This window comes from Diadema antillarum, unplaced genomic scaffold, assembly GCF_040938485.1.
Source record: "Diadema antillarum isolate AM-2024a unplaced genomic scaffold, OU_Dant_1.0 seq00000446_RagTag, whole genome shotgun sequence".
Lineage (NCBI taxonomy): Eukaryota > Metazoa > Echinodermata > Echinoidea > Diadematoida > Diadematidae > Diadema > Diadema antillarum.
This window is the reverse complement of record NW_027271420.1, coordinates 145,188-250,044: the sequence shown is the minus strand read 5'-3', so window position 1 is coordinate 250,044 and position 104,857 is coordinate 145,188. Positions and strand designations below refer to the sequence as shown.

The window sequence follows — 104,857 nt, the reverse complement described above, 5'->3', positions numbered from 1 at the left end:
CTCCTCCCAGACCGTGCCCCGCCAAGGGTAGGTCTACGCACTGGGAGGAGTACATTTTAAAACGTAAAAATCAATCAATGTGTCACCTTTCATAATTTGTTTTGACGTATGTATTAAGCATGAATAAACGTTTCTTATCTTCTTCTTGCCTATTTACTAACCTATTATCTATACCACGTTCAACATCACCCTTCGTGGATTAGTGTTTCGGAGATGCAACCACCTCTCTCGGAGTGATCACTTTCTGGTACTCAGTGAATGAATGTGAAGGAGTGCAAGAGACCTCAGTCGAATTCATGGCCGTATGCAGAAATATTATTCTTCATGTGAGGGTGCAAGAATATTTTCAATACAGTAAAGGAGGTACATGCAAGCGAGGGGAGGGTGTGCTAATGGCGTATTTTCTTTACCACACAAGGGAGCTTTTGCATTAAAATAGAAGTGAAATTCAACGATCCGGTGCAAACTTTGAATTTGGTGGAATATTAGGGAAATCTTCAATCAAAAATAGTAAGACAATATCATCGTAAAGTCTGTTGCAAGAAAAAGCGCCAAACAAACAAAATTCTGTCATTTGCGGTGTGATTTTCTTATTCATACTTCCAAACTTATTATGCCTCCGCCACGAAGTGGTGCCGGAGGCATTATGTTTTCGGGTTGTCCGTCCGTCCGTACGTATACGTCCGTACGTACGTCCGTCCGCATTCGTTTACGCGATAACTTGAGTAATATTGACTGGAATTTTACCAAACTTGGTCCAAGTATAAAGTATGATGGGGCAATTACTTGATTAGATATTGGTTGAAATCGGCTAAAGGCCAAGGTCAAATGTCAAGGTCAAATCATGAAATTGTATCTGTTTACGTGATAACTCAAGACTGGATCAAGCAAACTTCACCAAACTTTGTCCGAGGATGATGTATGATGGGACAATTACTTGATTAGTTTTTGAGTGAAATCGGACAGAGGTCAAAAGTCAAAGATCAAGGTCAAATCCTAAAATTTATCTGTTTACGTGATAACTCAAAACTGGATGAAGCAACTTTTACTTGGTCCAAGGATGAAGTATGAGTGGGGCAATAAGTTGAGTAGCTTTTTTGTGAAATTGGCAAGAGGTCAAAGGTCAAGGTCAAATGTTAAAATTGTTGCTTTTTCCCCCATATCTATGCTATGCCCAAAGGTATTTTCTCAAAACTTAGTGTAGACATGTACTACTGCGTAATGATTCTCCAGAGAGAGTTTCATGTCATAAGGTAAAAGGTCAAAAGGTCAAAGGTCAGGTGAAAATGTTACAATTTCACTTTTCTCACAAATGGTTCAATGTATCTTCATGGAACTCGATACATATGCATGCATTGACTGGCAGGGATTAGTGGCATAGGGAATTTAGGGGTCATGGGTCAATAGTCAGGGTCAAAGGTCAAGGTCAAATCCTTAAAAATTACACTTTTTCTTCATACCTTGAAAATTATTCAATGCATAGGCCTAAAATTATATAAGGGTTGGTTAAAAGTCCAGTAAAAATCCTCAATTCCCCAAATACTTGTACATGTACCTGCACTCTTAGACAATTAAAGCAAACCTAGTTCAAGGAAAGTGAACGATTCAAGACATTTCTGACAAACCTGTCATTTCAGTGTTTTGCCAGTTATGTGAAACTGTCATCACACATTGTGAAGACATTTTACTATACACCTATTGGGCGAATCATGCACTATGGCGGAGGCATACCAGTCGCCATAGCGACATTTCTAGTTTGAAAATGTGAGCACAGCGACCTGACGGGGATGATCGAGTGGAGGTTGGAAAGCGGGTTACCCTCTCCTAGAATTGAAATTTTACGGTCTGGTGTATGCTTATGGCAAAGTGTATGGCGGGGTATTTGGGCAATTTTCAATCAAAAAAGTCAGACAATGTTACCCCTATACGTAAATTCTGTAATTATTGCATGATTCTATCATTTCACTACTGAGTAATCGAATTATTGATAAACAGTTCGTTATATCTATTTAAAGGGCAGGAGCCCCAAACAACCCAAATTCTGTAATTGCCGCATGATTTTGTCATTGAATACTGATCATTGTTTGAAAATTTCAAATTCAAACGCAGCGACAGAGCATGGGCAGGGTATGGGAGGGTTCTATCCCTCTCACATGAGGGAGTCGTATTTTTAGAATTGAAACTCAACTATCGGGGGCAGACGTTTGGTGGCTGTTTTGGAATTTTCAATAAAGAAAAGTGAGAAAAATAAATATTCAGAGAAAATGTGAATGGCTAAATCGTTGTACATCGGTATACCTGTCAGTCTGTCACCTGTTATATTGCGTGTGTTTCTTCACTTACCGGAAATGACAAAATTCACAGTAATGAATAGACTGATTACAGATGGAATGTACTGACCATATTACCAGTGGCGTATCTAGGGAAAACGGCGCCCGGGGCAAGCGCGAAAATTGCGCCCCTAATTTCTGAAAAAGTGTTCAACCCCAACCCCATCCCGGTAGGCCAAGTCCACATGATATGCTTTTTCAAGCACTTTAAAGGGGTCTTTTGAGGGTGATTTAAATGTAATGAATTTTGATCAATTTTGGCGAGCGAGCGCAGCGAGCGAGCCGAAAATTTTGGTATTTCAGCCTACAAAACATGGAATTCTTGTCATTTTTTGCTAATCAAATCTTACAATTCCAATCAAGATATGGTGACGGCCTTATAGATATCGATATACACCAACAAACTGCATGAGGAATTTCAAAAGTACTCTAAATTAGTACGAGCGAGTGAGCCGAAATGTGCATATTTCCGCGTCATCATTACATTTTGTTCTTATCTTTTTTGATTTGTTTTTTTGCGCCCCCCCCCCCCATATGTTCGAAACCGTTGGCGTCCTCTCTTGATCCGATCGGCGATCGCTTCAGAACGAATGAAATTGCAGCCGCTGCTCCGTGTAACATTTTTCCTGCTTAATATAAAATGACATATGTGAACACAATAGACATTGTCATTTTGTGTGCGTCATCGTCACGTTTTGTTCTTATCTTCTTCTTTTCTTTTTTCTTTTTTTGATAAATTTTGGCGAGCGAGCGCAGCGAGCGAGCCGAAAATGTTTGTATTTCAGCTTACAAAACATTGAATTCTTGTCATTTTTTGCTTATTTAATCTTACAATTCTAATCAAGATAATAGTGACGGCCTTATAGATACTGTAACGATTTATACCAACAAACTGTGGACTTGAAAAAAATACTCTAAATCGTACGAGCGAGTGAGCCGAAATTTGCATATTTCCTCGTCATCATTACGTTTTGTTCTTATCTTGCTTGATTTGTTTGCGCCCCCTTCCCCCCCCCCCCCCCCCCCCGTACGCTCGAAACCGTTGGCGCATTCTTTTGATCCAATTGGCGATCGCTTCAGAACGAAAGAAATTGCAGCCGCTGCTCCGTGAAACATTTTGCTTGCTAAATATAAAATGACATGTGTGAACACAATAGACATTGTCATTTTGTCCGCGTCATCATCACGTTTTGTTCTTACCCTCCTTATTTATATAAATTTTGGCGAGCGAACGCAGCGAGCAAGCCGAAAATTGTTGTATTTCAGCTGACAGAACATGGAATTCTTGTGTGAACACAATAAACATTGTCATTTTGTCCGCGTCATCATCATGTTTTGTTTTTATCTTGTTTGATTTGGTTTTCTGCCCCCCCCCCCACCATTATCCCTCCCCCACCATTATCCCTCCCCCCTCCCCCTACTCCTTCCGGGCGAGTTTTTTTTTTTTCTTCTTCTTCTTCTTCTTCTTCTTCTTTTTCTTTTTTCTTTTATTTTTCTTCTTCGTTTTTTTTTTTCTTCTTTTTTTTTCGTTTTTTTTTTTCGTTTTTTGCGCCCCCAAGGAGTGGCGCCCGGGGCACGTGCCCCCCTTGCCCCCCCCCTAGATACGCCACTGCATATTACGATTGCAGATATTACGATAATGCCATGACGATTGTGGAATTCTCACAGTAGGATAACGAGAATTAATGTAACACTCACAAATAGAAGAAAAAACAAACAATTAACATATGTTATTGTTGCACGAATTTTTCAATTACTGATCAAACTATTTGAAAATCTAACATCCGAGTCTTAAAAAAAAAAAGTGGGTTTGGAAGCCCTCCCTCCCAGTTGCGTAGGCCTATATACGGCCATGGTCGAGTTTTGGTCTATATGACTGGCTCTTAAACTATATCTCACTCAGCCCTTCTCTCGAAGTCAAGACTCTCAACCGTAAACGCCGACGAAGGGGGGGGGGGGGGGGGGGGGGGGAGACAGCGGGCGGAGATTACTTTCAAAGGCTATTTGTAGGGATTTTGATTTTTTTTTGTTAGTTCAATTTGAAATGAATGAATGAATGAACAAATGAATATGGATACATTATATCTTTTGCATCTGGAGGCTCTGCATCAAAGGGGGCATTTCATGAAGCATTTTGTCAGATATATTTTCTGACAAAGTGTTATAAGCTATACTGAAATCATTGCATCTGATTGGCTGAATGCAAATTTGTCCGACAAGTTTGTCGGACAAAATGCTTCATGAAATGTCCCCCCCCCCCCACTAATATACATATATAGTATATTTAGGCCTACTTAACTCGTTTACCTATACCTCTGATGTCAGTGCATCGTGGTGTACGACTTACACCTATGGGAACATTCCGTGCTGTGGGAAGCGTGCATACTCTTTCTTGAAATCGTACCCCAATAATTTCTATAGAGAAATGACAAATATTTAATATAATAAATTGGATTTATAGTCTTGTCAGGGGAGGCTTTTTTTTTAACCAAATATGACAATTTTCCAATCTTATTTTCCCAATTCTCCAAGAAAACAAAACCAACGAAATACAGGACACAATATGGCATTGTAGGTCTGCTTGCATCCGTTGAGAACTTTGTCCCCCATCCCTCAATCGCTGAAAATCTTGATTTCCGTCTGATCGCTCAGGTAGGCCTATTGATTTACAAGATTAATACATACAACGGTGACAATCGGTGGACAACAAGCGATTGTAGTGCATGGAACATTATTGACCCCTTAGCTTACATGGGCTTATCCGAGATAATGATTGACTAGGGAGCGGCATGTTCGCCCTCATGTGCTCTATTGAAAAGCAATCCAGGACCCCGTTTCATCAAAAGATAAAATCGATTATAAATTTACCACACAGGCTGCCATAGACTTATGATTGAAATTTTTGTTTCAAACAATATTTTATTTCGATTTCATCATCCATCATTGATTACAATATTCAATATTTAACTGTGTTGCTTGCAGCGTGACATTTCAAACGTATATCAAAATATTACAAAATAATTCTTAGGACTGTCATTGTGTAAATTTCCGATTGTTCTACTACTAGTATACAATACACAGTAACTGCTTCACAAATATAATCATCTCCGGAATAATTATAAAATCAATTGTTAATGCCTAATGGGTCAGCAAAACCAAAATGTATGTACAATACACATTACAAAATATACCCATTGACTGCGTCCGTATACTCGTCACAGCAGTGATTATGAGATAATGAAATCAATATTGTTAAGGGGTCAAACACAAGGTCTGCATACCTCTGCATCAGGTGTCAACAAAAAGCCTACATACCTATGTACACACAATCCAATATACAAACATTTTACAAATCTTCATGATCAATGTCTGTACATAATTCATACCTATAAACATTACCCCTTCATCGCTCACCCGTATAACCTCAACAACACTTTCCCCTCTAAATAGGCATACTCCAGGTATACCTCACTCCAGCACAGATACACACACATATTTGCACGCACACACATACACACACACACACACACACACACACACACGCCCACAAACATCGAACCTGTTCACCAAACACTCAACAACAAAAAGCACAAAAAAGGTATCAAATAGTAGTGCAGTAAGTATCCCGTGCCATCAAATGATTCAATTTCCTGCTGTGCAGGGCCAGCGTACCTCGTTTCATTGCTAATTTCCTTTCTTCTTCTCTACTTTCTAACATTCTTTCTCTAATTTCTCTTATCAAAGGGGGCCTGCTCTTTTCCTTCGAAAATACAAATATCATCCATTTTATCAATAATATCAAATGGTTTATGAGTTGTCCTTTTCCAATATCCTGCGTTTTAATACCAAATCAACTATATAATCGATCAAAATATAATAAATCAACTATATAATCTTATAACATAAAACAGGGCCCAGGTGTCTGGAAGGGGCCGATGCGTTATAATATATCATACATGCTTCCAAGAAAACAAAACACAACAAAACAAAACAAAGCAAAACAAAAATAAAAACAAACAAACAAAAAACAAAACAGAACGTATCGATGGCCTCGGAAAGGTAGTATATTATTATGAGGACATTATCATGAAATTGTGTTTGGTGAACAACTTTTGATTTACTATGGTTTAGTTGGATGTCTTCATAATTAATGAGGCATATCTTTTAATTGCCTATATGCAGTAATACATTGGCCTTTATATTTTATGCCCAATTTTTTCGCTTTCCCGAAAACATAGTGACATAGTGCAATTGTGTATTTTTGACATTATTTAGAGGCAGTTTTTTCATTATTATCATTATCTATATAGCATTTCATGCATAATAGGGTATATCATAATTACACAACTGTATTTGCAAGTGTAGAGCCTATTGGACTAGTACTTCAGAGAAGGGCAATGCCAATCATGAAGTCATATGATTTCATAGCTGATCCTACATTAAGCAAGCAAAGCCGTTTTGAAGTTTAATTTTTAATAAAAATCGTTATTTGGTCTGTCAGTTACTCTTGAAAGGAGAATCAACATTCTTCTTTGCAGACGTATACTACCTGTATTTATCTTGACCGCAGTGTTCGAACTTTGGTCAAGTGCAAGTGTAGGCGCTATACTTGAATACACATGCAAAGCTCAGAACACATAACGGGTAAAGAGTACTAAATGCACGCCATCAGTGCCAGGCTAAAGTCCAGGCATTTTAGGGAGCAAACACATGCAGGAGAGCATTATGTTCTGCTGCTAGTGTGTCACAGTGTCGAGTGAAAGAGTGTACGAGGCCCCTATATCAGGGCTACCAAGGAGGCAAGTGACTATCTAGGCGAGCCTTTTGTAATTCATTATCCCTCTCTACTCAGAGGGATCCTCCACACGGTTCAACCTTCATTCGTCAAGCTTTAAACTTCGTTGAGGAACGAGAAATGTCGTCAAATAAGTCAGGATCTGAAGGCGCCAATACTGCCAGGGTTATCCTGTGGTGCGTCCCGAGAGCCATTTCAACTGCTTTAACAAAATGCCTGAGCGCTATCCAGGACATGGATGTCCACTTGGAGCCTTTCGTTTACTGCTACATTGCGGCCAGGACGTACAAAGGGTCATGTGGTGAAGACCTCCCGATGACGTATGAAGGAAACGAAGAGGCGGTGGAAAAGGCAGCCGATCTTGTGGGTGCTGAAACACACACAAGACTTGATCCAAAACGCCTTGCGTGAGTTCCACAATTAATTGCTTCATTTGTAAGAAATCTTTGAAAGTCATATAAAACGTTCATACGTTTGCGAATGCAGATGATGACAGTAAGAAGACATTGTTACGATCAGAGATATATACTAATTACGCCCTACATAAACAGCCTCTTTGGCTAGTTGAAAAAAAAATACTGGTGTGTGGAAGACATATATATGCCTAGAATAGGATCATTCTTTGAATTTCAAGCAACAGTGACAAAACTGAAGAAGACGTAAAAGGCTTTGATTATTTACCGTTTGCAGAAAAAAAAAATCTTTTACGTGCTTCAAAATACAATGTAGTTCTAAAATGTGATTTATGGAGAGAAACAACCAATGTAAAATTAATGTTAATTAATATATTCAATACCAAGTATTGTTAATATGTGAAAAATAGTTAAATAGAATTGCTTCCAGAATTAACCATCTGAAGTTATGGTTTATTGAGAAACACATTGATATCTCTTTATATTTTGTAGGCTTTATTGCGAAATTTTTAATGGTAGGGTGTTTTGCGATACAACTGACCTACAAATATGCATCAAATGTGATAACGCGGACATTCTTAAATCACTACAACTCTGCTAAAAAGCAGTTCAGTTTACCGATATTTTGCCTAACATCTTACGTCGCTCGCTAGATGAGTTGGCCGATATACTGTATACGGAAATACGTCAATGAACTTGAACTCACGTTTCATTTTACATTTTATTAATCTGAACCTCTACCGCGTTTCGTGCAATTGCACGACCCAACATAATCCTCGATGATCCTCGATCACGGAACGTTTTTAGTCGTACGTGTGGTCGAGGAGATCCTAGTAGGATCACCAACGGCAGCCTCCCATCTCCGAATTTTGTGGCAGAAGGACATGCATGTGGTATTAACAATGAAAAAGATGACATTGTATAGCTGCATACTTGTGTAGCGCACAGTGTCGCCTTCTATGATGGTTATTGTCATACGGCACATTTTGGTAAATTGGACATTTTGGTAAATTACCAAAATGTGCAGCTACCAAAATGTGCAGTGACATGTTACGGCACATTTTGGTAAATTGCACGTTTTGGTAAATTACCAAAATGTGCAGGACATTGACGGCACATTTTGGTAACTTTCTGCTCCTCTACAATCATATCACAAAAACAAATTATAAGTTCAGTTGGGTTTTGTCCCTACCGAATGAGTTCGGTAGCCTAAAGGCCGTGTCACACCTTTCCGGGCAAGCTACGCGGGCTTGTTGCGTGTAAGGTCTTTCCAGCACGCAGGAAAATTATCTGGTCCGTAGTTGCCCGGAGGTGCGCACGCACGTCCGATTTACCCGCAGCCAAGTTTTGAGCAGCACCTCGCAGGCAACTCCCACGCAGGTACTTCGCAGTCCCCGTATGCGGCCAGCGCGGGCGAGGTAATGACATTTTGTAATTTCTGTTGGACTTCTGCCATTGTTTCAGTTGAATTTCTAACTGAGTTGTCAGCCCCCACGCGCCGAATACCCGCAAGAAGAACATAAGTAGAACGCGTCCAGCAAGAAAGACACATGCACAACTCGCCCAAATCCTTGTCCGCCCTCAGAAATTGTTCGGTATGCTGAAAAATCCCCATACGCAACAAGCCCGCGTAGCTTGCCCTGAAAGGTGTGACAAGGCTTAAACATGGTTACGGGTAAAACAAATTTGCGTGCGCACCTCCGAGCGACTACGGGTGAGATACGTGCTAGGTACTGTTATGTACATGTCATCTGCGGGAACCCCTGGGTAGTAAAAATCGTTCTTCGCAAGTCACAAGCAAGTCTTGTCCGGAAAGATGTTACACGGACTTACAGGCCGTGTCACACCTTTCCGGGCAAGCTACGCGGGTTTGTTGCGAGTAGGGATTTTCCAGCACGCAGGAAAATTTTCTGCGGTCGGATAAAAATGTTTGAGAGTTTCGCGCTTGTGTCTTACCTGCTAGACGTGTGCTACTTACCTTCTACTTGCGTGTGTTCCGTGTGACTTGCGTGAGAGCTTTGAAACCGATCCGTTTTCTGTTGCGAGCGACATACGGGTACTGTGAAGTACCTACGTTGGAGTTGCCTGCAAGGTGCTGCCGGTAAGGGTCTCCTACTTGTGTTCTGCATGTATCCCCGCTACTCACTCGGAACATATTTTGAGCATGCTCAAGGCCTTGTCATGCCGTATCTGGGGAAGTTTTGCGCGGAAGCAAATTTGTCTTGCCTGTCTTTACTGCAGGACCATATATCACCTTATTTTCTCTCAAGCCCATCCATGGGTTTTGAGTTCAGTTACCAAACTGTGCAGATTGTCCAAAATGTGCAGGCAAATCCACTTTTAGCTGCTCATTTGGAAACAGTTGATCCCGTCAGGTATATGTGCACTATCGGCACATTTTGGTAAATTGCACATTTTGGTAATTTACCAAAATGTGCAATTTACCAAAATGTGCCGTAACAGTAATCGCCTGGCGCTTCGCAAGCCAAAATACTAAAAAGCTTCATAATTCAAAACATCTATGTTTTCTCCATAGGTTTAGGGATATTAAGAAGTACATGCATGATATCATGTTGAATTAACTCACCTCACGAGGTGTGATACAGTTAAGCTGTAAAAGACAATATGACTATAAGAATGATTGAACATTATTAGATGGATTTTACGGACGAGTAGTATTCGATATCAGAATTAAAGGTGTATCACTTTAAAAAGACAGCTAGAGAGCACGAAAGGGCTGCAAATACGACACATGTAATATGTTTGTGTGTTAATTCACCTTTTATTCTTTCAAATATATAATTGTATATATATATATATATATATATATATATATATATATATATATATATACACCTATATATACATACATACCTGCTGAGATTTCACGTATTGGCTCCACGAAGAAATGAGGAAACAAACTTTTCGGCGTCCTACAAGACTCCTGAAAAAGGCGTAGGAAAATTTGAGTCGAATAAACTCATGCTTTATTGGACAAAAATGCATTACCATTTTATTTCTTCATTATCTATGTATACATGTTTATATATTTATCGCTTTGACGATCACGTTTTGAATCAGATCTTAATTGGCGTTCTTTAAGTTTGTTCTAATATCATATTCGGTTAAGGACTGCGTGACAGAATTGAAGAGAAGTCGAAAATTAAGAATCCTGCTCTAGTCTTTGATGAAATCAGTAGTGATAGCATGATAATGATACACTCATTGCGTTGAAATGAGTCTTGCAAATGAATCTTGCAATAGTATTTGCCATTTCCATAATGATCATTACCATCATGAAGACAATATCAACAAAACAGGTCGCGACCTAAACGAACCAACCAACCAAACAAACAAACAAACAAAAAACTTTAATTTGTTGAGGTGTAATCATATTAGTAATGTTGTACTTCCGTCGTTAGTCACAGACTCAAGAGACGCAAGAAAGTGGATAGGTCCAACGGATGTCTTCGAACAGCCTCACGAGAGAGCAACAAGCCTCACTTGCTTCTTCATCGAGAACAATAATGAAAGTGGACAGTTGAGATACCGAGATGCAGAGAACAGTGGCGGATCCAGAGGGGGCGCCCCCTCTTTATTTTTTATTTTTAAACAAAAGAAATGAAAAGAAAAAAATGGGGGGGGGGCTCTTGCGCTCCCCTTTAATTTTGTAAAGGCGCCTCCCCTTTACGGAAATCCTGGACCGCCCCTGTAGAATACACCTTTCTTTCTCTCTCTCTCTCTTGGAAAACTGTGTAATTATGTGGTACCATTTTTGAATTCTTGGTCTTTTTATTTGTTGTAGATATGCATCGATAAAGAAGGAACTTGAGAGTGCGACCGGTAAATACGTGTTTGTCAAGGACATGGGTGTAGGAATGGGTAGCGGCCACACTTTCCAGTACCTACCCAGCGGCTTTAAGCACACCTTTCTCATTCGCCATCCGGTCCGCTGTATCAACTCCGGGAGAAAAGCTACGTTTGCGCTATTTTCTCAGCTTGGTCTACTCCAGGGCGAAGCTGCTAATGAAGAGACTTATGACATCGAACGAGACGACAAGTACTTCCCACCAGGCTGCTACTTCAAGGAGCTCTATGATGTCTGGAAATACGTCCGAGAAAACATCGACAATGATCCGGTCGTGATCGATGCCGATGATCTCTTGGCGAAGCCTGGTGAAGTCTTGAAAGCGTATTGCGCAGCGGTGGGGTTCCCCTACAGCGAGTCACTTCTTCAGTGGGATGCTTCCACCGAATCTCTTCGATCATGGAAAGCTGCTGGGGATAATGTTGTACTGGATCTTGTCAGTTTTTATGGGACGGCAATGAAGAGCAGCAAATTTCTGCCTCCGAGCAAGTTTCCCGATAGATTAACTCCTGACGTCATACGATGTTCCAAAAAAGTTATGAAGTATTATGAGGAGATGTACAACAGTAGAATTAAGGTGTAATCCTACTATTAAACATAATCCGAAGACTTTGATAACAACAAATCTTTGCAATGGTCAAATTCTTGGGAATTGTGAATTTACCAACTCTGTTATAACTAATTTGGTGTATTTTAAGATGAGGAAACCATATGAATTTGTGAAGAGTGAAGAAGGCCTACTGTAATAGCAATAACATATTATGTCAAATTAAGTTATCTGACAAGGCGGAATGAGGATGACGCTGTCAATGCTTTAGTTCAGATTTAGACTGTGTTTTTTGTATTTGTTTTGGTTTTTTTTTTTTTTTTTGCCTGAGTAAGAACTTGGGTTGGTGCCATTGAGAAATTGTAATCATCAATAACTGACATTTTAATACACTCGTTTCCAATCCGCAAAATACGCGTAGCATCCTTTTATCATGCCGAATTTTCTCATAATTTCTGAGTTTCTTGATATCAGTAGGAAAAGTCTACTTTAGTGTAGGCCTATCACATTCCTTTCATCAATAATGCTGTACCAAACGCAATGTGCGCCACTCATCTCTATAGTTACATTATGATTTAATGTATCAGTGATCTGTACATCAATATGTACATATTGATGTATCTATTATCAGTGATCTCGACAGTTGGACATAAGTCAAGGACATGCTAGTCCTTTTGGTGTTTGATTATACGACGAATCACTGGTGATGTGAGGGGTTAATTGCTCGTTTGTTCTTGCTTATTAGTGTTTGTCTCTTCTTGTTATCATATTTGAGATGGAATCGACAATGCACGCGTTTCAGCCGCTTCTCATTTTTTTCTCTCTCAGTCAGTGTGCATATATATTATATAGCTTCATGAAATCATTTTCCCTCCATTTATTTTAGTTGATGTTGAGCACATTTTTTTTTTTTTTTGGTCTTTTATACTTTATTACGTACGTGTTTTATGAGAACGCGTTAGTATCCTAACCTTTGCAAAGGAGGAGGTTTTTTTTAGTATGTTTCTTCAATTGTTCGTCTGTTCATATCATTTTGTATTTGATTATGCATAGTCTAATGTCTGTATAGGTATGTGCTTTGCTTTGAAACACCTTTGAACCAAATTGAATAATATCCGAATGAAGAATGATATGAAGTACTATTATGAACACACAAAACAAGAAATAACCCAATTTCGCATGGGTACAGGTATAGTGTCAGCACAACATTACCATCAACATCACGGCTTAAATTGGTTATATTTAGTGGAGTAAAATAAATCCCACATTCCGCTGACCATCGGAGGCTCATCTGATCCCCAAATGCAACAATTTCGGCGTTCCGACGAGTTCCGATGAAATCTGACCCGACAAGCTCCAGAGACTCGCACAAATCTCACCGAGGGTGATACCAGTGACCCCACACTTATTGGACTGATACTGACTGGTGACTTGCGACTTGAAATGAAGTTTCGGATGCCGCGAACTATATTAAGCTCTGAGCTTATACCCCATCATATTCCACAGAGATTTTTCTCATCGGTCACTCGTCGGAAGCAAAGTTTCATAAGTTACCGAGGTGTGTCGGATCGCAGTCTGTTGAATCCGACTTGTGTTAGTCGACTATCAGGTCAGTGTTAGACGTGTTGCGCGTGATCCTCATCGGACGATCTTGCCTCATCGGCTCATCCCCCGACATGTCTGACACTGACCTGATAGTCGACCACGCGAGTCAGGATATATACGTCAGACTGTGTTCCAGTACACTTCAGTTGGTGGCCGATGAGAAAAAAAAAACTCTGTTCCTACATCGAACAATCTTGCCTCATCGGATCAAGCCCGACATGCCTGACACTGACCTGAATAATTGACCAACACGAGTCGGATTCATCGGAACACCATCCGATACACTTCGGTGGATGGCCGAAAGAAAAGAAAAAAAAAACTTTCCTTACGACGAGTGATCGATGAGGGAAAAAAAAATCTCTGTGGAACGGGGATATAAAATTGGTAAAGGTTTGATTAGGGCCTGTGTTTGCACCTTAAATCAGAAATTTGAGGAATTGATAGTTTTACCTGTTTTAGAACACCATGAGTATAAGGAGCAACCATGCAAACTAGCGGAGTTAATGATGACGTTACTTCACAAGTCTCCCATGCATTGAACATGATGTAGATTGCTTACTGGCATTTTCCCTTTCATACCGGGTATAAATAATCCCATCTCTTTTTATTTACATGATGAAATCAATACAAATACATTGCATCCTTTGCACTTAATCAATGTATAGTCATGCAAAAGCCTACATAGAAAAGACGATTCTTTGGTTGATATAGGGGTAACAGTGACTCCACTTTTGTGTACAAACGGGATGGAAATTTTTGAGGTGATGACATTATCACCTCTTCCGGTCTGCAGTATGTCATGGTTGCGACCGATATTAGTATTCCGCCGGCGGAAACATTTCAAACCTCTAAATTCCATAACAGTTGTAATTTTACATCCGATTTTATTGAACATGACCATGACGTGGTATCGGAGTTTAGATGAATGTAAACCAAGATTGATAAGATATAATTATTATTATTATCATTATCATTATTTTTATTATTATCATTATTATCAATATTATTATCATTATCATCATCATCATCATCATTAATAATAATAATAATATCATTATTATCATCATCATCATCATATCTTATTATCATTATCATTATTATTATTATCATTATTATTTTATCATCATCACCACCATCATAATCATTAAGTATTGTTATCATCATTATACATTCTTTTGCAATGTCCTAGTCTGCCAAGGCAGCGGAAAATTATTTTTGTGACTGCGACCCATGGACCTACGATTGCCACCCATTATGTCAGTCGTTTTTGTGTTTTATTGTTTTGTGTGTGTGCGTCTGTGTGTTTATGTGTGTGTGTGTGTGCGTGAGCGTGTGTATGTGTGTGTGTGTGTGTGTGTGTGTGTGTGTGTGTGTGTGTGTGTGTGTGTGTGTGTGAACACTGCACAGAAAGAAGTAAAGTAGGTTCTTTTCAATGTGAAGGGAATTTTCTCCTACACACAGGACTGAGGGCTTTCATTAAGTCTCCACAGATATGATTTTTATTTTTATTTATCTTTTATTTTTTTGACAGGCCATGAAATTCGCCCTTCGTTCCTTTGGGTTTGCAACTGCTGTAAAAATAAATGGATTAAACCTTACTAATTACTTGCCATTCTTTCACATCATGAAAATGTGTCTAAATGCATCAAGGGTCATATGATATACAGATGCCATACCATTGTATCACAACAGTCATTCAATAATAGCGCATTGACAACATTTTCGATCATAAGATAAATGAAGCGATCATCATCTCATTTTGTACAGGTGTCGTGTAAAATAGGCCTACATCTTAATTTGCGTTCATTTTGTAGATTGATCTCTTGAGTTGGTTGTCACAGTCACGCATGGTGTCCACTGCAAACCGTGGTATATTCTTAAAATGAAGCGATCATTGTTTATTGCAAGTGTAATTTCAAATCTGTAATTCATGGAAAATGTAACGATAAATGAAGTGGAATATCTTGGAATTTGAATACTTCCGACCCTCATCTCGTGCTTTGTCATGCTGTAAATGAAAAATCATAAACAAGAATGCCTTGTATAACACCTCCTGTCGACAGTTGCTATATTGACCAATCAAATTTGAAGAGATTTATTCCTGCATCTTTGAATACTACTCGTGAATTTACTTGCCATTTAATTCTGTATTTTGTGAGTTTAGCATCGTCATACAAGTATGTTCTTTTCCCTCAGGCGAAAAACTTTGTTCTAAAACTGGATTATCCTAAAATATTTGTTTCTTTTGAAATCATCCTCTTTTAGTTTCTTATTTAATATCTCCCTTTTTTTTCAAAATAATGTCTAATTTCCCCAATTTTTATTTTATTTCATCCAACTTACATAATTGATTTTTTTTTTAAATTTGAATATTCACAACAGAAAGTAAATGAAACATTCCATTCATCACACAAAGTGAGAAGAATGTATGAATAACCAAGAGCCAGAGTGTCCATGTCATCAAAGCGCAGATTTATTTCCATTCACAGCAATATACAATAGTCCTCTGATCATATTACAATAAAAAAGGATCAATTCACTATAAAAATGAGTACAGTGTATAAAAGTTACAAAAGGTGAAAGACAAGTCAAGGTCAGCCATTAGCATAGTTTATAGCAAGGTGATGATATAAGAGGGTTATAAAGCAATTTCAATGACAATACAGCAAGGTGTTGTATCAAATACATACTCATCACAGATTTCCTGAGGCACCAATGTGGTACGAGTACCTCTGTGAAAAATACATGTATATACCTGGGCCTCATAGTCATGCTTAAACTTTTTTTTTTAATTGTACCGATAGCATCAGTAATTTAGAGTACTAAAGTAGTGCACTAATGGTATCAGCAAATCGGAATTTATCAATTGTAACATTCTTTCTATTCATAGCTTTTAAGCCAAACCATTCTCTAGTCTTGCTATACCGTTTTATTGAAAATTCTTGATCATCTACACTTTACAGCACCTGCTAATACAATACACGATTGTAGTACATGATAGGTCTCTCATTTACATTATTCAAATTCTAATTCGAAAGAACATTTGAAAATGAATCAAATTTCACTTTTGACAGGATAGCTTTGACAGATTCTGAACATTGAGTCAAGGGCTTCAAATTATGATTATGCAATTGCAAATAATTTACATATTTCAGGATTTTTTTCTTTGGAAATTGTCATCTTCTTTACACAACAATCTTCACATTTTAAACCATGTTCTATACAAAGATCAATCTATTAGACAGAACTCTACTCACAATCATTCAATCTTAACGTATATTGACAACAAAAAGGATAATTCTTATCATATATATATTAAGTTCATTAGCATCTACTGCACACATAAATATAGCATAAATTGTGACACAAGGCTGTAATATCCTCATAAACATTCAAAGATATACACTATGTCAACCAACAGTATGCTCTGTAGATTTAACCTCATCTTTATGGTTACCATCTATTGATACACTGTATGAACGTATAGCCATTGATCAAGATCCTCTTTACTTAACGCTCATGTCATACCTTCAACCTAGAAATTCGATACATAGGAATAAATGGGAGAAAATATTGGGATAAAAAGTAGGAATTTAAACTTATCTCCCATTCATCACTATTATAACATGTTCGTAATAACAGGAATACAGGGTTGAGTGAACATTCTTCTTTCTTTGACAAAAAGAAGAAGAAATGTTTGTATAAGACAGGAATAGCTGACATGTGTGTTATGTGTCATGTTAATATGAGTACCAGTTTATCATACCAGATCTTCCTTCAAGCAGACAAGTTGAATACAGACATAATTAGCATGGTATAATGGTCCACATTGTGTACATAGCTCTTGTCACAACAGTGAGGGGAAGTAATAAACCAACATGCTAAATAAAAATGGCTGTGGTATATTGTACAAATATTAAACTTCACTTCACCAATTTGCTATTAAAATATTCATTATTCTTCCATTTAATGTCAAGACTTCTATACAACAGTCTAGACATGCTGTTTTCTGACTCGAGTCCTTCATGGAATCTCCTGATTTGGAAATTCACTTTAAGACTTGAGTGAAATGTTGTTCCTTCAAGTAAAAATCTCCACATTATTGGATTTGTTATGTCTCTTTGCTGGTACATGATGTATATATCTGACAAGCTTTGGGAGCTTTGAAGCTAGCATATGAGAACATGAGAAAATTATATTATTTACTATTATTTTTAGCAGAATCTCAAAATCCCTTAGGACCAAGAACCCAATAACCTATGATGAAGACCACATTTTACAATATTCAACATATGTATAAAATGGGTACATTATTTCTTAATGTGTGTGGTGCACATCTCTGTTTATCTAACAATAGCATGTGTATACTGACTGTTGGTTTATACAGCACTTTTATGCTGCTTTCATTTTTTTCCCCACTTGCATAACTGATGTTCTGTGTCAAGATGACCTTAAATTGCTGTACACAATGTACATTGTCACTTAAAGTAGTAATCATATTGCATGTACAAACACAGTTTTGAAACCTTTACAAGTCTATCAAGGTATGCAATTCAACATAATGATAACATAAGAGCAATTGTTTGCATAGGGTTTAACCCTGTTTTCAGCCAATGGAAAGTACTGCATGTATGTGATATATTCCCTTGAATAATATGATAAAATGCTCCTTTGGCTTGCTTAGATGTCTACCATTAGAGGTGTCCATTACTCCTAGATCTTAATAGCAACAGCTAACTGATGACATGGTTGATGGTTGAAGATTATGAGTATCCAGGACATATTACTCATCATATTGTTATAGTCAGAAAGTTCAGACAAGTCAGATCATGAAACATTACATAACATTAAGCCTAAGTGAAGTATGAAACGATGGAGCTGGTAACACATAGGTAACTTTGATACGCTACAACCATGACTAGAGTTGGTCTCCCGTTGAACAAATACAGTATTACTTCTATTTACTCCTCCTCACAAAGTGATAATATGAAGACAAAACATATTTGCACAGAGGATTAAGAAATGTATCTCCATCTTGGCAACCAATACACCTGGTTTTAAAAGCCAGCCAATTCAAAATATTACAATTACAGTCATCTTGCATTTCTGCTACAAAGGTCCTAATGTGAACATTATTAGATGGCATCAACAGGCTTTAGTCTATAATCTTGGGGACCTTGCACAAGTCAAACCCTATATGGTAGCTAGCTACAAGCAATATATAAGCCAGCACATACACTGCAACTACTATGCGATATGAGCAGTTACAACAAACACACTCTAGGGGGATATCACGGGTCTAGAATCTACACTTCCAGTCATTTTGCTAAGAGGCAAAAACACACATTCATGACTGCACTTCACATGTTTCACACAATTACAGTGTACAAAAAAAAAAAAAACCCACATCAAAATTTCCATGTTGGTCAAACTAAGACATCAATATTGCATTCCAAAACATGATCTCGGGAACTAAATATGTGACCCTGCACCTCAAAACAAACAAAAAGTCGCCAGACATGAATTTTTAGAAAAGATCATATTCTGAAAGAGCAGACTTCAAGCTTTAAAATGATGTATAATTCAAATCAAATGGACTCTCCTAACCTATCTAAATATTGGAAAGAAAGTACAAACTCAGGAAAAGTGTGAACTGAAAAAAGAGGCTCTGAAGTACAGTATCTATTCAAGCGCGTAATCTTTACCAAACCCTGCTGGATGTGCGATGAATGGGACAAAAAACAGGAAGTAAACCACCAGAGTAACAACAATGAAGGGATTATCAGACTAAACTGAAATTTAGCACGCCTCATTAAAACATTCTGTCCATAATGAATGCCAGCTTTCAAAGCAGTAGCACTATCTTTTCAAAAGTTATTAGAGTTGAAAGTGAAGAGTGTGGACAAGGTTTTTTTCAGAAATTAAAAAAGGATTCTAAAGACACACCTAATCACATTATTCTACCAAAAATGTTCGAGATAAACTGCAAAAAAGCACACTTTCCTGCCCGTTTTACGATACCAAATTTTAGCATATTGTAAAAGAAGACCCGCTCTTTCAGAAAATATGAAAAAGTCAAGTTCGGCTAGGTTGACCCATTTCACTTATTTTCGGTCCTCACGCAAAATCAGTGTGTGCGACTTTATGTTCGTTTTGAGGTGCACGATCACATATAGAGAAACACCTTAAGGACACAGGATCCTAACATGGCTAAGTGGCACATTCCTCTTTCATATGGTGCATCTCATCATCTGGAGTTCTTCCACAGCTCCTGATCCACATTACATGCTGTGATATGAGTTTACAGTTCACTTGTATTGCAAGGGCACACATTTCCATTCAAAGTTCATTCTTTAATTCATTTTCTGTTTTTAACCTGCCAGCAGTTATCAATCTAACACTCTCTAACCTCTAAGAGTGATTGTTCTTGTGGAGCAAAGCCAGTTGTCCGACATGACAGGTATTTTTGTAAAGTGTCATACAGAGATAATACATGTATGGCACTGAAAATCTAGGCAAACTTAAATAAAAGAAAGTTAGACCATTTTGAATGACCGCATATTACTTCACAGGTTATCACACTGGCTACAAGGTCTAATCAAGATCATTTTTTTTCCTGAATATACTTGACATTTGCTTTGGTAGATAAGAAAACCGAAAATATCATTTTCCTGCGTTCGCATAAAGTAATTGATTACCTGTCTGGAAATATATGAAAAGTAGGTAGGTTCTCAATATGTCATCCAGAATATACTGCTGAGAGTTAATCTATTCATATTTTTGTTAAGATATTTTTAGGACGCCATGTCAGCTGTCTCATCAGCATCCAAAACTGTAACAATTCCTTTCAACAGTTTAAAAGTCGTCTTTTTTTTCAGAGAGGTAATGTTTTAGCATTACCGCCTTTACCCAAGGCACATTAGTCTTCAGCAAAATTGTCCTTGAAATAATTGCAAAGATTTTTATCATTCCTGAAACAGAGCAAAGAAATAGAAACAGACTGGCCTCATTGCAATGAGGTTTTTTGCTTTAGAAACTCAACTACAAATAACGTTCAGAGTGCATGAGTTTGTAATCACGATGCAATTGATCGCTGCTGGCTTTTGACATTACACAGAGATTGTCTTTGACTAATACTTTTATGCCATGGATGGGCAATATCAATCCTACTGCTGTAAGGTTCCAAGTTTGCCCCTGTATGCATAGCAACTGCCTCTCCTGGGCTTAATTTGTTCTACAACCTATTGCTGTTGGTGCTTGGAAGAGTAGGACAACTGCCAGATGGTATGCTCTTCACAGCTGGGCACAGGATCATAAATGTGTGTCGGTGAACATGGTTTGCTCCTTGGTGTAGCTGTAGGGCTGACTCGCATGTGTCATGGCATCATCGTCATACTGTGAATGATGTTGAAAGATTTTGACAAAACAGTGTCATAAAATAATATGTGACTTTAACCTTTCTTCTTATTCTTTTTACTTATCCTTCCATTGGGAAATAGATACAGGTTCTTATTTGGCTCCACTGACCTACATGTATCTTACATATCTCAGATGTCTCGTACTTCAGCTGCATTTAGTCAGTTAAACAAGCATGGAGGCAAAAAACACACTGAAGCATGGAGGCAAAAAAAACACACTGAAGATTGTAAAATTTAGAATAAAGCACGAGAGTCGACTGTACTCAATGATTTGAATGTTCAGTAGTGAACGCCATGTTTACATGGCAGCCATACTTACTGCTGAGTAAAGGCTATTTGTCCTCAAATTTTACCAGCAAAATTTCTTTTATGTGGAAGCTAGGGGGTCTCCCCTTTTGTACCATAAATGGCTTGTTTCTTATCAGTCTGTTTCACAGACCCTTTCCTTTTAAAAGAGAGATTTTGCCCGCGGATTTCGGCAGAGCAATCAAATAGTATTCATGCAAAGGTTGGTGTGTGGCATAGCCTTTGTAGATTCACTTGCTAAGGGATTTACTTCACAATGTTCACCTCAATATTCCTCTACTGGGGGAAACTCCAAAGTTAATAAAAAGCAAACAACTAAAACGACCATGGCAAGACCTGTATGGATTTGGCAAGAGTAGAATTTTGCTTCTATTAGGTTTTACAAAATCACCTTTTTTCTGTTTTTTTTTAAACCAAATTTACTTGACTGTCTAGATCCATTTACAATTCCTTGACCTCTTCAATTCCGTAACTTTACACCTGTAGTGGTGAGGAAGTGTATACAATTATGATTTACAATGTATATAGTAGGGTATGCCTGCAGCTTACCATACTGACCAGGCCGGAGTCCATCTTGGGAGGCAAGGGGGATGGGTTGTCCCAGGCTGCCACCCCTTCCTCTTCATCCAGGTACTTCAGGGAGTTCTTCTCCATGATCTCTGACGTGCGGCTGGTGGGGCGGGGTGGGGAGGGTGCAGGGAAGCTGGGGTTGTAATAGGCGTTGTGCAGACTGTGCATGCTTGACTGGCGGCTGATTGCCTGGGGAATGGGATCCTGTGCAGATGAAGGGGGGGGGGGGATATTGGGAGGCAGGGGATATAGATGGAAAAGGAAAATGAAGTCAGCCAGCTAATAGAAGAAACTTAATGTACATGATTTGACTTTAGATACAAACTCAGACATACACAGTTAAGGCACAGACCCCCAAAAGTACCACAGATACAATCAAACCACAAGAAGTCAGCTTATAAAGGTTTTGACTGTCTTTTGCATTTTCATTTCATCATGTCATTTTGCTAGCAATACAGAGTTGTTGCTTCAATTCCAATCTAGTCTGAAGAAGAAAGAATGACACAACTTTCCCATGAATGACAGGAATGACAAAATCTGTATGACTTCATAACCCTGTACAAAATTCAGAAAGAGCATATCGTCTGCTGAAAATCAGAAAGGGGCTATCACGTTCTACGACATGAGTGTAAATACAAAACAATCAATTTTCCTGATTTTCTAATTTAATCAAAAGTGGGTAGATTTATAAGCATCGTTCCAAATATCAGGTAAAATATAGCACCCTTTTGGCTTTGATTTTGAACATTTTACTAAAAAATGTAAATAATTAAAAATTGACACCACAATGTGAAACCAATAACTAAACACCCCCTCAAAAATGCCCTAACACCCTTCTGATTCTCAGCCAATGATATGAAACATCTAATTTAGATTTCTTTTTGAGGCAATGTTGACACTCACCAGAATGCTCTCAGACTCTGGGTAGCGGGGCAGCATGGAGGAGAAGGTAAAGTTGTGGGCTTTCCTCTGGCGAGGTGGTAGGGGCTGTCTCTCCCTGGCGTATGGCTTGCGGGTACCCGACCGGCTCAGGAGGACAGCGATGATGACGAAGATGATGACGACTCCCACCAGGACCATGATGGCAATGAACCAAACAGAGGAGTACCAGGGAGTCTGCTGAGTGGGGAGCTGGCCTCCTGTGGCTGGAGGGACAACATAGACACAACACAGACACAACATATTCAGCCTATGCATACTGGCTGCATACAAGAAGCAAGTGACTGGAATGAATCAAGAGGGACTGGTGCTCTATGCCCATTTCCAGCGGGCATGTCATTGGGACCACTTCACCAAGCCTTTGTCCAGCTTCTTTGTGAGATATAGGATTCTCTGGGCTAAGACATATGTCTCATAGACAACACTTGGTATTAAGAAACTCCCTTTAGAAACTTTGAATAGGAACTGAGCAAGCTTGTCTTCCTCATAGGGATTCAGCATAAATCAAGATACTGCTTCAACATATTTATTGGGGCTTCAACAATAAACAACTTTTAACTACTTGCACCATGCACAGCTCATGAAGTTCACATTATGCATAAAGATGCAATGATAAATTGTCAATTATTACCAATATAAACGCAATAACACGAATATGATACATACATCTTTTCCAGAAGGTATATACACACACAAATAACACATACACCAATGTACACAAAAATGTATGCATACACACAAATAAAGTGCCATAGATAAAAAACTTAGAGCTATCTCCATTGTTAACATTTCACATATTATCTTTTAAGGTCATAATAAGGATAAATGCACGAAAAAGTAATGATCCATGCTTAAAATAGTAAATATTTAGGTCTTTGAATCTTGAATTACATCTACTCCTGATAGAGAAGTGGATTTCCTTTCGATACTGAGATGTGTTGAAATGGGCTGCTGTATGAATGACTACTAGAACTTACTTGGTGGCTGATAGATGACAGTTGGATAGGAAACACTTCCTGTTGAGGTCACACAGGTCACTGTGAATTCATACTCTGTAGGAGACATCCAACAATGAAAGAGACATGATACAAACTTCTTGCTAGGACAAGTTCAAATCATGAATTAAAAGGAAAGCATCTCGTGCATATTTATTGATATGAAGATCACCCTAAAACACTAGACACAGAGCAAAAGGTGATCTTTTCTGCATTTTCTGTGAAAAAAAAACAAAAAACAAAAAAGAAAAAGAAAAAGGAAAACATACGAATTATGTAGATGAGTTGAATTGTCCCAATGTTGTAGTCTTAGGTAAAAGATTGTGCTTCCCACACTTGGTCAGAAATTTGCTGATTTCCCATTTTGGTTGTGATCTGTTTTTGTGAATAATAACTTGCTACTCTTTCCTGTTATTTGGCATGATACTTGTGAGAGCTCAGTCAGTATATAACATGTGTTCATGAGCCAAATTAGATATTGAGCATTCTGAAAGAAGACTGGTGTATTATTTTTTCCCCACTCACCCATATCCTTGAGGGGTCTGGTGACTGTGGTCGCTATCCCACTGTAGACAGTGTCACCATTCTCCACCAGGATGTACTCCCGCAGCATGCTGTTGAGAACAAAGCTCTGAGCCCAGCCCACTGTGATCAGACTGTTGTTGGTGTTACTTGTGATGGACGGCTTGATGCCAGACACATACACTGGTACTGTGGGGAGAAGGTACCAAGGTACATGTATGCACACATGAGTCACTCTTCAAGATTAACAGAAGCAAGAAGATGGCAGTAGAACACACTCTTTCGCACAAAGCAGTGGTAGTCATGGGAGTATTACCCATCAGCGTGTTCTTTTCTCTGTACTACATTAGAAACTAGAGAAGCACTCTGAGAGCGCAGACCTCCACCATGCAGCTAATTTCCACCAATGATCTTGCTCTTCCATAGAGATCAGTGATTTCCACCCATACATGTGCATGCTGAAAATCGCCCAATTTCCCGATGTAGAAGCCTTTGTTACGTCACCAATGCCATTTGCACGGCACACCTCACCCGAGCAGAAACTAGAGCACGCACTTTATTGCAAGTATGAAAACCTCAAAAATGTGCTGCTTGAACTCCCAAGTTCATTGACCCGGCCTGCCAAAATATCAAAAATTCTTCATAAAATCCAAAAATATTTCAGGATCACTACCAAAATTTAATCATCTGTTCCTTGTGTCATTCTCAACCTCTCCTGCAAGTTTCATCCAAATCCGTTCACAACTTTTTGAGTTATTTTGCATACAGACAGACAGACAGACAAACAAACAAACAAACAAACAAACGGTAATGAAAACATAACTTCCCTTGGCGGAGGTAATAAAGAAACAATCAAACTACTGCTTGTCAAGTTTTTGATAAACAAACCCTCCAATTAGTCTGACTTGCATCAAATTGACAATATGCTATTCCTCTGTTTATCTTGATTTTTTTTAGGCTATTATACTTACGTCCTGGCTGTGTGTTCTCCTGCGTGGAAGATGACTGCACCCCTCCAATGTTATTGTAAGCAACCACAGCAAAGTCATATCTGGTGTATGGAGTGAGGCCAGTGGCATTGTGAGACAGGGAGAGGTCCTTGGGGATTGGATCGTACTCTGCTGTAGGGCAGGTTTGCTCAAACGGCTGTGTGGTGAGGGGACATCCCCGACGGATCAGCAGATCAAACCTGGTCATCAGAAAGGAGACACAAATTTCATTAATGAAACTATCACAGAGTTTGACACATACATACACACATACATACATACATACATACATACATACATACATAGACACATACATACATATGCACAAATACATACACACATTTTGTACATGCACATTGTACATTAACACATATACATACAAAAGAATGATAGTACAAACACACTTGTATACTGTCAGAGCCTGTACCATTTGTTCACTCAATCACAAACATTGTAAAATTTGTATGTATTCCAGCAACTGCATATTAAAAAGACATTACATTAGAAACTGAACAGCATGGCATTCACTGCAGATACATCAACTTTTCCTGATTACATCCTGACATAGGTCACTAAAGTATCACCACTATGACATGCCTGTGCTATTTTGATGGATCAATTCCTGAGTTAGCTCACCTTGTAATGATGCCATTGGTATTTGTAGGGTAGTCCCAGCTCAGGTAAATCCATGTCTTATCTGTCTGCAGCACCGTGGGTGGTGCAAGACCACTTGGGTCCATCTGGAGCGTCGTCACGACAACAGACTCACTGGTTGTGCATCCTCCAGAGGTGCAAGCCTCGACGGAGTAGGAGTACGTTGTGAATGGCATCAAATCTCTGTCATCGTAGCTTGTCTGAGTTGACTGTATAAGCTGCAGGATATCAAGTCAATGATAGTAGAATGACAATCGAATGCACAAACTAATCCTTTCACAGTTTTTAAGTAAATTAATCTTCTGATGCATTGAGGGCCAGTACTTCTGATTAAGATTTAAGGGGAATCAATAGAGTGTGGCAAAATACTGAGAAATGAAACAACAGACTGGATACTTTAGTGATAATCTGAAAAAAAACCCTAATGTGTCTATGGCATACGTTTCTCTTCGTTTGTCATGTATCCCTTCTTCAAACAATTAACTATCATAAACCTCCCCTCCCTCCCCCCCCCCCAAAAAAAAGTGTTTTATCTGAATTTGCGATAACCCACATATTGTGCAACAATTGCTTGAAGACATCTTAAAGAATGACATCATCAAGAAGGCAAACACATTAAATTTGAGATAAGGAGTTCAAAAAGGCAAAGGGCAGATGATTCTTGGAGCAAATTTTCATTTCATTTCATTTATTTCCACAGGGTAGATAAAAAGACATACAAATATTACGTGAGCGCAACTTACATCATGCAAGATGCAATGCAATAAATGTATAACACGTGGAGGAATCAACAATAGGCCATAAAGGCCTTTCAAAGGCTGATCCCTGAAAATCAATCTAAGCATGAGGTGCTTGAGAGGCTTCTTGAATCCAACATTTATATCTGGAGTGATTAAGTTTGTCATGATGTTTGCATATCATTGAGGCACAAGACACAGTGCTGTCTTCATATACCTATACCGCACTTTATATACTAGTCGGGCGCAAGAACAAACACCATCCAAATAAAATCACCTACACCTACACGCATACAAAAGTTCATATGACCATATCATTTCCATCTTCCTACTGTCTTACCTCCGTGTTGTTCCTCCTTATGATGTATCTTTGTATCAGTCCATTGGGTTGGCTTGGTTCTCGTATGGTGAGAGCCAGACTGGTGGCCTCCACTTCAGTCACAAGTGGTGGTAGTAGCCCCTAAAATGTACATCATATTGCAGGTCCATTATCACCAGGTCTTACAATGAATTTATGCGTGGCAACAGACGGATGTTGTATGCTGCCTATGCTGTATCTTGCTATTCATGCTCTTCTTGAGAAGGTAATATTCCATCTCAATTAGTTGTAGTATACTTCATTAAATTTACATATGTCATTTGATTTTCTCTGCTTAGTGAGATACACAAAATAACTGGTCTTGCCATAAATTGTAGTTGTGGTTTTTACTACTGCTATCAATGTCATCCTGCATTCAAAGTGAAATGTTCTCATTCAGAATTCTTTCATCAAACCATTCTTGAAAACTTGCACAAAGGTAATATATTCTTTATCACAATTACTTGCTAATTCAACAAACACATTTTAACATATTTCAAATATTTATTATGATGTATAAATGATAAATTGGTCTGCATTGGCATGCCAAAAATGTCTTACCTCTGGTGGAGCTTCCAGCATTCTGACTGATGCCCAAGGACTTGGAGTCTCCCCAATGGAGTTAAAGGACACCACCAAGTACTCGTATGTCTCGTCTGGTACCAGAGTGGGGTCCATATCCACATATGACCTGAGTGTTGTGTTGAGGAGCATAATGGGCAATGAACGAGCACCAGTCAAACGATCAACACCCCGGCGGTAGAGCTCATATCCTAGGATGATTCCATTTGTGTTCTCTGGTGCATTCCACACTGCCCTGATGCCACTTGCAACACCAAGATTGTCAGCCAAGGGTTCTAGAGAAGGCGCAACCTGACCACTGGGCGCATGCTCCAGAGTTCTGGCCTCTACACTGTCGCTGAGAGCGCAGCCTGAAGTTGTACAAGCTTCAATGCGAAACTCGTAAATGGTGTAGAAATCCAAGTTACGAACATCAAAACTGAGCAGTCTCCCTGAAAACACCACAGAGTTATCCACAAGGAGAGTGTAGTTTTGGATCTCTCCATTAGGAAATGCAGGCGGCTGCCAGATGGCACGGATGACTTGAGATGACAGAGCAGTAACAGTGGGAGGGCTCAGACCAGCAGGTGAGGACGAGGAAGTTGTGATGACTGCTGCATCACTGATGGCACGGCCAACACTGTTGAATGCTGTGATGACATAGGAATACTGCTGGCCCGGTGTCAAGCCAAGCCCTCCATCTCCGAAGTCTTGGTAACGCTGAGCATCCCCGTCGTAGACCAACTTGCCATCTCGACGCAACTCGAATCGGGTGATGAGACCATTTGGCTGTTGAGGTTCCGTCCAGCTGGCTTCAATGGCTGTGGCACTAAGTACCCTCAGCGATGGAGGATTCATTCCAATTGGTGCTGCTTCAAAGGGGCGTGCCAGGGCATCAGGGCTGTTAGTGCAACCTCCTGAGGTACATGCTTCCAATATAAAGGCATACTCCTGGAATGGTGTTAAACCACTGATAGTCGTAGTAAGTCCTAAGCCACTATAGCGGACTTCGTCGTCCACTTTCAGACGATACTGGACAATCTCTCCACTTGTGATAGATGGAGATGTCCAGTTGACCATTATCTGGGTAGAACTAATTGGGAATGGTCTTGGTGGGTCAACACTAGTGGGGGCAGTCTCCAGAGTACGTATGTGTGTTGCCTGACTTGTGGTACAGCCACCCTGAGTACAGACACTGATGGTGTATGAATACACAGTGTATGCCTGAAGATTAGAATCTGTAAACTGGAATCCAAAGTCTGGTGCAAAACTGAAGGGAGCACTATTATTCCTCTGGAGGCGATAAGCAGTGATTATGCCATTACTTTCAGCTGGAGCACTCCATCCTACGAGAAGGGAACCTGGAGTATTGGGTATGTGGCTGACAGTGGGAGGTGCCACACCGACTGGAGCAGCTTGGTCCGTCTCCACCTGCACCCAGTCACTGTTCACTGACCCTTGGGAATTCATGGCCTCAATACGGTATTCATAAATCTGGAATGGCTGCAAAGAACTGTCTACAAAGGTGTAGTCTTCAGCAGTTGTGTCATACTCAGAGTGGATGATGACAGTGACAGTGAAGGCACTGTCCTCTGTGGTCCTCCTTCTCCTGCCAGAGGTAGTGGGCCTTGCTGATCTCCTTACAACATCATACTGGGTTATAACACCATTAGGCGTTACAGGTGGCTTCCAATTCAAAACGACAGCAGTAGAGTTGACAAATCCTAGTGTTGGAGCAGGCTGATTTGCAGGTGCTATCTCAGCTGTTCTCACAGTTTGGGGACTGCCCCTCCCACACCCAACATTGGTGCATGCCTCAAGAACAACCACATACTCTGTGTATGGGGTCAATCTCCTGAAAAGGAACTCCCTGGTAAGACCTGTGTAGATAGGTGTGATAAGGTACTCATCTTCATAGATGTGGTAGTTGATAATGTCTCCATTAGGTTGACCTGGCTCATCCCACCTCAAGAGCAAGGCTAATCCATCAGGTTGCTGCTCCACAGTGAAGAGACCTATGTCTCCAGGAACACCCTCTAGCGTGGTGACTTGCGCCCAGGGCCCATTGGTCTCTCCTGCACCATTAATGGCTACGATTCTTACTTGGTAGGCTGTGAATGGCATAAGACCAAAGAAGGTTGTTTGCAGGACAGTTCCTCCAATCGTGGCAGCTGTAACAACAGGTGGTGTAGCCGTTGGGTCATTCAGTCTCTCCTGATACTCAATACGGTAGTATACGATGATGCCATTGGGTGAGGTGGGTGATATCCACGTAGCTTCCACAGCATAGGGGCTGACTGCCACAAGGGAAGGTGCAGATACTCCTATGGGTAGAGACTCCTGGGTCCTGACGGGTGCCCAAACACTGTCTGTTACTCCTTGTGAATTCTCCGCTCGCACTCTGTACTCATAGAGAGTGAAGGCAGCGAGATCACCACCTGCATTCACAAAGCTTCTCTCCGACTCTGACTGCGTCAAGAACACCAGGTTCTCACGTGTTGTTCCAAACTGTCGGCGATACACAAGGTACTGCTGAATGACCCCATTGGGCTTTGCTGGAGGGTCCCATGTCACTATGACCACACTAGGGCCGGTGGATACTAGTGTCGGTGGGGGCTGTTCCTCTGGTGCAGCTTCAAATGTTCTGGCATATGCCCTTGGGCCCACTCCACATCCCCCATCATTGCATGCCTGGACCCTCATGTCATAGAGAGTGTACGGTGTCAGACTGTCAACAACCACCCTGGTATTCCCTGGGGACACCAATCTTGTGCTTTCATCCAAGGTTCCACTCATCACTACAATTCCATACTGTCTGATGATACCATTGGGGATGGTGGGTTCTGTCCATGCTGCTTCCATTGTTGTTGCACTGAGGACAGTCAGCGTGGGTGCTGGGATACCCTCTGGGGTACTGGTAGGTGTCTGGGCAACATGCACAGAGCTGTTAGCCCCACCTGCTATAGTATTGGCTGCCACAACATACTCGTATCTCGTGTTGGGTGTAAGTCCACTGTCTACATAGGTCAGAACTGAATTATTTCCAGTGTACACCATATCACTATTCCGGTAAAGCTGGTATGATGTTATGATGCCATTTGGCCGAGATGGTTCAAACCAGTAGAGTTCAATGACTGTAGAGCTCACTACCACATGAGTGGGTGATGACAAACCTATGTAAAGAAAAAAACAAAACAAAACGAAAATTAAAAAGAAAAATCTTCAGCAAATACACTAAATGGACTCGACTCCAAGGACCCTTGAACTAAACAAAACAGACTGGAAAATCCCTTACACAAAAGCCTTGCCATCAACAACTACTCAGCTCTAACGATTTCAACTCATTTCCAATGTGTTTCATAGTACCACCTTCAGCGCTTAATGTCATACAGTGCTGGATCTTCAGAAAATAAACCAAAGTGAAATAGAGCACACAAAAACACAATAATTGCACCCATATTGAAAGAAAAATAATATGTGGTATGGGGTAAAACATGTATACCTTTTGTCTACTTTATATCACCTCTGTATCACTCTAATATTGTAAAATAGTTTAAATCCTTCAACATATGATTAATTTGTCTCTACTGATACAAACAGTGTTTAAGTCACTGCTTCCTTGAGTAGGTAGAGGTTGACAGTGACTGAAAGCTCTAGGTGCGGAAGGGTTAAGAGGATTCCTACCTTCAGGAGGAGCCTGAAGAGTGACAGTCGAAGCAGCATCACTGTCAGTACAACCTGCTGATGTACACGCTCTCAGTGTGTACTCATAGAGGGTGAAAGGGTCCAGACCTGAAGTAGACCCAAAAAGATATCATTTACATTTGATGTTATACCGGAGTGTATATTTTTGTAATTGTGCCGAGCAATGTATTGCACCGCACTTTGAGCATCTACAATGTAGGTATGGCTGATACACTTTGATATGCTTGGGCTCCGTTTTACCAAAAGATATAATCAATTGTAAATTCCCTTACCACACAGGCTGCCATAGACTTATAAAAATCAACTATATAATCAATCATAACTCTTCATAAAACAGGGCCCAGGTATCATTGATATCATGGGTATCATATGTGCATATAAGATAGCAGCTAGATCACTGTTTGGTAAGGGGTTCAACATGCATTGACCATATGACCATGTGAACCATTACATTTGAAACACAGTAACTAACATTTTGTAATGACACATTCCCAATGGGAGGGAATAGAAAAATTGAACAAAGAAATCAAGATCAGATGTGTCCAGATGTGTCTGCAATATAAATCAAGCATGCTTATATCCTGAGACCTTTAACTAATTTACATTCTTCCAATTCCTTATACATTTCTCTTTGTTTTTTTTTTGTTTTGTTTGTTTGTTTGTTTGTTTGTTTGTTTGTTTTTTGGGGGGGCTTTTATCAAGTCATTACTGTTTTCACTCAGACATTTTACACAGTTGTTGAAATGGAAAATTAGAAAATGCTTTTAATTGCACAATGACTGTGAATTTGGAACTGTGGCTAACAGAATATATGCATAATCATAAAGAATTAGTGAATGAGTCTCTGCTCTTATTGGGTTTAATTCAGCTGGGCTAGCCATGTCCATACAGAGTTATCCATAACAACCCTTTGAGTAAAGATGAACAGTAACATGCTAGTCAATGACTGGTAGAAACAGTCAGGACGAGTTCCTGATTGTGTGCATAGCGGTCTGCTTGACTCCTTTACGCTTCTCTTATCAATCTTGCAAGCAAATTACACTTTTCAAAGATCTCTAAAGTTTGCTGTTCGAGACTGGTCTGACTAACCTGTGTGAGTGAACTGGAAGATGTCAGGACCTCCCTGGTAGATGGGTGTGGCCACGCCCGTCTGCAGAATGCTGTACTCCTGAATGACACCATTTGTGAGACCAGGCACCTGCCATGTGATGCGGATGCTGTCTGAGCTGATCGCCATGGGTACGGGATCAAAGAGGTTCTCAGGGGCTGCCTGAAGAGTAGCAGCTACCACCTGAAGGAATAAAGCAATTGAACAGGTTAGATAAGGGGATGCAAAGTAATTGACAGGCACACATGTCTTATTTAAATACTGATCTAGTAACCTTCGGTAACCTCATGTACAGAGCAGTCTGGGAAAAAATGCCAGTACAATACTAATGGAAATACCTCGGGCATACTTTTCTTATTTTGAAAGCAAACAAGGAAGTACGAAGATAACAAAAGAAATTGGCTTTATCTCCATTTTGGATTCTCAATGAATAGCTGTATTGCTGTCAAATACTTTCTCTGTTCTAATAATCTCTCATGCTCTTGTCTGTTTTGGAGGGGGTGGAATCTGAATATAATGTCACATTCCTGTTTGAATTATCTGTATCACTAAAAAAGCAGTCTTTCAAAAAAGATCAAATGATTGTGTATATGCTGGTGATTTCAGTTTGACAGTCAGTAAAGAGTCATGTTTTTCTGCATATTTTGCTAATGTATCAAATATCATAAAGTTGTTTGAAGGGGTTGAGAGCTTATTCCAAGATGAAAAGGTCCAGTCCTCCTAAAGGGCTTCAAAAACAACAGTTACATATTATTTTCATTCAAGTTATTTTTTACATAGCCATCAAGGAAGAAATTGAATAGTCATTTGCAAGCAATCAGAGTACAAGTCCCCGTGCCCTCCCACCAACAGGGCTGTGTGTGAAAGATGTTCTTACTGGCTGGCTGAAGGCACATCCAACCCTAGTGCAAGCCCCCAGGGTATAGGTGTAGTGCTGGTAGGGCTGGATGCCTGTGCTGTCACTGTGGGTTGTGTCTGTTCCACGGTAGATCTCAATATCTCCTCGGGTCAAGGTGTATGTCACAATTATCCCTTTTCATGAGAGAAAGGAACATGCCAAATCAGCTTTATGGAGATTCTGAACATGCTTTCAACAATAATGGTATTTGGCAAGAAATCTTGAATGTGACCAACTACACAATGATGATCAGTGAACTCTCCAGAGAGAAAAAGTTCATTACACAAACTGAGAAAATTCTTGATAAAAGTAGTACACAGAAAACAGTTCAGCAATTCTTCACAGTTCCTACTAAATCACATTATACTAAAAGTCATGGAATGGTAATATGTATATAGAGGATGGAAAGTTTCAATTCAACTGCTTGAAAGAGTTGTTGCGATAATTATGAAGTGAGACAAAAAAAACACCACTTTATGAGACCAATTCACTGAATTCATTCATTAATTTCTTGACAGATAAAGTGACCTCCACAGAGAGCAGAAAGCATGTGGCTTCAAGTGCTTTGGATTGCAGCTAGACTGGTGCCTTACCATTGGGCTGTAGTGGAGGCTCCCAAGTCAGCTCTATGGTGTCCAGTACGCCCATAGCCACTGACCAGACAGGGGTACGCACCCCAGCTGGTATGTCCTCGTCAGTGGTGGCATTTGAAAGACCACTGTTGGAACTGCCTGCAGCGTTGAAAGCTGATACCAGGTACTCGTAGCGGGTGTATGGTGACAAGCCTTGATCTGTGGGGTAGGGATGAGAATTTAATGATTGATTCAGTAATCATTCACAGACCATTTTCACTGGTGCCATCTGATGGTCAACACCCAATTTGCTCATGGTGTCAAAACTGTGGAATGTAGTCCAAGTGAATGATGAGGAATTTGAATATGCATTAGAATTAAAGCTAATTAAAGTTTGGCACTTGTTCTAACAATGCACGGGTGAAGATCATCTCCACCTGCACGCAACTACAATCTTTCTCAGAAAGCACTAAGTGCTGTATATCAACATTTGGCTCCATGAGGAAAAAAATAACAACAAATCTCATTTTATCTTTCGATGTCTTCAGAAGTATGAAATGCAAGCCTTTAGGAGAAAAAAAGTAGAAACATAGCAAGGATTTGAGATGACCAGCAACAAAAATATCATCACTGTAGTAATTCCTTTCTATCACACTGAAAATTTAGGACTTATCAAAGTTTGTTAAAATATATTCAAGCAAGTGCAGGCACGTTCTACATACAAACAGAAATTTATCAATCAGCATGGGATACATCTGTACCAGTCCTGAGCTCCAAATCTAACTGGGTATAAACAATAATGCAGACCAACCATGTATTTGCGAAGCATACACTGTACACTCTTTGGCGAGCACTCACCAAGGTATGTGTATACATTTGGTCCCGATGTGTGCAGAGAGACCAGGGCTGATGGACAGAGGGCCTCTCCACTGCCCGATGGCCCCGCCCCTCCTGGAGTGGTCACAACATACATGGAATCCACCGAGTGACAGGTGTGGGTGTTGGTATCAAAGTCACATCTGATCAACAAAACAGAGAGGTGGCGGTTGATTGTCAATAATAGGCTGAACCATTATATCATGTATTAAATATATGAGGTTATTTCTACCACAATATCACCATCAGCATCATAATAATCAAATCACTTGTAACTTTTAATCTTCGATGAACATAAATTACAAAAACCAGTAATTGATGTATTGAAACTACCATTCATCCATTAGAATCCTTAAAATCTTTATCCTCGCTACCATATTATTGTTGTCATCTTAATCACAATCATCTCTACTTTCATCTTGGTGGTCATCTGACCATCAGGGTTTCACAAAAGGGTTCAGCAAAAGAAAAGTCTCAAAAATTCAAAACTTCAGTTCATGGGTAGATTGAGAAACTGTAATCTGTGATGCCCCAAGAAATCAGCTGGGAATGAAAGGATTAACAAAAGGACTATAAAAATATAAGCATTAACAACACTGATGATTAATCTGTATTGGGCCACCACTGTCCTCCTGAACAATTACATTCTCCACCTTAGCATGCAACACAAAGTGGTTGTAGTACTTCTGCATCTATAGCAGGGGATCATTAAAGTCATACAGGTAATTAACAAATGCTAAATGACTTTGGCAATGCCTAACCTGTCACAGTATGCTGACACTGCTAAACTGATTGGGCAGACCGTCCCTATCCCACAATTGCCCTGTGCTGCAGAGCTGCGATCTGCACACACTCTAGAACCAGGGTTGTAGCCAACTGTGTTGCAGCAGGCCTGTGAGGGTGCTATTCGCTGTGCACCACAGCACTGGTCATTGGCTGTTTGCTTGGCACTGGGCGACTCATAGAGGTAAGTCTGAAAGAATGGGGAAAACATGAAAAGATCACTTAAAACGTTTAACCATTCTTTTCTTCCAGTTGATCAAATCATGATAAGAGTACAATATCATATCATTAAAGTAAAATAAACAAAAGCCTACGTTTTCATGATCACACCATTTCCGAAGAGGAAGCAACACAATTAATAAATACCTAACAACATCAGATACTTCTCAGTTTCCAATATGTCTTTTCTGATTCATGTATACACAGTCAGAGGAATAGTAACACACATATATTTAATGTACATTTCACGAAATACAAAATTTTCCTAAATTGGCAAAGGAAATAGAAAGCAAACAAGATTTTAGAAAAAGTGAGAGAATGCATAAAATACAATGGATAATTTCAAGGTTTCTCCAACAGCTATAAATAAATTCCAACTTAGACCAACTAACCTCTGCAACTCCACTTTCACTGGTGCAACACAGCGCTATTGAAGAGTTGACATATTCTGTCCCACAGCAGACATTGCCCCCTAGAGCATCATAAGCCAGGCCTAAGTCTCCCTCTGAACAGCAAATCTGAGCTGCGGGAACTATTCTGTCTCCACAGCACTGACCGTTCATGGCATCAGCAAATTGACCTGCATAAGACAAAAATGAGGGAAAAGTCAGCAAACAAATAAAGCAAAAGGCATAGGTATCTCACATTCTATCACTAATGAAAAGGATGACAAATAACATGTTTCACAATTCCCTGCAATCAAGATAGTTGGTCTACAGCCAGACAAATTTGCAAACTTGTTTGAACTCCCAGAGGAAACAATACATCATAGGGAAATATTTTGAAGGTATGATTAGAGTACATGGAAAAACTATCGTCTACTGTCTCCCACAAGTTAATGAATAAATTGACTACAATGCTTACATGCTTCAGTCACTGGAGGGACATACAAGTTTACATTATTACCCTTTACAACCTAGGAATGTGTAAGACTGCATGAAATGAATGTGAATTATACCCTGACTCTAGACTCTAGACATGAAAAATTGCACTGTTATATTCTTATGTTGTCTAAGACAGAACAAGGAGTTCTTTCCCATACAAACTGATAAGCATGCAAAAATATTTCATTTCTTCAGTTCAAATCATAAGAATAGGTTGTTTCCATTTCAGTTTCAGGTAAATTTGAACAGCATTTACCTACATGTATTCTACAGAAAACTGCACAGTTACTAAATGTTGCAGATGGGAGTGAGTGCTGATAATGAAATAAATCTACATAAAGCGCAGAGAGACAAAAAAAAAATCTTGACTTAAAATGGAAAAAAAAAGTTATGTATGCAATCGAACATATTAAACTGAAAGAGCTTCAAATAAAATATAACACTCAGTTTGCATGAAATGTTAACCATAAATAATAGTACAATGTGCTGCCACCTAAATGTAATAATGCACAAACACAAACAGCACAGATTTACACTGACAGCCACCACAGATGAGAAGGGAGAGACAACAATAATACATAATGACAGTGAAGTGGGGCAGATAACCCCATGACCCTGAGATAAACACTACAGAAGCAGGAAAAGCTGAGAACAGGGCAGGAACTTTGCAGAGTTTGAATTCAACATATTGAAGTGAGTTAATTGCAAATCATCACATTGAATGAGTATTTGTGCTTTTCTAAATCCAGAAACTGGACACAGTTGTTTAAAAAACAAAACAAAACACTGTTTTTGCCAGTAAGCAAGGACTCTGGTGACTTCTCAAGACAGGCTGGCCTCTACAGACGTACTGGCAAGTCTCACTTTCAAGCAGTGGTGCAAGGACAGTCTGTGAAAGGCAAATTAGAATCTCCCTGAGAAGTCACCAGAAGAAGCAAACCAACAAAACATTGCTACCAAACAAATAAGTGAGTCCAGTATTAGCATTTAGAAAGCACAAATAATTTAAATTTAACAGTTAGTGTCTTCTGGTTCTCACCTGAAAACATACTAATCATGAGACTGACGTGAAAAGACAAGAGAAGTGAGTTTGTTATAAAAAGGACACACCCAAAGACAACCATGTGGAGTGAGGAGGTGGGAGGCATGGCTAACAACAAGACAGGTGCTCAGAAATGTTGTTATGTCAAAATGAGAACACTAGCATCATAATCACAACATGAGCTGCCACTGCCTACGGTGATGTGCATGCATACGTGTATATGTTTGTAGAATTATTCTGTAAGTAAACTAATAATAATAATAACTGATAATACAAACATACATCTGTATATCAATACAAAATATGAAAAAGAAAATGTCCTTGATCTTATGGTCACTGACACTGTTGCTATATTTTTTTATATTGTTGCTGTTTGAGTTGGTGGGGATAGCAGTGATGGAAGCTGAAATTTGAGAAATATTTGGCTGTAAACCCTTTACAATGTAATCTGCTGCAATGACACTCAAAACATCAGCAACAGCACTAGGAGTATGTGTGCTTTTGAGACTCTGTGCTATCTTTCTGCCCAAAACAGAATATGCATACAATGTACATACACAGCTGTCACATCACTAGCATAGCACCACTAAGAGTAGCACAAGAGCATAGATTCCACCAAGTTTGCACAGATTCACAACATAGATCTCAAATAGCAACACAGGCTGTATTTTACCTTGCACTATGCTCCCTGTGGAGAGATACAATGATTAGAAAAGAAAGAAATTAACTGTGGATAGGGAGAAAGACAAAGTGCAGCTACCATGACCCTCAAGTTCGATGGAGAGTGTGTTAGCATGACCCCCAAGTTCTACAAAGAGTGCAAGTATGTGGATTAATGATAATATAAAATGGCAAGATGACCCAGAATGGTGTTAGAGTTGACAGGTTTGGTTGTCATTTCCATTTACCCTCATATGGAAGGAAGACATTCTGGCAGCACAGCCCCTGACTTCTGTCATAAAATTCTCCTGGAGAATGAAAGGTTGTTAGTCAGTTCAGTACACCTGTGTACATATTAGTATCAAGATGTCTACATACAATGGTCCTTCGTCTGCTGTAAAACTAACTATCATTCAAGCCCAAATCTTACCATTGCAAAATATCAGACTACACAAACCACAAACAATGACCAAATTTCATGTCAGCCATTCTTGTCACTAATCAGCACCAAATTTAACTTACATGACTTAATCAACCAATGTTTCTACAGAATCAATCATACAAGTACTACATGGGGACATATCTAATAACCAACTCACATCTTTCTAGCATTTTAAGCCTGTGCGTTGCTACAATTAAGTATCCATTTCGACAAATTACACTCACACCGTATCACAAGTAGAATGCACAACATACCATTAAGAATTGCTTACATAGTATCTCCTTCAGGTGAACAGCACACATAGAGAGTTGTAATGCCTTAAACTTCATTCAAGCAATTTACATGAAATGATGCACTTTACATTTACTATCTTTTATTATAAAATGGGCTTTAGAATCTCTGCAATCTGATTGGTCAATTGACATGTATTGGTTTTTACCGATACACACTGAGCCATGCATCCGGTAAAATCGCTGCGCTCGTGGGTTTAAACAGTTCCAAATTTAAACTCGCGCATCCAAGTCAGTGATCCACTCTGTCCTGTGCATCATTTGCATACTGTATTTTTGACAGTCTTACCTGCACAGCATATTTGAGGTCCACGGGAATCATAGGGCACTCCAGCGCAGCATGCATCCCCTGCTCCAATGGCCACACGATTCTCGTCCGGGTCAGGGCAGCAGATCTGACCAGGGAGCACTCGCACATACTGGTCATTACAACACTGGTAGTTGACCACCTGGGTGTGGAACTGACCACCACAGCAGACAAAGGGCACGGAGGAGTTTGCTGGGGATGGGAGGTAATTGGTATCACAACACTGGTAGCCGGGCTGGTAGTCGTGCAGAACACCTCCACAGCACTCCTATTGGCAAATATAAAGAGGGGAATGGGAAGAATTGCATCACCTGCAATACAAGGTTTCCCTTATCTACAAATCATCGTGGCAACAAGACAGAGAAATATTCAATGGGATGGACACAGTGACTCATTACCCAGCGGATATTGAATGTGCAGTCATGGCATGGCATTTACATCCAAGTTAGATACAAAATTGTCTGTTCTGTACTACAGGATTAACACAAACAATTAACACAAAATTAATGTCAAATCAGATTATAGCTTTCAAAGCCAATTAAGTAAATGATAACTTTAAAGATTGCTATCCCATAGTCCATATTGCCACACCATATTAACACTGGGAGAGTTTGCATAGTCATAACAACTGTACACCAAAGAAACTGCCACTGTCATATTCAATCACTGAAGTTTACCATTTACTCTTCAGAATCATGGATTTTACAGTCAAACTTCCACTTGATAAATGCTACCTCATAAAAAAACAAAAAAAAAACCATGGAAACATTTTGGCATGTTACAGGGATCACCTCTGCATGATGCAGGATTAAAACTTCATAACTTCAACAAAAACCAACAATGAAAGCTGGACTGGCATTTTCTGTGTACAAAGTTGTGTATGTCTCACCTGTGAACCTGAGTAACACTGTCCTCCACACACATTCTCTGATCGTCGGCACTCCAAGAAGCCACAGCTGGGCTGCCCTGCCTCAACAGAATCTCTCACTCTGTCACACAAGCATAATACATACTAAGATGACAAACTGGACTGTAACAACAAGAAAATTACATTACAAAGACAATACACCTGGGCCCCATTTCATAAAAGATGTTAGGATGGCAAGTCTTGCTAGAATAGCAACTTCACGTAGCAACAGCCAATCAGAAAGTTGGATTTTTGTAGTTACCATGACATTTGCACTCCAGCAAGAGTTGATCATATTCTAACATCTCTCTATGAAATGGGACCCTGGTATGCCTGAATCAGAGTCTGACTGACATTAGATAACGGACAACTGGAGTGTTTCAGATGATACTCCGTTTTATGACCAGGAAGGTATAACAGTCAGTGATTTTTAACTGATAATATTACGATTGACTAACTGAGCTGAAAACACTTTACAGCAAGAAACAGAGAGAAGAGAGCGGGCAAGGGGAAGAAAGCAGTATTGAAGAGACACAGGGATAAAGAAGGTAAGAGTTATATAAGAGGACAATCTTCCTGGAAAAGATGCATTTCTACCATAGACAGAGTTATTGAAAAGAAAGAACAATTGCAGCTCTTCAGAGGGCTTATTTGTGCGTTGTTGTTTTTTTCCTTTTTCTTGCTTCTTTTTTTTATTTTGGCTGTTACTCTTCATGAATAAGACTGTATATTTGATCTGATTTTATGAAAACCAAGTGAAAAAAGAAGGAAGTTGCCCTGGATTTGAACCCATGTCATCTACTGCTATTCCACATCATCTACTACTATCCAACTTCACATACTGTTATATCACCTAAAGAAGAAGGTGATGTGGGTTGAAAGCCAAGGGTAGTTATTTATTTTTCCTTGGTGTTCACAATAGAACAGATCGAGAATACAATCTTATTCACGGAGAGTAACAACAACAAAAAGAAACATCTTTTGCAACAATCTCTCTGCAAACACAAATTCTCTTCAATTCCAGCTCTATTAGACACATATACAATGTGTATCTAGGCACAAGATGCTGACATATTAGTCACATCATTTACTGCAGAACTGCAAATTTAGTGTTTGAAGCTTGTTACGATACAAGTGCTAAGGTGTTGCTTACGTATTGGCACAAGGCTGATACTCGCGTCGCTGCACTTCGTAGCCAAGGATGATTCCATTCGGAGAAGCAGGAATGGCCCAGGAGATCTCCATGGCTCTGGGACCAAGTACTCGAAGATTGGGGGCAGACACGCCCGCCGGAGGAATTTCGAGTGTGGTTGCAACCGTGGCATTACTGAGCAAACAGGCATACACAGTGCATACCTCCACCTGGATAGGAAACAAAGAAAGACAATAACTGTAACATAATTTGTTCACACACAAAATGCATATCAATATTAGACTTGCACTGCTTCATATGAACACACACTTTAATACCACACATCATGAATATACCTCAATGGATTCACCAACAAAATTGAAGTAAAAAATTACAATTACAACGTAATAAAGAAGTCATCATTCATTACAGTGAGGAATCTAGGGTTCCACTGCATTAACATGTGTAATCTACTGTATGATTTTTATTACTAGCATTAACTAATATCATCTCTCATACTTGCTGATTGTACATCACACTGGTCTACACAATAATTCTGTATTACTTTTTCCTTCCAAGGCAAGCGAAGAGTGCATTTTTTTTTTATTTGGACTCTTAGATCAAGTACGACGATATAATTACTTTCTGCCTGTAATTTACATAACACATGTTTAGGCAACTTGAATGATAATGATGATGATGATGTAACAATAATAATGGTAACGATGATACTGAATATGATAATGATAACAGCAACATCATTTCACACTTAGGAACTGACCTGTATGGAGTAGATGGTATAAGGGGAGAGATTGGCCAGGATAAAAGATAGTTGAGACTGGTCCACAGTGCCACGGGCCACTCCATCCAGATAGATGCTGTACTGGGTGATGTCTCCATTGGGCTGTGATGGTTCAAGCCACATCACATTCACAGCAGACGGACTGAGTACACTAATGAGTGGGGCTGCAAAACCTTCTGGCGCTGTTGTGAGAGGAGGAGAGGCAATAAAGAATAGGGTTATGAAATGATGAGATACTCACTTCTACTGTTTTAGCACTCGTGGCACTTGCTAAATTTCAGGTCACCATAAATGTCACTATCAATACTTGTTTTCACTTTCTCATGTAGAATTTCTTCATGATAAGCTTATCCAACTTTGGATGCTTGTGACAAGTTCATCTACCAGGTCACTTAGAATGAGACATAATTTTTTGGCTCATCCAAAAGATTCACTGCTCCCCATTTTTTATTCTCTTTCTGACATACATGCAAAAAATCTAACAATGTGATGCCACGTACTATGACAGTTTGAAAAAGTCTTATTTAAATGGCATGATTCCAATAAATGATGTCTATGCAACATGGACACTGATACGGTAAATCAGATCATCACTGGTACTTAAGTCACATCAACATGATGGAAAAGACATGTTTATAGAGCAGATGGTAATTATCATCAAGTGAAGAGTATCCAAAATAACAATATCTTGACATTCAAAAAAAAAAAAAAATGGAAAGTCTGATTCAACTTCAAATAAGAAAATCACCATTCAACATCATTGATAGTACTCGTAAGAGCTTATCAATGATCTTCTTCTCTATGCATGGTTTTAAATAGTGGAGAGTCATTTCTTGTTGGTGCTTTGTCTGTTTTTATTATTCTGCATTCCTAAAAGGGGCAGGGAATTGGGCTGAAGCCCCCAAAGAAAATGTCTTACAATCTGGCATCATTTTCACTTTGTCTCCCTCTACAAATTACATTTGTTAAGATCGCAACTGCTGATCTGTAAAGTTGATCAGCAGTTGCGATCTTAACATATATAATTTGCATAGGGAGACAAAGTGAAGAAACTCGCACCTGAACCTTCAGCCCTCTGAATAATATCTTTCTTTCAATCTGACATAATGTTTAGTAAATCTTTCCCATCAGCACATATCAGTTTCTCACCTCCGTCTAGGGTCTGTGCCACAGCGGGCTGACTGGTGGCATTGAATGCTCCATTGTAAATGATGAGACGGAATGTATACTCCGTGTTGGGCATCAGGGCTTCAAGCAGTGCCCCTTGCACTCCAGGGTCATAGGTCAAGTCATACTGACCGATGGATGAACTGACCTGGACAAAGTAGTTCACCACTGCACCCTGAAGGTCCATTACAGCTAAAAATAAGTCACAAAATTGTAGAGATTATGGATCAAAGGCAAGAGTATCAGTAATAGTCTTCTTTCAAATACATTTTCTTTTCTTTTTTTAGGAAAAAGAAGCAATGGAGATGAAATGCACACATGCACACATGGTGTGGTGGGATCCAGTTCATCATAACTGATGTACATACACTGTATAAGCTGTGGAATCCCATTTTGATTGCTTAATTTTTCACTAGGGTTTAATTTTCACAAATTTCGATAATTACTATGTGGGACTGCGAATTTAACACACATAAATGTTGCCATGCACTGGGGTAATAGTGCACTTATGATAGCCACAGCATCAATTCACGAAAACAACATCTTGCGAAAATGTCTGTGACCTTCTCATTCGTGAAAATATCTGTACGTGAAAGTCAGCGATTGCAAGTGGTGTAAACATAATTCCTCACATTAATGGAAACATTCTCACATTAATGGAAACATTACAGATAAAAAAAGATTCTTTTTACAAATGATCTGAATTTCCAGTATGAATGATTTTTCTGCAAGACACTGTAGGAAGGGAAATGGACTCACAAGGTGTAGTCCAGTTCAGCATCACAGAGATATGGTCTACAGCCATAGCTGTGATGCTTCCCACTGCTCGTGGTTGACCGGCTAAGGTCGTGACCTCATCTGAGGGTTCAGAGGTCACAGAGCCGATGCTGTTGTAGGTGGTCACCCGGTAGATGTAAGTGGTGAAAGTTGTGAGGCCATAGTCCTGGAAGTCTGTCGTATCACCTGTGTTGACCAACTCCCAGAAATTCAAGCCTTGGATTGGACCTGGCATGACACAGAACAGCAATAAACACTGTCATTGCATCAGACAAGTAGAGTGGCATTGGGGGGAAGGGGGGGGGGGGGGGGGGGAGAACAGAAGTGAAGGTGGAGTCTTGGATATGTGTCAGAAACCCTTTCATTTTTACTTGTGAACTAATGAAAGGGTCCTTACTGAAATGTACAGATTACCAGAATGATAATAAAAGCCTAGTCAAGAAGACTTTTCCTGGGTGTTAGGAGAGTTTGCAAATTTTAGTTGCACCTACAGTACAAATGTGCTGCATGAGTTGTACAAATGAAACAAAATTGCATCTTCAATTAGATGCTGAACAGAAAGCAATATGACAGAATGCATTCAAAGTTTAGAGACAATGTGAAATTACAAGATATATATGAGTGTAAAAAATCTAGAATTAATGCATAAAGACCTAATCTTGTTAATAAGTAAATGCCGCACTGCCATATTGCACAGACAGTCACCCACCTGTACCGAGTGGCTGTCGCAGTTTCTGTCTGTGAAGCTCGTAACGAACATTGGGCCCATTGGGCCTCAATGGCGGGGACCAGATGACTGAAATGTAGGTCTGGGTGATTGGATTCCCATAAGGTGGGGATTGGCCGGATGGCAGTGTGGGGTCAGTTTGGACAGGGGTGGGGGTGCTCTGTGAACAGCCTCCAGCTGTACATGCCTCGATGGTCACTGGGAAAGGAAGAAAAGAATTTTGTGTTAGGATGGAAGCATGGCTACTTATGTTGGCAAACAGCACTAGCACAGACACACACACACTCAAAGCACAAATGCAAGTTTTTCTCTGTCATATCAAAAGCGGGAAAACTGGGTATTAATGAAAATTCTACGTAAATGTTGCAGGCATAGAACAGTGGTGTACACAATAAGCCATGGTGAAGCAACATCCAAGTATCAAACCTAACTCAGACATCAGACCTGGTATACGTCCATGCTCTAAGTGAAGCAAATTTTACCGATACATTCGAGAGATAACATATAAGTAGTCTCCATATCGAAGGGTTAATTAATGGCTTGACCTCCCTGAAACTTGTGACATTCTTCTTAAGCAAATCCTGTTTAAGTTTGTGTGTTTACAGTGTCTCTTGACTGCCTGTCTCACACTTTAGAAAATGTATTGACTGAGCTTGCACAAGAGATAATTAATCAACACATCCACAGACTGGAGAAGCTTTATTCACCAGAGTAATCAGTGAAAGGGATGAGGTTGTAGACTGTGTAGGAAGTGACATTGGTCTGTTCCAGGTAGATCCTTGGATCTGGCATCCTGATTGTGTAGCTCAGGATCTCTCCATTGCTTTGGGTTGGTTCATCCCATGAAACATCCACCGAGTCGGGGCCCAGGACAGTCACCGTTGGGGCACGTACACCGCCAGGAGCTATGGAAGAATTTGAATAGTCATCAGTTTTCTCCAATTAGGCATGATGTAATTACATCACTCTTGACACTTATAGACAATCACAGTACAAACTAATTCTTTGCGGACATTATGCTGTTAGAGTCTAAAGCATGCTGAAGTACATTGTATCATATTTATTGTCCATTTTTATTTACTTGTTATGTGATGATGACTTTCTTTTTAGACCATTTATTCTGTAGGGCTAGCCTTTAGCCAGGGCTCGACACTAACTTTTTTGTTTGGTGGCCCGATGGGGCCACGAAAATCCTCAATTTCAAATTTTTGGTGGCCTGAGAGAAAAATTTGGTGGTCCCGAAAAAAAAAACAATAAAAAAAACATTAAAAGTCCTGTTTTTTTTATGAGTCAAATATCTAAGTTTTATCCAGTCATAGGAAGAATTGGAAGTTGGACATACATCTACTCATAAATAAACCTCAACAAACTCGCAACACTCATTCTCAGGCACTCATTCAGTCCTTTTCATCCATCCTTTAAACAAATATAACTGCTAATTTCTGGCGCAAAAAGTTATGAATTAATTGACGTACTTTTCAAAAAAATTTTGTGGCCCGAGGCGGGCCACCAAATTTGCCCTTTTTTTAAATTTGGTGGCCCGACTTTCAATTTTGGTGGCCCCAGGCCACCGGGCCACCGTTAGTGTCGAGCCCTGCTTTAGCACTGAAAAAAAAAATAGCCACAGAATGAAAGCTGCTTTGATACTTCTGCTCAATAACATTACTGCATCAGCATGCACTTGTTTGGATCCCCAACATTTGCAGGCGAAATCTTGTCATGATGTAGCTTAACTGCAGAACTTTTAACATTCTCATTCACGCTTCTTTGGTTTTCAAAAGAAACCTTGTCCATTGAACAAAAATCTTTGAAAATTTTGTTAAATATTTGTGATCAGTTTATTACATTTCACAGTCATAGTAGTACTGATATAATTCAATTTAATTAAAAAAAAGCCTAAGCGTCCTTATGCATTTCAAACAAACGTTCGCCTGATTGGGGTCTTATCTTGGCAAAGGCTACTACATATAAAGAGGAAGTGCATATTGATTAATGCAGTATCATACAAAATATTGGGACTGAACTTTATGTATTTATCTTGTTTGCTTTCACTGAAGGAAAGCCATCAAAAATTCCCTGGCTGACCAATATCACATCATGGTCACTTACGGGCCTCCTTGGTGATCACAGTAGTCCAGGGACCAGCAGAGCTCCCTGCATTGTTTGACACCCTGACCCTGTACTCAAAGGCTGTGAAGGGAGTGATGGAAGGAGACTGGTCCAAGTATGATCTCTGGGCTCCAGCACCTACTGTCGTTACCGTGGAGACAGCAGTGAAACCAAGATGGCGGCGCTCCAGCTGGTACGAGATGAGGATGCCGTTAGGAGAGGATGGTGTCCCCCATGAGATGAGCACCGAGGTGGGAGTAGGTGACGAGAGTGTAGGGGCTGGTTGTCCACTTGGTGCTGTGGGGAGAAAAGATGCATTGTCGACATAATCATCAGCCTCTCTAGCACAATGGCTTGATTACTAAGCCTACCTGTGCTTTATTCACAAATTGGCTGATCCACTGGCTTGTTTTAATTGCCAATCAGTACTAAAGAAAACCATTGGTGAACAAGGATTATGCAATCCCCTTAAGCCATATTGTATTGTCTTGGCATTTCTGAGAGACAGTGGCATTGTCAGCATGACTGGGTTTGTCTGGCTTTGCATTCATTCAAGTCAAGTTTGAGGGAAGGGGGATTAACCAAATGGCCAATAGGTAACAAAGCTTGGCTAGGTTAAAACTGAGTGCACAGGGATACACAATGGGTCAGTGTCTATACTTTATAGTGAATATCAATTCACACATAAAGTCTTCATGGACAAACATAGATTGGGTGAAAAAGTTCTGTCAAGACAGAAGTCAGGACATCAAAAAACAAAGAGTTCTGGTATCTTATTACCTTCAGTATCACATCTGTGCTTAATATTTGAAGAGGCACAGATTTGCCATATGGGGCCATTTCATAAAAGATGCTCACAGTCCTTTCAATTTAAATACTTGCAGTTACCATTAGCAACAACTACAATTCTTGCAACTAATGATTTCCTGGTTGCTGCCAGTAACTGTACATGCATATCATGATTGCAATCTTCTTTAAGAAGTAGGCACCTGGCTGCTCACATCATGTTAATGGTATTGACCGATTCTGTGACGCGCTATGTGTATTTTTGGCATGGGCAGCGCCATACTGGGTGTATCATCCGACCCCCCCTCCGCACTCCCCCACCCCTCTCCCTACATTAGCACGCGCGCAGAATTAAAAACTGCGTTAGCCAATGGGCGTCTCGTACTGAGTGCGCGAATGCTTGCTAGTGCGCGAACCTTTGTTACAAGTGCGTGATAAACATGTTGCCCGGGGGTGGGGGAGAGCAGGGGGGGTCGGCTGATACACACCGATACACCCACTATGGCTGCGCCCTGTGCCGTAAAATGTCTGCTGCCCTCAACGAACCCGAATCGGTCAATAGCAAAAACAAGAGAATATTGAGTGATTTACAACTGGACAATTTTTAAAAGAATTGATATCCTTTCTGTATCATCACAAATGCAGCAATACCCCACCCCACCTTGCTTTCAACATTACAGTCAGCCTGTGTAAATTTCAGGATTAAAATGCTAAGAGGAATCAAAAATCTTATCGCCATCACAAAAGGCAAAAGGGAAGACATTTTGTTTGAGCATGGTTATTATTGATGTGAAGGCACTCAATGTCTTGGCATGAAGGCGACGGGTTGACAATCCCCTGCTACTTATGCCTATGAAAGGATCAATACTGCTGGTCACTTACCGGCCTGAGGTGTGGTGTATGTGATGGAGTTGGGACTGGTAGAGCAACCAGCAGAATTGCACATTTGGACACGGAACACTAAGTCGCTAAAGGGGATCAGATCATCAGCCCTGTACTGGGTAGCATTGCCGGGCAACTGATGTGGCAAGAAAAACAATCAAAATCTTGATTTACTGGCACATGCACAACCAACAAGATGAAAATTGTCATGTACCTCATAAATAATGTTTAAAAGTGACCATGTTTTGTATTGAGAAATCTGCTGTAATATAGTCATAGTACCAAATTTTAATGATGTCGGAGACAATGTTGACATTGATTAATGTAACACTGCTGATGACTGCAACAAGGTGAATATTATGTAATGCAATGACAGTAATGACAAAAATTTCAACTAAGCTGCTTCTAAATCATTGCAGTGGAAATTTCCCCAAATGAGACCAACAGGACAAACCACAGATATCTTGAAATACATAAAATTCTAACAAATACATCATATATGCATGTTGACAATACTTATGGATGTAGTGCTCCTGTATTTGGTATAAGTCATTAATTATTGGGTAAAAGAATGATGGCAAGCTTGTTTGTAGTGAAACCATCTGGTCAAAAAGACAAATACAAACAACTAAGCTGTAAAAGCTGTAATTTCTTCTGAAAAGGAGAGTACATGGAATAGTGACAATTGAATATAAAGAGAAAATGAAGGAAAAGAGATATATAGAACTGACAAAAGATGTCAAAATATGAAGCCAAAAATAATGAAGAGAGCATAAGACTTACTGAGACTTTCAAGACATCGTTCTGGAATAAAGCGATTGAAGTGATGACACCATTGGGCCTATCTGGGAATTCCCAGGTGATGGTTGCAGAGTAAGGACTCACATCCGTTGCCATAGGTGGGTCTATGGGGCCAGGAACTAGAGAAACATAGCAACACACATGCATAAATATAAGATATATCAAAAAGTCTTGCTTGCTCAATATCACAGCGTCTTTTTTTCTCTAGTTTTTGCAACTACGTACTCACACGGAGAAGCAAAGCCATAGCTTAATGCTAAAAAGTAGTAAAAAAAAAAATATGTAGACATTCTAAACATTTCTTCACTGAAGCTATGTGGGAGATCTGAGTGTGAGTGTGTGTATTTAGGCCTATGTGTGTATGTGCATGCATGTGTGTATGTTCTATTGAGCAGCAGCATTCTTTCACTTAAAATCCCACACACAAAATGAACACAAGGCGAATGGCTAGTGTCTGACTACAATCATCAAAGCGGCACAATTGTTATACTCACCATCCTCTCTGGTGAAAATGGCCGACCACTCACTTTCCGTCTGCCCAGCGGCATTATATGCGATGAGCTTGAATTCATACTCTGTATAGGCCGAGAGGCCTGTAAGTGTATAGCTGGTCACACGTACTGGGTTGGCAAATACACTGCAGAAAAAGGCAAGAAACAAAATGTAATTAAGCTGTGACATCAAAGAGATGGAAGTTTGGCATCAGATACAGGCAGCTTTGGTGTCTACGACATGCAGTATGTGCATATCAAATGGCTTGAATGAATCTCACCTGACAAGTTCGAAGGATACATATTGTACTTTGTAATGTATGAAAGTTCTGTCAATTCCTGATTCATCCACATTTTGTCTTAATGTATGTAACTTGATGTAAGCTATACTCTACCCATGTCCAGGTAAACATATCATACTTCATATGCTTCACACTGACTACATCTGTAGCACATTTGTGAGATTGAGCTAAATCATTAAACTGAATATTTCATCCATACATTACCTTTTCACCCAAACTTTGCATGTGTTTTATGACAAAAGATAAAGTGATAACAAACATCCCAACTGATGGTGTGGAAACAATATGATGAGAGCAGGGAAGGTCCAGACTCACTCTATCTGGTTGCCAGGTTGAGAGGCAAGCCGGTATCTCAGCTGGAAGGATGCATCACCAGGAGCGTTATTCCTTGCTGGCTCCACCCATGATGCCTGGATGGATGTGGGACCGGTGGCAGTCAATGTTGGAGGGAATACACCGTCAGGACCTTTCAGAGGAACAAAAACAAAGAATAGTTGAGAAAAAGCCACTGTGAGGTCCAGTGAATATCTACATCCTACCTTCAACCATTGTGTGGCTGTAAATATTCACTTAGTCTCTTTAGATTCGTCCCTTTTTTAGCCAGAAAAAAAAAGAGCATGAGAGTTGCTAAATCATGATAGGAGGGAAGAAACCTTCGTTTCAGACCATAGTATCATGATTGTTTTCCCCCTTTCATATCTTCAATGTAATATACTCACTCATGATGTTTCAACTTGAGTACTATTCTTCCAAGATATTCTCTCTTTGTAGAAATGATGTTGAATATAACTTGCCATTTCACGAGTGGTTTTTGTGACATTAAACAATAATCATATAAAGTTATAAAAAAGTGAAGGAAAAGGAGAACTGAATTTACACAAACTTGATTCTCCTTCCGCCCTCCCAGAAAAAAAAAAAAAAAAAATCAGTACGATGTAACAGTTTTAACCAAGAACATCAGCATATGAAACTTTACATTATGCAATCTTGGAAACATACTCAGATGTCCACTGTCATTTGCCAAGAGAAGAGGAAACAAAAATGTGTGGAAAGCCTGTAGATAGAGGACTATCACATTTCATTCTGAGCTTGGAAAACCACAGCCAACAGCTGAAGAAAGACTTGCAGAAAGCAGTATGGACGAATGTGTGACTTACTTCCTTGTGGCATGGTCACCCTCCTCTCACTGCTGAGAATGCTGCCCTTGCTGTTGTAGGCCCGAACCTGAATGCTGTAAGCCGAGAATGGAATCAAACCTGATATCTCCACTATCTCATTGGCTGTGGTGCCGTTGTGCAGTGCCCTTGTCTCCGTGACGATCTGATAGTTTCTTGCTTCTGAAGTGTGAGAGATGAAACGTATGCACAATGTTCAGACAATCATACCTCCTTAAACATACAACATACAAGTGTTACCAATGTGTATGTTGGGGCTCTGTCCTTAAAGGTCCTGTTTACCTTTGGGAGCAGTGATTCAAAAAAATGTTCAAGATATCACATTTGATGCATACACTATGTGTAGGTCAGTTGTATTACAAAACATCCTACCATATAAAATTTTTGCAATAAAGCCTAAAACATAAGGAGATATCAGTATCTTTCTCAATAAACCATAACTGTAGACGGTTTAGTCTGGAAACATTTTTATTATACATATTAAACTATTGTTCACATTTTGTGTATCTTACAAGACTTAACATCAATTACACTGATTCAAATTTTCACAGTGGTTGTTTCTATCTCTAACTCACATTTAAGAACTATTCTAAAGCACTAATGCTGGGTTTTTGTTTCATCTGCAAATGGTAAATTATGCTTTTAACTGCACAAAGATGGATACTGTTAACAGCCCTCCCTCTACAATCTCATGTTTAACACTGATTTTGACACTCAATTAACACTGCCTTATCTATGCTATGATTCCTCCAAGCAACAACATCACAAGAGTGACATTTTAAAATCATGATTAGCTATCCATTGCAGCTTCATTATGATTTATGAATTAATGAATAAAAGGAAACAAAATGAATATATCAACATAATTTTCCTATCAAACTTTAAAATTTAGAGTACTTGAAGATACTTAAAGATAACTAACTTGGGTCATGAAACAAAATGAATCAAGATTTCAAAATGTCAGTTGGGACTTATAGTAACCAGACATTAGAACAAGACAGATTACATTAACTAAATTCAATACAACAGACTTCTCTAAGACAACTTGACCTTAAATGTACATTACAGAGATCAGAGATTCAAAATGATGATACATTGTAAGTAGGATCTTCTTTTGTTCCCTACCATCCATGAAACTGATATCGCTACTAAGGCCTCACCTGGGGCTACATAGAAGAGACCAGTGAACAGGACCTCATAGACAAGGAGGCCATTGGGCTGGGCTGGGGACGTCCATGTGGCCCTGACACTCCGTGCACTCATGGTGAAGACTGTCAGATCAATGCTACCTTCGGGAGGGGCCTCTTGGGTGCGGCCAGAGGCCTCAGGACCAAAAGCACACCCTTTGGAGGTACAGGCTTCCACCCGGAAGACATGGAGGCTCCATGGAGACAGGTTGGAGACGGTGTACTCCATGTCAGTCGAGTTCTGAACCACAATGCCATTTTGCACCAAAGCATAGCTGAGAATAATGCCTGTGTGGTGGAATAGATTGTATGACAGGGGAGAGGCAATCAAAGGTATGTCACACAGTAGAGAGATAAAGTGCATTATAACATATCTCACACAGTCCATTTCATTTTATGCCACATACTCATCAGGTTGGGGAAGGGGCACATGTGTGGTACATGGTCTGTACACTCAGAGAAAAAAATACTGTATGTCAACTTTTATATACACTTTAGCAAATGTATTTCTTCATTACTTAGACTCACTTAAAATCAAGATATAAAATATGATATCCAAATGTTCCCGATTACAAAATTCTAGTTGAACAAAGATGATTCAGAGCTTTCTTCTGATTTTAAGAACATAACTGTGACAGTGTGTTCATACTGCCATGATCACAATGGGCATTTCTACAGCATACATACCATTGGGCTGTGATGGCTGTGTCCAAGTGACTACCAGCTCATATGGGCTAGTGGCTGTTATGGTTGGTGCTGGCACCCCATCTGGAATACTTTCTTCAGTCCTGACACTGCTCTGTGAGCTGATTGTGCAACCACCTCCAGTACATGCCTGGAAGGGGGGGGGGGGGGGGGGGGTTGATGGAAGCAATTTCGTTATAATTTACCCAGTACAGGGCACACATTTCTCAAGCTATATACATCAATGTTTATATCCTGTGGATATACTTGACAAGATTTTGCTAATGAACCATATTCTGAATTATGCCAAACATAGTATACAAGCTGAAATATGAACCAACATTTTACAACTATAAATACATACATCAGCAAATTACTGCTTACATACCTGGTGATGATATGTGAATTTTGCTGTCTCACTATCTACAAATAACATTTACTGAATTCTGCCTATCCTCATTCAACTACATGTATGCTGAAGATCGGATCCTCTGGGTACTCTTACTCATATATTTCTATGCCCTGTGTCTTGAGCCATTTTGATGCCCTTAGATATATCTTCATATCCACACACACACACAAAGCAAGTGCTCTGAAGAACTGTTGTTCATACCTATCCAATCCTGACTTAGACATCAAGGAATATCCACAAAGAAAAAAAAAACACTCTGAAGAACTGTTTTTCATTCTTATCAAATCCTGACTCCACGAATATCCATGTACTATGCATGTCCACAGAAGTGCTTTATCAAGAAGCTCAGAATAAATATAAATTGTAACTACACTTTTGATGAAACTCACTGAATTCAATCCACAAGTTCTTTGTTCTATTGATTATTCTACAGATCTCTGTCACCATGACCTACTTCTACTGCTATGTAGTACACTGTCCCAGGAGTCAGGTCATTCATGACAAAATCAGTGAACAGGTCTGAGGTGTTGAAGACGGCTTCTCCTACAACACCGCTGAGGGGAGAGGAGTAGAGTACATAGCGCTGTAGGACACCATTGGGCTGGATGGGGGCCGTCCAGCGGACTTCAATGGACCTCGGCCCACGGGGAAACAGAGTTGGTGGGTCCACAGAAGTCGGGGGAAGCTGTGAGGTTGTGATGGTGGCTGCTAAACTGTTGGTGCAGCCAACCTGAGTGCAAGCTGACAGTGGAAAGAAAGGCAAGTGATATTTACAGTTATCAGTCATGATCCATCCCATGATATACAGTGTACATCATTTCAGTGTGTCAGTTGACATGGTAATTTAATGGTCCATATGGTCAGTTTTACATTCTTTATCAACTTACTTATGGTTTCCAAAATTCATCTTGTTTAGAAGGACAAATGGGAGATGCTGTGATACCATATATATTCCTTATGTGAAAGATAATCTCTTGTAATACCAGAGGTGTACAAGTCAAAATCTAAACAAGACCTGGCCAGTAACCAAGTCTATGGCAGGTGTGTCAAATTCTGTCAAATTCATTTAAGTTCTGTTGAATCAAAATGCCTCAAAATGCACTTACACAATGTACTACTGTAAGGTTCATGTATTTTAAGGATATTTTTTGCAGGTCAAATGTCATAGTAATCATGTGCAAATATCTGACAGAATGATAAACAATACCTCTCGCTCTGTAGACATTGCTCTGTTTGGTACCATCTCTCATTATACTGGTAGGAACCACACAGTCTTCATCTTCTAAAGCCTATGTCTTCATGATAATACTCTATTAGAGTGAAATCATGGAGTGCATACAACGAAGAGGAAATACACATTGTGATGATACTTGGATAACACCAAGAAGAAACCCAATGAGAGCGTACTCTTACCTGTGACGACAAGCCTGTATGGATTGAACACACTGAGGCCTGTAATGGTGTAATTACGAGCTAAGCCAGTGTAGACACTAACACCGTCGAGTAACAGGGTGTATGAGGTGATGAGGCCATTGGGTCTGTCTGGAAGGGCCCATCCCACCGTGATGCTGCGAGCTGTCTTCGACAAGGCCTCTGGTGCATTGACTCCAGAGGGTGCTATAAGGAATGAGAAATGTAGTACCTCTTTGTTATCAGGAAAAAGGAGTAATAGAACCCTGAGACAAACTGCTGGTAAGTCAGGATAATAATAACAACAACAACAACAAAAAAACATCAAACTATGACTATCATCGTCATCAAATTTTGATCAGAGTTTGTCCCCGATAACAGGGGTGGCCAAATTCACCTCACTCTAACAGCTTACTGCTCTTGTACTTTTTCTCCACCTTGATCAATCTGGGGCATCCTCCTTCCTCTCAAGCCAACCTTCCTAAGCTCCTCCTCTATCTGTCTCTTCCACGTCTTCTTTGGTCATTCTTGCATATCATGACCTAATATCTGGTCAGTTTCCCCATTTGCTTGTACATTTATCATACAAATAAATTGTTAAATCACTTCAGTGATCCCTTGCATTTAGTGGATTTCTATCCTTCAGGTTTATGTCAGTTTTGTAATAGCTTATGACCACACAAGCGATGAAAATCAAAGATTTTCAGGGACAAACACCATATACTAGGGCTTCTCAGAGCTCAGTTGATAAGAGCACCAGTATAGCGAATCCAGAGGTGTCGGGTTCAAATCCCAGTGGAATTCCACTTTATTGCTCATTTACATCATAAATTTCTGGTCGGTTTCCATATTTGTCTGCATTTATTACAGGGTTACATCTGAATATTCATCTGTTTTTTGACATCAGTCATTATTTCTGCTTCAAGTTTCACAAGAAGTTGTCCCACCCCTTACAATTCATCACACCCTTCATGTTATTGACATGTTTGCATGGAGTGGAGACTATACCTTCTTCCTGTGTCCTCACAGCTACTGCTGAACTCTCGGTGCAACCACCTGCTGTACACGCTGTCAGTGTCACCTCATAGTTTGTGAATGGTATCACATCAGTGATGTTCCCTAGTGAGGAAAAAAAAAAGAAAATATTATGCTTCTTATGAAATTACAGTGGAGATAATTCTTGATTAAGACAGTTTTCGGCAAAATCACTAACATATAAGATACTCTGAGAAATTTCCTTACAAAACATCTTTAAGTGACTATGCCTCCTGTTAGTTTTTAGCACATACTGCAGCTCCTATTAGGAGAACTCAGTGGTGATTGAACAGCTCAGTCTCTTTTTGATGCTCATGCAAATTAAAAGAATTTCTTCTCGGTGTACACAACATGATTACTGTAAAAGTGGTTTCTTTCGCGTACAGAAACTTTCGCGGTTTCCATCGGTGCCGACTTTTTCGCTTGTGTTTAAATTCGCGGTCGGTAATGATGGCATTGTAACAAGCCACGAGTTCAAACATTTTCGCGTGATGTTAAATTCGCAGTTCAACCTCAAAGCGCGAAAAGCGCGAAAATAAAACCACCGCGAAAAAAACCACTTATACAGTAATTGCTCCCAAAACACATGCTATGACACAGTTTGCTGAAGAACTTTTGTCAAATGCTCTTCATGAACAATATTCATGTTGTCTTTTATGAGCGAACTTCAGAATTGAACAGAAACATCATTTGAACAGTCTTCTGTACACATGAAAACATGGTTCCTGAAAACTGCAAGCCACATTTGTGAAAGTAGTTTGAAACTGTTGATGCAGACACATAATGATCAACAATACACTTTAATTCTGGTCAGAGCAATAATGAAGCTGTACAGGAGGCAAAGTGTATGAGAAGCAGCAGTGCCTTACCTGTATTTTCAGTTAGTAGGGTGTCAGTGTAGATGCCCTGGACTGGGTCTAACTCAGGCAAGTCCTGGTTGTAAGCTGAGAGGATATACTGTGTGAGGAGTCCAGTGTTTCCTGTGGGTCTCTGCCACTGGAGCTGGATGATGTAGCCAGTGATGGAGACTGGGTCGATGGGGGGACTTATTCCGGTGGGAGCTGATAGATTGGAGAGATACAGAATCAAGAACACAGACAGTTTAAGGTACTGTTTACCATTGGGAGCAGTGATTTAAAAATATTCGGATTATTACATTTTATACATATGTGTAGGACAGTTATATCACAAAACATCCTACCATATAAACATTTTGCAATAAAGCCTAAAATATAAGGAAATATCTCCTTTTTTTTCTCAATAAACCATAACTGTAGATGGTTTATTCTAGAAACAATTTCACTATAACTATTGTTCACATTTTGTATATTTTACAATACTTAACATTGATTACACTGATTAACATTTTTACATAGGTTGCTTCTATCCCTATCTCACATTTCAGAACTATTTTGAAGTACTAAAGCTGGGTTTTTGTTTCATCTGCAAATGGTACATACTGCCTTTGAGAGTGGCAAGACAGACTACTGGGTAATCAAATGTTATGGAGAAGCTGACAGAGCTTTGAAGACGTATGCTACATGGCCCCTTAGTAGGTGTGCGTCATATGCCCATGGGCATACCCTCTGGGTTGTCTTGTTTGTCAATGGGCAGATATTCTAAGACCATCTGCATTTGAATGGGGATTTAAAAATTCCCCAAATCCCTCCTGGCTTTCACACTGAATTGGTCACACTGTTACACCTGAGTGGGTTGTCCAATTGGCAGTAAGGCTAAGAAGGTCATTTATTCTATTTTGCACAAAGTCACAGGTAAGTGCATGATGGGCACATCAGGGGTTAACCAGCATAGAGACAATTGTGTGATTGGTCTGCTTAACCTTATAACCTTTGGAGTACTGGTAAACTAATGGATGTAAAAAGCATACATTTCAAAGCTTTTGAACTTGCTAGATTGGCTTCCTGTGAACAACAAAAGCTAGATATTTCTCCTCACCTCATAATAGATATTGATGCATTTTTTCCACTTCTGGGACAGGTTGCATACATGCTAGGAACAAGTATGCGATTCTTTGTTGTTTCATACAATTTTGTGGAAAAATTTGTTGTTCCTGGAACACACATACTACATACTCAAAACACTTTCATATAAATCAATTTTGGTCACATTTATACATCAAACATGGATATCCTCAGAAATCAATATAAGTCATCAACTGATTTACACTTTCCTGGCTGCACAGTATGATATTTCATCATTATTCTAGTTATGTAATGCATTAGCGAATTCTTCTGCTGGCTTGCTTCTGGTCTATGTTAGTTTTACCTCCTTCTCTGGTCCTCCCAGCAGTCCATGTGCTGTCTGTTGAGCCGGCCACATTACTGGCTGTAACTTGGTAGAGGTATTCTAGAAATAAAGACAATCATTCACATTACAAGCAGCATACAGGCATACAAGCAAAAACATACCCTAGTTGTTTTGTTGCTATTTTTTAAAGAAACACTGAACATACAAATGTACAAAGCATGCACAATCAAAGAAAAAACATTTGTTTCAAAACCATATTTTATCTTTTTGACGACAACAAAGCATACTTCAAACGGTGCTAACACACTAGTTGACAGCTATGCCATCTTACCAGTAAAGACACCCAGGCCAGTATCCAGCAAGCGTCTCCTACTTCCACTGTAAACGTTGGTGGCCTGAGGCTCAGAGCACTGACCACCTGAAGCGGACACAGGGGGGCAGCCATCCAGGTAAACATTGAGGAGACTCCTCACATCACGGGTTAGATCCACAGCAGACGCAGCGACTGACAAGCCTCGCATGCAGCCCCCAAAACCTGTCAGAAAAAAAAAAAACATTAAGAGATTGTGAACGAATGCACACGTGCCAATTAAAAAAGAATGATAATGACAATTATACAGCATAAGACCTGTACAAAGTCTGCAAGAATCTTCAGCCTATTGAAGGAGGCAGACTTAACAAGAAGAAAAAGAAGAAATTATAATGGCAGGATCTTTGGTGACTCCAAGTGTAATGTGCACGGCAGCTGCAGTTTTAAACAATCATGGCATTTGGTAAATCATTCACTGAGAACTTTAGAATGGAGTCTTGAAAGTTTCTGGTGCATGATTATCACGAGGGTGACAAGGATTTCCCACATATGATAGTATTAACACAGTACAGGGTTATCCATCTAAGCCTCTTCAATATCAGAACTGCTCTTTGAAGGAACCTTGTCTTCATTATCATCCGAGCATCACTAGTTACCTACTCACACACCAGATTGAAGGAAGGACAGTGGCCACAGTGCTGATTTTCCTTGCCCTCCCCCTTAATTAGTGTGGGTGTGGCTCCCAACTACTCAGAAGTGTACAGTGATATTCACTAACAAATACAATGTGTTCACAAATTTCCTGGCAAAATGATGTGCATCATGCAGCTTACACACTAAGTTTTCATTGTTTGATTGTTTGATACAGGGAAATGTGGGACACATTCCTTCAAAGTGTTCAACAAGCAAACTATGTTGTGAAACTCTGTCACATCTCACCTGGGGAATTGAGGCCACTTGCTGCCAACAGCTCCTCTGCCTCTGTTTCCATGGCAACCCCACCCAAGTAGAGAGGGGATGTGAGGGAGAGGGAGGCTGTGGGAAGCACCAGCCCAGACGAAGCTCCTCCGTCTACAGACACAGAAAGCTGGTTAGCCACCTTGGTAAGTGTGATTGTCTTCCACAGGCCATCACACAGAGGATTCCCAGCCATGGTCAGGGAGGACACGGGGGCAGAACCAGTCGATATGTGCACCTGGGGAAAAGGCAAAGACAGCTTACATCATCAGAGGTTACTCTACACACATCTTGTTTGAATGCCTCTTGCAAATCTGTTTTAACATCCATTCATATCATGTTGCCACTTTCTCTGAAATGAAAGGCAGTATTCCTTGCAGCAGAGCCCCAGCCCTCAATGAGCTTTCATAAAATTTGATCTGCATAAGGCAAGTGGTATATTTATACCTACAATGTACCTCTAAGTTTAATGATGAATGACATCTGCTCATGCTTATATCAATTTTTCTTGATTCACTTAGGTTGCTCCATTCACTCCTAGATTTGAGCCAATTATCTTCTATAGCAACGTCATTCTATGGTGCTCAACTGGAAGGGTAAACTACAGAATACCGGCAGCCAATCACGGAGAGCGCAAATCGCTCTGAAAAGAGCGTAATTACGCTTGCCGATAGCAACCATCTGAAATATTAATCCGATCTGCGATATGGTCCGTGATTCGGATGTCGACGATTGCATTTGTTTACGTGTGTTTTCTTTGGTCAGTGCGGTGAGAAGCGTGGTATCTTACATTGTTCTCGGGGGTTTCGGGGGTGTCCCCCGAATAATGTAGTTCTACTAGATCCAGACGATGCTAGTCTAGGCTATCCGTTAAGATTTACCTGAATTTACGATGTATACTCACGTTTTTAGGAGTTGAGGATTGTCCATATCCTAGAAATCGATAGCAATTTAGGTGAGACTAGAATATAATCACTTATCTAATTGCTGGTGCTAGCTTACAGTAGAGCTTACACACTGTGTGGGTGCGCTTGACAGCCCACCATGTTTACTCTATGCACTCATATCATACAACAGTATTAGTACCCTACGTATACGTACACATAACAGCTTATGATGCGTACGTGTGCAGTAGTAGCGCCTATTGAGTCTGCAGAACGCGCGCATGTTTACTAGTACAGTGTACAATATGTATAGCAGTTGAGTGCACACATGTCTCTTGACAATACGCATATACGCGCTGCCTTGCCAAACTAGTGTGTAGTGTGATTGATCGTGAATGACTTGTGTCGAAAAGAGTGAAAGGAAGAAGAGCTGCCAGCTGTGATGACGTCATCACCTATAAAATAGTTCCGTCAAAATTGGCTCAATTTTCTTTATCATGTTTATCAACGATTTACTCGAGTTATCTTGATTTAGAGCAGTTTTCCTCCGAAACCACTCAATTTTCATAAAAATTGTGTGGTCAACCTCCTTTTTGACGGCTGTTCCGTTCCCGGGCTTTTTTGGGGCCCCAGACAACGGGAAAGACGAATTTCAGCCCTTCAGGCTGAAATTCATCTCTAAGGGAGAGCCGCCAGAGGCGGGGCCAAAGCCCCGCCTCCGGCGGCTCTTATACACACCAATATGTTAATTTATATGACGGAAAACCGGTATTCTGTAATTTCCCCAACTGGAATAGTGCAACTACGCTGACAGAGCATGCTGGTATCTCATGGGACGATGAAGCAATATCAAACTTGACTCCTGACTCTAACATGCCAACACTAATCTTTATAACCTACACACACAATGATCACAAAGTAAGGGATTCTATTACAGAGAAGCATGGATCATTCTTGGAATCACACACTGAGTGATAAAAAGATTTAAAAAAAAGAAAATCCTATGCACTAAATTGGCAATGATGGAGTTGCACATACATTCCACACCTAAAGTCAAAAGCCCCAGTAGCCCACTACACAGGTGAAAGATTACAAAAAGGAACTCAGAATTAATTGTAAAATCAGTCTTTGAAGTGTACATGACTTAACTGTAATATTTTCATCACTTTTTTCCCTTAAAAACTCTATGAACAGTGAACATTATATTTTTTCAACATCAACAAAAATGCCAACTAGTCCTGTGTGTAACTAATACAAGCAAGGAACATCCTTATGGCACAGACTAATGTCTGTAAATAAATGCATCTGCATGTTTTTTTACCTCAAGGTTTCCAGCATTCAATCGGACCAAGAGAAACCTCCCAGCCTCATGATAGGCAAAGAGTATCAATCCTGACTGCTGGTCTGTTCGCACATCAAGTGAAATCAGGAAATTGCTTCCACCGGAGAAAGTGCCTTCAGCAAGTCCAAGGTGACCTGTACCATGTATGATTGCAGAAAGTTATGACAGTTGCAGCAATAATGTGAAAGACAGTAACAACTTACTTGCTTACAATGCTAAGCACAGGTAAAACTGCAACTTCCATTACAATGGCATGAAAAGTGCAATTATGACTTCTTCATTGCATTTGCAGTACATACTTATTCACTGATTTCTATATATAAATTGTAAAACTCCTATCATTCTTATAAACAAATGTACTCATTTATGATATGATGTTCAGGTATCAGAACACACAAGACACTGCAGGTATCACATAAGATTTTGAGTTTGAACATCTATTTCTACAACTCAAATCTTATGACTTAAAACTATGCTAAGAAAGTATCGCAGTGTGTCTGTACTGTAGGCAGACATTTCAAGAGCTAGCTAAGAGCGTGGTTTGCAATGTATACTGACTCTTAACCTCATACTTTCCATGGCTCATCTTATTCATTCCATTCACGATAACCTGAGTCATGTATTAAGCAGGCAGACACACAACAAAACGTTTCATGTCCCTGTAGCAGTAAATCATGTGTCAGTGCTTACCGTGGCCAAGGAAATGGACACCCCTATTTAACTCAGTGGGACAGCCCTGCCAGTCACCAGGAAGCTGTGATCTCTCAGTGGCAGTGGAATAGTCCAAGTCCACCCACACAGGGGTGGGCACATGCACCCTCTCTATCATGATGTTCCTCAGGCAACCAACAAGATTTGACTGAATGATGGCAAGGTCACCAGTATCCGACCTACGAAGGTCAAAGTTCGCAGGCAAGCCACCAACATATACGCCTGTGGTTCCTCCAATAATAGTAGAAGCAGTGGGTGCTGTGACAGTGCCTGCAAGTCAAACAGAGCATTCACTCCATGTGCAAGTCACAACTTAAAATTATGTTGATTGTAACCAAAGCAATTATCTTTGCATACAGCTCAAATATAATAATAATAGTCAGTTCTTAGAAACGCATAATACCATAAGATAGTCTCTATGCGTGTGCATATATGCATGATATGCATGATAATCTCAGGTCCAGCATAAATTTTGTGATGGAGGGTGAAGTATTGCCGCTTAAGAAGCATTAAATAAATTTTTGTACTTTTAAATTACTGTTTCTTATACAGGATGATACACTTCGAGAGTTATTTGCAGACATCCAGCTGATGTAGTGATACTAATACTACCAGCATGCTTACTGAAATCAGTGCTTCATTTCAACAAGAATTGCTCTATTGCACTTGCTTTCACACCAAAAAAGTGTGCTAAACTTCAGGGTACTTTGTGCACAGAAAACCTCACATATGATGCAGACAAAATTTTCAGCTTGTTAAAACTGCCCCTACAAGTACCTGTGGGCCAGCAATCACAATCTTTCAACACATTTCAACACAAGAGAATATAATACACCTTTTTACTACTGAACCTTCTGTGGCTTGACACCATAAGAAATACTGTCTTCTTGCCAATCCACGTATAGCCAATACTGTTCATCTTCCAAAGCTACTAGCTCTACAGATAAGCATCATTATATTGTCAAAAGTCACAATTTAGCACAAAAGCAACATCAATGGGTGTAGACCATTACTTATAGACCCACCTGTGTACAAGTCATCCACCACAATGCTGCCGACATTACCAGCCCTGGCCACAGTCACTTTGTGCCACAAACCATCATCATAGGTGCGGCCTCCATCGTTGGTAGGCGTTGCTCCTGCTACCCCATCCTGGGGGTCAAAGATGAACCAGGGACGCCCCTCCCTCAATTGAATGGCAATCATCTCTTCTTGCTCTCCGTCTGAGGCAGCGAAGAGAAGGAGGGCAGATACCGGGGCTGGGGCACTGTTTGGACGGGTCACCCGGAATTCTAGCTCAATGCCTACAAATATCAGAAGATGCAGAAACACATTTTATGAATGGCTTTAGTAACTATGAAATGTATGTTGTCGAAAAAAAACAGGGACATATATCATAAGTTTCCCAATCATGAAGTGAAAGGAACTTTTGTTCCAGCAAACTTGCAAGAAGTACCAGTGAATCCAAATCAAAGAGGAAACTTAAAAAAAAAAAGGATGTATGTCAATTATGCTATGAGAGACTGTATTTTGATATATAAGATGTACCACACAAAACCATTTGATATACCGGTGCCGAGGACCATTATACCATCATGAAATGGAACAAGAATCCCTTTTATCAGGACTGGCTGATATAGGGACAAAAACGATCAATGGTTTTGAACATGAGAAGGATTAATGTCATTTACACCATGACATCAGTAAAACTCTTTAAGCAGGAGCTGGGCCGAATTATCATTGGCCCAGAGGGCAGAGTTGACATACCAGTGTAGGCTGAAAATGGCAGGATGTTCCCTGGAAACAGGTAGTAGCCCCCTCCAGTGAATCTGGCACCCCTCTCCACTCTGGGTGGAGAGGAGCTGAGTGCAGCCACTGTGCGCTGGACTAGATAGGATGGGTCAGGTCCATTCTGCAGCATGGGGGGTTGCCACATCACCAGCATGGTGGACGAATTGAAACCATCAACGAGGGGTGGTCCTTGTTCAGCAGGCACTGAGTAGAATCACACACAGTATAACAAAACTTGAAATCACTCCCTTTGTGTGAATAGGCTATACCTCTCCTCATAAGCTCAAACATATCATTTGCAATCAATGTACATAACCACAAACATGCTTTAAATCTGCCAACAACTGCAAAGCTACTGTACATAAGATCACATAAATAACATATTATTCTATTTACATTCAGTATGCATTCATAAGTGACATTGATGTATGCCACGGAAATAAATCATTCCTTTGACATTACATTACTATATCAACCAATATCTGGAAAATATAAAAGGGAGATTATTTGTGTCATACAATAAACAGGGACACATTTGAGTGCTTCCATTTTCAAGGCATTTCCAACTAATCCTGCCCCAGAATTTACTCAACACAATTTCAATTGAAAACCAGAATAAATGTCTGGGGTCAATGTCTCTATTTGACCACTGACCTGATGGCAATGTTCGTCCACCTCCTCTCTCACTCAGCACACAGGAGATGCTGTTACAAGCTTCCACTGCAAATTCATGCAGCGAGTATGGTTGGAGACCGCCAAGAACAAATGATCTGGTATCCCCACTGCCAAAGAAGATCAGCTGAAAGACGGAAGAAAAAACAAATCTAGGAAGGTTCAACAATATCAAGGGTCTGCAAACTGGACGGGTTAACAAGAGAGAGCTGAGGAGTGAGTACTGGTATGTAACCCCAAATGAAGACTCTGAGAAGAGAGGGTTACAAGAGAATGAAATTCAAATATATATGGTGATTGAGGGAATGCAGTAGTATTAGTAGTATACATAAGCAAAGTTTCAGTTAAAATCAGATAATCCATTAAATAGTTATGTGTATTCAAAGTTTTGTACCACCGTCGCAGGATGAAAAGACTACAACACTTTGTGATGTCAAGTATGGACAACAATATAAAGAAAAAGTAGCAAAATTCAAAACATTTTACTTTTCCAGCATAATGAAAGAATACTTGACTTACCTATTTCCTAGAGCAGGGGGGATAATATTACTTGTAACTTATGTTAGTAATAAGTCAAAGGAATTAGAACTCTTTATGAAAAATGAAATTTTGCAGAATTCTCTTTGTATTTTCATTATATCATTGTCCATGACGTCACAAACTGTAGTGGTCTTCTCATCCAGCGATGGTGGCACTGAATTTTAAAATTCCATAACCTTTTAACAAATTGTTAGATTTTACATGATCTACTAATATTACTGTATTCACTCAATTCACATGTTTATTTGGGTTTCATTCACCTTTAACAATTAAGAGTATCCTACTTGATCTGTGAAAGATATTACAATGTCAATCAATGACTGAATACCTGCCGGATTTCAGGAGGACCAAAAGGGTCATTGCTTGAGATGAATTTGTAGAGACTGTAGGTGACCACCACTCCCCGTATCTCACTCTCCTCTGGTTGAGGCCAAGTGATGTTGAGCTCGCTGCTGGACAGGCCAACTGCTGACGGTGCTGGAGTGGACAGAGGAGCTAGAGGATGACAGAAAAAAAGAAGAGAGCCAAGGTTACACATCATTTACAGTCTCCTGGATGTCACTTTTGTTTTTGCTTTCTTGAAAAACTTGGTGAATTAAACATTCTAATAAAAACTCAATTTTGATTGAATGATTTATTTACCTTTTTTTTTTAAAGAGCATAAACCAAGGTGTGCATCTTTGCAACTAGAAATTTCTGCAATCAAAATAATGATGACTGGCAATTCGACACAATTTGAGTAATGATAAAGTCATGCAGAATGACAATTATATGGACAAGATACTTAAAAAAAAAAAAAAGAAGGAAAACAACCAGGTCAGATGAAGATGTAAATTATGACCATTTAATTTGCTTCTTAGTTCATATATTTAGTATACTTCATATGCTGAAAAAAAGGAAAATGAAATACTAGTGACATTATTCAGTTTTTCTGGCTGTAATAATACTTCTCTGCTTTACATAGATGTTAATATCTACCTCTCGCCATTTAACTTGGCTTTGCGCAAGCCATGTATCATGATGCATTGCTTCTGCAGCCTTGTAGGGGGAGAAGAAATACCAAATGAAGGAGAAAATTTTGACTTTGTTTTGTTCCTTTGTCCACTCCTTCAACCATCAATCCCAGTGTTCAAAAATCACAAAAAAGACAATTTTTCATGATCACATAATCACTAAATCTGCAGCGTAGACAGTCTTACCAGCCTCCCCAGTCCTGACAGTGGTCCAGCCACTCTGGCCAGTGCCAGCCAGATTACGGGCCGTCACTTGGTACTGGTAGCGGGTGAAGGGGTCCAGCCCTGTGTGGGTAAAGTTGGTGTCAGGGGGCTGGGCGGGGTACTCCAGGGGTGTCAGCACTGGTCTTGGGTTGTACCACCCGGCAGGATTGAAGATTCTGGTTTCTCCAGGGTTGGAGATGCCACGGGAGTCAGGATAACCACGGTAGAAGAGCTCATAGTGGGTGATAATGCCTAGTAAAAGGGAAATATATACAGGAAATCCATGATTGCAGGTAGAAGAAGATGTGCAGTAAAACCTCCAGCAAACACTTGACTTCTATAGGAAAAAAGAGCAAATTCTTGACTTCTTTTATTCCTTGGTAAAAACATATCAATAACTCTTCTAAATGAAAACTAGATATGCAGTTGAGTCAGACTTCAACTCAAATCTATTCTAATGACCATTAGAGGAAACAATCAAATGCTTTAAAGCACACATGGAATATTTCTATTCAATTTCTTTCATGTGAAATTTTACCTTGTTAATACGCCAACATTTGTATCAGTATGCTTTCATTTAACAACTATCTAAGCTCATCCCTCATACCATTAGCTTCTGTTGGATGATTCCACTTGATGAAGACACTGCTATCTGAGATGGCTGTTGCATTTGGTGCCCCTACTCCCTCTGGGGCAGCCATAGGAGTGTAAGCTAGTGATGGCCTTCCCTGGCCACATGACCCAGGGGTGCACACCGTTAGGTAGAAGGTGTAGTTGGTAAATGGTATGAGGTCTGTGGCCCTGTAGCTGGTGGCCAGCCCACTGTAGTGCTGAGTAGGAGGATCCGGCTTGCTTGGAGTGACCGAGGTCAGGATGTACTGGGTTACCACTGCAGAGATGTCTAGTATATTGAGGAAAAAGTAGATATTTTGAAACATTGATACTATTTTGTGTATCAGCTTAATGTGATGGTTTGTAATCAGCAAAGACAACAAGTTTTTCTAATATTTGACCACGCTAATCCTTCAACACAAATACTCAAAAAATTGATCTATGCAGCAATTTTGGAAATTTTGTGAGTCAACTGATATCTACAAAATTAACAAGTCCCAATATTAATTCCACCTGTAACAGAATTGCAGTGGATATTGCCTCTTTCTCTTGAATAAGGATGATATCTATTCTCATTTAATACTATGGTTCTTGACTGTGAATGCAACCACTGGTCAAATAACTGTTTTCAACTTTGTGATGAGCAAAATATATGGCATATACAGTAATTTGTTTCTTGAGCTAAGTTTGTCAAGAGTGAAAATTAGACTTAAGCCTTGATCTCCTGAATTTTATCAGGTTTTATTTCAAATCTCAATCAAATTCAAGTCTTGCAACATGTCAACCATGCACCAACTGTGAAGGAACACATCAGAGTTTCCTCTTTGTGTTCTGCCTGAGAGCTGAAATGTGAGAATTGGTAATGACCTCTAGCCAATGACTTTAACCTAATATTTTCCCACAGATTTTATCAGTTAAATGCCTTATCATACTTTCAGTTTGTAACAAATTTGATGAAATTCTGACGAAGATCACATTTTCAAAATGATCTTGTTAACAAAATATTTGAATGGATGGAAGGATGGACAAATTTAGTTTGAAACAAGTGAAAACATTGATGCTGTGAATCAGTTTCATCCCACAACAACCATGTAGGAGAGCATGGCTTTGGGCACTCACCATCCGGTCTTGACCACAGGAAGTCTGCTGACCGGGCCTGCACATTGCTGATAATCAGAACGTCAAATCCAGCCGGGATGGCATCAGGTGTCTCAGCAATGACCATGGGGCTAGTAGCCCTGCCTGCTTCATTGACTGACTGGACATAATAACTGTAAGTGGTAAACGGTGACAGATTCTGGTCTTCAAACTGCTGAATGCCTGCAAGTATATGGGGAAAACAGAATATTTCATACCTGAATAAATGATCGCAGCAACTTGATTTTGACAATATGGAGACTCACATGGACTAATTTCCTCTCAAAAGTATCATCAATATTGGCAAATAATCACTTGCCAAGTAAAAGGGAAGTGTTTTCACATATTGTAATTTATTTACACCATTTAACATTTCTGTCAAAACTTTTGAACTTGTCCTCTACTGGTTTTGATACTTTTGTGGTATACTGCACTGACATCCTACTTCAATTAATGATGCCACACACTAAGTCACAGTATGTTTGCATGTGATGAGATTGCATAGCATTCTAAAGGTTTGTTTTTTTAATATATATACATAGAAAACATAGAATAATAGGATTGACAGAACTGATATGAATGTTGATAGATCATACTGTACATTAACTGGCATACTACAGTACTTGGCTTTAGTTGTCAGAAAAAACAAGTTACAACAATTGCAGGCATATTTCATGTTTGCTACAAATTACATTTGTAGTTGTTGCACTGGCACCAAATTTATTTATCCATCTTTTCATTATATCTCCATAAGATCTATGGAAGCGTACAATGAGCCCATATTCCCCTAACCACTCAAAGCAGCCAGTTTAGCATGGTTTAATAGCATCAGACAAAGAGGAAGCTGGATTGAGTGCCTTACCAAGAGGGTTGGCTGCTGTACCATTGTAGATCAGAGTGTTGTTGCGGTACAGCAGGTAGGAGACAATATTACCGTTGGGTTCATCGGGCGGCCCCCACGTCAGGAGGATAGTAAAGGGGTTGACAGCCTGCCAGACAGGAGGTGGTTGCTGGGCGGGGGCTGTGGTGGGTGTTCACATGACAACACAAATCACTGCAATAAAAGTCTCTCTTCAAAGTTTGCGATAACATGTCAATAAATGGAACAATCAGGAAGCACCAAGAAATATAATAAACATAGACTTTCTGCACTGTAAGGCTGTATAAAGTTTACAAGCAAAATTAAGGATAAATGGTAATGAATCAACAAGGAATGCAAAGTGCATTTTGTGACAAGGTAGGCACAGAAATAAAGCTTTTAAATGAAATCAAACAGGTTGTGATGCATTAAGAAATAAAGTAAAGAAAGTTATCCCTTGGAGTGAATGAGATGTGTAAGGTGGGATGGAGGGATGACTCACTCATGGAACAGCCCTGAGGATTGGACGCCCGGAGGTTGCTGGAACCTGCACGACACGTGTCACACTGGCGACCCGTCACCAGATCTTTGCACTCACACTGTCCAGTATTGGCATCACAGGTCGTGTTCAGACTCCCACGTGGGTCACAGTCACATGATTCACACCTGGCAGAATCAAAAATGGAAGATGACCTTTACTGTCAGTGATTGACAGTCTTTGTAAATGAATCAACACAAAATGTATTTCTTCACTCTGTGATACATTATTTGACATAAGCTTTGCTGGCACAAATGTTGGAAGCTTTGCAAAATGAACGTAAAACTCACCTTCCAGTGTTGGGGTCAAAGTTGAAGTATCCAGTCAGACAGCTGTTGCATCTCCTCCCAGTGACACCTGAGTCTCCAGACCGACACTGGCACTGACCAGTGACCCCGTCACAGACAGAGTTGGGTTCTGTGCCCAGTGGCTGGCAGTCACATGGCAAGCACCCACGGCCACCATTTGGAGCCAGATAGAAGCCTGCAGAGGAGGCAGCACGTAGAGGCAAGGGCATAGTTCATAGATAATTTCCCACAATCTTCGAGAGGAAGTGCTTACTGAATCACAGTTAACAAAAAGTTCATTGAGACTTTATGAGACATGGAAGGGTAACTTTGTTGGGTATCATTAAGATGTAATCAAAGCTCCTGTATATAAACTGAAAAGAGCACTATCTGTAATGACAAAAGAGTATTTTATGACACAAACAATGTAATGAGCCTCCCAATGGCCAACGAATAGGTTTGTATATGCATCATATATACATCGTATTTAGATATGAATGATTTTTATCTCCAGTCAACCTTGCAGTTATCAGGGCATCAGGATGAAAATGAAAAAAAAAAAAGAAAGGCAAACATGATATTGGAGTCTCACCTCCTGCACACATATCGCACTGCCTTCCGATCCTGTTTGTCAGACAGGAGCACTGGCCCGAGTTCTGGTCACACACCAGCACCGCTCCACTAGCTCCCAGCTGGGTCCCCGCTGCATCGCAACCGCAGGAGGTGCACCCATCCACGTTGGTTGCACTCAGATTGAAAGTGTTTGGGGCACAAGAGTTACAGGTCTGCCCCGATACATTGGCCTTGCACTCACACTGCCCCGTGACGGTGTCGCAAGTCCGGGAGCCGTTGACTGTCCCAGGAGTGTTGCAGGAGCAAGGGGTGCAACCCTGGACACTGGATAATTGGAGGTTGTAGGTCTCTGGTGCACACTGATCACATCGCAGTCCCTGTCCAATGGAAAACAAACACACACTTTGATCAAAACAACAGACAAGACAGTTTAATATAAGAAGAAAGTGTTCAAATTTTTAAACTGTACAAGACAGTCATTGAATAAAAGCTTTCTGAAACTTGAAACATCTTTAGAACAAGATGTACATAGCTTTAACATACTAATGAATATTCATGCATTATTAAATCTGAGGAGCACACATGTTTGAAATTGAATTTTTACTAAACCAAAACCTCTGCTAGATACCTGGTATTCAAAAGGTATGTGTGTTGTTACACAGGCCTTTTGCAACTTTTAAATGTAGAAAAACTGATGCATGATCAATTTAATCACCCAAACTTTGAGGCACAATTGCAGGATTACAATGATCTCATTTTGTTTGTGTTGAAAAGTTTTTCCATCCATAGCTAGTATCATTTATGCGTTTTTGTTTATCATATATGTGCGCAAGACCTGGACTAACCTACCTACATGTCATGATTTCATTACAAAAGAGTGGATTATGACAGGAGACCATTAAAACTTTGCCTGATTGATGCATCTTCTTTCTTGAGTTTTTTTTCCCCTTTCTGTCAAGATACAACAGGCAATATCACTATCTCTCACTTCTATCACATCAGCATACCCTACAATCATACATTCACATTTCATTACTTCTCATTCATGTTGGTAGGCAGACTGAACTCAATTAGTCAGGGGTATGGTGTGATTTTGTGAAAAAGAAAAATACAATTGCTCTACATTGTCCATATGACATATCAACATTTCTCGTGGTCATGAAAAGGGCTGCATAAAAATGTGCTTTTATCACTCATAAATGAATAAAAAACTGTCATTATCATCATTCTATCATCATCATATTCATTATCATCAGCAGCATTGTCAACATCATGCAGAATCACAATCATCATCATTATTATCATCATCATCATCATCATCATCATCATCATCATCATCATCATCATCATCATCATCATCATCATCATCATCATCACTATATGGGTATGAACTGAATGCACCAACCTGTACATTAGCCTTGCAGACACACTGCCCAGTCTCCTTGTCACAAGCTGTACCAGGCTCAGTGCCCGCCTCTTCACAGTCACACTGGGAGCAGCCATTTTGCCTCAGGCCGTAGAACCCGTCCCTACACTCATCACAGGTCCTACCCTCTGTGGACGGCATACATTGGCACTGACCACCCTCAGGGTTGCAGTAGACACTGGCTGAGCCAAACGCATTGCAGCCGCAGGGCTGGCAGCCAAGGAGGTTGGAAGCAGCCAAGTTGTAGAAACCATAGTTACAACGATCACATTTGTCACCTGCAGTGAAAAAGAAAATGTATCACATATGAGTCTCCTCTACCTTTTTGTTTTTGTTTTTTCTTAGTAGCTGCTGCTCAGAACTGCTTAAAATGCTCCTTTTAAACTGCCCTTCTTTCAGATTAACTTTGGTAGTTCCATTGCACATTTCATGTCTGTGTATAAGATTTTCTAAATCAATCTCCATCATCAATCATCATTTTCGCATCATCTCTGATATATTTGTAACAAGATATCAAAAAAATATGGACTTTCCAGCATGAAATTCACAGTACATTGTTGTGTGTTCCTGATGAATTCTTCCTGGTTCAGAGTCTGAGTTCAGATTACTGATGGTAACTGGAAAATAAAAATGTGAACTTTCTTAAAACTCACACCACCACTATGAAGTAATTTGTATCTCACCTATGACATTTGCTTTGCAGGTGCAAAGACCGGTTTCTTGGTCGCACGTAATGTCTCCGTTCACTGTGCCTGCCTGGTCACATTCACACGGCTCACAGCCATTAGGGTTTGTTGCCTGGAGGTTGAAGTAGCCAGTCTGGCAGGTATCACAGGTCCTGCCTGTTGTGAAGGGCTTGCAGTCACATGTACCATTCACCTGTACATGGCATTGACATGGTGACCATTGGTATGACACAGCATCAACAACTCACAACAATTCAATGCTTTGGATTCTGAAGTGTAGTTAATAGAATTAACAGTCAATCAACTGGTTAAAAAAAAAATACTGCTATTTCCTTTCTCTGAACTCATCCCTTTTCAGGAAATTACTTTACAAAGGCATTAATCTTGATACAAAACTTCTTCAACAGAAGCAAATTCTGTTTTGTGATGAGTCTGAGTAGTGCTGAAATACACAATCCCATGTCCCTTATTTGCATCATGATTACCTGTCTTAGAGAGTACTGCACTCATTTATATACAATAGGTAACACAGTTTAGTTCACCTGTAGAATGGAAAGGGGATTTTTTTTTTCAGTGGCAAGAGAAAATTTTTTGTTCTCACCCTGGTACAAATGGGGTTTCCAGCCACAGTGCCATTGGTGAGGCAGTTGCACAGGTTGCACACAGTTGGTGAGTTGAGAAGAGTCCCGTCAGTACGAAAGTAACCTTCTACACACTCCTCACAGTTCCTGCCTTCTGTATTATCCTGACAATCCATACACAGCCCTCCACCTCCCCTACAGAAGAAAAAGCAGAGATGGATTTGAATATAATGTACATTTGGATAGAATAATAGATAGATAGATAGATAGATGGATGGATAGATAGATGGATAGATAGATAGAGAGATAGATCAATCAACAGATCAATACATAAACAAGAAGAGCAGTGGATTGAAGGACAGAAAATACACCGAAATGGTGACACACAATGATTTTAACATTCTGCCGAGAGTACACTTAAAGGGATGGTACAGTATTGGTGGAGATGAGAATTGGGCTTTTAACTTTTTGCGAGATACCAAGAAAACACTAATAAAATAGTACAGAGCATACCATTCTAAGAGGAATTCAAAGTTTATTTGATGAAAATCGGGTTTGGAATGACTGAAACATCCAAAAACAAAGTAAAACAAAGCGATCATAATATAAGGTGTCGTGGGTCCCACACTTTACTAGGATTGCTCTGTTTTGGATATCTCAGCCATTTCAAAACCAATTTTCATCAAATAAATGTTGAATTCCTCATGGAATTACATGCTCTTTCATATTTCATAAGAGGTTTCTCATTATCTCACCAAAAAATGTTAGAAACCTGAAATTAGGTCTCAACCAAAACTATATGATCCCTTTAATATCTGATTTAATCAATGCAGGATATTCATTTACACTCTGATTCTCCCATAATCTATTTCTGCTTTCTCCCTCACACCCCTCCCCACAAAATAAGCATTTCAGGATTATGATTAACATAATAACAACAAATATTATCAGGCCTGCAAATGCCCCATATTTCAACATCTATTCATATTGTTTACATTCTAAAAACAAATTAATTCTAATATCTGTGGTGCTAATGAAACCCTTACAAATGCGCACAGCTTAATTTATGTTCAAGACAATAAAATATTGAATATGCAGTAATCTATTTTACCTTTGCAAAATAGTTATAACATCATTTCCTGAGTACATTTGTTTTAAGTTTTCTTTACCTGTCTATTTCCAACATATACAAAAACAAATGTTATTCATTAGTTTATTATCATTTTCAGGGGAGGAAATATAAAGGCATAGGAACATTTCACAAGACTTTGGAGGGAATCCATAGCAATGTCCAGATCAATGATTTTTAATATTGTTTTTTACTGATCATACTAGTGGCAAATTTAAAGTGCAAATAAAGTGCTGGAAAGCTTGACTTCAAACTTGGCATAAGTTTTTGAAGTGTTCTGGAATAGAAAATCTCTCCAAAAGATATGAATACAGGTTTACTTCCAGCAGTGAAGAAAATTGCCTTGCATATAAACTATCTTCTTAATCAAATAAATAACTCCTCCCCCTCTGCCCCCCCCCCCCAAAAAAAAACAAACCCCAATAACAACAAACAAACAAACAAATCAAAAACAGAAGCCATATGAGCTGTGTACCTGAAGTGATCATTGGGATAAGGATCCAGTGATGCATTGTAGACACAGCTCAAGGCGTGGTCATTGCATTGGCAGGGCTTACAATTGTAGGCACTGACCTGATCACCATGGCGGAATGGCTTGTCATTGTATAGTGGCAAGCACTGATCACACTGTAAAAAAAAATAAAGAAGAAATAAACAAACGATAGAAACATGGATTAGACAGTGAGTGATGGTAGCACACATAGGGAGATGTGCCTCTAATAATTGAGAACACACAACTGAAATGAAAAACTTTCTTCTGTTTCTCAGTCTCTCCCCACCCCCCGCCCCCTCCATTCTGTTCTCTTTTGCTTTGTCTTTTGGCCAATCTCAATCTCATATATCTCAACAGGCATGCACTTTTGGGGGCACATTTCTCAAAGATCATGTTTCTATGTTTTTTGCTGTATGTTGAATCTAAATGTTTCCCTTGTTTATGTCCTAGAACAGGTAGTGTAACTTACGCACTTGTGAAAGGCAATCTATACTGTAAAGTATCAAGTGTGTTGTGACCACTAGCTGTCCAGAGACTACAAGAAAGGAGAACTGGGCTTAGTTTGCTTTTACAAACACAGGACTTGTATACTGCATACAATACACTGATGTGCATCATAGTTTGTGAGTAATTGTTGTGCACTCTTGGTGTCATGCGTAGAAAGTAATTAAAGTTGCAAATAATTCAGCTTTATAAGATGGCTAAGTAATTTCCAGCTTGCTGATTGGTCAAAGCGTACCACGTGATCATTCGCGAAAAGTGTCTATCCCTGCACACCCGTAGGATTTTCGCGCACCCAAATTGTCTAATGCACGGTTTTGACGCATGCGCAGTGTCTCAAAAGTCTAGATTTCGATTTGTAACAGCTTATGCTCAATGAGGTCACGTAAAATGAAAAATGAACTTTTCATAAACTAATTGCTTACATTTAGAAATATTCCATTAATATTTCATGGTTAAATGTGATTTCAGTCATGCACTAGTAATATAAAAAGAGACTCAATGTTGTCTTTAACCAAAAATTGACTCGTGTCCACGACAGTCTGCTGTACACAGGCACAACACACAAAATCACCTTATAACTTAACTAGCTAGCCGGCCTGATCCACCAGATCATGTTGAAAAAGAAATTGAATTTATGACACAAATTCATCGATCGCCAGGGACGTACTGACGATTTTTCAGTGGAAACTCAGTAAAAATAACCTTTTGCAGTAAAATTCTTCATTTAACCAGATAGTTTCAAGGCCACCACTCATATTATTTTATAGGATTTAAAACTTGTGCTATCAAAAATTAACTCCTGCCGAAATAAGAGTTTTTATGGCTCCTCGTTTTTACTGATTTTGATCTAGTCTATCTCACGATCTACGATCTTGATTACTGATTGGCTTAAGTTTCGTCGCTGTAGCCTGCCCTTGTGCGTCTGTTTCGAAATCACAACTCATTCGGAAACCTTGAGATATGGCGTCTGTGAATCAAACAAAGGAGGAGCACTTTTCCATCTCCTTCCAAGTTATGACAGATGAAGAGATTGACCAACTGGTAAACGACATGGACAGCAAAGGGACAAAGAAGGTATTGAAATTTGCTAAATGTAAACTCATGGACTTTGCCAAATTCACTGGAACTGATTTGGAAGAAATCGCCAAGGATACCAAAGATTTGGACAAGTTTTTGACCAAATTCTACTCTGGAATAAGGAAGGACAATGGAGAATCATACAAAACAAGGTCGCTACAAAACATTAGGTTCAGTGTTCAGAGATACTTTGTCGAGAACTATGGAATAGATATTGGTGATAGCAGCAAGTTTCCTCAAGCAAACCGCGTTTTCAAAGCGATGAAAGTAAAGGATCCGTTGTACACAAACCCGTGATTTCGTCAGACGACATGAGCAAGATACAAGAGTCACTAGACCTCTCCACCCCCAGAGGCCTCCAGGATAAGGTTTTCTTGGACGTTCTCACCTTTTACTGTAATCGAGCACAGGAGAACATTCGTGGAATGAAAGCTGAAGACTTTACCATCAAAGCAGATGATTCCGGACGGAAATACGTACAAATGAGAGACTTTCTAACAAAAAACAACCGCGAAAATGTCATCCGAGAAGCCGATGCTGGCTTGATGTTTGAAATGCCTGAACTGGGTGAAAGGTGTCCGGTAGCCACATTTAAGAAATATGCAGCGAAGTTGAACCCCCAAAACCCTTGGATGTGGCAAAGGCCAAAAGATGTTTCGAAGAAGGAGCTGGCACAAGATACCCCATGGTTCGACAATGCCCCATTAGGCATTACCACGATTGGCAACAAACTGAAAAATCTGTCACAAAAGGCCTGATGCAAGCTAACGTACACCAATCACTGTCTAAGGGCAACCAGCATCACAACACTCGATGCCTGTGGATACGAGGCTCGCGATATCCAGAGTGTCAGCGGGCACAAATCGGCAGATTCGCTGAAGCACTATTCCAAAACAAGCCAAACGAAACTGAAAAAAATGTCTGAATCGTTGGCCACTTGCCTATACTCGGATGTCAACAAGGACAAAAAGAACCAGGAGCTGGGCGACCAGGAATCTACATCTTGTAGCAAGGCCATCGTGGAATGCCCCTCCACATCCAGTGCCATAGCAACGACAACGAGTAACTTTAGTCAAGAAACTGTAGCATATGGCTATGACTACGACATCCGGCAGGATAACATCGTTCTAACCCAAAACCAAACTATTAGTACACAGTCGAGATCGTCGATCACGGTCAGGAGGGACACCAGTCACGTTCGTTCGGAGAGTGGAAACGTTTTCCACTTCCACGGATGTAACGTGACTATCAACAACTAGATCTAGGCAGTATAAGCTGTCAGATCTGCTGTAAATAGCTGTAAATATGTTGAATTCTTGAGAGTTGGAACATTTTCAATTTCATGTGTTGGATTTGAAACTTTGGAATATATCACAGATTCAGCACAAGCTGGGATAATCTCGGAGAAAGCCTACTCTGGACCATTTTCCAACGGTTAAGTACAATTTCAAAATCTTTGATATTTGATTTATTTCATTATTTCTTTCTCATACAAGGTATATTCACCTCGCGTTTGAAATTACTTAGCCATCTTATAAAAGGAATAACGCATTTTCCCGTCGTTGTTCAGCGATATGCAGTGCACGAGAGGTTTCTTCTTCGCATGCACACTCCACACTCGCCTCTGGCTCGTGTGGAGTGTGCATGCTCAGAAGAAACCTCTTGTGCACTGCATACTCGCTAAACAACTCCGCGGAATGCGTTATTCCTATAATACATCATCCACCGAGTACACTGCTGATATGATATGTAAAATGAATGATTTGTCAATTTACTCACATGAACTCCCATAGTGTAGCTGGAAGAGAGACAGTTGCATGTGTAGGTGTCAGAGCTGATATCACATGTATCAGCATGCCCACTGCAGTCACATCTGGAAAGGGAAAATATACAGTGTATGAGACACTATATCTCACTGAAACAGCTCTTTGACAACATTATGTATTTCTGATCATATACATTACAACCAATTCTTGTGTTGATCAGTCAGTGTGTATATAATGTGACAGAATATTATGTGAAATCCAATATACGTTTCTCTTAATTCTATCTAATGTCAATTCATGCATTGCTCCATCCCTTTATTCATTCACTTCCTCATTTCTCATTCCCTCATTCTTCCTGCCCTATTTGTCCATCCCTCATTCCTCCAGTCCCCATTTGTCCATTCCCCAGTCCTCCAGCCACTATTTGTCCATCTACCATTCCTCCATCCTTCAGTCCTCTTGCCACTAGTAGTCCATCCCAAATTCTACAATCATCTCTAATGCTCCAACCTTAGCCCTGCATCCATCACTCTTACATTTCTTTCATCCTCAATCCCTCAAACCCTTCATTTCTCAACCATCAGTATTCCATCTCCTGTGTCCTTAGTTAAGTCATATATTCATCATAGTGCTTACCTTGCACTGACGGTCAGCTCTTCTATACCATAGTACCTGTGCCTCTGACTGGTGACATGGTAGTGACCTTCCATAACCAAACGGACCCTGCTTGCCCTGACAAACTCCAGCAGGGCTGGAGTGTTATAGAAATCGTTATAGCCAGGGCGAGCAGACGGTTCAGGGGCAAGTAGCTGGAATGTGATGTTGCCCTTTGAATAGGGTACATCACTAAAGGGGGAAGTGTGAGAGGGGAGATAGGTGACAATAGTATGATGAACATTATGATGAACGAATTGAAAATGAATGTACACCATCCAACATAGAGTTTCTGATATCAGTATCTGCCATTCATTTCTCATTCTGTGAACTTCAGTGAGAGAGTGTTACAATTCAACAGGGCACTATCCAAACTTCATTATCCAACTTTTTTGGAGCAGTTTTGCTCAAGACAAATGGATCACAGCAAGGCTTTACATGTAATCAGGACAGACTTAATTTTCAGATTTAACATACTTCCATTTTGCCATACTGTTGAAGTTGACAAGCACAATTCACCAAATGTGCAAAAATGATGAAGCCATTACCAGTAGTTCATTTATGTTGTTAACATACAAATTCCCAGACAAACAAGTTGTAAGTCACAAATAATGTCACAATTTACACACCTGTATCTGACAATGATGCGACTTGATAAACAAAATGGGGTTTCATGCACTTATTATGATTAGTTCTCTGTATCTTTAATTTTGTGCTATGTTGTGCTGCATTGGCTGCACATTGTTGTTTATATGAGCATTACTGTAAAAGTGTATATTTTTGCGCTTGACCCGGTAAGAAGAGTTTTGCGTGTTTTTAATTCAGCTGAATCAAGACAGTAAGTACAGGATCAAATAACAAGCAAAAATATTTCCGTGCTTTTATTTTCACGCTAGCTGTGGTTGCGCGAAATGCGCAAAAATTTCAACATCGTGGAAATTTCGACTTTTACAGTATGTTAACTGTGAAATCACAAACCTTGGGAACTGGATGCAGTTGACAGAGGTGGGCGTGTCCAGTGTGCCATTATTGGCCAATCCGAAGGCAGCTTGGCAGTCCTGGGCATAGTACTGCCACACCTCCCAGGAGGCGGAGCCACTGCGCTGATGAAAGATGGTCAGGGAAGTGGGCTGAGGACTGTAGAACTGTAGCACAACGTAGAACACCTGGACATGCCACAGATAAAATCAAAAAGAGAGCAGAATAGAGAGAAAGATTAGTATTCTCCATGACATAAACAGATGTGCTACAGGTCCATACCCATGCTGGTTCACTCAACATCAGCTCAAAGATTTCCAAATTACATATTGTACATAATGGCTCATGAAGAATGTCGGGGCCAGAAAATGTGTATGAAAAAAAGCTGGTGGAATATAATTGTATTCCCATGTAAACCATTCATCACGTACCTGGTTCCAGTGGTATACACAGTAAACCAATCAACATCAAACAGATAACTCCAAGACTTCTGGAGTAGAAATTGACACTGAGGATTATAACTGCAATTTATAATGTTTGGAACAATTGTGTTCTCTATCTGGTATGTTTATTTCTTGTTTGCCATTTTCATCTCTGTTGTCATGTTTGTACATGTGTATACAGTCAAACCTGCCTTAGCGGCCACCTGTCTGTAGCGACCACCTGTCTACAGTGGCCACTGAAAAATCCCCCCAAGAAAAAAACCATGTTAAAGACCCTGTGTATAGCGGCCATCTGTCTAACGCAGCCAGCAGCCACAAATTTTATTTCCCGCGAATGATTGCAACCTGCCTATAGCGGCCAAAAACCCAATGGAGCCGTAGCCGAGCCGATAACTCAGCGTGTTTTTCTGCTTTGTAGCCGTGCGGGCAACGTTCAGTGATCGCCACCGCTGCATTCATCCCTCATTCAGTCATAATAATGCACTAGTGTTATGCTTTCTTCACAACAATACACATACATGTACTACTGTGCAACAATTTCATACACACCGGCATGGCTAAATGCATGAAATACACAGTGTGTTCATACGTACACACATACATGTACATGTAAGGATACAACGATGATACATGTCATGTACATGTAAGCAATGTACACAAAGTTGGATTACCTGTCTATAGCAGCAATCTGTCTATAACGGCCACTTATTCCGTCTCCCTTGGGTGGCCGCTATAGACAGGTTTGACTGTATATCTATCTTTTCATTTTTTGAAGCCCCATGAGCACCAAAAGGTGGACCTGTGTGCTATACAAGCAGCCACTACATTCATTATTATTATTATCATTATTATTATTATTATCATTATTATTATTATTATTATTATTATTATTATTATTATTATTATTATTATTATTATTATCATTATCATCATCATCATCATCATCATCATCATCATTATTATTATTATTATTATTATTATTATCATTATTATCATCATCATCATCATCATCATCATCATCACTATTATTATTATTATTATTATTATTATTATTATCATCATTATGAAGAAGAAGCAGAGAAGACACTACCTGATACTCCCTACTGCCAAGGGTGATGTCAATTGTGATGTTATCGGCCAGTGTCGAGACCCAGTAGCTGCCCAGGTCACCATCATTGGCAAACTGGAGAGGGTGAGCATCTTGGTTGATGCGGCTGATCTGGTCTGGGCTAGTGTCCGGCTCACCATTCTTCAGGCAATAGCTGTAGGGGGTCAGACAGTGAGCAATGTGTATGAAGATAATAAAAACAATATCAATGATACTGCTGCTGCTGCTGTATTGGTACTTTGCACTAATAATCACTATGATGATAATGATATTCATGATCAAATATCAAATTTTAGCAATACTTAATGTTTTTTGCCTGAAAAAAAAAAACTTTGCTAGTTAAAAGAAGCATTTGACACTGAAAGAAGAAAAAGAAGAAGACAGTTGGCAAACAGGTCAAGGGTCAGCAGTCAGGACATAATATCATTACCTTTCTCTTAATGGGTTGACTCGGGGATGACTGTCTAGGCACCTGCACTCAGACTGGGCGTGAACAGGAGGAAACACCCCAGTGGCAAGCTCCACAATCTCTCTGTTGGTTAGCGTCTCCTGGTAGAAGTAGAGATCCTGGAGGCGACCCACAAACTGGTTGGAGCCTGGCAAAATGCAAACATGTGATTGTTTCTATGGTGACAGCAAATGTTCACTATATCATAGAGTCTATTGTTAGGAGGCATGTACTGGGAAAAAAAAAAAAGCAGTGTGCCTCGGGAGTTGTGTGATAAATCCACTGCATGATTTCACAGGCAAAATGAGCTGAATCCCATCAGGCAATTAGGACATAGTTAGTTGACAATGCAACCCAGCGTTGCCTGCACACACATTTGTATATTCATGTATTCATGCCATGCTCTGGAGGTAGGCATTGTTCAGTGGGATCAAGGTACATATCTGTGATGGCAGTTTATTGAGAGTCTGCTGACTAGGTGTCTGAAAAGGGTTTCATACAGTATATTTTTCAGCCAATTCACTTGAAATCAATTTACAGAATGATGTTAGTATATAATGGGAAGTGAAAAGGGGGAATTCATTAAGATTAATATATTATATATATTTACCTGTAATTCTCTGACCCACTCTTGTCTGTGCACCACTTTCATCGAGGATTTGCCCCAGCAGATTTTGGGTCTCAAAGGGGGTCCCATCTATCTCCAAACCATTGATGAAGAAACTGGCCTTGGTTCCAAACACCTATCATAATAAATGTCACATCAGCCAATAAGTTACTATATTGTAGACATATAATGTACAGAGTATTTTCCCTAATGTTACCATATTTCACATGACAATAAAAGGGGTAGAGTTTTCAAAGCCAAGGGCCCTTTAGACACAATTTTATTCCCCTGGCTTGCTGTCACTGGATCATCGGTACAAATGTTGCATATACATGCTACAGAGAAGTGTTCTGAGTTTTCTGTGGTTGGGAAACATTGTACAGTAGGTCTGTGTACTTTCATTTGGAAAGTCAGGAGTTTGCCAGAATACACTAGTGTGTCATTCTACAGAACATCAATATACACCTCTGACCTGCTGCAACAGCTGCTGCCCATATAGATTTCAAAAAGAAGAAGAAGAAAACGCAAAAAGGATGGTCGTCAGTACACAAGACCTTTTCCCTATAATTGAAATTTGCTCAATATTTGCAGTGATTTGCAGCTGTTGCCAGATACACTGTATGGCACACTGTCCAAACACAGTCATAGACAAGTGCTCAGCTGTTTTATTTTTCTTCTATACGCTTGTATACCAACACAGAAAATACAATCTGTACTGTGATGTAAAATGCACCTAGGTGAAAGGAAATACAGTATATTACATTGCAGATGGAGTAACAACTGAGCAGTATAAAGTGTACAATTAAGTAATTGCAGTGACTCAACTTTATTTCAGCTTTTGTATGATGTGAATGAATGCCAAAACACATCATTATCTCTGATGCTTACTACACGTTGTATGAGTATTCTTCACTAAACGTAAATCCTAAAGTTAAAGCGCTTTAAAGGGCAATCGTTTTAACAAGCAGAAATGAGGAAACAAAAAGTTAACAGCATAATGGTGTTTAATGACTTTTACCTCTGCATGACAAATACTGTACAACATTTAGTCAAAACATTTTTTAAAAGTACAGAAAATTTCATTCTGCCTTACTTTCATATAATATATTCATATAACATTTTTCTATAATAGAGTACTTTTTTCCCCTTAATGATGAGGAATTAAAGAGCACTTCAGTCTGTGGGCTTATTCAAGTAGTAAAAATAAGACATGCTACCTGTAAATATCTCGTTCATGGGCGTTGACATTCATGAATATTGTACACACGGGCAAGTAAATTGTATGTTTGTCCCATGTATTGCACTGTTGCAAATTATTGACTTGAAGTCTGAATGCTGATCAAGTTATGATCATGAATTTAAACTCACAGATCAAGCCCACATGCTCAGCATTGAGATATAATTATTACTGACATACTTCTTTCCATAAGTACTGTTTTGAAGTTAGCTTTTGGCTAGCTTTGAGGTAAGATTGCAACAGAGTTATAATATTATGAGCACATTGTACATTTACACATGTACTGTACATGAAATTCTGATACGAAGATCAATTCTTTGAAGCTGTTCTCTCACCGCACTGAGTGCAAAACTTGCTTTTTGAGCTGATCAGTGCTACAGTATTTCACTAGTAAGCTTGTCACAAGTCAAGCTTGAGAAATAAAACTTCACATACACACATACAAGTAATCATGTTTTTTTTTTTTTCAAAGTCAGAAGTAAAAGCTTGATGATAAAGACAGAATGCAGCTTGTTCAGAGTAGTATAGATATTGTGAAAATTAAGGAAAATGTTAAAATTGCTCAACATAATACCTGCACTGCTAGATGTTGCCACTGGCTGACGGGAAGACTGGTTTGAATTTGGATGAACTTTGTTCCATCTGCAGTTCTATAGTCATATGTAATCCCAGATGAGGATACCTCGATGGCGTAGATAATGTCATTACTCGATGTTCTTCTCTCAATGATTGTGCTGGTGGAAGAGAAGAGGGGAAAAATAAATTAACCAATACTGGTTTATTTCATACATATAATGTACGGTAGTTCCTCAGTTTTCCATAAAAAAATAAGACTACTCCTGTACACAGTACATGCACTCACTGATTTAATGGCCATTAGAAGTGAGAGCCTGTCGAATGATGTGAGAGCCTGTCGAATGATAATTTACAAGTAGATCTATGCATATTTTTGATACTACAAAAATGTTCCCTTGATATAATTGTACATGATGTTCAGCTGTGCACACGACACAAATTGGCTACCTAAGGAGCTACAATGTCTGTACGGTACAGCACTGATTGACCTTCTGAACTACAACTTGATCAATTGTTCAACATTAATGGGCTCTTTTACACTGAATATGTTTGTGAATAGAAGCAATAAGACAAAGTATATTAAATGCATTTGGTTCCACAAAAAGTTACACTGTACATGCTCATGAAAGTCTTGTTATTTTGTGTACAAAAGTGTTCCCCTTCTTTTTCGTATGGCACAATGTGCCTGGCTATGATACCGTTAATACTCATTATAAAATGGGTTCAAGAATGTAGCCAATAGGAAGCGCTGAAATGAGTCACGTGTGCTTTGGTTATTCTAGTCCCATTGCACTACACTGCGTGTTAATATACAAATGATGCACAGGATAGAGTGCGTTAGTGAAGGCGTATAGTGCACTCGAGGGTATTTACAATCGTGAAACATGCACGAGGCGAACCCGAGTGCATGTTGCACTACATTGTAAATACCCGAGAGTGAGCTATACGCCTCCACTAACGCCACGAAATAATCCTGTGCATCATTTGTTTTATAAAATGGGTCAAAAATTCGAAAACTAACAGCATTTTTCAGCGTTTTTCACATACCTTTGTGGGTCAAGACGTCCGAAGATGTTCGTCCCAAACATTTACGCACGTCGCACTCGGAAATCCCGCACATATAAGTATGATGGGGAGTTGGGTTTCCGGACACTTAAGTTCCCGCATGAAAACTTACTTATTTTACATAGAATATGCACCCTTTACCTTAAAGACTTGGATAGACTCCTCATATAGGCCTACAGTTGTACTAGACAACATACTCAGTACTTTGAAAACGGCGTGAGAATTAAACTGCTAAATCGTTGGATTTGCCCTTCAAAGTAACTCCATGTACGCGTCCGGTCCCACAGCGCTTGGTCTACTGTACTGTACGTATGAGTATACGTACGCCGCCACACATGTTATGCACAAGGGAAGAAAGGCCGGCGGCCGGCAGCCCGAACTAGAAGTTGTTTACAGGATTGACAGCGCGTATGCATGTAATTCAAAGGAGCCGCCGCGCGCACAGACGATCGGCAATAGGATTTAACACGCAGTGCAATGGGACTGAGTAACCAAAACACATGTGACTCATTTCAGCGCTTCCTATTGGCTACATTCTTGAACCCATTTTATAAATCCTATTGCCGATCGTCTGTGCGCGCGGCGGCTCCTTTGAATTGCATGCATATGCGCTGTCAATCCTGTAAACAACTTCTAGTTCGGGATGCCGGCCGCCGGCCTTTCTTCCCTTGTGCATAACATGTGTGGCGTGCGCGTACGTATACTCTTATACGTACAGTACAGTAGAACAAGCGTTGTGGGACCGGACGCGTACATGGAGTCACTTTGAAGGGCAAATCCAACGATTTTCAAAGTATGTTGTCTAGTAGGCCTATATGAGGAGTCTATATCAAGTCTTTAAGGTAAAGGGTGCATATTCTATGTAAAATAAGTAAGTTTTCATGTGGGAACTTAAGTGTCCGGAAACCCAACCCCCCATCATACTTATATGTGCGGGAATTCCGAGTGCGACGTGCGTAAATGTTTGGGACGAACATCTTCGGACGTCTTGACCCACAAAGGTACGTGAAAAACGTTGAAAAATGCTGTTAGTTTTCGAATTTTTCGACCCATTTTATAAAACAAATGATGCACAGGATTATTTCGTGGCATTAGGGGCGTTAGTGAAGGCGTATAGCTCACTCTCGGGTATTTACAATGTAGTGCAACATGCACGAGGCGAAGCCGAGTGCATGTTTCACAATAAATACCCTCGAGTGCACTATACGCCTTCACTAATGCACTCTATCCTGTGCATCATTTGTATACTACATGTACTGCTAGTCACCTACAGTGTAGACACTTATCAAATGTAATTCGGTAAAATTGTTATATTTCATTTCTAAGGGGCTGTTAAACCATGGAGCTCCACAATAATGTGGTTAAACTACAGCGCAAAATTCAATGTTGAACACAAGCCTTGCATGGAAAAGTTTCAAAAGGCATAATTCAAAAGACATAATTACAGTACTTTCCATTTACTAGCATAATTAAATTGTACAATGTACAGTACAGTTGTATGTAACATAAACTCATCTAGGGGAATAAGCCTTTCACTTGTTTCACTGAACGCATGTGCTGTAAGCAGATAGATGTTGAATGATTTTGTCATCACCCACTCTATTAAAAAAAAAAGCCACAACAATGGTAGCTGGAAAATTGGAAAGTTTATAAAACCAATATTATTTGGACTCCCTCAGAGCTTCCATGCTCCACTGACTGGTTGAAAAAGATGTAAAAGCATTTTAGTTGATTTATAAGATATACATGTACAATACATATGATGTGCAATAACATCATGAATCTCTCAACACTGCAAAACCTTCCAAAAGAATTACAAAGTTGTGTGAAACATACAATACACATACCGACAGATCATTTGAGAAGGTTTATTCAAACAAGGATATCCACTACATCATCAATTTTGCTTTCAAGATAAACAATATCTGACAATTCGTAAATTTCTGCTCATGTAATGAGTGATTCTGTCAAAGCAAACTGTGCAAAGGATGGAGAGAGTCCAATAAATTTGCTCCCATGATCGTCAGCTGTAAAATCCCGAGTATGGTATTGACAAATTTATCCTTAACAGAAGTTTGAAAATTCGTACTTCCTACATATGTAGTTTCACAACTTTTTGTATAGAAAAACTGCACTTTCCAGTTTTATGATATTTACCAAATATTTCAAATAATGTAACAGATTTATAAGTTATCAGGAATATGGATAAGATATCATCAATCATAAAATCTGTACACCCAAAATAGGCGGAATAAATAAAAAGACATAATAATTGGTTTAGGGCTCATCTCAAACTGTGCCAATGTTTGTAGTACTACATTGTACACAAAGAATTTGTATGGCATTTAAGAAATTACAGCAGTCATGTATATTTGTGTACATGATGTTGACACCCTTGCCTGTCCCAAACATTTTTTGAACAGAATACAGTGTGGTTCTGACACAGTCTTGATGAATTTAGAACTTGGCATCAATTCTAAAACTGACAACGGACAAAGAAGGGGTGGGGAGGTAAAGCAATGGACTCATTAATACTAAGTTTTGAAAGTTGAATTTTTCAAATTTAATGAATTCAATGTCAAATTAGTACTGTCTTTAAGTATCTTCCATGATACAATGTATGTCAGTATGTGGTATCTATCATTTTTCACAACAAATTGTGCAGACTATCCAACACTACTGACATTCAAATTGTGAATGAGGCCTTCACTCCTCTCTTACATTCTGCTTTGTTCTGTTAGGTTTGTTTGTTTTCTTGAATTATGTGATCAATTGCCTGTACTGAGATTAACCCATCAGCCATATTTACAATAGTTACATTGTATATCAAGAATATAATTCTTTCTTTCTCTTTCTCATATGAATGTACATACAAATGTACAATCTGTATGTGCAATGTCTGCACTAAGCAAAAAAAAAAAAGTACCTGTTAAACACTTTTTCAAGTTTACATTTCTCAGAGAATATTCAGCTACATGTAAAAGTTAATGTCTATATACCATATGAAATGTACATGTGTAATTACTGTAAATTGGCTATCAACCTGGTAGGTCAATAAAGAGGGAAACTTCGTGCATTATTGAACACCTTTGGCCATTTTCAAACAAAAGTGGACATGAGGGTGAAAATTAAAACTTGGAAGAAATCAGTAGGCTTCAATATTTTTTGAAACTAGATATAGACCATATTTTTCCATAAAGATTACATAAATCAATCTATTACATCTTGTAATACAGCAAATTTAGTACTAGGGTAATATAATGTCATAAAATGTGTATTTTTGCATCAAAATTCACATACTGCAAATCATGATAAAATATTTGTATTTGAAGAGTATTTGTTGATAAGATAAAACCTTATTATTGTGTTTATCCCCTGAATAGCATTACATATTCTCAGAAATCATTTTCAGAACAAATGAGGGCTTTCAAGTTTTCAAAGATGGTTGTCGTGTCACTCACATTTTAAACATAAAAAGTTTTCTAGAGCTGTGTATTTTGAAAATCAAATTACCCCAATACAGGAGCAAATACAGTTTCACTATTCCTTATTTCATGTGTAGTAACTTTGTCCAATTTGTAATGTAAAGCCAGAATCTACAGTCAAAGTTCTGTTGTGTCACTCACGATATGTTGTGTAACTCACGATATCATATTGTACACAAATCAGGACAGAGACTAATCATTAAAACATTATACTACATGTAAATGGAAACAATGAATATAGTCAAATGTCATTCCTGGCAAGAGTATGCCTCCTGTAGTCTTCCCTATTTATTTTCAAATTTGCCCATTGCAACAGGAATAGTCTGGTTATGATGAGTTCATCTGCATGTTACGACGTGTTTGTGTTTGTGTTTGCAATCGTCACCATATCTTTTACATACAGTGTATATATGGGCATTCCACTAAAAATGTAACCCAAGAATAAAAAACGAAAATAATAAACAAATATCAGCTTTGTTTCACAACTTTGTTTCACAGTGGATAGTATTTAGGAAGGGTCAAAGCAAACCGATATAACAATTTTTGGTGCAATTTGAAAAAAAACACAGTATTTTTCAGCTATTAAAATAGTGTGTCTTTTGCTGAAAATATTCATATTCGGCAAAATTTGCATGTAGATCTTCTGAAGTAGAAATTTTCACTACAAAATGACTTTCAGTTGATTAATCCTCCTTTGTATCTGATACAATATATATATATATATTTTTTTTTTTTGGGGGGGGAATATGCATCTCATTCTTTCTTCTAATTTCAACCTCTTTGAAAGTGCCACGTCCATACCATTTTTGGCATACAAGTTTTGGTAGAAAACAGTGTTTTGGTCAAATTTTGTTCTAAATTTGAATGCAAAGCTAAAATGTGATATCACACAACACATCCACACAGTTCTTTAAAAACCTGCATAATCCAATAAAAAAGTGCTATGGACATTACATCGCCATGCTGCGGACATTACACATTCGTAGCAAAACTATTGAAAGGTAAAGTTATGATTTTGGGTAATAGTTTGGATTCTACACTGCAATATTGATATCTGTCATAATGAATGCCCGAGCCCTTGCATAATTTATTAAACATTGATGTGAGACTTTCATCAGCAATAAGTGCACTGTTCAACAAGGTTTTGACTAATCTGAACTGCATCCATTACGATCTTCTCTGAGGTCTACATATTTTTACCATGAAACTCTCGGGCAATTCTCGCTATCGCCAATGACGTAAAAAGTACCCGGATGTTGATTTAAGCGTCATTTACGGTGCATTATGGGATAGTCCGGTAGCAAAGTCACTTCCGTTCGTACGCGCGTGATACGTGACTAATGCTATTTACACACACAACCGACTGTATTCTGCGTGTACTTCCGGTTTTCTCGACTTGAATTACAGCTTTAATATGATTTGAAATTTCTCCATTCTTAAGAAATTGCTGTTAATACGACTATTGGTTGTTGCTGCGAAGCTGCCATGTGTTGTTCGCACGACAATAAATGAAAAAAATCTGCAGAAATAGGACCCTTACTGGCATGCGAGACGTGACGTGGCCGCGTGGGTGAAGTTTGCGGGTGACTCCACAGCGCAGTACGTGCACGCCCGACTTACTAGTAGTGGTGGTAGTAGCACTAGGTAGTAGGCCTAGTGCCTACGTACATTGTACGTACGTACTTACTTGGAAGAAGTTGCTTCGGAGACAGGGTAAGTTCGAGATCACTGTTCGTTCCCGATTGTGTTCGCAACATTTCGACACAGAACAAATAAAAAAGATGGGTATTCCATGACAATATCCCGGTGGGTGAATATTTTCCAGCATATTTTCAGCGTATGCAGAGATGACTGATTTGTGATGCGCACATCGATCGCATGATCAAGCAGTACGCTGTACGGTATGTGTTAGCTTATGCGCTGCGTGCAGTGGTGCATCAAAGCAAGCCCAGGCCGGCCGCCGGCGGGGACTACAGTGTACGAGTATGCACTCGCTGGCTCGGGCAGTACAGCGGCCTACTGTACAAGTACCAGTGGTCGGCGCGGCGCTATAGGTAAGGTACACGTACGCGCACGCTAGCGTTGTGCAAATTATGCCCCGCGCCGGAAGTGCCCTTGCTACCAGGTGCACTAAATCTTGACGAAAAAGCCACATCCGGGTACTTTTTACGTCATTGGCGATAGCGAGAATTGATGCAACCTACAGCTTTGTATGTAACAGCAACAGCACATCATGCTGAGCAATTACAGTTGTACACTGTGTTGACAAGATTGTGAGTTAAAACATTGTTTGAGAAGAGAAACAGAAACATCCCTGTTATGGTCAGTGGCTGTCTGACTTGTCTGTGAAACACATTCCAACCTACATTGTAAATATCTGACCATGTCGCGAGTGGTAGCCATCTCGACACATAATTTTGTCAGATAAGAGAGATGTGCTCAAACATGACACTTTATGCAAGTTGTGCTAGGGGGATACAAAAGACAGAGCTACCAAGTCTCACGCATTCTGCGTGAGACTCAAGCATTTAGGGGCCATCTCACGATCTAACGCATGACACCCATTTTTCTCACGCATTGGGCGAAGTCTGCAACTTGGGCCTACATTTGTATGATAATGCGCACAGCTCAAAAGATTTAAGTGATAGTTGCAATTGAAGGTATATTTCCCTTTTGTCTTTCAAAATAAGTAAAAAATAGTCACTTTTTAAGTATGCACCTGATCGCACCATGAAGAGCTAAAAATTGAAAAAGCTCCCTACCATGGGAGGCCATATGGGGGGAAAACCCCTCCCACACCCTCGCTCGCGCGCACATTCCCATGCCAAGATGCCCAGTCATGAAAATCTCACTCATAAAATTTTTTTGAACTTGGCATCCCTGAAAAGACATTATCAATTTACTATTCAATCCAGTTATTTACATGATCTTATGTTTCATCATTCAAATAATGTGGAAATGAAAAGGAATGTGACTGGAAATACCCCTTCCTCAGAGTCTACAGTTTGTTCCTTATAGCAACTGTATTTTGGTTTGTAAAAATATAATGTTGCTATGTTGCGAAGTAATAGTAATTCAGGACATAAATTTTATGTCCTGAATTACTATTACTTCGCAAAAGAATTGAGTGTTTTGTACTTTTATAAATCATTTTGTACTGAACAAGCAACGACATTTATGTGCCATGCAGTCTATTGTCTTGATTTTAGAGCAATCCAGAAAAATGATAACTGTGGTCAGACTTTACTATCTGTAAAGAGGCTCGTGCTTGGAGTATGAAATTTCTGAAAAGACAAGAATCCATCAAAATTGCTTTGAGTGTAGCAAAGGAGAGCCATTCTTAAAACAGAATTAAGTCACAGCAGCAGTCTTTCTCCCACAATGAACCAACAACAAGAAAAAATAACAGCTACAACGTAAACACTTTTAGTAGCTTCAAGCCATTGTGGAAGCAAACAAACCATTTTTTCTTTGAAACAGACTTTTCTCATCCTAGAAAGGATTGTGTATGTATACAACAAATTATAGAAGAAATAATGTAAAACAAATCATTCACAGTGCAAAAATATGTACTGGGCATTTGTTGAAGTCTTACAATGTGTGCATTAGTTTTCATTAGAATAGAAATTGTTTATTAGTGCAGAGTTACCATGAACATAATGCCAAAAAATAGTTACATTGTTGAGATAATTGTGGAATTTTTGCACTTGTCATGTCACTCACATTTTGGATGTTGTGTCACTCATGGCACGTACATTGTAAGGGTGAACCATTTACCACAGAGAGGGAGTGATTGATTGTGACTACATGAATGTTAGATACACAATAGGTACACTATTGATGTACGTGTACTTGTACTCATGAATGGTACTCTTGGAGTACTACATTTGTACTTTGGCACAAATCCAGCTTTAACTGTTAATGGTCAGAAACCCATGTCCAAAATTTGTCGTGTCACTCACGCACTGTTTTTTTAATCATAGTTTACTTGTTAATAGTAGAATTCAAATCCAACTGGTAATGGTACATGTCAGTACTACATGTACATGGAACCTAATATGATAGCCATGATCCATTCATAACCTCCGAGTGAGAAGATATGTGCCCTTCTTACTCTCAGATTGTTGTGTCACTCATGTTTGAAAATGACCCTTTGTTTTTCTCTTCAAAGGCACAAAGTAAAAATTAGAAAAAGAAAATGAACAAGATGTCATTCATGCTTAAGTGCTCTTCCATGTAACAATAAGAATAGACACATTGAACATAATGAAAAACATGATTTACAATGCAACAATAAACCTATGATATCTTTGAAGCTCAAAGGATCAACCTACAAACGTAAAGGCTAAAAATAATAGAGGAAATGAAGAATCTTCTGTCAAAACAAAATTTAAATGAAACATTGAGAGAAGAAGCAATTTTATAAACAAAAATGGTAGAAATTTGAATTGATTTCTCAAATTGGGAAAATTGTACTTTTGCTTCTGAAATTCTCATGAATTCTTAAATTACCAAATTCAAAGATTGAAATACAGATATTCTGTCCATTTAATCATCTTTGTGCCCTTACTCCCTACAGTGTACACTGTATGTCCTTTGAGGTTTGAGTTGACAGAAAAATTCTTATTTTCCCCCTTCAGTTTTCCACTTTGATTTTGTTAAAGTTTTAAAGAGATTGAAAACTTATTTTTCCTATTTCATTCATGTCTCTCATTGTGTTAACCTTTTTTTTTTTTTTTTTTTTTTTTTGTTACCGGTATCATTGTTGTCTTGAAAGGCACTTCAAAATGAATGACAACATGTCAATATTTCCAATTTTTACCTTGGGGCTTTGTAACAAGATGAAAAAGAATGTGTTCATCCATGCGTAAAGTTTCCCTTTATATTGGCCTACAGCTGTACTACAGTAGGTTGATAGCCAATTGAATTACCTTTAATATGGTGTACATGTATAATACAGTGTACATTGATTTTCATCAAAATCTTCCATGAAAAATATGACTTCAAAAAAGTGTTGACTTTCTTTTTTTACCTAAATGTAGTTTAAAGCACTTTATGTGTATGGCCATACAAATTTGGATATTCAAGGACATTTGATCTACAAATGTACATATACTGCAGGGCTCCATACTAACTTTTATTTTTGGTGGCCCAAAGGCAAACATCCGACCTTTTTTGGTGGCCCGATCAGGCCATCAAATTCTTCATTTATGAAATTTTGATGGCCCGACATGCGTTTTTGGTGGCCCCGAACCACCGGGCCACCGTTAGTGTCGAGCCCTATGTACTGTATGTACAGTGTATACACTTGTACATGTACAAACTAATCGGTGCAAGAGAAAAAAAAAAGTAAAATTTTAATACTGAAAGTGCAGACAGACAGACAAAAGTTTGAGAAAAATCATACAGGTATCAGAGACACTAAACAATATGAATTAAAGTCTTCTTACACTGTACTTTGTACTGAGTACAACGGTGTACAGTATAAGCATCCAAAAACCAAAAAAAAAAAAAAAAAGTCTTCCACTCTACATCAATCTACATGTACATGTATGCACTGGTCTCCTTGCAGCTGCTTTGAGTTTGTCTCCTTTGTACATTGTAAGTTAGACTATTTCATGCTCTGTTTCAAAAAGTCACAAAGATTTCCCCATGCTGCATCTCACATCTCTCTGCAGGTATGTGCCAGCGGCAAAAGTGATTTTGTTGGAAATGGCAGTGTAGTGTTTCAGATGCTATCTTATCATGAAGTGGATCATTAAGTACAGAATAAACAGAACACAGTACAAGAGAGAGATCTCTCTCTCTCCTGACAAACATGTACCATGTACGTGGATGTACTGTAGGGCAATTTGTCAATCAGTTGCATATGTACCAAGGTAGACAGTAAGATGTTCATCCAGTGATAATTCATACTAATTTCATCTGGAAAGCATCAATTTTCCTGCAACAGGTCAACAACCATGAACTCCACAACAATATCCCCTGTCGCAGAAAAAATTGTTAACTTGACATACATACTACATGTAGGTGTAGTACTCCCCATCAGTCAAACTCGCTTCTGACAAGTGCAAGCAATAAACCTTGACACGTTTGTGTGCAGTAAGACAGCTTGAAAAAGCAAGTTAGAACCATTTTTTTTTTTTTCATTTAAGTGACTAGGGGTTGGAGAAAGTGGTTAAGAGCTATTCCTACCTTTATTACTCTCTGTCTTTGGGTGAGATTCGAGACTTTAAAGGTACTGCTATTGCTAACCATTGCAAGCAGTGATTCAAAAAATGTTCGAGTTACCGGTATCACATTTGATGCATCCTGTACTGTATGTATACATGTAGGTGTACATGTACAGGTTAGTTGTATCACAAAACATTCTGCCATACAAACATTTTGCAATAAATATTGGAGATGTCACTATTTTTCTCAATAAATCATAACTGTAGATGGTTCTACAGACAATTTTACTACAATGTATTGTTCACATTTTGTATGTTTAACAATACATAACATTATTATACACATAACTTTTTCACACTGATTGTGTCTATCCCTAACTCATATTTTAGAACTATTTTGAAGCTCTAATGCTGGGTTTTTGTTTCATCTGCATGCTAAATAATGCCTTTAAACTAAAGTACAATTTGAATGCGCACAGCAACTTCAAATTTACAGCACTGCAGTTGGTTCATTATTGTTGCTGAGTGAAGCAGTCTGAACAAGAGGAATTATGGTTTGGTTTAAAATTCTCTTGAATTTTCCCTATCATGTTCTATGAAATGCAGAGCATTGGGTCAATTTTTCATCTGTGATACATGTATACAATGTACATCTACAGACACAGAGCATTTAGAATTGCAGGGGGGAAAATCAGATAAAAGGAGATTTGTATCATGAGACATTTAAAGAACTGAGCACTGTGTTTGACAACAGGGGACAAAGAAGGTCCGACATGAAAAAGTCACAAACTAAAGTGTGCAGGCCTATTGTAGGAAGTGAATTCAATGTAAACTAAGATTCACTCCCAGATGGAATGCAGAATACCGGTACAGTGTACACCTAAAATCCATGCACATGTGCAATGTATGGGTTACATGTTGCATATTTATGGATGTACAAAACACCTGTAGTACGTTGTATGTTACATAAAAATGTACAAACTTGTACATATTGTATAACATACATGTACAGAGCTGTGTATGTGTGTACTGTTGTTTTTCAAGAATTTCAGTTTACTGGACTGCAAGTACATGTAATACATTGTACTACATGTACACTTCTAACACATGAAGTGCACTTAAAAAAACAAAGCTGTGTACTTGTAAATGTGACCTTTTTCCTAATTCATTGTGATTGCTAATGGTAGGGTCTGACAAATCAAACTGTATTGTATTTCATGACTTGTGTTCTAAGCTGCTATATGGATTCTTTAGATAACAAATTAATCAATAATTCTCTATACAACAAATCAATCTCAGGGCATTGTACCCGATACCCTGAGAATCAAAATGTATGGAATATGAACTTACAGTTTTCAAGCAAACTGTTTCTTTTTTTTTCACTAGAAAATTTGTACATCCCTGACTTGTTGATACTGACATTACTGGTATACAGTACAACTGTCTGCCAAGGGTAATATCACATTATCACTTCCTCTTCTTTCTGCAAGAGGTACAGTACCATGTGTAATGTCAAGTGCTCTTTCATAATGCCAGAAAACTATAGTACACTTTGTATGTTCAATTCTCTTCATATTTCCTTGATGAATATCAGGGGTGGTATTCTGAACACCGTTTTATCTCTGTTGTAACTTGTGTTGTAACTTGTGTTGTAAGTCTGTGAGTTATAACACCGCTAAAACAGTTGTAAATCGGTATTCTGAAAACTGTTTTAACGGTGTTGTAAGTCATGATAACCACGCCCATCGCAATAATCATATCCAATAGGAAATATTGTTAGAAGTAGCATCTAAGACATTTCAACCAATAAGATTGCTCCCTTGGGCAAATGCGCCTTGCTTAACTCTGCGCGTTTTAACAAGCGCTCATTCTCTGGCGTGCGCACAAATAGGACAATGGTATGCGCAGGTAAAGAGAGCCAGAGATAAAATAAAGTTACAACAGAAGCTTGATCATTATGCCTTCTTACCGATTTTGACGTATAGTTGGTGCAGTAGGGGATTCGCAAAGCTATCTCAGATTGAGTCTTTTTATTTGAAATTTTGTTTAAAAAAATAAGAAGATATCTGGCGTTCATAAGATGAACCCAAATTTCATGGTTTATGTGGAACTAGACGCTTCTATATTACGTTAAGCCCTTGCAATGCCATGTTATTATTATCATTAAATATTATTATTGTTGTTGTTGTTGTTGTCACTATCTTCACAAGATATCTCTTGGAGATCATTATCACGTAAAGTTCCATCATGGAACCTTAGACTTCTAATACTTTTCTTAGGATTCGCGCCATCCCCAGCAATAAATATTTTTGAAACACCCAAAGGTACTGATAATGAATTCTTTTTGGTGAAGATAGTGAAATCATATTTAAAAATATTTGATATTTTGAAAGATATTTTTGAAATGAATAGTGCTTAAAACAAGTTAGTGCCGACGGTGCCGGTAAACTTTCTGTTCATGTGTTTGTGTTTTTATCTATGTGCATAATTATGCTACGCGTATGTACTTGCAATGTTAATGTTACCAAATTTTGTATTGTGGAATGAGTTTACATTTTGTCAAACTGCTATATCATTTGCCTTTCTGTACATACATTGTTGTTATTTTTTGTATATCTTTTTTATTTTGAACTCGCATACCACAATATTGAGTTGGTGAATAATCTCACTATCTAACATAAGTTAAAACGAAAGTCACAACGGAGTTATAACACCCTCCACCCTGTTTTATCTCAGAAGCATAAATTTGCACGGGGCATGACTTACAACAGAAGATAAAACAGTTTTCAGAATACCGTGTAATCTAATGGGTGTTCAGGTTTGCGCCCACTGTTACGCGCGTGCGCATACCCTAAGACAATGGTATGCGCAGGCAAAGGGTGCGCAAGATAAAACACTAGTTACAACAGAAGTTACAACAGAAGTTACAACAGAGATAAAACGGTGTTCAGAATACCGATTTATTACAACAGACTTACAACAGAGATAAAACGGTCTCAGAATACCACCCCTGGATATCATGTATTGTTGACTACAGGAGAGATTCTTACATTGTACATGTAAAAGCCAAATTATTCCTCAGTATGGACTCTCTTCAGCACTGATGCCCTCTAAAGCCAGTGTTTAAGAGGTTTTTCAAAATCCATAACCAGTTCGTTTGGATCAGCATGCCCAGTCAGATCAGCCTCATCAACAGTGTATCATCCCCAACAATCACAATATGCCTGGCATAATTTGCAATATTACTGTACATGTGTATGTACTCCACCCCACTGCAGAGTAAACTGATAGTGCCTACTTTACAGCATGTTCCCAAGAATCATTCCCATTTGTAATACTCAGCAAGAACTTCAACTTCTGTGGCTAAATTCCAGGGAGCGTGTTATTCGAGACATTCAAGCTGCCTCCCCCAACACAGAAGTTGACAGACGCACATGCACCAATGAACACTGTATGATGAACACAAACTACAGTGTACAGTAGGAGCTATACTGTATACAAAGGGGTCAATGCACAATACTGTACCAGGTACATACACTTTGTATACATGTGATGTACATGTATGTATAATATCATTCCATCAATGATGCCACCACAAGAATTAGTCACTACATATCATCCAGCCCAGAGCACCAGTACAGTAGCACCTGTCACAGCTCACAACCATCTCCAGGTTACTCAAAAATATCCGACCAAACCGCTTCATGAAATTCCCCCTTCAGGACAGCATCTTATTCTTAGTACGCTTTTTGAGAGAGTCAGTTACTTACAAGTGTAGTTCAATGTTCATGGTTCAACAATGATGGCACATGGTTGGGATTATAACAATTTATTCCTTTTGAATGACTTGCCTAATTTTCCTCAAATTTCATTACATCGGTGTGAACTTCATAGTGAGTATTACAAAGCAATATTTCTGCGATCACTATATACACATAGATTTGGGGAAAATTCCTCTCAAATGCAGTGGTTTTTCACCTTTCAATTGAGCATGCAGTTTGAATACACAGATATGATTTTCAGGAAAAATTCAAATCAAAGTTTATGAGTCTGACATCTGAGCAGTGATTGGAGTGTAACGTTGGAGTAAAAGAGGGTGTGTAGCCTTAATGAACTCAAAGCACAATTGAGAAAATGTTGGTGGAGTAGACCCTAAACATTACAGTTACTGTACCGAGTATACCGACGGACTCAAAACAGAAACAGATTGCTTTTCGGTTTGATTTACAGTACAGGTACTGTACAATGATTGATAATGTAATATCCCAGCCTTTACCTTTATTTCTTTATTCCTAAACGAACATCTTGGATTCTTACCCGTCAGTGGTGTCGTCCAATCTAAACCAAACTGCTACAGTAAATCTCCCATCATTCCCAACAGTCGGTACAGCTGGTGAAGAGAAGCAATCTGGACTGTTCCTAAAAATAAAAGATGGATCATTTGCTGCGGAGTTCGGTCTTGTGCTCGCAAAATCCTGGGTGATACAAACACCAGCACTCAATAGTTCGGTTGGTGTTGGTACACTAGTTCTACTTGGGCAGGCCTGGTTACATATCGCTATGGCACAAGATGTGACAGAAGAAGAAATTGTCGAACTACGACAGAAAGCACTCCGTAACAGATCACCAGAGGAATGATCATAACCGCAAGTTCCTACCACCGGAATCGTTGATATTGACCGGCTTTCAGCGGCGTTGAACAACTCGGGAAAAGACCCGTCTGCAACTACACTCACGACGACAGCAGCAGCAGCAATAATCAACGTCCGTACTAAAGAAGACACCCTGAACAAATTCATGGTGCTTTCGAAGGACGCTTCAGTATACGATAGTGTTTAAATATTCTAAAGACTGTATTTTCGCTATATCGACGACATCTTAGACATCTGCTGGTTGAAAAGTGCAGATTTCTTCCAGATTATCCTACCGCGTCACCTGTCGCCATGTCAAATGTTCGTAACAAGGGACGCCACTTGGGCGCACCCGCAGCAGCGAAAGCGGCCGTTACCGTATACTCGTAGTACCGCACGCATCGCACACTCACGGCACGCATTACAGAAATTCCGAATACGGGGTGTTATGAGTCATGCATGCTATGCATTGGCTGGGTTGTGTAATGTGACACCACCCACGATCGTTATTCGTTCAAAACAACGCATAGATGCTGAATGCGTGAATGAATGGGAGAGAGGGACAGATGTGATGTTATATACTTGTTAGAGGGAGAAGGAGAGGGAGGGTTGGGGGAAGGGGGGGGGGGGGGGATTCAATTGGTGTTGTGAACACGTACCTTGCTTTTTTATGAGATTAGTACTTCCAAGTCGAGTTGAAGTGTTCTTTTTGTTTTGTTTTTCATGTGTGTGTGTGTGTGTGTGTGTGTGTGTTTTCAGTGAATAAGCGTGATGTGCTTGGTAATCATGGCCATCAGCATACTTGTGATACGAAGAATTCAGAAAAAAAAACACGCTGGTCACAAGAATTACATTCATATTTACGTTTGACTTAACTGCATATCACAGTTAAACATTTTCGTTCATTAATTGATCATTAGAGTATAATAATAATAATAATAATAATAATAATAATAATAATAATACAGGGTTCTTATAATGCGCCAGTTCCACATAGTTAACGTGCTCAATTATATCTATAATTAATCTTTTCATTTAAGTTCAGTTACTCTTTATTACACATTCTGAATTTCATATTCTTTACTTGCTATATAAATGTTGCATATTTTGTTTCCTATTTTAATCTTTGTATGCTCGACGCTATATAGGCCTACATGTACATGCGATTCTAGTGCCACAGTATATGAGTCCCAGACAAGAGGACGTCATATTTAGATAATTGGATGGGATTTGTTGTTGCAGGATGGAAATTTCTCAGATTATCTATTGTTTGAAAATTTTTGATTACCTAAATTAACGTTCATAGCGTGGACACCAACACAATTGAAATTGCGAATTGGTCGGAAACTGCATTCCAAGCTATCTTCACAGCGAAACAGTGAAGCCCATTTCTCCAGTGTATAATTAATTCTACAATCCCTATGCTCTTCATAGATGTGCAGGTAAATTGTATGCATATTTTGGGTTTCTAGGACTATATACCATGTGAAAACATACGAAGTTTTGATAGAGAGGAAAGAATTAACAGTAACGAAGCCTTCTCGTTTTCAAATTTGATTACCGAAAACAATTCCACTCCGGTCATTGCGCATCAATGATATTTTCATTTGTTTTTTGTTCTTCATGTTTGCAATAGTCTGCAAGACTTCAGTAATCTAATCGAGGATATAATATTCTTCAGTTGTTTTCATAATGTTTTCATAACGTCGAACTTGGTTATCGACTACAAATTTGTATTGTAATCATTTTGTTGCTCTTTTTTGTGTGTGTATGTTTTGTTGCCGCACGTTTTTCCCCTTCCCTTGAAAATGTATTTTTACACGTGATGTCGATCAATAAAAACGGACTAAACGCAAATACATGTATGACATGAATATCTTGTTTGATTGCATGGAATGTGGGGGAAAAGGGTGGCATCAACAATAACATCCATGGGGGAAAAAAAATAATGATATACTGCATTTCCGGTCCCTTATAATAATAGATATTGTAAAATTGAACGTCAACTTTCTTGGCATCGCAAGTATATAGCAAAGATTTGTGATCCTCATCAATCTTTGCCTTCATCCAGAAGGCAAGGCAAGGGAAAACAAAAATACAATCTAAATTTATTTGTTAGCTTTAGAATCTCAGACAAAAGATAATAAACAATGGATCTCTCAGGCTCGAACACGATATCTGTCGCTGCGATGTATGGTGACGATGTTGACGATCATGATAAGCCATCACGCATGCACGCTCCCTTGCCTCTCCCCCTCCCACACATACACACACACACACACACACACACACACACACACACACTAACACCCTATATGAATACATACACGCACATTTACTGAAGGAAAACGCTAAGCACGACTCGTGAAGGTGTAACTAAACATGACGCGTGAAGATGTAACTAAAAACATGTACCGATTTTACTTGAGTGCTTTATAGTCATCGACTTCTGTGGGCTGTCACCAAGAATATTGATGATGTTACGCGGAAGATTGTAAGCGCCGCCGAGGAGACAAGATGATTCTTCGGGGATTGCCTTCTCGACTTCTCAGGTCCAAGAAGGCGAGCTGTGCGATGAGATCTTGTCTTAGCTGGCCTTTTTGGGTCCAAGAAGGCGAGAACGCATGGGCGTCACCAGGGGGGGGGGGGGGGGGGGGGTGCGTTGGGTGCGAACGCACCCCCCTTCAGATCCTTTAAAAAAAATAAATAAAAAGTATCAGTCTGCGAGCGACCTCAACGCCGGACGCTAAATAATTACTCTTTTCTATTTTTTTTTTTTTTTGGTATTTTGCACCAGGGACACACACACACACACACACACACACACGCACACACACACACACATACATACACACACACACACACACACACACACACACACAAAATCAATTCGCACCCCTGGTTCTGGCAGCACTGATTTTATACATATCTATTAGTATTCCACAGTGTTTACTATTTATCGACCGTACTGTACATCCGTACGATACAGAGCACACGTTTGCATGCACGTGTGCTATATACTTACAAGTATGTAGGGTCTATGTACGTTACTTCTGACCAATCCATATTGCCAGCCCAAGAGCGAGCCTTAGCCTCATTAAAAAAAGATGAAAAAAAAATGGAGGGGCAAGCATATCATTTTGCCCACCCCCCTCCATACTTCCAGAGACAAGAAGATTTTCTTATCTTTTTTTTTGACAGAAAAACAAAAAGTTACCCCCATAAAAATATTGGAGGGGCAAGCATATTTTAATTTTGCACCCCCCATAATTAATAATTCCCGAAATGAGAAGATTTTCTTGCTTTTTTGTTAGAATTCATGAAATCTGTCCAATTATTTCACCCAAAAGCAGTGGCGTAACTATACGGAGGGGGGGGGGGGGGGTGCGCCCCCTCCCAATCCGCTGGTAAAAAAAAAGACTTACCGAAATAGTAATTCAAGTGTTAGTAAACTGCTTTTGAATGAAAGGGTGATCAAGAAATAAGATATTTTTCTATCTTATGATTTATTTTAACCATAATTAGATAGGTATATAGTGTGAAACATTGTTCAAAAAGCCCGGACCCGACAAAAGATTGTGATTCAGCGTGATTCCTGGTTGGCATTCTGCATAATAAGCAGGATGTGCGCAGTGTACTCAGTACATCCGAACGAAGAGTCGCTCCAATGTTGCGCAATGACTTTTGTGATGTAGAATGTACACCTTTGTACCTTACGCTTCGTTGTATCAAAGCTAGATCATTGATTTTGCAGTGTTGCTTTACATACTAGTCTATGTAAAAATGTCTTGCATTGCCAATAAAAAGACTTGACCTGGGCTAATTCCTAACTTTTCCATGTACATATAGTACACACACACACACACACAAACACGCACAATTAGTTTAGGGGATGCTCTAAAGTGCAGATTTTGGACATCCTTTCCCCGCTTGGTCACTTCGACGTCACCTCGATGGTCATTCCTCCCCCAGTCATGAACATAAACCCACACCCTTGACTACCAGTGGCGGATCCAGGGAGAGGGGCGCACCGGGCGCACCGGGCGTCCCCCCCCCCCCCTTTTAATTTCCAAAGCGAAAAAAAAAACAAAATAATATAGCTTCAAATGGCAGTTTTTGGACAGTAAAATGTCAAATTTTCAAGCTCGCTCGCTCCTCTCGCTCGCATTTAGTCGTAATGCCATTCTCATGAAGTTGCTGCCAGTAATTGCCGGCAGTTGCGCCTGGTGCGCCCCCCCCCCCCCTTAATTTCCAAAGCAAGAAAATATAGCTACAAACGGCAATTTGGGGACTGCAAAATGTCCAAATTTTCAAGCTCGCTCGCTCCGTTCGCTCGCATTTAATCTTTATGCAATTCTTCTGATGTTGCTGCCAGTAATTGCCTGCAGTTGCGCCCGGTGCGCCCCCCCCCCCCCATTAATTTCCAAAGCGAAAAAATATGGCTAAGAACGGCAGTTTTGGGACTGTAAAATGTAAAATTTTCAAGCTCGCTCTCTTCGGTCGCTCGCAATCGTTATACAATTCACCTGATGTTGCTGCCAGTAATTGTCAGCAGTTCCGCTCGGTGCCCCTCCCCCCCCCTTAATTTCCAAAGCGAAAAAATATGGCTAAGAAAAGAACGGCAGTTTTTGGACTGTAAAATGTAATATTTTCAAGCTCGCTCGTTCCGCTCGCTCGAATGTAATCATTATGCTCTCCTGATATTGCTGCCAGTATTTGCCAGCAGTTGCGCCCGATGCGCCCCCTTAAATTCTAAAGCGAAGAAATATAGCTACAAACGGCAGTTTGTTTGTTTTTTACTGTAAAATGTCAAAATTTTCAAGCTCGCTTGCTCGCATTTAATTGTTACGCAATTTTCCTGATGTTGCTGCCAGTAATTGCCGGCAGTTGCGCCCGGTGCGCCCCCCCCCCCC

The 104,857-nt window shown here is 39.5% G+C and overlaps 2 protein-coding genes and 1 pseudogene across 2 annotated transcripts; 2 read left to right on the top strand and 1 right to left on the bottom strand.

Annotated features, from left to right (window-relative positions):
* The first annotated feature begins 7,083 nt into the window (after positions 1-7,083).
* Positions 7,084-12,138, top strand: LOC139732755 (uncharacterized). The gene is made up of 2 exons (XM_071643601.1): positions 7,084-7,532; positions 11,344-12,138. Exons 1-2 carry the CDS (start codon positions 7,246-7,248, stop codon positions 11,987-11,989), a joined length of 933 nt encoding a protein of 310 aa, XP_071499702.1. The 5' UTR covers positions 7,084-7,245; the 3' UTR covers positions 11,990-12,138.
* An 8,528-nt stretch (positions 12,139-20,666) lies between these two features.
* On the bottom strand, positions 20,667-100,282 carry LOC139732764 (usherin-like). Its single transcript, XM_071643608.1, is given in 65 exon segments — positions 20,667-20,953; positions 21,832-22,056; positions 22,756-22,997; positions 23,769-23,843; positions 24,312-24,497; positions 25,280-25,497; positions 25,934-26,169; positions 27,029-27,148; positions 27,608-30,780; positions 31,292-31,399; positions 32,402-32,603; positions 33,298-33,452; positions 33,912-34,109; positions 34,749-34,909; positions 35,528-35,739; positions 36,161-36,348; positions 38,603-38,662; positions 39,376-39,661; positions 40,283-40,376; positions 41,439-41,662; positions 42,214-42,416; positions 43,384-43,593; positions 44,161-44,406; positions 44,888-45,103; positions 45,613-45,810; positions 47,015-47,311; positions 48,683-48,818; positions 49,466-49,602; positions 49,978-50,120; positions 50,592-50,742; positions 51,434-51,613; positions 52,612-52,926; positions 53,326-53,473; positions 54,189-54,475; positions 55,148-55,351; positions 56,153-56,263; positions 57,049-57,240; positions 58,466-58,546; positions 58,779-58,982; positions 59,697-59,952; positions 61,920-62,074; positions 62,631-62,921; positions 63,677-63,955; positions 64,419-64,646; positions 65,097-65,241; positions 65,983-66,149; positions 66,854-67,123; positions 67,479-67,772; positions 68,603-68,803; positions 69,483-69,641; positions 69,982-70,145; positions 70,308-70,500; positions 70,897-71,254; positions 72,283-72,581; positions 72,987-73,182; positions 73,591-73,765; positions 75,175-75,326; positions 78,553-78,646; positions 79,176-79,385; positions 80,172-80,359; positions 81,705-81,876; positions 82,153-82,318; positions 82,781-82,913; positions 84,589-84,748; positions 99,631-100,282. Coding segments are annotated over 65 exon segments (15,693 nt in total). The 5' UTR covers positions 100,113-100,282; the 3' UTR covers positions 20,667-20,869.
* LOC139732753 (uncharacterized) lies at positions 77,085-77,823 on the top strand (annotated as a pseudogene).
* Positions 100,283-104,857: the final 4,575 nt, after the last annotated feature.

Coding starts and splice junctions, on each gene's coding strand:
- LOC139732755 (XM_071643601.1), top strand. CDS start 7,246: ATGTCGTCAAATAAGTCAGGATCTGAAGGCGCCAATACTGCCAGGGTT. Junction 7,533..11,343: donor CTTGATCCAAAACGCCTTGC/GTGAGTTCCACA, acceptor TATTTGTTGTAG/ATATGCATCGATAAAGAAGG.